At 42.9% G+C, this 144,179-nt stretch overlaps 1 protein-coding gene across 1 annotated transcript; it reads right to left on the minus strand.

Annotated features, from left to right (window-relative positions):
* Window positions 1–1,068: 1,068 nt before the first annotated feature.
* EMP2 (epithelial membrane protein 2) lies at window positions 1,069–63,063 on the minus strand. Its single transcript, XM_066576172.1, has 5 exons — window positions 62,791–63,063; window positions 15,414–15,525; window positions 12,644–12,743; window positions 12,357–12,503; window positions 1,069–2,758 (listed from the first exon to the last, which is right to left on the minus strand). Exons 2-5 carry the CDS (start codon window positions 15,489–15,491, stop codon window positions 2,586–2,588), a joined length of 498 nt encoding a protein of 165 aa, XP_066432269.1. The 5' UTR covers window positions 15,492–15,525; window positions 62,791–63,063; the 3' UTR covers window positions 1,069–2,585.
* Between the last annotated feature and the right edge of the window lie 81,116 nt (window positions 63,064–144,179).

The raw sequence follows: 144,179 nt of genomic DNA on the forward strand, positions 1-144,179 counted from the left end.
GTGGGCCTTCAAGCTGCAGAAACCTTGTGGAATTTCTGTGCGGTCCTGCTGTGGACATTCTGTGGGATTTCCGCCCCGTGTGCACCCAGCCTAACTGTGAATCCAGCACTTGGATGAGATTAAACAAAAACTTGCTAGAAGTTCACCCACATCGGTGTAGGTCTCCCTTGAAGCAGCTTCCTGGTGCTCCTCCCTCTCAACTCTATAGACTACTATGGGCAGCAACTGTAATCTGATCTCTGTGTAAGAAGTTTATCAATACATTCAGGATGAGCGATCAGTGCTGGAGGAAAAGTGGACAATTAGGTATTTTTCTGTAACCATTTTTGTTTTATAAATTAATGGCACAAGTGAATATCGAACTTTGTGATATAAAGTTTAGTTACTCTTTAACTCTTTTGTCTGTGTAAACATGTTAGATCTCTGTATAAGGACAAAGCTCTGAACACTGTAAAAGCTTATAAAGAAATTGGAACAGAATTTGGAGTCTGATGTAATGTGCATACCATGTGACACATAAATTCTTACCTAACTTGTAATTCTGGTACAAAGTCTTTATTTCCTATCTACAGGATGCACCCACAGTGACATCACGGCAAATGGAGTGCTGGCTGCACATAAGCAGTGGGTACGCCATTCATTTCAAGGGGGCTGATGGCGATACCTAAGCGCTTGCCACTTGGCTATTGTCAGAAGCCGGCTGAAAATTAATGGAGCTGCAACGCGCTTGCCTGACAGTCATCATCTCCTCCTCCCTGCATGGGGTACAGTAAGGCCGCTCTCACCGATCAGGAAGTTAACCCTTATTCCATGGATGGGGAATAACTTGTAATTCTGGTACAACCCATTTGAGAATGTGAAACAGAATGTGGCAGTGTCAAGAAATGTTGCCTCTTTCTATGTGGGGATCAGTTGCAATATCCAATCTAGCCCATGCTCAGGAGTGGTGCTGTTTCTGAAAATAAAACTTTTTTTTTTTTTTTTAAACCCCGGACAACCCCTTTGCATTAACCTGCCATATATACATATTTTCTCAGTAATGCATTAAGGAATAAAACACGGGACCCATTAATTTTTAAAGCAACATTTTTCTTTTGTAACAATAAAATGACCAATTTCCATACCTAGATTTAAAACTACATGCAAAACAGGACCTGATCTAGGAGCAAATCTGTATTTTTATATATGTACAGCGTTCAAGGTTGTAGGGGTAAAAACTGGCTATAAAGAAGCAAAACTTCTAATAATAATGATAAAGCAACAATACATATCTGTAAATTGCAAGACATAAGGTGAAATTCCGGAATGTCCAATAAGTCGCAGCATGGCTAGTTCATTTTTAGTCTGTCCTCGATGCAGTATGGAAAATGTAAATCATAGCTGCTGCTGTAAAAGTTTTCATGGTGTATTCTTGGTAAATTGGTAAACATAAAAAATACTTAAAAATTCATTATAAGACAAAAAAAAATTCTAGTGGCTCAAAATTGTGTGTAATGAAGATAAAGTGAACTCTCACCTATTCTGGCGGCTCCCCATGCACCACTGCAGCCCTGGTGCTCGCTGCAAGGAAGTAGTAGCGGTAGTCACATGTTCATTGTGCACGTAACCAGTCACTGGCTTCAGCCGTGATTCCTCCAAGACTGCTGAAGCCTTGCTGAGTGGTTACATGCACAATGAAGTTGTGACCGCCGCCACTTCGTCTGAGTTCCGCGTAGCTGCCAACAGGGCTGCATCGCTGTAGCTGCCCGAATAGGTTAGTGTTCATTTTTTTCTTAATTTCACATGATTTTAAGCCACTAGAATTTTTTTTCATGTCTTGAAAAACCCCTTTTAAGTGTAAATTCATCTCTTCTGAGAATTCTAAAAGTTTTTTGTAATATGTTTATTAGTCATTGCTGTTTGCACTTTATAGCAGAAACCAGGTAACACATCTTCTGACAACTGCTGTCACTGGCATGTGACCAGAACCCTCATTGTTTGTGTTTAATGGTCTGTTCCACAGTCAGCATCTTTATGGGACATTCCATTGCACTCAGGTAATGGGGGAGATATGACTACACCAAGTAGTAAGGATAACATATAATACAAAAACTTTTATTTTATAGTACTCTAGATTTGTAAGTGTCTCTTAAAACATTAGCCAACGTTTTCACCGTGCCACCAATATTAGGGTAAAAATAAGTTTCCTCGATGGTCATTGAGATGTCTGATGAATGCTGAATGTGTTATTTCAAAACCACCCAATTCCCCCTCCCCTTTCCCCGGACAATAGAAACTTGTTAAATCTACATCTACCGACCAAAAAAAATATATTTATATAAAATTAAAACAAAAAAAGTTCAAGTTGTAAAACATTATACATGTATTGTAATATTCTAATTCTTTCCCATTACCCAAAGAAGGGCCAATGTTCCAGGATACGTGTATAATGTGTCATATTCTCAGCGTTAAACGTGCTAAGAAAACAGTACATGTTTAGGAAACATTACCATTTACTACACAACCACTTTAAAATGATTATATACAAAATGGTTATCTGCATTCGGCTTGTGTAGTGATAAAATTTGTCTAGCTGATGCTACGGCTTATTTACGCTTTCTAAGTATCAAGTACATGATGCTGTTAATTAAGGTGAAGGCAAAGGCAATCCAAGCTAGAACGAAGGAGTATCCGAAAGAGCCCTCGCCTAAGCCCAGCTTCTGATGGAATTCATCATGCATGGCGGTGTAGATGGAGGCAGCGATCATAACACAGAGACCTGGAAAATTAAAAGAAAAAACATAGTCAACGTACAATGCAATAGGTCTGGAGGTATACTTATATACAAACTGATGCCGGAGGGTAGCAGATGCTGCAATGGGGCATGGCAAACTTATTTTTTTCTTAATCCATGAAGACAAAGCAAGTACAGAACTGTGTAAAAGTTTTAGGCAGGTGTGGAAAAAAATGCTACAAGCTAAAAATTTTTTTCGAAAATTAAGTCAATGGTCCCAAACAGCCAATGTTAAAAACGATCTTCGGGATAAAGAAGAACAAGGAGTCCTGGAAGTGGTGATACGGCTCCACAGAGTCCTGATCTGAACATCATCCAGCCTGTCTTGGATTACATGTACAAACAGAAGGATTTGAGCAAGCCGACATCCACAGAAGATCTGTGGTTAGTTCTGCAAGAAGTCTGGAACAACCTCCCTGCCGAGTTAATTCAAAAACTGTGTACAAGTGTGCTTATAGAAATTTATGTTGTTTTGAAGACAAGGGGCAGTCACACCAAATATTGATTTGATTTGCATTTCTCTTTTGTTCATTCATTTTGTTAATTAACAAAAAAAATTTCAACACTTTATTTGCACAGTATTGTATATGAACAAAGAGATAGAAGAAACGTGTGATTGTGACATTATGAGGGAATAGGACGTGAGATGTTTCTTTAGGCTGCTTAGTGCTGGAAGTGGGCGAATGCATAAGTTCTAGAACTGTATTGTAAAATCCTTAAAAAGAATGAAAAGTATGATACATCTGATCCTGCTATTAAGGTCCTATGCTCACAGGCTCTTCATGTCTCCTCCTACATCTGAATTGTACAGATCTGTAATATGGCATGTCACGTCAGGTTCATGTGTGCAATAACTGCAAACCAAAATATAAATGTCTGGCAATATTCACACCTCACTACCAAGAACCCGCTGCAATACGGGGAGGAAATAAACAAAGGAGAGAAACTTTCCCTAAGGGGAACTAGAGGGTGATAAGCCCTGCCTATTCGTGGATGGCCTGCCCTGATAAGGACGCATCCACCCTCGTGCCTTTGCCACTCACTAACCCTGATAAATGCCAAATGAAAACCCACCATAAGAGTAAAATAAAACCTCAAAGAATAAATCACAGTAATAAATCTCTGAACTTATCGGAGGAGCAGCTTAAAGAACCATGGAACCAGAACCAGAGATGTCCTCACTCCACAGCAGAAGGAAACTGCACTGAAATTGACCAGCACAGAACCCAGGCCCGGAGGGAATTAAAAACCCTCCCTAATTACCCTGAGGCGTACACCAACGGCTGACATATCCATGAGAGTCAAAGAAGACCAAATGCACAGTCAAGCTCAAACTGACACAACACGGCACCGATAGATTTCTATAAAGACAGTATTGTACCTCCATATCCCTTCAGTTTCATACATTGTTTTTTGGTTTTTTTTAAATCCCAGAGTCTGCACTGCTTCCAATGGGGAACATTTCTATAATGTGGTGCCATAGATATTCATTATACCACCACACAGAGTCCGTATACACGGCGTTGCCATATACACGGAGACGGAGAAAAAAAGGTGGTTGTAGAAGAGGTTCCATAACAGAGTCGCTTTCCCTCCTCTATTGGTATAAAGTAAAGCCACTACAGAAAGGGCTCACTCTGAAGTTACAATGGCAGCAGTGTATTACACGGATGAGGTGTAATACTCCATTTCTGATGTAGTATCGCATGCCTTTACGAAGCAATTCCGCCAACATTAACAGCTGATCCTAAAGACTCAACCAGAAGGACACTTGTGATCAGCTAGTCGCAATGGTAACTGCTAGAGATGAGCGAACGTACTCGTAATGAGTACTTACGCACCCGAGTACCGCCATTTTCGAGTACTTCTGTACTCGCGCGTAAAGATTCGGGGGGCGCCGGGGGGCGGGGAGAGGCGCGGCGGTGCGGGGGGGAACAGGGGGGAGCCCTCTCTCTCTCCCTCTCCCCCCCACTCCCCGCCGCAACCCCCCGCGCCGCAACGGCGCCCCCCGAATTTTTTCGCCCGAGTACGGAAGTACTCGAAAATCGCGGTACTCGGGTGAAAAAGGGGCGGGGCCGAGCACGTTCGCTCATCTCTAGTAACTGCCTAACGTCAAGCAGCTGTCCAAAGGTAATCATAGATTTGGGTTATATGCCCGATATGACACCGTCACCTCAATGATGAATGCTTCTGTGATGGTAAAATGACCCGTTAAGACATAGAAATATAGTGGTCAGAAAATGTACGTGAGAATTTCCATTTTCTAGTAAATACCACTTCAAAGGCATCCTCAGACAGTAGAAGGAGACACTTTGTGATCAACTTATTGTCAAGGACCCTTCTAACAAATAGGGGTTGTGCGAGGCAGAGAACTATTTACGGCTTTCTTCACACATTGTTACTTGTGGCTTATAAAGAATGCCATAAATTTTATGCGTGTTTATAAGCTTTTTCTTCAATATGTATTTTTTTCTCACACAGAAGTCTATAGGAAAATGCCTGAAAAACCTCAATATCCAGAGGATACAACATTTTGAAAAACAATTGCTACAAACCCCCAAAACACACTGAGGGCTCCTTCACATGCGTTTTTGCGTTCGCTCAGATGCACCGTGAATTTGCACGAATGCACAATTTTCCACAATCAAGTCCCGTGCTTAATTAGCATTTTCTCGTCCATTCACATGGCTGGGTGCAACATTTTTAACGAAAAAATACGCTGCAGCCCGGAAATCCATTGTTCTGCATAGATACTCGGAATGCCTTCCAATGCCTATATAGAGGCACCTGTAAGCTTTTCACAGCGTTGAACGCTTCTAAACAGCCCCCCCCTCCCTTTTTTTCCCAGCCCCTATAGGAGTCTATGGGAGCCGCCAGCGTATCTCAGTCAAAATATAGAACCAGAACTATCTTTTACCCACCGTATATTCGCTGGCGCACATTTTCTATTTTTTACGGTGCATGTTTTTACGTGCCATATATTCGCCCATGTGAACGAATGCATTGGAAACCAATTCCTCAAATGGTCGCGTATGTTGGTCGCGTGTGAAAACGCGGCCGATATACGCTCATGTGAATAAAGCCTTAAGAGTCAGATAAGCTGTCCACAGTTACATACGGGCTCATGTCTATGACAGTGTTTTCACCGCATATTACATGTGCATTGCATGGCCGCATGATACTCAATGAAAGATAATGGACTTCCATTGATCCATGCACATGTGTGTGTGGACACTGCATATCGATATGCATGAGAAATACATTGCAGCATGCTCTATTTTTCTGTACACTACGCAACGTGAGTCCTAAACATTGGTATAGGCGGCTGTCCTTATGCTATACATTGTGTATGGGTGATGTTTTCATACGCGGTCTCTATCGGTAGAGTTTTACTGCTATATTCGTGGACATGAGGCCTAACTCAACACAATACCACATTGGTCCGTATGCTGTCTTGTACTGCAGTCCCTTGAATGAGTATAAGATGCAATACCAGCCACAGTGCATGGACAGGAATGGATTTGTTTCTGGGGGGCAAAAAAGATCAAAGGCAGATGATTTTTTTCTAATCCTGGAAAAACTTTTTTGGGGCTCTTTGACATGGGACAGAACATTCCACAGGACGCTGCAGAATATTTCGCTGTCAATGTCCGCGGGTCCAAATGCATATTTTGATGTGGAATCTCTGACAGAATTCTGCCCTTTTCAATTGCGCTTCAAAATCCTCACGTTAAACATGCAGATGCTGGTGTAGATTTTTCCACATGGCAGAATGTTCCGTCCTGTGTGAAAGAGATCTTAAAAGCTATGGAAAGCTTTGTGCATGAAAAATCAATACAAACATATCTTATTAAGTCCATGCATAAAAATTATGCACTTATCTGTTTTTTTGCATTGATTTTTCCTTCTCATGCATTTAGAAAACTTCATATTGAATTTGCAGGCTCTTGTACATTCAAGTTTCTGGCCGGGGGTGTTCCCAACACTGATCAACTAGTCTCTCTCATGAATGTACACAAACAAAGGAAAAAGGAGAGTGACTTGGTAAAAGTGACTAATACAAGAAAACTGACAAGAATTTTGTATAAATAAACAAATGAATAATCCACTGGCAGGTGGAGAGCTGCTGACCCCCAAATCATCCCCCAGATACTCTATAGTGAGTAACGCAGAAGAAAAACTACAACAACCCCAGTAAGAAACTGAGGGAAAAAACAATAAAGGGGTCAGCTATATGTGATTATATTCAGATTAGACTCTATAAAGAAGCGCTGACCCCTTACTGTTTTTTTCTTCAGTTTCTTACTTAGGTTGTTGTAATGAATGTACACAAGTTCAGCACCCCCTCCTCTCTCTTATATCTGAGGCTGTGTAACATAACCACGCCCACTCAGTACTACACAGCTGTCTCATCCTCTCTCTAAGCAGCTGCTGGTTATTTCCCCTCACTGTTGATAAGAGCAGAAAATTCACTCAAAGTGATATGCAGCCCTCTGTAATAGTGATATGCAGCCCTCTTTCTCTGCTATCAGTCCTCCACCATCCCCCAGCACTATCAGACAGCCCTCTGTAATAGTAGGTGACTATTTAAGGTCAATTGGGATGGATTAAAAAATGCATGTTCTATCAAATAGCAGCTCTCAGCATTGCAGGAGTACATGGGCATCAACCAATCATTAATGAGACCCTGTCACATGTTGTTGCCCTGCAGTAGCACATAGGAATTGAGCATAAAGAATAGTTGTTCTGGAGCCTACTAGCAGCAAGGTCCACTAAATTGCTTTCTATGAGGAGGATCTATGTATCCTACATGCTGTATTAAAAATGCTTTACCTAAAGTGCAGACAATATATATAAGCAATTATATAGATGCAAACACAATAATAAAAGGCCTAAGCTCAGGTCTCATTCATCTCTTTAATTAGGCATTACAAGACGGCAACCAGCTTCAATTAACATAACAAATGGATCAATATTATAAAACTATGATCCAGAAAACCGAATGATACAGAATAATAGGCTCATAATCGTCACCAAATGAAATCATTTATTTCTCTCTGAAATTGCAACAATGCGCAATTAGAACAACTAATTAAGGAGATGGATGACTATTTAGTATAACAATGCCAAGCATTGTGTGTAAATATGTGTATTCCATGGATGGCGGATCACTAGTTAATACTGTTGCCTTGTAGCTTGGATTTTTCCTGAATGAACAATCAATGGCCACTTTAGTAGAGACACCGGCCCTTTCACGATTGATGCTTCCCTGTACGGAACTTAGGGTGCATTCAGACGACCGTATATCGGCTGGGTTTTCATGCCCAGCCGATATACAGCGTCCCTCTCTGCAGAGAGAGGAGGCTGGAAGAGCCGGGAGCAGTGCACTGAGCTCCCACCCCCTCTCCACCCCCCTGCACTATTTTCAATGAGAAGAGGCGGGACGGGGCAGAGCTCATTTCCAGGACTTAGCCCCGCCCCCGCACCCTCTCAATGCAAATAGTGCAGAGGGGCGGGGAGGAGGCAGAGAGGGGGCGGGAGCTCAGAGTACTGCTCCCGGCTCTTCCAGCCTCCTCCCCCTGGAGAGAGAGACGCCGTATATCGGCTGGGCGTGAGAACCCAGCCGATATACGGTCGTCTGAATGCACCCTTAGACATATGACCTTGGAGTGCAGCATGCAATCAAGTGAGCAAGTTTTCTGTGGATCAGTTTGAGGCCTTATTCACATGACCGTATGCGTTTATACGTTGCCCGTACGTGCCGTATAAACTCATGAATGAACAACTACCGCGAACGAGTCCCGATCGTAATTAGCATATTTCATGTCATTTATATGGGCGGCTGCTGCGTATTGGCAAAAAAAATACGCTGAAGTGAACAAAACCATTAATTGCTGTAAAATCCTCGTAAGGACTAATAATGCTTAATTACGGTAAGCTGTCTTCTTTTCCCAGTGTTGGACGCCAGATAACTCCCCCCCCTCCCTTTTTTCCCTTGCCTCCATAGAAGTCTATGGGAGCTTTCTGTGTATTTCAGCAAAAGATAGAGCAAGACCTATCTTTTCATGCAGCATATAAAATCGGTGAGCAAAAAGGTCGCTGATGTGCTATTTTTCCTCGTGCAATTTTTTTTATATGCCCAAACATCGTTCATCTGAATGAATACATTGGAATCTATTGGTTCAGATGGTCGCGATTATTGGGTGATTTTTTAACGCAGCTAAATACCTGTGTAAATACAATAGTGTGAATACGGCCTTAGTGTGAAGCTACATTAGAATGGGAAAATCTAGCGATCTGAGTGACTTCAAATGAGGCCTGATAGTGCTAGAGTAGCTGGGCGACAGTACTTCAAACATCGGCAGTCTTATGGGATTTTCTCATACAATTATGTTTAGAGTATACTAAGAATCCTGTGTCCCAGGAAAAATATCCAGTAAAAGGGGCAGCTGTGGATGGAGACTACTCATCAATGAAAGGCGTCTCAGGGGATGTCAAGAATCGTTCTGATGAACAGTCAAAGACGTTGCAGCTGAACACAACACTGGTCCATATGAGAGTTTTATACATGTAACTGCATGTCAACTTGCGGGCAGTCCGTGCATTGGACAGCACATGGACAGGAATCTGTGGTGTCCGATGCGAGTTGCATCCAAGTCTCTCGACTGCAACATGGGCACACAACAAGTGTGTTGGAAGACTAAGGGTGCTTTTACACTATGCAATCTTAGGCCAGTTTCACACGGGCTACAAAATCGCACGACTTTGTAGCGATGCAACATCACTACAAAACGCATGTATGAGAAGCCCATGGTTTCCAATGGGTTCTTTCACATGAGAAATGTTTTGTAGCCTAAAGGAACCCATTGGAATCCACGGGCTTCACATACATGCGTTTTGTAGTGATGTTGCATCGCTACAAAGTCGTGCGATTTTGTAGCCCGTGTGAAACAGGCCTTAGGAAGATGACGAGTGCTGACCATCGATATCGATACTTGTTTAACCCTTTCCAATCCACTGTCTGATGTCTAAAGATATTCTGATTGAAGGCTGTACAGCTTCTGATGTCGGAAGACGTCCGGCAGGGTATTCTTACTGTACATTACTGGCAGCTCTGTAGTCGGGGGCCTCTCCAACATATCATATACAGCAGTACTGGCTCTAGCCAGCAGATGGCGCCATTGTATAATGACAGAAAGAGAAAAACCCCTAGGAAAACCAGAATACAAAATTGGATTGCAAAGGGTTAAATGGCCTTCACACAGATCAATGCAGACTGCATGGGGGGTGAACAATCGTTAATACATTTTGTCCCCATTACATTTTTAGCACTGTCGGCAGCACATCGCCCATTTACAGTGTGCTGCTGGCAGTGATGATTTTTGGTGCTGCATAAAAGACCCGATCACCCAGTTAAGGAGCATTTGCTTGTTTGTCAGCTGATTGACGGTACCTTCATGCAGGGTAGTGATCAGATGAACATTCGTTCCTGATCATAGGCTTGTGTAAAAGAGCCTTAAAGAGAATGTATCACCTATATTTTGTTACTGATTAAAAGCAGACAGTGACACATTTTCCATTTTTCTAATCTGCTTCTATTTTCTATTCCATTGTCTGTACATGACTATGTGGGCAACCATCTTGCCTGAGCTGTTGACAGCATTCAGAGTTGCCTTATAGATCATAGACAAAATGAACAGAAAGGGTGCATTGAATTCTATTCTATGTGGGCATGCTCTAACATGTGCAAAGGTCTCACTGGCCAGAGAGGAGGGGGAGGAGGTGAGCTGTGACCTTGACCTATTGTGAATGGTGGGTCCTGTGTTATCTATATATGGGTGGTACCTTTCATTCTTATCCTCCCTGTGCTGATAATGAGACAGCTGTTGATAAATTTTCTCTACTGAACAGGAAGTGTTAGCCTAGTGGTCAGTGTGAAAACTGCAAGACGTTAGGAGGATTTAAAGAAAAAAATAAAAAGATTGTGCCATCAAAAAAAAAAATTAACATTAAACGTGATTTATACAATACGTAATTTTCTGATGACACATTCCTTCTTACTGCAGTCTTTTATCAGCTCCAGATGGCTTTAAAATGACACATCCAATAAATTTTGAAGTTTTTATTCTACAAGCCAAATACTCGACTTTTTTCCTTCCACGTATGAAAAAAAATATTCCCGTTCCATTTGTATTTTTTTGCTAGTGCGTTCAAACTCTAAACTTCAGCTGTTCACCCTTCCTATCAATATTTCAATGTATTCAGGAGCTTTTGATCCCTGGAGGTTGCTTGCCTGCAGCAATAAGAATTTATTATAGTGGACGGTCCATCAGCATTCTCTGTGTTCTTCACCTCCGCTGAACATACTGTATTAACAGTTTGTATACCGACTGGAGGCTGTACATACATAACCTATCAATGTCTATGGGCACAGTGAAAGTTGCCCTTTCACATTAGTTAATTATTGGCATATCCATAAGATTTCAACTACATATGGGGATACCAGACTGTCCACCAACAAAGACCAAGCATGTTGGATAGTAACCTTCCTAAACCTTTACTTCCAGAAGATATGTGGCACTATAGGCGTTTAGCAGTCACTTATCACCTTCTCCATGGCATAGTGAACATTCAACCTTAATGTTAGGCTGAAGAGAAACGATATCCATCTAGTTCAGTCTGTTTCCACCCCCCCCCCACCCCCCCTTGTTGATCCAGAGTAAGGCAAAAAAAAAACAAAGAGGCAGAAGCCAATTAGCCCATTTGGGGGGAAAAAATCCTTCCTAACTCCATTATGGCAGTCAGAATAATCCCTGGATCAATATTTAAAAGTTCCTACCTGACTCCAAGACCCAGATCAATAACCCCGCTGGTTATTTAATGTCTATATCCTGTTATATCATATAAAGTACAATGTGGAGGCAAGCCAAATCTTTCCCTACAGTAGTTAACAATGAGACTCCATAGTCCCAGACATATGTGAGCATCTATCAGACAACCCACACTGGTTCTTTTATTTGGCCAAGCGTTTTTTTGTGGGGTTTCTACAGAAGTGTTGTCATATTGTAGATGTCCATCTTAAAGGGGCTCTGCACTTTGATTGCTTCCATCCCCTGCTGATCTTCAAGGGCTCATTCATATCTGCATCGGAGGTTCTGTCAGGAGCCTCTGTCACAGATGTTTATCCAAAATACCAGAAAAATGACACAGTGGACTTTATGATGGAAACCCGATTGAGCCCATTGTAGCCAATGAGGTCTGTTGGGTGCCATCAGTGTCTGGCATTTGTCTGTTCCGACACCATTATTAATTTCCTTATTCTACTCCTACAATGGAGCAGAGCAACAAAAAGTTGTAACTTCTTGCGAACAAAAATGTGAACGAGCCCTAATCAGTACTTGCATAGAGATGAAAGCAGTTATGCGGATGTATATTACTACAGTCTCTGAAAGTCCAGAACTGCCTGTGCAGGACCACCTGAGGCTGAAAGGATGGAAGTAGCCAAAGTATAGAATTACTTAAGAAACAGTAATATCTTAATTTGATGACTTATTGAAATCATTCTGATAATCGCAATACTCACATGACAGCATCTGGATAATAGCAGTAAACACAAATCGCTCTCCTTGTTTAAGCCGGAACAGTTGGAGAACAAAGCTCAAGAGTCCGATGCAGCAAAGAATGGTGGACAGGATCATAGTCGCCTGAATGGTCTGGATAGCCTGAAAAGCTAAGGAATAAAATACAAGATTATTAATATGGTCATTGACTTGTCCTCCAGCAAAGGTCTTGTTCCCCCTCTAAGATTTGTTCCCATTTTTGGAGAAATTGAGAGAAAACAGATTATCTGATATGAGTGCTAGAACTTACAGTTGTTGGCATCTACAATCTCCGAACAGGCTGTATTTGTAGTAGTGTTCAAACAGTTCTTCCAGATGTCAACATAAAAGGTATTTCCAACCCACCAGGCCTGAGGATGAGAATGATGTTACATATTTAAGTCATGTTTTAGCTATTTAGTCACTGAGCTATAGTATTCTTTAGTTACTAAATCACTTATTTTTCAAGACATTTGGTATCTTAGCTAATAAACTAAGCCGTGCTCCCAGCCAATCAGGATTGGCAGCGGTCTCAGAGGTTGAGTCCCCACTCATCTTAGAAGTTGTCCAGGCATACTCTACTGCCCCATCAGACATAAGACGTTGGAGTCATGTGACTGCATGTTGGTTGGTTGCGTTATGGAAGCAACCATCTGATATCCAACAACTATTGTTCATGAGTCCTATTCTCCTTAATGAGTTCTGTGCATGATACTTGCTGGACATTAGACAATTGCCTCAGCAACCCGACCAACTAGTGTGCAAGTTGTGTCTCACCACCTATGATGTTAGATTGGGTGAGAGAGTATGCCTGGACAACACCTTTAAATATATCTCACATCCTAGTGATATTTATGTGAGAGAAAGCTCCAATCATATGCTATTGGAGACTCCTCAGCACTCAAGACAGAAGAGTTAAAGGGGTTTTCTAGGACTATACTATCGATGACCTATACACGGGATAGGTCATCAATAGTTGCTTGGTGGGGGCTGCTTCATGCGAATGCTGCAGCCACTTCTCATGCCTGTGATGTCACATTCATTGGTCACAAGGCCCCAGAGCAGCTCAGTCTCATTAAAATGAATGGGACTGAGCTGCAATACCAGGCAGAATCGCTATACAAACTAGGGCTCTGTGCCCGGTATTGTCTGAAGTGACAGCAGCACTCACTCAAGCAACGCTGTCACTTCAATCAGCTGATCGGGGGAGATCCTAAGTGTCAGACCTCCACTAAATAACTATTGAAGAGGTATTCTGTGGATAGGGCATCAATAGTGTAGTCCTGGAAAAGTACTTTAAATGGTTTTCCAACAACATAAAATTGATTCTCTGTACTTCTTGGTCGCTGGATTACACAATTCTGCTCACATTAGCGTGTCAGAATTGCGCAGTCTGCTCACGAAAAAAAGAACACTGCATGCTCTATTTTACCGCAGATATCCGCGACATAGAGCCCGTTGTTCTCTATGGTCACGGATATACTCACAGCCCTTACCCAATTACATTGGAAATTTAAAAAAAAAGGGGGACCTGCGCATGACTGTGATTACACAGTCATGTGCAGTACATTATGGGACTGTACACAGGGTCACAACTGTGACCTCCCAGGCAGATTCCATTTTGGCCGTGTGAGCCCAGCTAAATAGTAAAACTGTCTTTGCTGCCTATAGCAACCAATCACAGAATATATTTTCTTTTCTTACTCTGCTCTTGTACAATAAAAGCTGAACTGTGATTGGTTGCTTGGGGCAAAACAGACAGATTTACCATCAGACGGATCTGATAGATGAGATCCAACATTTTTTGAATTTTTCTCTCATCTAGTGCTAATTACAGTCCAGCATTTGTCATAATCTCATCATACAGCTTGATTGAACTGTGGGAATTTTGATTGGAGCCCCCTTTACCACAACATTAGGTGATGGGAAAGCCAATTTTGATTTACCTAAGTGATAACGCTGTGATTCATTCTTGCCATCAACTACTTCCATCTTTGCACTCCGTTACAGCATAGTTTTCCAATTTCAGGAAAACTCTAATATGTCCTAGGGATTCATCAGTTTTTATTGGAGGGGTGTCAAGCTCTAAGTTCCTTCAATGAATCTTTCAGCCCCTTCGTTCTTATGAACAGTTAGAGCCTCAGAACCCGAATCCCCATCAATGAAAACTTCTCATACATCTTTGAAGCCAAAACCAGGAGTGGTCCAAACATGCAAGACGAAGCTTTCCATAAAGTGTCCGGCACACTAGCATGTTGCGTCTGTGTGCTGTACATGTTAAGTCACAGATAGCATGCAGACCAATTATAGTCTACGAGGCTATGCACACTGACGGTTTTTCATGCAGTCCATATGAGAAAATGCATTGCATGTCCTATTCTTTTCCATATCGCAGATGAGAACAAGGACATGCAAATGCACATGGCAGCTGTCCATGTAGTGTCCGATGCAAGTTGTGCCGACAATCTTGGGCCCGACTCACTCTCAGCCATGTGAACATGACCTCATACTTCTCCTTAGGTTCCCCTCCTGGTTTTGCTTTACCAGAATACCCCACTGTGGATGATGCCTAACTAGAGGTAATAATTGTTATTGAGTATCTGAGTAATCAGTCTGCTAGCAATGTACTGTCTGACAATGTCAATGAAAAGACTGGTTGCTATGGATGCCTTGCCTAACAACCACATACTAGCCATTAATCTACGTCCTTCTCCATCTAGACGTCCTCTGTGGAGGCACGATATGACACACCAGCAGGAATGGGCACTGATTAAAAAGGCTGCGTGTTAACGGGATAGACCCCCGCTGTACAAGCACATCTATAGAAGTGTAGTTGTCATAAAACTAGAGGAACGTACTATATATTAGCCAGACGCAGCAGTGAGCAGCAATGACCTCTGCACGGCTGTAACGTCTTTAGTTAGCTTTTGCCGTTGCTCCGGCGCGCACATTACACATACGCTAACAATGGGATTTTTCCCGGCAAGGGGACTGTAGAGAATGGGGACGCTCCGGTGACATTGTGCCGCGCAGTGACTCACATTGTCTATTGTAGCGATGAATAGCAATGCTATGGAGGTTATGTGGAAGATGATAATAAAAGCCAGTACGACCAACATCTTCACTCTTCTCTGCTTCTAGATCAAAAGGAAACTGAAAGACAAAACATGTTCAATGGATTAGTCAGATGGCAATAATTACTCTTGGATCCAAGTTTTCAACTACAAGGCTTCCTCTACACAAACTTATGTGGCCGTTTATATTGTTTAGTAAGAATGCACCATGAAATAAATGTGGTTTTTGCAAGTGACTTTTCATGCTATTTTTATCACATTTTCGACATTTTTTTTTCAGACTTTTTTTTCCAATGTAGAAGTCTATGGGAAAAGCCTTAAAAAGAAAATTCACATCTTGCTACATTTTGAAACAAACACCATATACCCCCAAAAAAGCACCCAAACTGAGGAAAAATGCCAGAAAAAAGGCACTATTTGTAGTGCCTTTCTTAGCTTCATATTGAACTGCAGCATTTTTTGATGAAAAGATGTGTCGAAAAATGATGTCTGTGAAACCATGCTAACAGCTCCTTCACATGGGGTATGCGCAACGCATCTACGCTGTAAACAAGGACATTTTGCACATGCGCTTGCACATTTTACTGTACTGTTTTGCACACACAAGGCATGTTCATATGGGTGTGGGACACCCCCTCCCCGATTTAACCCTTTGCAATCCAATTTTGGAATCAGGGTTTCCTAGGGGGCTTTCTCTTTCTGCCATTATACAATGGCACCATCTGCTGGCTGGAGCCAGTACTGCTGTATGGAACATGCTGGAGAGGCTCCCCGACAACAGAGCAGCCAGTAATATACAGTAAGAATACCCTGCCGGACGTCTTCCGACATCGGAGCTGTACAGCCTTCAATCAGAATGTCTTCAGACGTCAGACAGTGGATTGGAAAGGGTTAAAAGGCTAATTAGCTTAATGAGGTCCAGATGTATTCTTTTCCCTGCAGTTTTGGCCTATATTTTGCACACATCACTGCATACTGCATGCACATTTGCACACCCCCTATAGACATCTATGGGGTTCTTTGGTGCCCAATTGCGCATAAAATAGAGCATGTTCTATTTTTTTTGCATGCCTGAGAAATAAGCTTGCAAAAACAGGGAATGAACCCATTGGAATCCAAATCGATATTGCACACACCCGTGTGAAGTTAGCCTAAGAATGTATTAAAGTTGGAAGCTCTAGGATGTGGTAATACCATACTTATATGTAGCCTTATACTTAAAGGGGTTTTTCAGGACTTTAATATTGAACACCTACTGTTAGGATAAGTCATCAATATAAGATTGGTTGGGGACTGACTCCCAGCACCCCTCGCTGATCACCTGTTTGAAGTCTTCTTTTTGACAGTGATGTCACATTCATTGGTCACATGGCCTGTTTTCAGCTCTGTCCCAAGCAATTAAATGGGATGGAGCTGCTATATCAGGCACATCCACTACCCAATGTACGACACTGGGCCTGGTAAACAATGAATCAGCTGATCGATGAGGCGGCCCAGAGTCTGACGCACACTGATCTAATATTGATAGTCTATCCTAATGATAGGTCATCAATATTAACCCCTTCCCAACATACATAAGGCTATCATAGTATTTGTATTGAGCAGCTTTGGCTCCCAATCCTGGTCCATTCAAGTTGGGTATTGACTGTCTCGAACAACTGACACCTGCCAGCAACAGACGCTATTAGAGATAACTCTGATCTTGGCTGCTAACCCTTTAAAATGGTGCAATTGTGTTTTTTTTCCCATTTCGCCCCACCTAGAACTGTTTCAAACATTATATGGTACGTTAAATGGCACCATTGAAAAATACAAGTCACCCTGCATAAAACAAGCCGTCATCTAGATATGTCACCAGAAAAATAAAAAAAGGTAAAATACCAGAAAGCTCCCTTTAAATGCTATGTGTACACTGCCTCCCTTATAAACAGTATACACATTTTTGGTTGTTAAGGACTACTATACACAGTTTTATTGTCCGTTACTATGCATCAAAATGTACATTAATTAATTAAACCTTATCACTTGCTAAGGCGGCAGTCACACTGTTATCATAGCTTCCATTATGATCAGTCACATCCCTCTTATTGTTATATTCAGGTCCCTCTATATATTTAGAGAATAATGCAGCCTAGTGTTCTGTTCTGGCATCAAAGAGAAGGCAGGAACCAGCAGAAGTGTGACCAGAGCCCAAAACGTTCAAGTGTGGAGCCAAGAACACAGAGGTGTAAGCAGGCACCCAGTACAGACCTTGTGAGCGGCTCCCCTACTACCTGCTGTGGTTTACAGCACTAGTATCATTATTACTGAAAACTCTGTTTTCTTACTGAGCCCCGTACAAGGATCTCAGTAATGATCTCTTAGAATCTCATACTTTACTGCATTACTGGAAGTTGAGAACAGTGCAGATATGTTGGTGCAGCACTGGGAAAAGCAGGTAAGCAGCTGGAGGGGAAAAGGTCTCTGTCTTATGACTACAGTTACGAATAATGGCCCTTGTCTTTAAAACACGAAACGTATATGTATGTCTTGTTGATTTTATCACAACTTGTATCCAAGCAAGAGATGATTCAACAGAGTATTGGAGCATCCATGCCTGCCTGTATCCCATCTTGTATCCAAGCTAGAGGCGGTACAACAGGGTGCTAGAGCCTCCATGCCCTCATGTATCACATCTTGCATCTAAGCTAGAGGTGGTACAACAGGGTACTAGAGCCTCGATGCCCGCCTGTATCACATCTTGTATCCAAGCTAGAGGCGGTACAACAGGGTACTAGAGCCTCCATGCCCTCATGTATCACATCTTGCATCTAAGCTAGAGGTGGTACAACAGGGTACTAGAGCTTCCATGCCCGCCCATATGACATCTTGTATCCAAGCTAGAGGTGGTACAACAGGTTACTAGCGCCTCCATGCAAGGGGTCAGTTTTCCACAACAAATCTCCTTTTGCTCTGACATTGTAATCACTTATATCACATAGAGAAAGCTTCATTCGGTTCCGACAACTTCTTGTAGGGGAGGGATTGTTTTTGACAACGAGTGTAAAAGACATATGGATGAAAAATTGATGACACATGGATGTAATGTGTTTTGAAACACATCTGCAGTACAGATCCGTATTACGGATGTGCTTTATACACTTGGCTGAAAGAGAAAAATCACATGTGAAATAACTCTTTCAAATGAATGGATTCTATTCCCATGCAAGAGATGTCCATCTTCTAATCAGACAGAACTCGCACGGAAAAATCGCTCATGTGAATATACCCTACAATCATTTCAATGCAGAAAGATTTTACACACGTTGCAATTCTGTGCATTACCAATAACTAACACTAGGTGGCTGCAGAGCTCTACACATGATAAATATATATTTTTTTCCTAGCTATCCACTGGGAAGAAAAGTCATTCTGTAGAAGATGATTACTATTTAGCATGTCAATTTAGGTCAGATATCATTTAGAAATGATACAAATGTAAATGATTTAATGTAGCTGAATCTCAAATTTTATAGAGTACACCAGGCTAAAATTCGGATCGGGAGGACTAAAGCTGCGGAGGGTGCAGAATTCGTCTATATAGACATGCACACATGACCTTGCATGATTTGTGAAAGGCACTTTTAGGAAAATTTAATATGGCATGCTATGAAATGTGCTACTCACACCAATTCAGTATCAGGTCAGAAGACCATTAAAGCCGCATGGACCTTTTTGAAGGGTCCCCTCTCCTCCAGACCCCTCTCTTAGCTAGAATGGAGACAAACTAAAAAACAGCACATCCCACTGACTAGCTCGGCATTACATGACTGTTCAGTGGTTTGGAATGCGTGACCGTCTGTAACTTCCCTGCCAATCTCAGCTGATTGCCGACTAGCTGTCACGTCCCCACGGTACCAGAAACTACGTTTTGGGAAAGTGGCTTGTTGTATCTTTTGTGCACACATAAACATGCTCACTAGTTGGCAGCACACGTCTATGTGTATACGGGGAGAGGTGCGGACGATGAGGGCATTCACTATGCGGATGAACAATCGTAGTAATGGCGTAAAAAGTCACAAAGTTTTGCGCAAACCCCACTTACACAACGATTTGCAATTTTTCAGCCTCATGCGCCGGACTCACCACTTTTCCAAAAAGTGAGCTGGGTTTGTCAGGAGGGTCATGGTACAATTTAAACCAGAAACTGGTATTAATGATGCCAGATCAGACCTGGCATACATTTCCATGTAGGTGCACAAAGGTGCATTGTGCGCTGCGGGAAATAATACTAAGACCGGCGTTGGAAATGCTAGTCCTAGTAAATTTTCCCCAAGGTGTCTGTGTGCACAAAAGGAGCGACTACTCAATGACATGCTCATTGTCATTCATTGCCCATTACCATAAGCTATCTGCCCTGCAAGACCATCCTTAGGACTTTGGCGCATTAGCCTATTTGGGTGTGTGTGTGTGTGGGGGGGGGGGGTGCTGTCTGTCTTAAACCGTCGACAGCACAGGCCCCATTATAGCCAAGGAGGCTATACGCATGGATGTTTTTATCACACAAACCCATTGCCCGTGTAAAGGACTTATAGCATTTTCTATTACAGTCTGTTTCATGGACAAGAAAAAGCACATAGACGGGCACTGGCGGACTTAGGGTGGGGGTGAGTACCCCATTATTTTCAGCCAGATGATGTTCTCCATCCACTCAATGTGTGGCACCTTCTTCAAGCTACATGAATAACCCTTCCCCTAGTTCTGTCTCCTGCCCTCCAATGCCTTGGGACATCATAATGGATAAGAGAGAACCGGGGAGGAGGCTGAACTCTTGGCCCCATCAGATTAGTGTACCTAGGTATACCTTTTAATTGTGTGGAATAGCATAGCAGACTTTGCTATTCCATAGAAAGTGTTTGGTTCTGGTGCCATATTATGTACTGAGGTTGGTTCTGGTGTGGGATTTATGTCATTAGCTTGGTTCTGGTGCTGGTACTGTACTTATTCCCTGAGCTGTTCCCATGTGGTATGCTGCTATCTTACTGATTTCTCCACAAACTCACAGTGCAATATTATGGGTTACATGTATGTATAATTATTTACCTATGACAGGAGAGAGGGCGCCAAAAAGAATTCTGCACTGGTTACAATAAGTCTGTGTACCTGTACCCAGGATTAAGGTCATTCAATAGGTAACACCAGAGGTGAGCATGACAGATTGAAGGACTACATAACAGCACTAGGGGTGCAGCAATCAGGTGCCTGGCCATAATGGGGACCTGCCTTCAGGCACATTCTTAGGGACAGCATCCAAATAGCCAGAGTAATAAGACACCACTAGGGGGAGCTCCTTGCATGAGGATTTATACAGTTCTCATTAAAGGGGCACAAATGCTATTGATGACCTATCCTCAGCATAGGTCATTAACAGTTGATTGGTTAAGGTCCACCTGAGCGGGCACATGCTGTCAGTGCCGTTACACACAGGGGACGGAGTAGAAGCAGTTGCTCCCATTGACTTTAATGAGAACCCCAGCCTGCAATTACAAGCTCAGCTGATTGGCCGAGTTCCCTAGCTGGGGACCCCCGCAGATCAATATTGATAACCTATTCTAAGGACAGGTCATCAATAGTATTTCTGCGTGGGAAAACCCCGTTAGGTTACATTTTAGGGAGGGAGAGTGTACTATAAACCTCTCTACACCATTTGTAAGTGAGACCTTGGGAAGGGAGGTCATATTCTTCAGACAACCCTGCTTCTTGGAGTAGAGGTGTAAAAAACAGACAGTGTTGAGCCCATCTTAGCCCAATTGTATATTCGGGCTCTTATGGAGCATATTCTAAGTCCTAAACATAAGCGTCCCCAACAGCTTTAATAACATCCGTCATCGTGAACAAATCTGCGTAAATCGTTTGCGCTCTATATACACAGGGTACAAAGTAACCGCTTGTGTCTAAATAAACTGCTAGATAACAGTAATATGCTTTTATTTTTTGCCAATTTCCATGAACACATGGCGCAAACATGTTCTCAACGCTCACAACAGGATCAATTGCAAAACAGAAAATGCATTTTCCTGTCCAAACCCCCAGATGACGGCCGCTCCTTTCCTGCGCCGTATTCCAGAGCAATAAAATCCACTTACGCTTTCTCCAAACAAACAATACATTCATGAAATAGGAGTATAACGTAAGCGTTGCTTGGGATACAGTATCCCACAAACAATGGGATCCGTCAGGCCAAGGCGGCAAGGAAGTGTGGAGGAAGTGAAGAGGATTTACCTGGCGGGAATTAAAGGGACAGGTCAAAGGAAAACGTCCAACCTAGAAAGAAGAGCAATCAGTACCCGGAATATGTTGTAGTGGTGCTGAGTTCATAAATGTTCTGGAAAGAATAACCCCAAAGGACCCTCTGTCACATAATAAGACCCAGTAGTATTATAAACTGCAGATGGTAGTCAATAGCCTGTTACAGATTTTGCATTGGTATACAGGAATTTTAAAGGGAACCTGTCACGTCTCCACAGCACCAGAAACTAAGTTCTAGAGTGTTAGTGGATGCGAAAGGGAATTGGGTGATCCGATGATGTATTTTTATACTCTACCCCCTCCCACGAACCAGCAGTGCCCCCTCTGAATTCGGTGTGTTGCAGAAAATCTGACTCAGGTTCTGGTGCACAGGACTCTGAAAAGAGTCAGATTTTCATGGTGCTGTTTGGTTGTCACAGGAAAAGAACACATCTTAAAATCATTAAACTAATTAGCCATTTCCATGGCTGAGAGCATCGATGTGTGTGTCCTTTTGTATAGCGCAGTTATTTTGCAGCACTTTCAGGTAATTTATTACCGCCTTCCCCCAGCAAGCTGGGTACTCATTTTACCGACCTCAGAAGGATGGAACTCTGAGTCAACCTTGAGCCGGCTACCTGAACCAAGCAGGGATTGAACCCGCAACCTTCAGGTCATGAGCGAGAGCTTAGGACTGCACTTCTGCTGCCTTAACACTCACGCTGCATGAGGCTCTTGGGTGTGTGTGTTTTTTTACGTGCATAATTGCGCATGACTAGCGAGCAAAATGTACAGTAAAAAACTCTGTGGCGCATGCAAATATGCAATGCCCTATGCCAAAATTAATGGTGCAAATGAGCACAAAAGTGATGCAAATACACATACACTCTTTGACACGGGCCTTTGAACTGCTGTGATAGCTTGAAATGTGTCAGTTTGTTTCGTCATGTATGTCCTTCCTATTCGCATTTTAATATGTACAATAAAGCCATGATCTTATGGATGCTGGATCCTTTTCTTGTTGCCTAAGGACCTACATGGTCCCAAACACACCAGAGGTGCTGGCCCTGTGCGTTGGATTGTATGCAGTAATACAACAGATCCTTGGATTTTATCTTAGTCTTTGACACTAAACTTTTTCTCTATTCCCTGCAAGATATTTCATGTGACCCTCCATTCCTGTGTGGCCAGAGGCGGTTGTGAGCTGTTCATTGCATAGGCTAATGGATCTACTTATAATTTTCATAGGTTTAATCCCTTAATGACGCGCCCCCCTTTTTTTTCCCATTTTCGTTTTTTCCTCCCCCCTTTTAAAAAATCATAACTCCTTTATTTATCCATCGACGTCGCTGTATGAGGGCTTGTTTTTTGTGGGATGAGCTGTAGTTTTTAATAGTGCTATTTATTGTACCATATAATGTACTGAAAAACATTTAAAAAATTCTGAGTGGAGTAAAATGAAAAAAAACCGACATTCCGCCATATTTCAGTGAGTCTTGTTTCTACGGCGCACAAACTGCAACAAAAATGACATGATAACTTTATTATATGGGTCAATATGATTACTACGATACCAAACTTGTATCGTTTTTTTTCACTGTACTACTTTTTCTTTTCGAAAACATTTTTTTTTTTTTCAATTATTTTCTGCGATCATCTTCTGAACGCAATAACTTTTTTATTTTTCCATCGACGTTGTTGTGCAAGGGCTCATTTTTTGTAGGATGTCCTGTAGTTTCTGTTAGTACCAATTCGAAATACATACGACTTTTTGATCGCTTTTTATTGCGTTTTTTTCTGAGAGACAGGGTGACTGAAAAAGTGCATTTCTGGTGTTCTTAATTTTTTTTTTCGGACGACGTTCACCGTGCAGGGAAAATAATGTGCTGCTTTGATAGATCAGACTTTTACGGACGCGGCGATACCAAATATGTATTTTTATTTTATGATTTAGATTTTTTAATTTCAGTTATGGCAAAAGGGGGGTGATTTAAACTTTTATTACATTTTTTTTTACAATTAAAAAAACTTTATTGTTCTTTTTTTACTTTACTTTTAAGTCCCCCTGGGGGATTACAATATGTGATGCCTTGATCGCTCCTGCAGTATGACGTAATGCTATAGCATTACGTCATACTGCATTCTGACAGGCAGCCTATCAAGCCACCCCACGGGGATGGCTTGATAGGCAGCCTCCCAAGGCAGCCCTGCAGCCTTTCAGAAGGCCCCCGGCTGCCATGACACCTGCACAGCTCCCCCAATCTCACTGTGGGGGGGCGCTGTTCGGGGCATTTAAAGGGTTAATAGTCGCGAATGGCCGATTGCAGCTATTGCCCGCGGGTGTCAGCTGTAGTAAACAGCTGACGCCCGTGCTGTATGCAGAGAGGTCGCCCCGCGACCTCCCTGCATACATACCCCGACGCTCCAGGGCATAAATGTACGTCCTGAAGCGGGAAGGGGTTAGATAAGACCTATCAGAGGTCATTTATGAAAATATTATATACCGGTACTAGTAAAAACCCTGTTTTCCGACTGAAATTGCAATGATGTTTGTTATACATAGTTGACCACCGAAAATTATCCCGGCACCACACTCTTATGAAAGTTTGTCTAAAAGAAAATCTTTGTCGCACATAGCAACCAATCACAGCACAGCTTTCATTCTTTATCAGCTGTGTAAGAAACGACAACAATGATTTTCTTTTAGACAGCTTTCATTGGAGTCTGGTGCTGGGATCATTTTCCATGGTCCACCCTGTAGATGCTATGGTGATGAAGAGACAGTGTAAGGCATAGGGTGCAGTTGCATAATGTATACACATGGTGGCAGAGGAGTTTTCATAACAAACCACATCATATAAGGCTAAATCTACATTCTGCTTGTCTTGCCTATGTGTGAACATTAACATGGTAGGTGGTCTGAGCCCGAATGTATCATTGGACATTGCACATTGATAAAGGTCAAAGCAGAAAATGATACTGACGGTTTTAGGCTTCCAAAATGTTTTTTTTAATGTACACTACAGGTCCTTTTATAAATCTTTTCTTCTCGGTCTGCTTTCACTTCTCTGCGTGTTTCATACGCGTTGGACGACCACAAGTGTTTCCTATTGTTTTCAATGGGAAACCACATCACACTTGCATGCACATCGCACGGCATGCAAGTGGCACGCCATGTCTTTAAAGGTCCCATTGAAAACAATGGGTGAGGCATTGGGATAACATGCAGCGATCTTTAATCATGCACAATGCTGAGAAGAAAAAAAAAAATCGCTTGTGTAAAGAACCCCATTCAAAAGAATAGAGTTCATATTCGCGGGAGTTTTGTACAAAAAACCTGCTCAAGATTTGCACTCGTGTGGAAGTAGCCTTAGAGAGTCTGATATTTCATGGTAGAACACTATTAGTATGTTCAACAATCATCGCTCTCCAGAGGGACAAACAAAAGGATGGCAACGGGATGACTGTCCTGTATGTCATGATCATTAAAAACCCATCCACATTCTTCTGTAATGCCTCTGCTCCCCTGGGATGTCCGTGTGGGGGCAATCAGATGAATGACTAAGGAGTGCTGGTCGCTGGGTGAATCCCCGACCCAAACAAGAGTATGGGGGCGGTATGACATTATTTAGGCAGTGTGTCACCATACTTCTTGGGAACACCCTTTCATTTTAGGCAGGGGCGCCTGAATTATACCACACTGACTCACAGCATTTCCTGGAAAGCTGTAAAGATAAATGATCCAAGTCCGGCTGCCTCTTGGAGCTTAATGCATAGGAAGCTGCAGGTGGACATAATAGGAAATCTCTACCAATATAGATAAATTTAATGTAAAGGGAACCTGTCACCTGCCTAAAGCGCCATGAACTAACATGATGCAGTTAGGGCAGGTGTCAGCGAGCCGCGGGTTGTAGTTGTTATACTCACCACTCCCGCTGTGCCCGCCAATGAAGTCCAAAGACTTGTGTAGGACAGCGCACACACAGGACTCTGAAAGAGTTGGATGTTCGGCCGGCGCAAGGACTTTAGCCGCAGGAACCAGAAAGTGGGTGAGTATTAAAAATACAGCACCCAAATCACTGTCACCACCCTAACAGCAACATAAGTTCATTTATGGTGCATTGGGCAGGTGGCAGGTTCCCTTTAACCCTTTCCAATCCACTGTCTGATGTCTAAAGACATTCTGATTGAAGGCTGTACAGCTCTGATGTCGTAAGACATCCAGCAGGGTATTCTTACTGTATATTACTGGCTGCTCTGTCCAGCGTCTCCCATACCACAGTACTGGCTCTAGCCAGCAGATGGCACTATTGTATAATGGCAGAAAGAGAAAACCCCCTAGAAAACCCTGAATCCAAAATTGGATATGTAAAGGGTTAAGGCTACATTCACACAAGCGTGATTTTCTGCGTTGTTAGATGCACAAAACTCGCGCAAATATGAACTCCATTCTTTTGAATGGAGTCATACAAGAGTGATTTATTCGCCTTGTAAAAAATCTCTGCATGTCCTGTTTTTTTGCATCTCTCAGAACACATCGGCCATTGTTTTCAATGGGAGAGTCAAACACATCGCATAATGAGAAAGACTTGCCGATCCTCCAACGCACGTGAAACAAGTGCTGGAGGATCGGAATTTCAGAGAAGTGATGCAAGGAGTTTTTTTATGCAAAAATTCCTAGCATCTGCAGGTGACGCGCATGTTGACAATTGCGATAACAGTCCGGGTTTCTCGGCCCAATATCGCATTCACCCATGTGAATATAGCCTTGCTGTGATAACTTTCTGCAAAAAGTTATCTTAACACAACCAAAGCCATTGAAAAGGTAAATAAACTTTGGCACATAACTTTTTCTGGTTGAGGCTAATCTCACACGATCGTATTGTCATTGCACGTCATGTGCACAATTTTACGGCACGAAACACACGATGCCAATAGCCCATTGATCTCCATTGGGCCACTCACACATGCAGTTTGTTCGCGTGCCTATAACTTGTGCAAAAAAATCGCTGCATTCACTATATTGGTGCATATCACATGCTCATACATGTCAATATAGTGTACAGGGATTGGCGGCACATAGCAAGCATACATGTTATTACATAATAACTGCATGCTCGCATGTAAGACCCCATTTACAATGACAGATGATCGGTTTGAGTGACAGCTTTGAGCGATCATCTTTGAATAGTCTATAGTAGCTAAGTAGCTACTTAAGAGCTATGCAGATGGAGTGTATTGTTCTCCACGATAACAGCTCGCGTCCCGCTGTGAACTACCAGTGGGACACGGGCTGTAAGAATCTTATCAGCGCTGCTGACTGTGATAACAGCCTGCACTGCTGATAAGAGTTCATCGCTCAATCCAAGAAAACTAGAATTGAGCGAGGAACGACTCGTGCAAAAAACTGTACAATGTCCGTGCATTTAGACACAACGATTCTTGCTCAGAAGACGGCTTTCAGCGAATTTTGAGCGAGAATCGTCGGGTCTAAATGGGCCTTTAGAGTCAAGTTAAACTGTGGTACTAAGCTTACCCAAGGCAAACAAACAGAATTTTATAATAGCTGTGTGAGAGCAAGCAAGGGATTTCAAACTCTTTATTAAAAAAATATAGTTTCAACCCTAATTTAAAGGCCTATTCTGGCAAAAAGACATTTTTCCATGCCTATCCCCTTCACCAGATTGCTTATCACACTCTGGACATCTCTTCTTTCTATTCCAGTCACTTCCCTGTAGTGCAGTCCCTGTTTGATGCTTATCAGACACCATCTTGAGAGTGAGAGATTTTAGTTTCCCTTTCACATCTATCCCATGATGTATCAGCACAGCTATACCAGTGGCTATACCATTTCTTTCTGCAGGGAGAACAGTTAAATTATCATTACCTTCTATATTCACCTAGATAAGCTATAGACTATAAGTACCCAATCAGCAGGATGAACTGTGATCTCCTCTAGTATACCTGTGTGACCAGAGCTATGTGATCATCATCATCAGTAACTGTGACAAGAATGACTGTGCCCCTTACAGCAGGTCCTGTGGTAAGAATCATGTAACAGTGTCATATAGACTGAGAAACTGACTTAATTTGAAAACACATAACCCTTAGGAAATCTGAGCTGGTCAGAATTGAGATCACATGACCATCTGAGGAAAAAGAGGCTGGGAGCTTCAGATAGAAAAAAATAACCAACCAAGGTAACACCAGCTCACGTCTATATATACTGGGGGGATAGTTACATAATAAATGCATAAAAAATTACCGTAGTGGCCCTTTAAAAAAAACAAAGAACTGCAGAATTAATCGACAGTGAACATTAGAGTAGTTGGTCATATAGTAGTTGGCATTTCACTTTAATAACACATAGTAATAATAGCACATAATGTAGCAATAATATATAATACATGAATACAAAGAATGTTGTGCTAGGTGATTTTTGCTTAAAGGGGTTGCACAATGCAAAGCTCCAGGTCGAGTTCCTGGCACCCATGGCAATCAGCTAGTTTTACCAGGTGAAGCCATGGCTGGCTTCACATTCCCCTCCAGAAAGGTGAAATGTAGGGTTGCAGGATGTCCATTTACATAAATGATCGCAGAAGGCATTGCAGAGGGTCCACCAGAACAGTTGCCGCTCCTACTACGTAGCTCTCCATTCTGGGTCACAGAGGGGGTCCCAAGTGGAGGAACCTGCTATAAGACATCCATGTGCCCTGATAGGGCATATGAACAGTGCTTGTGACCTTTTAGTAGCAGATTTAGGAATTTTTTGCAACGTCTGTGGTTTTTGTTTGAGGCTTCAAGTTCGGAATCTCCAAACTAGTATGTGGTCTGGTGGCACAACACCCAATACAGGCCCAGCTATAGAGAGTTCAAGAACACACCAGTATTCAATCATGGCGGTCAACAAAAATACTTAGCTAAACCTTGTCTAGGGGTTAGGATGTCAAGAAGGGTTTTACATCTTACATTCTTTGCCCTAGAGGAGACTCAACCAAACTACTGTATTTGCTTGTCAATTTAGTTGACCATTTCAAATTCTGCACCTTGCAGTGACTGCTGTGAGCACATAGAGTACCAAAGGGCATAAAGCTGGAGGGCGGCAGTACAAAGAGATGCTGGAAGCATGCAAAATATATCAGAAGCCCCATGAACAAGGCTGCATTTATATTTTTGGACCCCAAAGCAAACAACCTTTGGTACTCAGATCCCCGCCCCACCTAGTAATCATGTGAACATTTGCTGTATTTCTCATTAACCTCTCAATGTATCTCAATAATGCGTCTAACAGTATCTGTCATAACATACTGCCAGCCACCTCATATAAGGTATCCTTCACCATATGTATGCGGCCCTATCCCAGGACAGCATGGGATGGCAACAGACAAACTCTCAGGTTGAATAGCACAGCTCGCTTCACTATTTCATATGGGAAACGTTTGGCCAGCATGCTGGAAGCCAGATGGACCCCATAATAGCCAGCGCGATCCATCCGACGCTGCTTGCATATTGGTACGCGTATTTTTATTGTTTGGCTTCCAGGTGCAGGTGTGCGTATGACCTTATCTGTGAATATGGTGTGATTTGTTGAACTAACTTTCCAAGGCAAGAGTCTGATGTGTTCATAATATGCAGGATTCTCTCCCACCGCTGATTGACAGCTTTGTCCTTATGTACATTCATAGAGAGAAAGTGCTCAATCAGCAGCTGAAACGCAGTGGGAGGCCGCATATAATACAGTGAATACATGAGACTCCTGTCTCACAGCACGCAGCAAGTGTTAATCTCTGAGTGTAACAAAACTATGGCATATTCACAGAACAGACATCAGCCCGTCTGTCACCGCTGCATGCTGTCCTCGGCAGAAATGTGCTGACAGATTTGCTTTAAAGAAACTGAAACAGTTGTGGAAAGGACATAACAGATAACTTCTGATCACAATTAAACTTTCTACTATGTTATAGTTTTAAGAAAAATAGATCTGTCTCATATTGGTTATTTTTTAAGTTGCTTTTATCTCTATTGTAGATATTAGCGCCAATCTGGTACACAAAAATTATAGCGCCCATGAGCAAAACTCCTAAGAGGCCTTTCACACGGGACGGAATTACACGACAGGACGGAGCAAAATCCACAGCTGCGGAATTCCACACCAAAATCTGCAGGTCCTACTGTGGATTTTGAAGCGGAATTGCAGGCAGGATTTAAGTCATTTTCAATTCTGCATCAAAATCTGCAGTCCACGTAAACAATGCACATCAGAATACGATAATTTACTTTAATGGCTGCCTGTATTCAGGGCCTAAAGACATGGGCCGCACAATGGGATGAATTGAAGCCATTGATTTCAATGGTTTTGTTTTCACTATCTGGATTCTCACGCGTTAATACTATGTGCGAGAAAAGTTAGCACTTGCCCTTTCTTTCTCGCATTTAGTCATTTTTCTATGTGCGTAGTATCTTTGTGCGAGAAATATAAGCCAGGATCTATATCTTTTTTTTTCAGACTTGCGCAAAATAATGCAAAGTTTGAATAGTCAAAAAAAAACACTATTTCATGTGCTAATACGCTCTGTAGCAGCGAGCATATTAGCACATGCAACCATCTGTTTAAGCTCTCAGTCAGTTAAAATACAGAAAACACACTGACCGAATGTACGCCTGTGTGAATGGCCTCTAATACCACATTACTGATCGTGAATAGATTCCTGTCACACACTTAGGCCGGGCTCAGACGGATGTAATTCACTGCGTGTCGCCTGCGGGAAACTTACATGCAGCAGGTACGCAATGATACTGCATACTTTCTGCGCACTGCTAATCGCCATGTGCTATATTGGTGAGTATGTGCGCGTAATACGTGCCAAGATAGAACATGCTGCGATGTTTCTTACGTGCATTTTGCATGCAGTTTGAGTGAGCGGCAACATGGTTGCCTATGGTCCATGGAATACGCTATACTAACACGGTCTTGTGAGCTCGGCCTTAGAGGATGGCAGTTCAGCTTCCCTGCCTCTATACATATAATAAGAAGATTATTGTAGGGAGGAGGATATCGCATTCTGAGGCATCATAGGATTGGCACACACCTATATAAGTGCCCACTTTTTACTGCTGCTTGTATTTCTTCCTAGAATTTATTAGAACCTAATATCCAAATACTTGCAACCAAAAGTCAACCAAATTGGATTTTCTGTGACTATGGTATTATAATTGCATTAGGTCACAGGGGACAATGCAATACTATGGACAATCATTAGGTATGATGTCACGCTGTGATGTCATTGTGTAGCCCTAAACATATACTTTATTTTTACACTATAATGCAGTGAAATACCAATGCCTTACTGCCTACAGGGCACTTTACACGGGGCAATTATCGCCCAAAATCTCACTGGAAACAGTGAATACGGGCGTTAATTTAGGCACTAAGCAAGAAAACACTCACTTGTTAGTAAGACTAAAAACCAACGGACTATCGGCCTGTGTGAACAGGAGCCACTCAATGTTTGAGCAACTCCTGTTTACTGTGACTGGAGGCGAGTTGCCGGAAAGACCCCTCTGCCTCCATTCACTTGAACAACTATCGCTGCTGTGCTCACATGGGAGCAATAGTCAGGCGGCAGTCCATAGGAACCCAAAATTCACCCCGTGTAAAGGAATCTTATGTATGCAAAATGATGGGTTCACAGACCACCCGAAATCTGTTTGTTTGGTCTAATAAATCCAAATTTGAGATTTTTGTTTATACTCTCTTTATCTTCATGAGACTTAGAGAACATGATAATAGCCAATCAGACAGATTTATTAATCCTGTCTAATAGTTAGACATGCGCCAGAGTTATCACAGTAACTCTGTCAAAACTTTAGACCGTCTAGTCTAACTTTATACCAGCTACTACTTGGCTTAGTTTATTCCACAAATTGCTCCATTGCACAATGTCACATTTAGGCTACACCCATTTTCCAGGAAGGAATATCCCTTTCTCAGGCGAGTCGTAAAAAGTGTCTAAAACATATTGCAAATTTGGCACAAAGCATGTCAGACAGTTTTGTGGTGCAATTTGCACCAGAAGACTGTGGAATTTTCAATAGTAAGTCTGTCCCAATATGTTTAGAACTGAAGGCACTACTACATTTTACGAGCATGGATCCCACGGCTCTCTGCAGCAACAAGTCATCCTATCCAGCTCATGCTTAGCTATTATTCTGTTTTCCACAGTATAGCCCAAAACAAAGCTCCAGGCTAGTGTCAGAGTGTTGCATCAGATGACACCTGTGCACAGCCATGTGACCTAGGCTGTAGGTGCGCTAACTTCTTCAACACTACTGGAAATGCATTCTGAGTGGCTACAAACTTCAAAGAGAATGTCTAAAGAGTGCAGAGTGGCTCTCAAGAAAAACAAAACATTTTACTGACACTATAGGCGTAAGGCCAGCAGACAATATAAGCCACTAGATACAGTTAATGCAAAGCACACTGCTTTTCATATGGTATGACTCATTCCATTATAAAACCCAATGCTAATATTTCCTACTACCCTCCTATTCAACCAGCGAAATGGAAATGAAAGGATTTGTCTGATTCTCTTTGTGTTAAAAAAGACCCACCGTTCGCTGATGAGACCCTTAGAGATCAACTGTAATGCTTGGGGAATCTAGCAGCAAGTGTTCGATTTCCCTGCAGCACCACTACAGGGCATATAAAGAACTGCACAATTCCTATTGAAAACAATGGATGTGCTGGGTCCTCCAGACTTCCATATAGTAGCATGGAATTCCATTTATACATGGGTTTTCTAAGCTAGACAGACCCTTTAAATATAATAACACTAGACTATATTAACTGTAAATGGATGCAAAAGTATATTATTGTTCTTCAAAGCTCAAAGTGCAACTACATTTTAAGAATAAGCTAGAATAAGAATGAGGATGACACACACTACATTTTGATGTAATAATTGCATGGAAGTTTTAATAATGGCTCCAAAAGGTACAATATTTAGGGCTAGAGTAATGAGTATTGGGTTTACTCAGCATTTGGCTAGAATTCCTGGATCATCCTGGGAAAGCAGAGGGGCAGGCCTTCAGATATTGCCCCCTTTGTGATTGGATCACAGACAGTTCAATGCAGCATGGGAAGTCAGGGCAAGGGATTGCAGGACAGTGAACTACTTACAGAATGTTAGGTTGTGACATAGCTCATGCGTGAAAATAAATTGCAAACAGCAGGGAAACTAAAAAAATGGGGAAGACAACATGAAAAGCAGTTCTCTCAGACAAGAAACAGGGTGCAAACAGCAGCAAATGAGTAGACAATGGAATCTTATATTTTAGAAAATGAATTGAAAACTCAGGTACACATAAAAAAAGACCCAGTCCAAGTTTATTCACTATATATGGAAAAGTTAAGAAACTCTAATATACTTTGGGAATCTATTCTGCACCATTTTCGATATGTGTACACTGTCATGAATGGAAACATTCAAAGGCTGAAAACATATATAGCCCTAATACACTGCATTCCATTGGTTTCTCATAGACGACCATAAACATCAGTCTACAAATAGGCCACCAGAATTTAGAGCTGCCCTAGTCCTTAAGCTCTCTTGTCTGAATTGAAAACTATCTAGCTAATGACAAAAGGTAAATTTAAACATAAGAGTTACCGCCATGTAGTGACATAAGTATGAGGTGTCACACAATGATGTTAATGCTTGTATGCCACTTAAATAGAAGCAACCTCCAAAATCTAGGTGTGCACAATTTAATGATAACTTCCCTCCCACATATTAAACTAAATATTACATGTTCTCACGAGGTTTCAAATCGGCTATTTTCAGAAACAATGATAATGCTCTTACCACTCTGTTGCGCTGACTGTTTTAAATGTCGTCAAATAGTGTGTGTAAAGTCGAATGTGGAGTCCCTGAGGCCATTTCCACATATTACAGGTCATGACAAATCCAATCACACAAGAACTTCAGTTCACAAGCCTCCAGAATAGGGAGCCAAGCCCCAAACTTAATTACCACCTCGTTGCAGAAAGCCAAGCCCACACACAGGAATCTACTCCTCGCAGACTACAACTCAGCACATCAGTTCAATTCACATAGGTACTTTGTAACAAATCACTATTGTTTCCCAATGAAGCAGCACAATTATTACCGAAACCCACCCACTACTTTTACAAGCATAGGTGTCACTACCAAAACATCAAATACAAAGTTATATACCAGTACATACAACAATGGGAATTTTGTCGCAGAATTGGATCCAAAACATTTAAAATAGCTTTGTGTAAACTTGTTTTGGAGTGACGACATACTATGACCTTACATTTTTTGCCCTGTGATACATTGGATATTGGTCCTGCCTGTTGATTCATATTTTCAAATCAATTATTTTTGGGGCATCATTGTATATAATGTTAAAGGGCTACTCCAACAAAAATATTTTTCCATGCCTGCCCATCCCACCTGATTGTCTGTCACATTCTGGAGGTCTTATCTGTGTAGCCCCCTGTCTGATGCTTACCAGCCACCATCTTGAGGCTAAGATTTGTGATTTCACATCAACCCTATGATACATTAGCACAGCATTAGTTGAAGTTTTACCATTCTGCCTGCTGGGGGGACAGTTTAATTCTCACTACCTTCTGTATATACTAATATAAGTTACAAACCATAACTATACTGTCAGGAGGATGAGCTGTGATCTCCTCTATTATAGCTGTGTGACAGAAGCTGTGAGATCATCATCAGTAACTGTGATAGAAGTGTCTGTGTCCACTTGCAGGCAGTTTCAGTAGTAGATCCATGTAACAGCATCACACAAACTGAGAATCTGACGAGGATCCATAACCCCGATTAGATCTGAGATGGTCAGAATTGAGATCACATGACCATCTGAGGCAAAAGGGGCTGGGAGTTTCAGACAGAAAGAAATAACTAACACTAGTCCATAAGGTAACACTAGTCTATTTATACATACTTGGGGGATAGCTTCAAAATGAATGAAGAAAAAAAATCACCAGAGTGGCCCTTTAATAAAATTAGTTGCCCCTAACTTGCTGAAACATAGCTCTACTATACAAGGGTCTACATATCTTACAGAGAACTTAGCCAACTTCTATGGTACCTATTGGGATAGGCAAGGTTCCAAGGGCAAAATTAAGTGGCTCAGGGCCCTTCCTCTCCACATACTGTACCCTTCAAAAGGAAAGACATGGGCTTTAATGCAAAATCTGCTACAGTGCTGATAAAAGGAGCTGTTGGGTCACATCAGACACGATAGTAGAGTATGTTGGCAATCTCTGCACCTTTTCTAGTTAAAGTAGGTCTGAAGAGGTCCAATAGTTATGCTGCATTACTTTCCTCCAAGGGTATAGAATGATGATGGCAACTGAGCACTGTTTGGTATAGGAATATGATGTTGTTGCCTTAAACCCAAATGGGGCCCATATTGACTAGTGCTATGAAGACTCCTTTCTTCTATGCAAACCACTGCCAATGTGCATATGCTAACCATTCTGAAATCATGTAAGGTAACACATAGAATTACAACTATAATCAATATTAAATATGGTTAGAGAGTGGAGAAAGAAAATGGAGAAAGAAAATGCAATTAAATGCTACAAGTCACACAAGTAATATCTTATCCAGTCATCTCACCCAGAAGTAGTCATGCTCTAGTGAGCATGTATACGTTGAAATACCCTTGTTTCCTAAGGTATTACATTTTAGATTGACTTAAAAATCATACAAGCCCATGAATTCATTAAGGCAATCTGTTTCTGTAACTACAAAAGATTCGGATCACAAAGAGCAATAAAGAATGCCAGCAGTCATCTATCTAATGCAGTTTTTGATAATCTTAAAGGTCAATTTCAAATGAGAATTAGAAAAAAAACATGTGACATACTGAGCTAAAAGTTAATTTTACCATTTACTACAATATTAACTTGTTAAAGGACTCTACTCAACACATAAGTAATCTTAAAACATAAAAAGCACTAGCTAGATCAATTTGCAGGTACGGTGATGTCACTACGCTCAACCCAGAAGCCAAGGAGTAGTATTGAGTGAACAGAACAACAGGGTTCTACTGGCTCGTTCGCTCAACACTAGTCCTGAGCACTGGTGTATAAGACTGTCTAAGAACCATAAAAGGCCTGAGTAATACTCCTAGAGTGCTATACAGGGCTTTTATGGTTCTTAAACCATCTTATACACTAGTTTTAGGGGGTTTGGTGAGCTTCCAGTTCGTTTCAAACTAATTTGGACCAAACCAAACTGTTTGCAAAAGTTCGGACAATTGGTTGAACCAAACTTTTTAGAAGGACCTACCAAGGACATTATAAATCCAAAAAAAGTTAAGGCCCATTTAGACACAACGATTATAGCTGAAAATTCACTCAAAAGTCGTCTTTTGAGCAATAATCGTTGTGTCTAACTGCACTGACATCATGCAGTTTTCGTTAATGAATTGCAGCATGCAAGAAAGAGAACGATCAGCCTTATCAGGAGTTCACAGCGGGATACAGCTGATACTATTGTTTCAGCTGTATCCCGCTCAGTGAACACAGCCGGAGTATGAAGAACACAGCGGTCCAGCTGTGTTCTTGATACTTTGCACGAAGCGCAGAGCTGTATACCAGCTGAGCGCTCCATGAACACAGCTGGTGTATGAAGAACACAGCGGTCCAACTGTGTTCTGCATACCCCGCTCGGAGTGCTCAGCTGTATAGCAGCTGAGCGCTCTGAGAAGAAAACAGCTGGATGCAGAAGACAAGCAACCCCGCTTGTCTTCTGCATATCCCGCTTTTATAGCGCAACGTGATCACTCAAAACTGTCAATCAAACTGCCGTTTGAGCAATCACCTTGCACTCTAAATGCACACAACGATTATCGCTCAAAAGTCGCTCAAAAGACATCTTTTGAGCAATAATCGTTGTGTCTAATCCAGGCTTTACAATATTTACATACGTTACATTGCTTGAAACAATCACTTTCCTTATATACACAAACTTCCTTTAGATCATTGCTTAAATATCTGTCAACTGACACTTGGAGAAGCTATTAGAGAAGAGGAGACTGGCTAGCAAAGTACAAGACACCAAAATTCTATCTCAAATGGAAACGTAGCACCATTGGCTATATAGCAGTCACAGAGGCTAAGGTATACCCTGGACTGCACTGAAATATATCGTATACGGGCTGTTTTCCCTAATCTGAAAAGATTCAATTATTTTTCCCCAACCAAAAATTCTGCACTACATACATTTCAGTATGTAGAGACTTTTTTTCCTAACATGATCTATCTGATGTTTTTCTCATTACACTGGTTTCTAAATTGGGTTCCAAACATAATAATATTTGCTATGCTAATAGCATTCCCAATATAAATGGGATACTGTGGGCCCCAAACCTCAGCTTTATTTAGAATGTACCCAAGACAAAATTAAAAATACTTAGAAAACACCTAAAAATATTTCTGCGTGGCATCTAGCCAATTAGATCTTGCTGGATGACTGTTCAACTATAAGCAGTTGTTAACAGTCCTATAGAGAATATGTAATGTGCTAAGTATATTCACATGATTTAAAGGTATCATTGTACTAGGTGTTTTAATTACAGTTTTAAATTAAAAATAGTGAAAAAAAAATCTAAATTGTTCACAACTTCTCAATTCTGATATATTTATAAAGGTGACGATAGTAGATAAGGAGTCCTGGATTAAAAAATTAGTGTTCTTTTTGCCAGAAACAGCACCAGTCTATTCTTCCAGCTGTGTCTGAATGATCGCTGCTAAAGCAAATAGAGAGGGGCAGGGGAGAGCAAGGAGAGAAATCTCCTCCAGGCGCCCCAGCCCCCTGCTGAGCAAGCCAGCAATACTTGCTCGTGTGGAGCAGCACGGGAGTGAGTACACATGGGCACGAGTGTTGGGCATCGTTTGCCCGTCACATTGCTCTGTGCTGTAATGCATCTCCTGCACTCCTAAACTCAATGAGAACAATACAGAAGGACTCCTAGATACTTCATTAGCATACAAAGCAAGAGCCATTTGTTGGGTTAAGGTACTTTTAGAAGTACCAATAATTGTTCACTCGAGCAATGTCACAGTTGATCATTCGCTTAGGCATTAAGTTTAAACATAAAGATAAATTGTTTTTTTTTAACAGGATAGTTCAGTAGTTCAGTTTACTAATGGAGAACGACTGAACGATTGATGTTTAAACCGAACAATTAGTGAATGATCCAATGATAATATTTATGCTAGCATGAAATGAATGATGAACAGTAAGCAAACAAATTGTCATTCATCTTTTATTCATTGGCCATGTTTATAATGAACAATTATTGTTCAAATTGTTTGGTTCGAATGATCCAATGATTTTTGAACGATAATCGTTTTGTGTAAAAGCACCTTTATTGTGAGGAGTGAAAGTGAGTTCAGAGATAGTGATGACATTGTTGTAATTTGTGCTTTTTTCAGCTATGCACAGTATGGTACTGCATGTTTTTTTCCATGGTGACAGATTCCGTTAAAGTAAATTGAGAAGAATTGCAATACCAGATATTGCCCATATTCAATAGTGGCACAGGTTTTAGGGAAAAAAAGCTGTCCTAGAATACTCATTTAAGGGTTATATCCACTTTCTCATATTTATTTTTTCGAGTATTTATTTTGTCATTTCTTTTGTTTAATTCTGTTACCCAAAAGCTTGGAGAGAACAGATGTACTGATATGATAGAACATATATGTATATGGTTTCAGTAATTATATAATTCTCTACTTGACAGAAAAGCACATATTCTGTCACTTGGATCTTTGTAAGGGTTTTCGAGAAGAAAAATATGCCTAAAAAAGTAATATATAAACCCTAACAATCTAATATACTTCTTCCAAGTAAGTAAGCCCTGAAACCCCACTCATGAAACCATCCACATATGGCAGTCTTTGACATCAGCATTTGAACCTAAACTGAGTTCAGACTAGACTGAACATGAGTCAACAATGTGATGCAGCAGCCAAAAAGGCAAACACAATTCTGGGATGTATTAAGAGAAGCATAGAGTCTAGGTAATTATCCCCCTCTACTTTTCCTTAGTCAGACCTCATCTGGAATACTGTGTCCAGTTCTGGGCACCCCACTTAAAAAAAGACATCGACAAACTGGAGCAAGTTCAGAGAAGAGTTACCATGATGGTGAGCGGTCTACAAATCAAGTCCTATGAGAAACGGTTATAGGGTCTGGGAATGTTTAGCTTGCAAAACAGAAGGCTGAGAGGAGACTTAAAAGCTGTCTACAAATATCTGAAGGGTTGTCACAGTGCAGAGGGATCAGCACTATTCTCATTTGCACAAGGAAAGACTAGAAGCAATGGGATGAAACTGAAAGGGAGGAGACACATATTAGATATTAGAAAAAACTTTCTGTCAGTGAGAGTGATCAATGAGTGAAACAGGTTACCACAGGAGGTGGTGAGTTCTCCTTCAATGGAAATGATCAAACAAAGGCTGGACAAATATCTGTCTGGGATGATTTAGTGATCCTGCACTGAGCAGGGGGTTGGACCCGATGACCCTGGAGGTCTCTTCCAACTCTACCATTCTATGATTCTATGAGTTACTCATCAAAAATAAAAATTGTTATTGCTGTGTAGAGAACATTTTTTAGTTTTCAGTCCCTAAAGTGCATTAAAAAAATGTAATGTGGGCCCCGATTGCTATGGGTGAAAAGGCAACCCTACATTTTGCTCCACACTGTTAGAGTGTGTAATGTGTCTACTGCTTTAATACATTCCAGCAGTTTTATTTTTCATCTGGATCTCTGCTTTTTTTTTCCTACACCACCCTTTATTTCAGCCACCATATGAGCATACACATGAATGCATAAATATTCAAAGTAGACAGTATTCCCAGAACTTCATGTGAATAATTGAATATAAAGGATTGAACAGCTCGTTTCTGTCAGTAACGCCTGCTTTACAAACATGGGAAGATATTTTTATGTCACATTTGCTTCTCTGCCTGCTTCTTAAATAATAGCTGACCTGGAACATTCAGTCTCTTGGCGCTTAAAGGAAAATGAAAATGAGATGCAACTGATATGTAAGTGATATATCTATCAATGGCTATATCATTTATGTATATAAAACATTTAAGAACACACCAGTATGCTTTAAGTGGTAACTAAACACCAGCAAACAATGAATGACATAGAATAGGCACCATGGACATAATAGGCGTTGCAGAGGGTGCAGTTCTATCTGGGTGCAATGCTTGAGTGAGCCCAGAGAGCCCCCTTCTGAATAACTGGATGCCAATATAGTAAAAGGCAAGTAATAGTTAGGAAGCCCCTGTTATAAATTTTGCTGACTGGCTTTGAGTTATGTCTCTATTAGGCATGGGCATAGGGGGTGCAGAGGATGCAGTCACACCTGAGCCCAGAAGCCCTAGGGGGCCCATAAAGTCTCTCTTCCCCATATTGCAAACCAATACTATCAATGAAGTTTTATAGTTGGGGGCTCAGTTCCAGATTTTGCCCTGGGGCCCAGCAGCTTCAAGTTACGTCTCTGCTACTGGGTATCTAACCGCTGAACATTAGGGATTTGGAAACCAGAGGTATGGTAGAATGGGGTTGAGTCCAAAACTACCCAACTATAAGGATGGTGGCACTAAACCACAGGATACCAAGGACTGGGCCAAAAGCTAACATGAGACTTAGCTATAGTGCATAAAAACAAATATGGGTGGAAATTGTTCTAAATTAATATCTGATTGTTAATGAAAACAGATTTTATTAAAACCCACTTACAGATAAAGTGAGTTATGGTGTCCATTTCTAGCTTGGGTCCACTCCTTTATCAGATACAACCCAAAAACTAAAAATAGGATCCTATATTCTATTAACATAGAATGGTAAAGAGCAAGAATAGATATTAGTATTATTAAGTGTCCATTTACTGGAACCATTTGACCATATGCACTCTGCCCTATAATGTCTCTATACAGCCTGCTAAAGGGGAACTGAGTCATAATACAGCAACTATAGCAGTATCTGGAGGCATATTTGGGACCATCATTTACTCCATGATTTCGTATGGAGGTATATAAAGGGCTTTTCCTATCAGATTAATACACAATTTCAATGGTAAATGGCTTATAGAAATATAGGAACTTGGTATGCCCCAGTTAGGCTCACAGCTCTTCCGCCATGTTGCACATTATGTCACAATATGTTGACTATGGAACGTTCGTCTGTTTACATTCTTCTACGTTGCATCACTTTTGACATTTGAAATATGTTAAAATTGTGAAACCTTATCTGCTCACTGGACAAGCCAAGGGCAGCATTCCCAGTATTTTTATTGTCTTTGCCACTGAATAGACTGTGATTAGAGATGAGCGAGCGTACTCGGAAAAGCACTACTCGCTCGAGTAATTTGCTTTATCCGAGTATCGCTGTGCTCGTCCCTGAAGATTCGGGTGTCGGCACGGAGCGGGGAGCTGCAGGGGAGAGCGGGGAGGAACGGAGGGGAGATCTTTCTCTCCCTCTCTCCCGCCCGCTCTCCCCTGCTCCCCGCTGCGACTCACCTGTCAGCCGCAGCGGCACCCGAATCTTCAGGGACGAGCACAGCGATACTCGGATAAAGCAAATTACTCAATCGAGTAGTGCTTTTCCGAGTATGCTCACTCATCTCTAACTGTGATGTTTTCTTCCAGTTGATGAACTCTCACAAAATTGTTTGCTTCCTATTTTATTTTATATCTACAATCAGGTTTTAAATCTTCTTTAAAAATGCATGATACGGCCTAATTGTTGAGTAATCTTCTAGTACGAGTTACAGTCACCAACAAGTACTAAATTCCCCTTTCTACTGATGCAGTGGGTTTAGTTGGCCATACCACACATAGGAGAGTACAGTTGGCTAAAGTAGCTGATTTCAGGGAGATCAGTAAATGATCTAATGTATATAAAGCAGCCCAAATGGCAGCTGTCTGGGGCATGTTTGATTTCTATGTGCCTAAGTCTTTCTTCCACTGAGAGATAAGCCCCGTTGATTAATCCAGAATTTAAATGTCTAAAAATGGTTGTTTTCCAATCAATAATAATTGCTGCTATCATATTGAAATAAATATGATGTACTAAAACTGGGGTAATTGCTGTACGTAAGTACAAGTATCTTCTCCGTCACCAGCGTGTAGTAATGAACATTCTCCAATATAAGGGCGAGCACCCACTGGCGTTTGCGTTCTCCGTGGGAAAAAAACGCAGCGTTTTCGCCGCGTTTCCCGCGTTTTTTCCGCGTGTTTTTCGCGGCGTTTTCCGTTAATTTCCATTGACATTCATGGGTGCATTAGGAGAAAAATAGGGACACATATGCAACTGACAGTTCCTATGTTAAAAACGCAAACGCAACGCAAAAAAAACGCCAGTGGACAGGAACACATGTTATCTCTATGCCTGTGCAGGAAAAACGCAAAACGCAAAACGCAGGTAAAAAAACGCCAGTGGGTGCTCGCCCTAAGAGTGTAATTAATATTATCAGGTAAAGTTTATATCTGCATTGTCCAATTAACCATCAGCATAACTGGATGAGAAATCGGATCTTGACAAATTGTGGAGCGTAAATCTAACCTTAAGGGTGCATTCACACGAACGTATATCGGCTCGGTTTTCACGCCGAGCCGATATACGTTGTCCTCATGTGCAGGGGGGGGGGGGGGGAGGCTGGAAGAGCCCAGGAGCAGAAACTCAGCTCCCGCCCCCTCTCTGCCTCCTCTCCACCCCTCTGCACTATTTGCAATGGGGAGAGGCGGAACGGGGGCGGGGCTAATTACCGGAACTTAGCCCCGCCCCCGTTTCACCTCCTCTCATTGCAAATAGTGCAGAGGGGCGGAGAGGAGGCAGAGATGGGGCGGAAGCTGAGTTTCTGCTCCTGGGCTCTTCCAGCCTCCCCCCCTGCACATTAGGACAACGTATATCGGCTCGGCGTGAAAACCGAGCCGATATACGTTTGTGTGAACGCACCCTAAGGGTGCGGGCAGACAAGCGTAGGCGTATTTACGTTCGCACGAGCGCAACGTATAATCGCCCGAGCGATCGTTTTTCACCGATCACGACCAGAGCTAGAAAGCGTATTTTCGTTTGTTCCTACTTTGCAAACGGTCTTTTCGGCGATCGAATATGCGTTGGCGCGTATTTCGGTTGCATATGTTCCGTTTTTTTTCGAATTGCCGTTTTTACGCGCCGTAAAATCGCCCATGTGAACGAATACATTCGAAACCATTGCCTCAGATGGTCATGTATATACGTTTGGTCGCAAAAACGCGCCGTTTATGCGCTCGTCTGCCCGCACCCTAAGGGCTATGTTCACGGCCCGATAATTGGGTAACAGTGTTCGACCAAACATTCATTTGCCCAATCATTGGACATGTCAAAAAGTTCAAGTGATCTGCCGACAAATGGGCAAACATTTGTTTGCCAGCTGTCCAGTTTACATATGTGAGCATAAAAATGCTCACTGATTGGCTGCCCATCTTTCCTACTAACGGTATGTATCTCTTCAGCAGTATGGAGACAAGCGATCATGTTAATAGTAGTTCGACTCCATACTGCAGATCTGCTCATCTACGCAAAAAGAACTAAAAAGTATCATATCTACTTGATTACTCTTACTGAGAACAATCAATTTCAACCACAGACGGACATGCTGAATGTCGGTCGGTGCTCATTAGTTCAGGCAAATTGTCTGACTATATAAAAAAGGAGCTTTAAGGCCCTTTTCCACACAACGATTTTCGCTAAAAAAATCGCTCCACGCCATCTTTTGAGTGATAATCGTTGTGACTAACTGCACTGACCGTGCAGCTTTCGTTATGCCGTCACTCATCGTTGTCTTTCAGCATGCTGAAAGATCAGCAATCAATTATCAGGAATTCACAGCAGGATACAGCTAATACTATTTTTTCAGCTGTATCCCGCTCCCTGATAATAGGCTGGGTATGAAGAACAGAGTGCTCCAGCTGTGTTCTCCATACCCTGCTTGGAGCACTCGGCTGGGCGCTCCAAGCAGAGAACAGCTGGATGTAAAAGACAAGCAGCCCCGATTGTCTTCTGCATCCCCCACTCTGAGTGCAAGGTGATCACTCAACGTTTGAGCGATCACCTTGCGCTGTAAAAGACCACAACGATTATCGCTCAAAAATCGCTCAAAAGGTACATATCTGAAGTATGTAGATATTTATCCATATTCTATCATCTTATAACATATATTCACTAGATGTCCATGAAGAATTAAACCAAATGGACTTAAGAAGGCATGGTTTGGTAGGATGCAATTTGCTTCTGCCTAAAGCTTGCCAACTAAATAATACAGCAAATAGCTAATCACTAGTTTGGACGAAAACTATCTTTCCGGACCCCTTCTAAACATGTACATTAAGCTTGGCCACGCATTCTAGTTTATTTCAAATGGGAGAGAATAAACTGTTCCTATACACGTCTGGCCTTGGCTCATCTTTCTCTGTAGAACAAAGAATCAGTGATGTGGAAATTCAACACGCTAATCCCTTTTTCTGCCGGTAGATGACATTGGGGCTGAACTTACACACATCAGATCAACTTCTGCTCCTGTAAAAATTAGCAAGTTCAACTGACTTCTATGTGTATGGCAGCTTATCTTTTTGGTCGAGTAAAAGGTTAAGGAATTTCTCCCTGTTTCCAAGCTGCCAACAAACATGCCTCTCGAACTAAATTCAATGTATGACGATCCTAATCTGAGAATGTGTTTGAACTTGCAAACCATATTTATTAGAGTTATGGAAGACGAAAAATCAACTCAACTTTTTCAAGAATATATTTAGAAAGTAAACTAGTCACACAGTAAAACGACATACCAGCCTAAGGAAATTCTAAGCAACCTCCACAATGAGTAAACGGGTGGGGTTCTGTATTCATTACTCATATGCGGTCAGACTGGTAAAGTGAAAGATATGTAATGGACAATACAGTAACATGGAAATTGTATTTTAGGTTGTATGTACTTAAAAAAAATGTTCCTCCTGCAGTTGTAACAGTCATAGGAATTTCTCATATTAGTAATCTGTCCAGTCTGTTGACGAGGATTTCCAAGATAGGAACACCACTGATTATAAGCGAAGGAAATGACGGAAACAGCCATGCTGAGATACAATGTTTCCGTAACTTTCATAGAAATCTACGGGAGTTATGCAAACAGCATAGTACAGTGCATTACACTGTTTCTGCAGCTCCAAAGTGATAGAAACATTGTAGCTTGCTGTGCTACGCCGTTTGTGGAATCACCATTGACTTCAAGCACAGGGTGCTCAGCTACTTCAGTCCTCCCAACTACTACATTCAGGGTGGATCGTCCCACCTAACATAAGATAGGTGGCACCTGCATCTATCAGGTTTCTATGACATATGGACATATGCTGTGGATTTGCCATAAAAGTAGAAAATGGTTATACCACTTTACGCATAGAGTAAAATTTGAACACTATCATAGGTTTCTCAACCATACGATAACTTACGTTGGCTTTCATTTTCATATTATAGTATCCTATATATCAACAAGTTATCCAAATGTATTGTACACTTAAAGCATACCTAACTTTTCAGGTGAATTTTCAGAATAAGCTGTCATCAATTAGATAGAACGCTATTTTTGCCCACCATATAACTTGTATCCTGCAATTTTAGCAGTTTTAACGTCTGTATGTTCTATTTCTAATTCCCGGCTTCCAGCGAGCTTCTGGATGAAGACTAGCTACTATGATGTCTCCTATACACAGCACATAAAGACAAGAAGAAATCTTGCTTCCCTATTTCCCTGTAACTTACCATCTAAAGCAGCAGCATTATGTAGGTCATTATATAGCAGTACCGAGCAGTGTAGCTGCAAATGCTGCACTGGGATGAAATAAAATAGTTACTAGATTCTTCAGCAGTAGCGCCTCTGTGTTGTTTTCTGCAGCTTTTGCCTCTTTCCTCTACATAGATTTCTATGGACAGCATGATAGACAGTGACAAGCAAAGACCCTCCTCCCCACTTCTTTTACTCTATCTTGGTGTCTCTGCTGCTAGAGACAGATTTCACATGATAACAGAGAGAGGACAGAAAGTTAGGAGGAAGTGATCCGCATTTTTAAATGATTTTTCAGTAAACTGTTATTTTAGGTAAATAAAGTGATTTGTGTTTTTGCTGATTATCACATAAGCAGAAGTTTGTTGAAAAGTTAGTGACCATTTATATAGGATTTACAAGACTTCAGCATTGATGGCCTATCCTTCAGGATTAGCACAATAATGGAGCCATGATGCTTATGTAACTATCTCATCCTCTTCACTGTTTACACAAGCAAGCTCACCCTTATGAATGGTTGTGCTTGGTACTTCTGCTTTTCCACTTTTTTTCCATTTAAGTGAATGGAACAAGTGGCAGAAACAAGCACAGCTACAGCCTTTTCATTGGGCTAATCAAGATAGATCATCAATGTTTAAATGAATTGTTCCCCTTTTAGCTGTTTTGACGCAGGAAGGTGATAGCTCCAGACATTGTACAGTGGCCTGCAATGGTACTGCAGGCGTATTAAAGTTAATGGGACTCAGCCTGCAGTTCCCGCTCAGACCACTGGGCAATGTATGGAGCTGTCTGTTTCCTGGAGCAAAACAGCTAGAATAACTGTCAGAGGTGATCAGCACAAGTAATGTGTGGTCCATATGTGCCTATGCTTGAGCAACACCATTATCCTATGGTAGGACTCCTGTTATTATACTTTTATTTTTATTATTGGCACCTATAAAACTTCTCCGGATACAGAACTTCAAAAAGCTTCTGAAATAGTATGAGTTTTAGGTCGTTCTACTTGTATGACATTTTTAAATCACACTACTTTTAATTAGCAGAGTATAATGGAAATGCCAGGCCTGGAATGGCAGAGACATTCATGAAAGAGCCATTTGTACACATTTTTGTATTTCTGCCCTTGACATTTTAAGTAGCATTTTCTCCACATAAAGACTGCTCTTTGTAGTCAGAAGCATGTTCATTTTATTGGCGTTACACATGCACAGAGCCCAGCTGACACCTAGTGACAACCTATTTATCCTCTATATACCCATGTCTGTTGTAAGGAGACCTGACATGTGCAAGGATCCTTCATCTCAATGTTCTGTTCTGCAGAATGTCAATCTCAACCTCTTTATTTCAGGTACAATGAAATGACTACTGTGTACCCCGGGAGCAGGTGACTGCAAGTTCTAGGTAAGTAAACAGGAGAAAGTCTTTGTAACCACAAGTTTAATGCTTAACTGAAGCCTTGCGTTTCAATGGCTTTTACACTTCCTCTTTGTGAATTGATGCATCAAGGAAATATATAAAAATGTAAATCAGTATAAATGAATAGAATATAAAACACATTTCTATTCAACAAAGCCCAATTTAATGCAGATAGTGCTCCAAGTGTATTGACTATCAATAACGTTAAAGAGAACCGGCCAGCACCTTTGAGCCCCATAAACTGCATTATAGGGCTCAACATGAAGGAACAGGGACCTCTGGAGAGCTGCTTTTATACTCACCGGTACCCCCATTCCAACATTGCATCCCCAAGAAGTCAGCGTGCACACAGTCTGACTCAGGGGCGTAACTAAAGGGCCCTGATGCAAAACGTGAGCTGAGGCCCCCCCTCTATCTGTTTCTGTACCCGTACCCATAGCTAAACCATGCTGCACAGAGACATAACTTGAAGCTTCTGGGCCCCAATGCAAAACCTGTAACAGGGCCCCCAATTATAATGCTTTATTCATAGTACCCTGCAGCCTCTATAGTTACGCCCCTGGTCTGACTCTTTTCCGGCGGCTCATAGAGATCAATGAGAGAGGCATGCTATGTGTGTGCACTGATTTCTTGGGAGCACAGTACTGAGACAGGGGACCCAATGAGTATAAAAAGCCGCCAGATCCCCATTGTCTCATCTTTAAGCCCCATAATGTAGTTTATAGGGGGGTTAAACATGCTGACTGTTTTCCTTTAAAGCTTATATGTACTTCCATATTACAACTGTATACAACATCTGAGTAGAGCCATAATATGGTGCCTATAGACATATATTAAGCCCTACTGAACCTCCATATGCCTCTGATTTCATACAGAGCCGACAGAAAAACACTGTGCCATATTCCATTGGATACTGTATAAGGGCGCCCACCCACTGGCGTTTGCGATTTTCGTGCGTGAAAAACGCAGCGTTTTCCGTGCGTTTTTCGCGGCTTTTTCGCGGCATTTTCGCGGCTTTTTCCGTTAATTTACATTGACATTCATGGGTGCATTCAGAGAAAAATAAGGACACATATGCAACTGACAGTTCCTATGTTAAAAATTGCAACGGACTGAAAAAAAAAACGCCAGTGGACAGGAGTACATTCAAAACTAATTGCTCTTGAGAAAAAACGCAAAACGCAAAGGAAAAAAAACGCCAGTGGGTGGGCGTCCTAATAGTGTTAATCTTCCCTAGAATCATTGCTTCTGTATGCAGGCACCATACGGTATCATACGGAAGCATATAAAGTGCATACAATTCTGTAGTTTAGTCTTCATCTTTATCAGTTATACTATGTCCATTGTGCACTCTTTTTTAGTCTGCCTCTACCATCCAATACTAATGTTACCCAATAGAACTGTGAAGGTGTCTCCTGCCTAAGGGCCCATGAGCCCTGTGTAGTGATCAGTGCTTGTAATTGCAGGTGCAACTATCATTGATTTTCATGGGAGATGCACCTGCAATTACTAGTACCAGCCACTACATAGGGATTGGCGCTAACTGCTTCCGCTTCATATCCCTGTGTGTTTGGCACTGATAGTGAGTGCCTGATCACCTGATCGATCGGGATCTCGAGCAGCAGACCCCAGCTGATCAAGTATCCTGAGACTAGGTCATCAATGGTATTTATCTGGAAACTCCCTTTAAAATATGAATAACCCCTACAAAGCAATGTATGCAGGCACCTGTAGACTACCTACACCAGCTGGTTGTCCATTCATGATTCTCTTATTCAGCTCGCCACGCCTAATCCAATTAAGCAATTATTCCATTGCTTAATCCTTGGGTGGCTTTCTAGGATATGATGCTAGATAACTTATCCTCGCCTACAAAATGTATCTTCTCTCTACATCAATATCACAACACATATTTCCATATTCCACTGAAAAATAGCTAGTAGTCAGAGGACAGGACATCTTTAGCGCATCTTCTGATGCTGGCTTACAGAACCGCAACCTCTTGCCAGGTTAGAAGGCTAAAGTGCTTATTTTTTCTTCCTTTTATCCTATTCCTTAAGAATTTGGACCCATCTTTGTGCCAGTTCTATGCTAAAAGGTGTCCATATATCTTCAATAGCTGTTGGCTGAACAAACAGCTACTTCTCCTGGCTCCCCCAAACTCAAGAGTGTTCGGTTTAGCCAAGTATTCATGTGTTTTCTATGGGGAGAGTAGAGAAAGCCATAGATCGGCTGATGCCAGAGGCATTTATCTCCAGGAAGACCGAAGGGATCTTTGAACTTCAACATGCCGGATACTTTTTTCTGCATTATCTGTCAAGGGAAACTTAGGGGGCCACACCCAGCACACACATAGGACACTCAATCGGTCCTGCAGAAGTCAGGGGGTTCAGATAACTTTTCACTACTGTCCATTGGGATGGGGAGAGGTGCGTAGATTTATGCTAACCATACGGGGTAAGGATGGAGCCAACCTTAGCTTATTTCTCAATGGGCTGCATAGCAGCTGCTTCTGTGGTTGGTTTATGCCTTGTTAGTAATTGTATTGACTTTCAGACAATTAATACATAGGATCATATCAAAACAGATTTTTCATGAAATAATGCTACACATTAGTGTATAGGCACTTTGGTTTGGCAGTATACAGTATATATAAGGGATTGGCTTGCAATGCTGGTTCCCTAGAGCAGCAAACTGCACAAAAAGTATTTTCTCACAAAGCACAAAGTTCTGTGAGAAAGTTCTATACTTTATAGTTAAATCACAAAAGCAGTGATTGTGTTTCCTGCCCGCCTCTGGTTCTAACTCCAGACATCTGAGAAACAGATTAAGTTCATGTGTTTAACAGACATCCCCGTTCATTTCTACAGATTCCAGCTGTGCTATATTGAATCACAAGAAACAAAACAAGCCTTGTGGTCAGTGGGCCACTGGGGATAGTGCGGAGCGGACGCACCCATTGGAAGGAGCTTTCTGAAATGAAATTCAAAAAATGTATATTATAACATGCAAAGTGGTGTTTTATGTAATAATTATAACTTGGGTCCCAAACCTGTCATCACCACACCTCTGCGGATGTAATTAGGATGGAAGGCAAATAACATGTCGCATCTGCTCCAAAATTAAGGAGAGTGGTGTGACATGGCATGTAATGTATAGTGTATTCGTGCCCTATAGTATAATAGTTATACGATGACTTAAAGCGATTACGATTTAGAGTGGTTTGACACACAGGGTTTCTTTTTTGTTTTAAATGCCACAGTTTTTGTGGAAGTTCTTTATGAAGTTTTTTGATCCAACGCCAGAAATGAATTCAAAGGGAGTGAGAAATATAAAGGGATGGCTTATACTTCTCCTTCCTGCTGAAGCCATTTCTGGCTTCGGCCCCAAAAAATTGCATTGAAATTAGAGAAAAGTGTTTGCTTTGTTTCCCAGAAAAAGCATCACTCCTGTCCATGGGCTGCATCTGGTATTGCTGCTCAGTCCTATTCGCTTGTATATGGCGGAGTGACAGACATAGCCCATGGCATAGATAGGAGTGGCTCTTTCTAGAAAAAAAGGAAACCCTTTTTTCTAATTTTGCAAACCCCTTTTCACTTAAAAAAATAAGATTACATGTACAGATTATCTGTAGTTGAATCCTTATGTCCAGTTTTGGGTCAAAATTCTGTCCTGTGATTGGAGGGTGTGGAAAGTATATTACCTACCTTCTGTCCATCCAATTCGACTGGTTTTGACCATCCAAGATGGCCAATAGAGTCTTCAGACTACCTGAACTCCATCTAGGCTCCACAGTGCATTGGTAGTGTTAGACATCCAATGCACTATACCTGTGCTCTGATTGGCCAGAGCTGCTTAATTGATTAGCACTAGCCAATCAGAGAGCAATGCACAGTGTGCATTAGGTAGTTAGAAAATTGCTTCAGCCATCTTGGACAGCTGAAAACAGGGACCAAAAACATCAGATCAGAGGAACAGCAAGGAATAACTGCAGGTAATATAACCCCAACACCCTCCTTTCCTGGGACAGAATTTTGTCATGAAACAGGACGATCACTTTAAAAATAATCAATTATTTGCCCCCTGCTACTGTGCATTTATCCTTCAGATTCCTCTTTCTGTGTGTTCTGGCACCTCCTTCTTCCCAGCTCTTAAAGACTGCCTGTAACGGGGTCCATACCATCTGTATATTTAATGGGCACAATATCTGTTATCGCTAGTAGTGATGGTTGGAGTATTTCCTTTATGAACTCCTGGATGGCTGATGGTAGCCCTTCTCATATACCATTGTGGGATACAGTTGAGAGTTGCAGTATTTCTTATGTTGACAGGTGGCTGATGGCAAAACTGCAGCATTGCCTTAGTCAGCTCAGGCAGGGGCAAGGTGATAAAGCTGTGTTCCCATTTGTGTCAGAGACTTCATTCAGAGCTTCTGGCGCAGATCCAGTAAAATGTCCTGGTTAGAATAGTGCGGCATGCTTCATTACTTTGTCCTGGAAAATGCTGAGTGGCATGCTGGATGAAGCCCAACAGACCCCGATACCATTCATGTCTGCATGTGCTCAATCCAATGCTTCCAGTTTTTTGCTATTCTTGCTCAGCCCCTAAGATGAAGCCAAACTACAGCATAGACAGAGAAGATGTGAATGAGGTCCGAATTTTACGTTTTAATGACTGCTGCTACTCATTTAGGTTCCTGTATACTTTTTCTTTGGCTTCTCTTTATTAAAGAAGCCACAACAGCTACGCTAGATATTGCCTACTACTGATAGATCCCGTAGACTTTTATTGGGTTTGTCCCTGTTACATTTGCATCCACATATTTAAGGCACAAAGCGTAAAGGCCCATTTAGGCGGGACGAATGTCGGGCAAACGATGCACGACACTCGTCACCACATACACTTGCTCCCGTGCTGTTGCATGGGAGCTAGTATCGCTGGCTCACTCACAGAGCAGCCAGCAGGGAGGCATGAAGGCTGCAGGAGATTTCTCTCCTCTTGCTCCCCCGCCCCTCTCCATTGACTTAACATAGCAGCTGTTCAATACTGAACAGCTGCTATTTATACTGAACGGTGATTGTTCAGCTCATCGTTCATGCAGCATAAACAATCATCGTTCACTGTAAATAGCAGCCGTTCAGTATTGAACGGCCGCTATGTTAAGTCAATGGAGAGGGGCGGAGGAGCGCAAGGAGAGAAATGTCCTCCTGCTGCCGCGCTGTGAGCCAGCGATACTAGCTCCCATGCAACAGCACGAGAGCTAGTATGTGCAGGGGCGAATGCTGCAAAGTACACTTATTTTTTTTTTTTCAACAAACATACTGGAAAGCCCAATGAAAACCTTGGAGGACACCATTAACATAATTGTAAACCAAGTATTTGAAAGTATGAAGAGGGTATAAGTAATGGTAAAGTCTTCTACATCTTGCTTTTATGAGTGCACCTTTGGTGAACTCTCAACAGATGTTCCAGCACCCCCATAGTGGGCCTAAGAAAAACAACAAACCCTTGAAGGGGTTTTCTAGGCTTGTAAAAAAAATTCCAAAAGAGCTGTGGATGTGTTAAAACAAAACGTAAAATGTGATAAAGTCACTTTTAAAATCCACTTCCGCTCCCTAGACAGTCATTATTTACACAGCTGCAGGGATGACGTGGTGTCCCGACATGCGACCCCGGCAGCCAATCACTAGACACAGCAGAGACTTTTTGACCTTGTTATGGTCACTGGTTGCGGCAGCCAAGAGTCGAAACAGATCACTGCCTAGGACTGACAATCCCTATGATCTATTTTTCTTTTGCTATTGATGTCAATAGATGACATATCGATAAAAATGATGGAAATGGCTGCAAACGGGGGCATAAATTTGACCATGCACCGCAAAGTATAGGCCAAAAGTCCATAAACATTACAAGTAATGTCAACTTCTTCAAAGGCCGTCACGTTCTGGCCTTGACATGTTTTATAAACACTGTATCAATTTCATATCCAATGAGTAGATAATAGACATGGAATTATATTTTCATTTCCCAGCTTGTTGTAGACCCCATCATTCCTCAGTGCTATATCATCGTCGCAGGTGAAGTTTATTATATAGAATGACCCTACAAGGGGGATACAAACAGAGCTCTGATGACTTCTCACAAGACTTAAAAAGAAGGATGTAGCTAATTTATTGTAACCTAAACAAATCTATCTACAAGAGTTCGTTGTGTTTCCTTCCTGCGGAGTGAAAGTGGACAAACCAATCAGAACAATATGCGGAAAGCATTGTAGTTTTAAGAAGCCATGAATCAAAATACAAACCCACAATGAAAATCCTAGCAACTAGCTTCCAAGAACAACTGCAGCTGACATAACCTTCCCATTACTTAGCTGTACTCATATAAACATTTTATCATATAAGCTAACAGCAGAATAGCAATCCTGAACTCTACAAATATATTACCAAGGAAGGTCAAGTTGACATCCATACTGAACTGACCGAGGGTTTTACAGATTTATTGGAAAGTCAAGAAGATCATGGATGTGGTTTCCTGATTCCTTTAGTAAACCTTGATCTTGCATGTCTATAAACCATAGCTTTGTACAGATAGTATCACTATATGCAATACAATGTAGCAAGATATAACCAAACACTGTTACCACACTGCTACAAGTTATCTCATGTTAACACAACAAAGGCCATTGAGAAGCTATTGAAAAGTCAAGAAAAAGTTCTCTTCCTCAGTTTATTTAACACATTTTAGGCTACATTCACACGGGTGAGCCCGATTTCGAATCATATTGGTATGAAGAAATACAAGGGATTAGTGTTCCTCAAATGTATTTTATTAACCCATACTCGGACTCTCAGACAATGCCCATGACAATTAGAACTACAGTTTCTTTTCCTATATAAAGACCTCTGAAAAGGGGCTATTCAGAACTTAAATATTGATGACGTCTCCTTAGAATAGGTCATCAGTATCAGATTGATGGTAGTCTGACTTTCAGCACTCTCAATGATCAGCTGTTTGAAGGGGCAGTGCTGCTTGGGCAAGTGCTATGGCCTCTTGATTGTATACCAACACAGTGCGACATGTTGTGTAGCAGCTCTTCAGAGCATTGCAGCTCAATCCTATTCACTTAAAAGGGACTGACTTGCAAAAAAGGCCATATGACCAATGAATGCTGTCAGGCAGGTGGATTTGGATCTGCCTTGCCACACTGCAATTTCACTTTGGGCTAAGGAGGAAGCACTAGGGGAACCCTGTTTTTTACACTTGATCCCTTACTGTGGGATTTGATCTTTGCTGCAGGGTCTTCAAGCCATTACTTGCAGAGATAGTCTCAGTTGTGTGCCTGCTGACACTGTATATGGCCGAAGCACGGTACCTGATGTGTGAACTGAGACTTGTCTATATAACTAGTAGAGGTCAGGCCTGGCAGCATAACCTCAGAAATGATATCTAGGTATAGGGCATGGCAGGCAAATAACGAAGTTCAATAACGTAGCCAAGGTCTGGAGTTCAGAAGTCAGGATAGTCAAGAAACAGACAGAAGTTAAAACCAGAGAACAAACTAACAGGAGTTTTCTCACAAAGGAAATGAAACCAATTGCTAAGCATCCACCCTAGGGAGTGGTTGCCTAATATAGGAGGTAAAGGGACAGGATTGGTGAAGAACAAGTTTAGGGAGAATGCATTGGCCCTTTAAGAGATGTGACAGGAGTGCATTCAAGCCTAATAGGTAGACACCAAGCAGCAAGCTGAGAAGTGCATGCAGCATGTTGGTAATATTGATACCCAACCATGGCCCAGTAACATGTGAGCAGGGTGGGCAGCTACGGGGCATCGTGACAAATGCAATATCACAGGCTGAAGTGGAGGCCCCTTCAAACAGCTGATTGGTGAGGTACAGTAGTTGGACCCCACCAATTTGATATTGATGACCTATCCTATAAATGTTAGGAAATTTAGGTTTATGCTGCTATAGCAAATCTATGTGGTAGTAGGATACTACAAGAAATACTTGTTGTCAAGTAAAAATCAAATATGTCAAAGGGAGCAAATCAAGCAAACTTCAAACACCGTTCTATGCCTAGCATGGACTCTGAGGGGGCTGCGGATGTCATGCATTACCCCATCAGGCCCTACAATTGCATCATACAATAGATAAAATGTCATTGAGGTGTATAAAATAATGCAGAAATGATATAGAAAGGTAGTGCAAACCTCAGTGCTATCTTTCCAGGATTTTGCTAAACCTTTTTACAAGATACATCCACATGCTTTAGGAAATCAGAGCGCAAGGGAAAAACGTAATGATGAATGAGCCTGGGAATCATCACTCATACTTGAACAGATGCCAAAAAGGAATTGTGATAAAATTCCACTAACCTCTAAGGATAAACCCACATTCATTACTAAGCCAAGGGGGAAATCTAAACCTACTCACTGTGTCTCATGACTGCTCATTCATAACTTCCCTTATGCTGCTCTGACTCACTACTACAGTTACATGTGTATATCAGCAAACACATGCACCGAAATATGAAGTATTACCTTTTACAACATATTTATGCAGCCATCTAGGTATGGGGTTTATTCTCTTTTTACATATTTTCAGAACAAGTCAGTTACATTTGGAGCTACGGTGCCAATTTTGGACAAGATGTCAAGTTGAACCCATTAGAACCGCCATTTGAATCAGTCTTAGGCACCCTGCTTACGACAGAGCATTATATGGTACCTCAGCGAAACACTATATCATGGAGATATTCTTCCCCTGAAGCCATGTTTAGAAGAGAGAATACCACCGTGGTACATGTATGGTCACATATACTTCTATAGGTGCCAAAGTATGACTCCATACTGTGAGGGTATATATATATATTGCCATATGTGTTTTTTATGTTTTATACCTGTATGCAAGTTTTATTCAATTCCAAATGAAAAAAACTTATATGATTTTAACCCTCATAATACAACTCGGAGCTTGTAAGAGCAGCAATGCACATGTGCACAAGCCCCAAAGCATTACATGTCCATAAATACACAGGGTGTAGTCAAAAAGACGGATCCAGCGGTATATCTCAATACTGGTGTCCTATGTTGAAATAACAATAGTGCACTTGATGGATGAGCTACAGGATGGTTGGGTGCCCAAGACTGGTATGAAGCACATAGATTTCAATTTTGTGTTGTGGCCCCAGTAAGAAATAGAGAGTAAAATGCAGTAGAAAAGTTGAAGAGTAACATATGAGAAGCAGAAATCTACTTTTTAACGTCTCTCTTAGTTCCATGGGACCTAATGACTGAATTAAGGAGAGTGCACTCGAAGTGGCCTCCTTCTGCTATGATGCATGCTTCAAGCTGTTGTTGAACCTCTGTTCATTCCAGGGACTCTCAATGCAGATCGGTACCTTAATCTCCTGCGGACGGCGCTAGATGACTTGGATGATCTGCCTCATAGCAGAAGGAGGCCACTTCTTTCCTAACTTTAGTCATAGCAGTGTTGCTCTAGACTCAGGGCTCCTTCGCACTGGTGTGGGCAATATTGAGCTGTGATTCATGGCCCGATATCGCCCTCGCAATCCTTCTGAAACCCCCTGGATGTGAGGCACTTTCACATGGAAACAGTCTTGCATCACTGCGGGGCAGAAGGAATCCCCCAGCACGGCTATCACAGCTGCGGCAGGAGATCACAATGTTCTCCCATTGTTTTCAATGGGGCCAGCACTGGGCAATGGGCGATATCGCAAAAAGAAAGAACATGCTGCGATTTTCTTTTTCACGCAGCATCACAGGAGTAAAAACATCGCTAATGACAATACAACCATTGCAAATCATTGGTTTCATGATCATGCGTTTTCACTCACTCTTGCATCACAAGAAAATTGTGTGATATTCTCGCCAGTGTGAAGGAGCCCTTGGAGAGGCACGGAAAGTGGCTTTCTGCTTCTCACATGCTACTCTTCAAACTTTGCAATTGGGTTTTACTGTCTCCCTCCCACAGAGTCCACAATACAAAACAGAAATCCATGATTTGAGGTTCCCAGGGGCCCGTGCACCATACCATCCTGTAGTGCATCCTTGCCTTCCTATTCAAGTGCACTAATGTTATTTCATTATAGGACACCATGATTAAGGTATAGCACTGGATCAGTCTTTTTGACTATACCCTGCATTGCTAAGAATATTTTAAAACTTGGTTTAAGGGACCTGAATAAATCTTAGCAAAATAGAAGCTAATCTGATTAAAAGTATTAAACCCGCTCCATGAAAGCCATAAGAGATTATTGATAATCTTTATTTGTTACTTTCAAGAACTAATAGCGCAATTAAATGCCACCCAGTAAAGGACTTTCTACTAATACCCAGTGGAGTCAACAGGCAGCGTATTTTCCATTCCAATGAACTCTCACCTTCGAATTGAAATACAGTAGCCACAGTTGTAGACCACATGTTGTTAGATGGACAGAGTGAAAACAAGAAGCTGATATTTCTACCATATGGAGGCTCCTCACATACTTTGGACCTCATACTATAGAAGCAGGACAATGCAGTTCCTTGAAACGTTTCTGATGGCCACCCTACATGTTAGGAGATCATGTACTCTGGTGGGCCAATCTGACCCTGAAGCAGCCTAGGTCACATGACATTGCTGTGACAGTTGCACATGATAGTGTATACCAGACCCATGTAGTCACGAATGGCTTCTCTATCCCTGCAAAATGGAATATATACTATAATTGCCTAAACATGTTCAGAATTGAAGCCACTCATCTTAGGGCTGAAGTTTTCAAAATTTACATTATAACTAGAGATGAGCGAGCATACTCGCTAAGGACAATTGCTCGAGCGAGCATTGCCCGTAGCGAGTACCTGCCCGCTCGGAAGAAAAGATTCAGCTGCCGGCGGTGGGCAGGAAGCGGCGGGGGAAAGTGGGGAGGAACGGAGTGGAGATCTCTCCCCCCGGTCCCCCCTGCTCACCGCCGCAACTCACCTGCCACCCACGGCGGCAGCCGAACCTTTTCTTCTGAGCGGGGAGATACTCGCTAAGGATAATGCTCGCTCAAGTAATTGTCCTTAGCGAGTATGCTCGCTCATCTCTATTTATAATGTAAATTTTGAAAACTTCAGCCCTGAGATGAGTGGCTTCAATTCCGAACATGTTTTGGTAATCATAGTATATATTCCATTTTGCAGGGATAGAGAAGCCATTCGCCATGCTTGAAGCAATATTTCACATGAGTTCTGAGAAATCAGATTCATAAAAACAAGCAAATCCGGTTTGAATGTGCAACACCTGGTGTGTAAATAACTCTCATGTCTTCATATAATGCTGGAATTTAGCTCTATACAGAGAATGTATTCATTCACAGGGAGCCTTATCTCAGTGGAGATATCATTGTAAGTACGGGCATACAGTCAGATAGGAAATCTATGGGAACTTGATTATATTGCACTATTCTTGTATATATACTTAAAGGGGTTGTCCCGCGAAAGCAAGTGGGGGTATACACTTGTATGGCCATATTAATGCACTTTGTAATGTACATTGTGCATTAATTATGAGCCATACAGAAGTTATTCACTTACCTGCTCCGTTGCTGGCGTCCCCGTCTCCATGGTGCCGTCTAATCTTCAGCGTCTAATCGCCCGATTAGACGCGCTTGCGCAGTCCGGTCTTCTGTCTTCTGAATGGGGCCGCTCGTGCCAGAGAGCGGCTCCTCGTAGCTCCGCCCCGTCACGTGTGCCGATTCCAGCCAATCAGGAGGCTGGAATCGGCAATGGACCGCACAGAAGACCTGCGGTCCACCGAGGGTGAAGATCCCGGCGGCCATCTTCACAAGGTAAGTAAGAAGTCACCGGAGCGCGGGGATTCGGGTAAGTACTACCCGTTTTTTTTTTTTATCCCTGCATCGGGTTTGTCTCGCGCCGAACGGGGGGGCTATTGAAAAAAAACAAAAAACGTTTCGGCGCGGGACAACCCCTTTAAATATGCCAAAAGTGGGACAGCATGGAAACAGCATGCTATTGGTGCAGTGTTTGGCATCAGCACATGTACCCACTGATGCAAATTCAGAAGGAGCAGGTAGAGAGTAACATCCAGGATCTGACTCATATGTGTCCTTCTCCCACACATATCCTAAGAGAAGAACAGTCTCTCTCTTCCCTAGTTTGCTAATGGAGCTTGTTGAGAGGTCATCCTGTACAGGTTCTTATTGTTTATGGGGAAGGTGGATATATGATCAACCTAAGTATAGGTCCTCCCTTTTCACAATTCCATAGTTATCTGCCTCTATGGGACATATACCCATGAAAGAAGTACTAACCAGTGTGACTTTGAATGAATGAATGAATGAAACCATAGTATGTACAGAGTCACTGCAAAACTACAAACACATATGCTGCCTTTTACATTTCTATAGTTAAGCTTCGTTCGCATCTGCATTTGGGCATTCATTTTCCTATTTAATCATAGGATGGATCCATCACATGATAGACTCTAATGATTATAATGAGGTCCATCAGGCTTCCATCATAATGCTTAGCATTTTCCAGGACAAAGTATTACTGCGTACTGCGCTAGTTTGTCCAGAGTTGAGCTTTGAGTGGAGTATCTGATGTAGACATGTGAACACGACCTTCCATTTATTTTTCTTAGTGGATTGCAACTGAGATCATCCTAAAAATTCGTATCAGTTGCAGCATGGTAGCATCAAGGTGGTCTCCCGGCTCTGAACTCCCTGCTTCTAGACAGCTCACAGGGCCACCAGCAAGCAGCAGCTGCCGTTCTGGTGAACCCAACCTACTTATGTATCACATGGACACCATTCAATTGAATGCTGCAGGGAAAATAAGAAGCTGACAGCAACTTCAGAAGATATAGCTGCAGCAGCTCTTGTATTAAATTGATTGTTATTGATGATACAACCTCTGTAATATATATGTCCTCAGTGTTTTAATTGCAGCAGTTTCCTTTGCTGTACCTTAGGCCTCATGTCCACGGCCATACAGGTAAAATGCTGCAGCATTTTACTGGTGTTTGCCAATACTAGGTCTGCCAGCAGAAACCGTGTATGGCGGCAAATGTATTGCGCATGCACTGGTCATGCGCAGTGGGACTGTCTTTTTTTTTTTTTATTCTCCACTTTGTTTCATAATGGGGTTTCATATGAATCGACGTCCATATGCAATGTTTGCAAACGCTGCCTATACAAAAGTATAGGGCTTACACTGCATGGTATGCAGAGAAATAGAGCATGCTGCGATCTATTTCTCATGCATATCTACACGTAGTGTCTACACGCACATGTGCGTGCTTCATGGTCCATTGACTTTCATTGATTCTATTCACTGCATATCACGCGGCCGTGTATCGCACGCATAATACGTGGTGAAAAAACGCCCCTGGACATAAGTCCTTAGACTTATATAATCTCCAATTATTTCCATATACTTCAATCTTACAAATAAACTACAACAATGTTATCTTTCTCCCAGACAAAGCCAAAATCCCTAACACACAACTACTGTTCATGGAGTCATTCAGCAAGGCAATAGGGAGTTGGAAGCATGATGTGTCATGTAAAGCAAATGCATTCATGCAATACATATACAAGAGGTTGGCAATAGCAAAGCTCTCAGCCAACACCAAGTATTTCTAGACTTGTCTGTACAGGAAAACCTTGCAAATATCTACCCAACACCAGTGTATCAGGAAGTTTCTGACTCCAATTAAACTTGTTCATCTAGAAGGAACAACTACTTAGCATCTACTGCTTAGTGTTTATAACACTGACAAAACACCATCCTGAATGTGCTTGTTACTTAGGACACTGAAAAGACCACCTCCAAATGTTAAACACTGCACAAGGTGTCAGGTCGCCAAGATGTATCTCACATTGTCAATGATCCTTTCAATGTCTTCTGCTGAAGCAACAATTCTATGGCTCAGTAAATCCCATGACTTGGGCTACTAATGTGCTAAAATCTGCACTGAGCTTTAGAGAAAAAGACAAAAATGTATTTCAGGCTCCAAGATTTGCATGACTGTGCCCAGTAGGACATGACCAACTAGTGTACCAACATAGCCCTTAGGCAGACTTTGCAGCATAATCTCTCCTATTAAAGGGGTTGTGCCAAGATGGCATCTCCAGTTTATATGCCCTATTAGGACATATGAACACCATGGAGTGGGATTCCCCTCTATGTCCTAGAATGGAGATCCGCTCAGTAAGAGCAGCACGTTTCTTGGTAGACCTTCTGTTATTACAGGACAACATTTGTGTCATGCATGGTCATCCTTTAATATTACATCTTCCCTGCAGTGACTACTGCAGGGGAAGGTCAGGCTGGCCATGGCTTCAGCAGTTTGCCAAGAGGTGCGGAGAACAGTACTAGGGGCAATCAGCTGATCTCCCAAAGCCCCACATTCTCAAAGTGGTTGTGCAGCTTAGCACAACCCTTTAGTCTTTTGCTTTATAGCCATCCTAAAGTACATTTTTCAATAGATATGTAGTAAACTGAATAGCTTTAAGATCTTTTCCCATTGTGTTTGGGACATACACTTGACATAGACGTACGTGTGCTATTGAATATATTGTATGTCCTATACATGTGCAACAAAATGCCTATGCATACATCTGCCATTGACTCCCACTGTAAGAGAAAAAGTTATATTGCACAGAAGCCCTGGTGTAGGGGTGAGCAAAGCATTCTATAAATTTATGTTTTGGCCAAGATTATTCAACTGCCTCATCTACGCATATAGTAAGCATCTATAAACAGTCTCAATTTGCTATCCCTGGTGTAAAGTGATTGCTTTCTTCTGGGAAAAATCTGGCCAGATTTTAAAGAACTCCACAGTTCCAGGGAACCCTGGTTGGGAAATACTCGCTATTTGGTATCCAATAAGTAAAATCTTACGCCACTAGGTGGAACATTTTCCTCAATTTAAAGAAAAAAAAAAGAACAGCCACACCTATATGACAAAGATGGAGGGAGCTGGGGATGATTTTAAAAATCAACTGTAGAAGCAAGTGAAAAACTGTTTACTCTTTACATATAAAATGTGCACAAAAATTAGTTTTATCCGGATCGTCTAATCTTTCACAACAGATCGCTTTTAAACTTGGCATTTAAAGAGTTAAAAAATAAAGTTCACTTCAGATTTAAATTATAATGACCAAATCCATCCTCAGGCACATTCCTCATTAGGCGATCACCCCTCCCTGGTTCCCTAAAGGCATCGGAGGAGATAGATCATTATGTGTACTTCAACAACTGCAAAACTACTAAGGTGATCTCTAGAAGGGAATGGGAGGGAAGACAAGGAAAGTCGCTCAGAGCTTAGCATGTGCTTACTTTACAGAATCCTGCTTGCAGCTCATTCTTACAAAGTTGGTGATACAAAACAATATGTTTCTGTTTACAAATACATTAAAAATGTTGCATATAGAACAAACGACAAACAGATAAGTTGCAACAAACTTTCTGCCATAGTAGAATATTGCAACATGAGTCTTTTTTTCACCATCACCTGTATTTAACTATAAACTGTACCTACTAAAGTAAAATAAGTCACTTTAGAGAAGCGCATGGAGGACATTGTAGCAGGAATAAGAATAGTTTCCATGGTGACTTTTGTTCTGCCACTTTACTAACATTCTAAGTAAACATTCTAGAATGAGCAAACAAGCAGATGTTCTCTCAGGCTCTACTCACAGCCCAGGTGCTCTCCCTGCTTTCCTAAAATCAAGCTTAAATTACTCACCTGTACTTTTGGAAACTTCTATTGTAGGGGGATACAGTAGGTCCTTGAAGATTTTGCAGAAGAGGCAAGTCTAGAAGTATAGTACAGCTGCTAGTTTGTATGAATCTGGGACTTGTTTTGAACCTCTCCCTCACACCACACCAGTTCCCTCCCCTTCTCTCCTATGCCTGGATTATGAGATCACACGTAAGATGGGTGTGGAGCAAAAAAATATAGATTCCACTCTGTCTATATAAAGCAAGCTACAAAAAAACCTGCAAGCGGATCTTTCTCCCACCCCGCAGCAGAGTTCAAATTCAAAAAATGCACTCAGACCTATCTTCCAGCCTTAAACACGTAGGATTGCTATGTATCCAACTGACAGGCTAAACTCCACCCTGGAAAAGCAAAACAGATGGGGAGAAAAACACATACACATATCCAGTCTCCAGTCAGAAAGCTCAAGTATTTGTTTTTGTTCTGGCACTGCCACCTACAAAGGGATATTCAAAGTTTATGGTTGTAAATCAGCGCCACGTAGTAGACAGAAGGGTAGCTGCGCTCTCAGGATAAAATCTGAACTGTAAAAGTTTGCAAAAGTTTATCTAAAGCATTTGCTTCCTCAAAAAGAAAATGTATCACATGTGGCAATCTAAGCAAGATATATCTACTGCTATGGCTTGATAAACTAGCTAAAGTAATTTACAGGTTTTTCTGACATCAGGGTTTGCACATTGACCTGTATGTCAACATCAGTCAGCAGAGTTAGGGGCAGATGGAGGGTGCGCCGTGCTTAAAAAGGGATTTGCGCTAAAACTTGCAAAATCTATAACAATAGGTTAGGGATTCACAAACACACATAAAAAATTGCCTTAGGGCTTATGTCTACGATCGTGTTTTCATCGCGTATTATGCGTGCGTTGCACGGACGCATGATACACAGTGAATGGAGTCAATGAAAGTCAATGGACTTTCATTGATCCATTCACGGGCATGTGCACATCGTGTATCGATATGCAAGAGAAATAAATCACAGTGCGCTCTATTTCTCTGCGTACACCGCAGCGTAAGTTCTATACATTTGTATAGGCTGTCCATACGCAATACATTGGGCAGAGTTTTCATATGCAACCCAGTCCTGTTTCCCTGTTTTAAGAGCCAGACTGCACATGTCTGTGTGATGCACAAGCATGCGCAGTGCACACGCAGCCATACGTGGTCTCTGCCGGCAGAGCGTATGGTTACAAAATGTGTAGAACGCTGCAGAGAGACCCACAGAATTTTATGCATCCGCCCATGGGCATGAGCCCTTATGGAACGTTCACATTTGTGTATTTTGGTGCTGATCCGCACGAAAATCTGCAGCATATTTTGCACTGTGGATTTTGCTGCACTTTTTGCTGTGGATCCGTAGCAAATTTCACGCTTTTCAATGCCAGATGAAAATGCCAGCTATGGTGTAAGGAATTTCTCTGACATTCTGATTGGTTGATCCTTAGACACTGTGCCACTCATCTTCCCGCCTTCAGTCCTATTGTGGTAAATAGAGATGAGCGAGCGTACTCGTTAAGGCAAAATACTCGAGCGAGTATTGCCATTTTCGAGTACATGCCTGCTCGTGAGAAAAGATTCTGGGACAGGCAGGGGTGAGCGTCGAGTTGCGGGAGTGAGCATGGGGGAGCGGGGGGGGGGGGGGGGGGGGAGAGAGAGAGATCTCCCCCCCCATTCCTCCCCGCTCTCCCCCGCCGGCCTCCAAATCTTTTGGCACGAGCGGGCATATACTCGAAAATGGCAATACTCGCTCGAGTATTTTGCCTTAACGAGTACGCTCGCTCATCTCTAGTGGTGAACTATTGGCTGTGACGACTGGCTAGCATTTCATTGTCAATTTTGATTGCTTAGTCAGACAGTTGTAATAATCATTCAAAATAATGGAACTTTGGGGATCAATTTAAACTTCCTTTTGGCAAGTTACAGAAAAGTCAATTCCTGTGCATAATCTATACCACGTTTGGGACCAACATTCATCATATACACCAGGAAATTCTCCTGACATACATGTCTAGTATGCCCAATGGGTGGATATATCAAACATGCAAGTGTGAACAAAGACGCGATTTAGCCGCGGCAAAATCGGGATCGCCCATGTGAAACTAGCCTTAGGATGCATTGACATGGACGATTTTCATGTGCAAGTTCTGTTCGTTAGCGATATGGACGGAAGTTGCATGTGAAAATAACATTGATTTTAATGTGTTTATTCACATGAGCAATTTTCCTCTCACTGAGATGCTGTGAGACTGAAAACCCATTGCATGTCCTATTTTATGGTGATTCCTCACAAGGGATTGCCCATTGTTTCCTATGGGATCTTTTTAAAAACACATCGCACTCACACTTGCAACTGCGTTGCAATTTTTACCACTGAAAGTATTGGAAGCGCTTCCAATTTTCAAGCATATGTGATTTTTAAGGAAAAATGCATTGCGCTTTTACCCAGAATTACAAGTTTAAGAGTGCGATATCCGTCTGAGTTTCGCCAACCAATATCGTGCTCCCCTGTGTGATAGCATCATTAAGCTGGAGTGACATCACAAGCCACCTTCTATCAGGTAAGCTTCTATAATATCACAAGTAGGTTTCAGTGAATAAAAATGGTGTGATGTCATAAGTAAGTTTCATCAAGTAAGATGTTCCGAAACAAAAGTTTGTTTCTGTCGGGTCAACTGCTGTGACATCACAAGTGAGTTTTCATCAGAAAAGCTGCTATGATATCACGAGTGGATTTGAGTCAAGTGAACTGTTGTGACGTTACAGATGTGTTTGTCAGTTAAGCTACTGTTACATCATAAGTGGGCTTAGTCAGGTAAACAGCTGTGACATCACAAGTAGGTTTCAGACAGATAACTTGCTGTGACATCACAACTAGTTTAAAATAAAATGCAAGGTTCTTAGCATATTGTTTGAAAGATGGGTTTCCTACCTTTGACCCATCTGCCCTATGTCCTTTTAATTAGACTATATAATTTGGTATCCTACTTTCCCTGATATTATTTGTAGACTTAGACCCAGAAAGAGGTATCTGCTAAGAAGGTAGGAAACCCATCCTTCCCAGGCCATTTGAATTAGACCACATAGCCTGGTATCTATTAGTGTTAGGGCTAGAGATGAGCGAGCATACTCGATAAGGCAAACTACTCGAGCGAGTAGTGCCTTATTCGAGTACCTGCCCGCTCGTCTCTAAAGATTCGGGTGCCGGCAGGGGGCGGGGAGCGGCGGGGGAGAGCGGGGAGGAACTGGGGGGGTGATCTCTCTCTCCCTCTCCCCCCCCCCCCCCCCGCTCCCACCTGCTCAATGCCGCAACACACTTGTCACCTGCGCCAGCACCCAAATCTTTAGAGACGAGCGGGCAGGTACTCGAATAAGGCACTACTCGCTCGAGTAGTTTGCCTTATCGAGTATGCTCGCTCACCTCTAGCTAGGACCCATCAGTAAACATGGTCACCTGGACATTGGGCCAATATACTTAGATCAAAATATATGCTAAGAACCTTGCTATTTTATGTGGTTGGCATAAATTAGAGTTATGTGTTTTTATTATATTAAATGTGTATGAGTGCTGATTAGAGATGAGCGAGCACCAAAATGCTCGGGTGCTCGTTACTCGAGACGAATTTTTCGCGATGCTCAAGGGTTCGTTTCGAGTAACGAACCCCATTGAAGTCAATGGGCGACCCGAGCATTTTTGTATTTCGCCGATGCTCGCTAAGGTTTTCATGTGTGAAAATCTGGGCAATTCAAGAAAGTGATGGGAACGACACAGCAACGGATAGGGCAGGCGAGGGGCTACATGTTGGGCTGCATCTCAAGTTCCCAGGTCCCACTATTAAGCCACAATACCGGCAAGAGTGGGCCCCCCCCCCTCCCAACAACTTTTACTTCTGAAAAGCCCTCATTAGCAATGCATACCTTAGCTAAGCACCACACTACCTCCAACAAAGCACAATCACTGCCTGCATGACACTCCGCTGCCACTTCTCCTGGGTTACATGCTGCCCAACCCCCCCCCCCCCCGCACGACAGTGTCCACAGCGTACACCAAATTGTCCCTGCCCAGCCTTCAGCTGCCCTCATGCCACGCCACCCTCATGTCTATTTATAAGTGCGTCTGCCACAGGAAAAGCAGGCACACACTGCAGAGGGTTGGCATGGCTAGGCAGCGACCCCCCCATAAAAGGGGCGGGCCGATAGTCCACAATGCTGTACAGAAGCAATGAGAAATCCAATCCTGTGCCACCTCCATCTGGAGCTGCACACGTGGGCATAGCAATGGGGAACCTATGTGCCACACACTATTCATTCTGTCAAGGTGTCTGCATGGCCCAGTCAGACCGCGTTTTTTTATAAATAGTCACAGGCAGGTACAACTCCGCAATGGGAATTCCGTGTGCACCCACAGCATGGGTGTGTGCCAGGAAGCCATCGGCAGTACATAAAAATATCCCATTGCAGTGCCCATCACAGCTGAGGTAATGTTGTGGTTTATGCAGGTGGGCTTCGGCCCACACTGCATGCCCCAGTCTGACTGGGGTTCTTTACAAGTGGACAGATGTAGGTTAAACTCCGTGTGCACCTACAGAATGGGTGGCTCCCTGGAACCCACCGGTGGTACCTAAAAAAATCCCATTGCATTGCCCATCACAGCTGAGGTAATGTCGTGGTTAATGCAGGTGGGCTTTGGCCCACACTGCATGCCCCAGTCAGACTGGGGTTCTTTACAAGTGGACAGATGTATTAACAACTCCCTGTGGACCCACAGCATGGGTGGGTGCCAGGAAGCCACCGGCGGTACATAAATAAATCCCACTGCATTGCCCATCACAGCTGAGGTAATGTCGTGCTTAATACAGGTGGGCTTCGGCCCACACTGCATGCCCCAGTCTGACTGGGGTTCTTTACAAGTGGACAGATGTAGGTTAAACTCTGTGTGCACCTACAGCATGGGTGGCTCCCTGGAACCCACCGGCGGTACATAAATATATCCCATTGCAGTGCCCTACTCAGCAGAGCTAACGTCAGATACAATACAGGTGGGCTTCGGCCCACACTGCATGCCCCAGTCAGACTGGTAATATGTACCTTAACAGTAACCTCGTTGGTGGTAATGTGGTGGTGACTGCGGACCTAGTAGCGCGGTTTTATGTAGTTGGTTTTCGGAATGTGGCCAGGATTAAGTGGGCTGCGGCGGGGGGATGGTGGTGGTGCTCTCTTGTTGTGTCGTTAAAGGTGAAATTCTTGGACTGCCACCAGACGGACCAATGCAAAGGTATTTGCCAAGAATGTTTTCATTGTTGGAGGAGGAGGGGGATGTTTTGGAGGCACTATGTGTCCTCTACACGTGTCCGTGGTTATATGCACCTTAACAGTAACAGCGTTGGTGGGAAATGGCCTCGCCGCCATCATGTCTTTGTGAAGCCTCTGTTTCCACGCCCCAGTGACATACCATTAGCAGCGGTATAGGCAGAGCCCAGAATTATTAACATTTCAGCGGTAGCATTAGGGACAGGCCCCACTAACATATCACTAGCAGCAGTATAGGGGGAGCGCAGTCTTAGTTCCATTTCAGTAATAGTAGCACTCAAGACAGGCCCCAGTAACATTCCCATTGCAGCAGTTTAGGGAGATAACAGTCTCTTTCACATTTCAGTAGCTGCAGTATAGACAAGGCTCCAGTTACATTTATGTAGCTAAAGTGTAGGCCAACCCCACACACCTTTCTGTACCATGAGTGCAGGCGAAGAACATAGAAATTACTATGATTACACTGTAGGTGAGGGCCCAAAAAAATTGGTGTACCAACAGTACTAATGTACCTCAGAAAAAATTGGCCATGCCCAACCAAGATGGCAGGTGAAACCCATTAATCGCTTTGGTTAATGTGGCTTAAGTGGTAAAACTAGGCCTGGAGGCAGCCCAGTTTAACGAAAAATTGGTTCAAGTTAAAGTTTCAACGCTTTTAAAAGCATTGAAACGTATAAAAATGGTTTAGAAAAATTATATGAGTGAGCCTTGTGGCCCTAAGAAAAATTGCCCGTTCGGCGTGATTACGTGAGGTTTCAGGAGGAGGAGCAGGAGGAGGAGGAGGAATATTATACACAGATTGATGAAGCAGAAATGTCCCCGTTTTGGATGGTGATTGAAAACGATGCTTCCATCCGCGGGTGCAGCCTACGTATTGCTTAGGTATCGCTGCTGTCCGCTGGTGGAGAAGAGAAGTTTGGGGAAATCCAGGCTTTGTTCATCTTGATGATTGTAAGCCTGTCGGCACTGTCGGTTGACAGGCGGGTACGCTTATCTATGATGATTCCCCCAGCCGCACTAAACACCCTCTCTGACAAGACGCTAGCCGCAGGACAAGCAAGCACCTCCAGGGCATACAGCGCTAGTTCAGGCCACGTGTCCAGCTTCGACACCCAGTAGTTGTAGGGGGCAGAGGCGTCACGGAGGACGGTCGTGCGATCGGCTGCGTACTCCCTCACCATCCTTTTACAGTGCTCCCGCCGACTCAGCCTTGACTGGGGAGCGGTGACACAGTCTTGCTGGGGAGTCATAAAGCTGTCCAGGGCCTTAAAGAGTGTTGCACTGCCTGTGCTGTACATGCTGCTCGATCTCCGCACCTCCCCTGCTACCTGGCCCTCGGAACTGCGCCTTCTGCCACTAGCGCTGTCAGATGGGAATTTTACCATCAGCTTGTCCGCCAGGGTCCTGTAGTATAGCAACACTCTCGAACCCCTTTCCTCTTCGGGAATGAGAGTGGAAAGGTTCTCCTTATACCGTGGGTCGAGCAGTGTGTACACCCAGTAATCCGTAGTGGCCAGAATACGTGCAACGCGAGGGTCACGAGAAAGGCATCCTAACATGAAGTCAGCCATGTGTGCCAGGGTACCTGTACGCAACACATGGCTGTCTTCACTAGGAAGATCACTTTCAGGATCCTCCTCCTCCTCCTCCTCCTCCTCCTTCTCCTCAGGCCATACACGCTGAAAGGATGACAGGCAAGCAGCATGGGTACCGTCAGCAGTGGGCCAAGCTGTCTCTTCCCCCTCCTCCTCATCCTCCTCATGCTCCTCCTCCTCCTCCTCAACGCGCTGAGATATAGACAGGAGGGTGCTCTGACTATCCAGCGACATACTGTCTTCCCCCGCCTCCGTTTCCGAGCGCAAAGCATCTGCCTTTATGCTTTGCAGGGAACTTCTCAAGAGGCATAGCAGAGGAATGGTGACGCTAATGATTGCAGCATCCCCGCTCACCACCTGGGTAGACTCCTCAAACTTTCCAAGGACCTGGCAGATGTCTGCCAACCAGGCCCACTCTTCTGAAAATAATTGAGGAGGTTGACTCCCACTGCGCCGCCCATGTTGGAGTTGGTATTCCACTATAGCTCTACGCTGCTCATAGAGCCTGGCCAACATGTGGAGCGTAGAGTTCCACCGTGTGGGCACGTCGCACAGCAGTCGGTGCACTGGCAGATTAAACCAATGTTGCAGGGTGCGTAGGGTGGCAGCGTCCGTGTGGGACTTGCGGAAATGTGCGCAGAGCCGGCGCACCTTTACGAGCAGGTCTGACAAGCGTGGGTAGCTTTTCAGAAAGCGCTGAACCACCAAATTAAAGACGTGGGCCAGGCATGGCACGTGCGTGAGGCTGCTGAGCTGCAGAGCCGCCACCAGGTTACGCCCGTTGTCACACACGACCATGCCCGGTTGGAGGCTCAGCGGCGCAAGCCAACGGTCGGTCTGCTCTGTTAGACCCCGCAGCAGTTCGTGGGCCATGTGCCTCTTATCTCCTAAGCTGAGTAGTTTCAGCACGACCTGCTGACGCTTGCCCACCGCTGTGCTGCCACGCCGCGTGACACCGACTGCTGGCGACGTCCTGCTGCTGCTGACACATCTAGATTGCGAGACAGAGGTTGCGGAGGAGGAGGAGGAGTGTGGTTTAGTGGAGGAAGCATACACCGCCGAAGATACCACCACCGAGCTGGGGCCCGCAATTCTGGGGGTGGGTAGGACGTGAGCGGTCCCAGGCTTTGACTCTGTCCCAGCCTCCACTAAATTCACCCAATGTGCCATCAGGGAGATGGAGTGGCCCTGCCCGCCTGTGCTTGTCCACGTGTCCGTTGTTAAGTGGACCTTGGCAGTAACCGCGTTGGTGAGGGCGCGTACAATGTTGCGGGAGACGTGATCGTGCAGGGCTGGGATGGCACATCGGGAAAAGTAGTGGCGACTGGGAACTGAGTAGCGCGGGGCCGCCGCCGCCATCATAGCTTTGAAGGACTCCGTTTCCACAACCCTATACGGCAGCATCTCAAGGCTGATAAATTTGGCTATGTGGACGGTTAACGCTTGAGCGTGCGGGTGCGTGGCGGCGTACTTGCACTTGCGCTCAAAGACTTGCGCTAGCGACGGCTGGACGGTGCGGTGCGAGACATTGCTGGATGGGGCCGAGGACAGCAGAGGTGAGGGTGTGGGTGCAGGCCAGGAGACGGCAGTGCCTGTGTCCTCAGATGGGGGTTGGATCTCAGTGGCAGGTTGGGGCACAGGGGGAGAGGCAGCGGTGCAAACCGGAGGCGGTGAACAGCCTTCGTCCCACCTTGTGGGGTGCTTGGCCATCATATGTCTGCGCATGCTGGTGGTGGTGAGGCTGTTGGTGGTGGCTCCCCAGCTGATCTTGGCGCGACAAAGGTTGCACACCACTGTTTGTCGGTCGTCAGGCGTCTCTGTGAAAAACTGCCAGACCTTAGAGCACCTCGGCCTCTGCAGGGTGGCATGGCGCGAGGGTGCGCTTTGGGAAACAGTTGGTGGATTATTCGGTCTGGCCCTGCCTCTACCCCTGGACACCGCACTGCCTCTTGCAACCTGCCCTGCTGCTGCCCTTGCCTCCCCCTCTGAAGACCTGTCCTGAGTAGGCGTTGCAAACCAGGTGGGGTCAGTCACCTCATCGTCCTGCTGCTCTTCCTCCGAATCCTCTGTGCGCTCCTCCCTCGGACTTACTGCCCTTACTACTACCTCACCGATAGACAACTGTGTCTCATCGTCATCGTCCTCCTCACCCACTGAAAGGTCTTGAGACAGTTGCCAGAAGTCCCCAGCCTCATCCCCCGGACCCCGGGAACTTTCCAATGGTTGGGCATCTGTGACGATAAACTCCTCTGGTGGGAGAGGAACCACTGCTGCCCAATCTGAGCAGGGGCCCGAGAACAGTTCCTGGGAGTCTTCCCGCTCCTGAGCATGTGTCATTGTAGTGGAGTGAGGAGGCTGGGAGGAAGGAGGAGCAGCAGCCAGAGGATTCGGATTTGCAGCACTGGACGGCGCAGAACTGTGGGTGGATGATAGGTTGCTCGAAGCACTTTCTGCCATCCACGACAGGACCTGCTCACACTGCTCATTTTCTAATAAAGGTCTCCCGCGACCCATTAATTGTGCAATGAATGTGGGGACGCCAGAAACGTGCCTCTCTCCTAATCCCGCAGCAGTCGGCTGCGATACACCTGGATCAGGAGCTCGGCCTGTGCCCACACCCTGACTTGGGCCTCCGCGTGTTCGGCCGCGTCCACGTCCTCTAGGCCTACCCCTACCCCTCAGCATGCTGTATTACCAGTGATTTGATTTCCCAGCCAGGAAAGAAATTGGCGCAAGCCTGCAGGCCAAATAGAATTTTTGCCCTTTTTTTTAAAAGGAAAGGCCCACTGACTATATTCAATCAATAATGTGTTGTGGCCCTGCTGTGTGTCACAGAACTGCAGTGTTATTAACTGCAGTAGAGCGGTGATTTCCCAGCCAGGAAATAAATTGGCGCAAGCCTTCTGTTAAACTTAGCTGGCTGCGTATGATTTTTTTAACGTTCTCCACCCAGCACACACGTACCCAGAACGCTGAGGACTGTCAGAGGCAGGCCAAATAGAATTTTTGCCCTTTTTTTTTTAAAGGAAAGGCCCACTGACTATATTCAATCAATTAATAAATGTGTTGTGTGGCCCTGCTGTGTGTCACAGAACTGCAGTGTTATTAACTGCAGCAGAGCGGTGATTTCCCAGCCAGGAAATAAATTGGCGCAAGCCTGCAGGCCAAATAGAATTTTTGCCCTTTTTTTTAAAAGGAAAGGCACACTGACTATATTCAATCAATAATGTGTTGTGGCCCTGCTGTGTGTCACAAAACTGCAGTGTTATTAACTGCAGCAGAGCGGTGATTTCCCAGCCAGGAACTAAATTGGCGCAAGCCTTCTGTTAAACTTAGCTGGCTGCGTATGATTTTTTTAACGTTCTCCACCCAGCACACACGTACCCAGAACACTGAGGACTGTCAGAGGCAGGCCAAATAGAATTTTTGCCCTTTTTTTTAAAAGGAAAGGCCCACTGACTATATTCAATCAATTAATAAATGTGTTGTGTGACCCTGCTGTGTGTCACAGAACTGCAGTGTTATTAACTGCAGCAGAGCGGTGATTTCCCAGCCAGGAAATAAATTGGCGCAAGCCTGCAGGCCAAATAGAATTTTTGCCCTTTTTTTTAAAAGGAAAGGCCCACTGCGTATATTCAATCAATAAAATATGTCTTCTGGCCCTGCCTAGACAATTCTGTCCCTGGAGTATTTATTACTGCAGGGCGCAATGCTCTGCACGGCCGATTTGGAAAAAAAAAAATGTGCAACACTGCTAACAGCAGCCTGCACAGTACTGCACACTGTTAGATGTGGCCCTAAGAAGGACCGTTGGGGTTCTTGAAGCCTACACTAACTCCTAACACTCTCCCTGCCTAACCACCACTTCTGTCCCTGTAGTATTACTGCAGGGCGCAATGCTCTGCACGGCCGATTTGGAAAAAAAAAAAAGTGCAACACTGCTAACAGCAGCCTCCACACTACTGCACACTGTTAGATGTGGCCCTAAGAAGGACCGTTGGGGTTCTTGAAGCCTACACTAACTCCTAATGCTCTCCCTACAGCAGCTCCAACACTATAGCACTGTCCCTCAGCTATCTCACAACGCATCTGAGGCGAGCCGCGGGAGGGGCTGACTTTTATACTGGGGTGACATCTGATCTCCCCAGCCACTCACAGCAGGGGGGTGGTATACGGCTGGAACATCACAGGGGGAAGTTGTAATGCCTTCCCTGTCTTTCAATTGGCCAGAAAAGCACGCTAACGTCTCAGAGAGGAAAGTGAAAGTAACCCGAACATCGCGTGGTGCTCGTTACGAGTAACGAGCATCCCGAACACCCTAATATTCGCCCGAGCATCAAGCTCGGACGAGTACGTTCGCTCATCTTTAGTGCTGATGCTACATGTTTCTGCTGATATATCACAACTAGTTTTAGTTAGGTAAACTACTGTAATGCCATAGGAGTCAGACAACTCTTCTGACATCACACAGTGGTTTCAATCCTTGATCTGCTGTTACATCCCAACTCTCTTTTACCATAAGGTGAACTGCTTCTAGTAATTTACTGATGGCTCTCCATCAATTAAAGGGAATGTGTCATCAGAAAGTGACCTATTTTATAAATCAGTTGTTCATGTTAAATATGGTTTGAGAATTTGTATCAATTTTTTTCAAAATTTTCAATGTCAAGATCAATTTTTAAAAAATCTAAAATTCTGACCATCTTCTATGGAAAAATATAGCAGAGCACAATGGTAGTTGGTGGTCCGGCCAAAAGCTAGTGTGCATGAGTTCCTGGGACCCCGCGCATCAGATTTAGATGAGAGAAGTGTGCAAGCAGCGGCCACCTCCGATCCTCTACTATTTCTGTCCATAGAAGAGGTGGTCCGTATTCCTGACAACAAGCAGTCAAAAAAGAGCAGAATAGGGGAATCAATATCTGCAATATCTGGAGAACGGAGTATTTTGAAAATTAACATTTTATGAGTGAGTGCATTGTTTTGTGATTTAAAACACACTGAAATATGATTCCCGGGATGGGAGTACTCCTTAACCCTTTGCAATCCAATTTTGAATCACGGTTTCCTAGGTGGCTTTCTCTTTCTGCCATTTTACAATGGCACCATCTGCTGTCAAGAGCCAGTACTGCGGTATGTGACATGCCAGAGAGGCCCCTGACAACAGAGCGGCCAGTAATATACAGTGAGAATACCCTGCCGGACGTCTTATGACATCAGAGCTGTACAGGCTTCAATCAGAATGTTGGAAGACGGCAGACAGTGGATTGGAAGGGGTTAATAATACTCTGATACATGCTGTTCTATAGATAGGCCTCTTATCAGTCAACTCAATATCATCACTAAGGGGGATTACCATGAAATGTAATATCAATATATAGATAACACTGGATCCACTATTCACAATAGGTGATAAATACAGCTCACCTCCTCCTCTTCCCTGCACAGTGATCGCTGCATAAGTCACAGAAGATGCCTAGAATAGTCTCCCAAAGAAGTCAATGGGTCATCTCTAGAGATGAGCGAGTGTACTCGGCCACGCCCCCTTTTCGCCCGAGCGCCGCAATTTTCGAGTACTTCCGTACTCGGGTGAAAAGATTCGGGGGGCGCCGTGGGTGAGTGGGGGGTTGCAGTGGGGAGTGGGGGGGAGAGGGAGAGAGAGAGGGCTCCCCCGTTCCCCACTGCTACCCCCCCGCGCCGCCACGCCTCCCCCCGCCACCCGGCGCCCCCCGAATCTTTTCACTCGAGTACTGAAGTACTCGAAAATAGCGGTACTCGATCGAGTAATTACTCGAAACGAGTACGTTCGCTCATCTCTAGTCATCTCCTGTCCATTATGTGGATAGCCAATGTGGCTGCAGTAAAGCATATCCCTGCAGATCAGACAAGATGGCTGCCCCCATAACCATGGCCAGACAATAGAATAAAAAAATCTATAAACAGAAAATAAAAAACATTTCAAAAATGGAATATGTTTTACTATCAGTTTTGCGTTAGTGAAAGAAAAAGGGGAGACACTCCCTTTAAGTTACTGTGATATCACAATTGTGTTTCCGTCGAGAAAACTGCTGTGACCTCATAAATGGGATTCAGTCTGGTAAAATGTTAATATATCTCAATTACCTTAATCCTACAACTCTAAGCAACGTCATAAGAAATTTGCTTAGGCTTAGGCCTCTGCACACGGGCGGATTTGCATTGCGAAATCCGGAGCGGGATTCCGCCTCCGGATTCTGCAGCAAATCCAGCCCATAGCGTGCTATGGCAAATCGCGATTTCCTGCCCATGAGCAGAAATCGATTGCGATTTTCCGTTCTTGGGGGAGAAATCGCAGCATGCTGCGATTTTGTGCGGGCTACGCCTGGACGGCTTCCATTGAAGTCAATGGAAACCGTACATCCCGTGGCTATTTTGTAATCATTGTTGCAGAATGGTCGCGGCAGCTGAATCTTTGCCATAGCGATGGTGCAGCATCCTCTGTACTGTGCATGTGCTCTGGCCAGCGCATCAGCAGCAGAGGAGAAGACGGCAGAGAGGTAAGCTGGGGTCACCGGCCGGGCACCAGGTCGAACTCCGCTGCAGAAAGGAAATCCGCACCTCTTGCCACCCATATGGATGCATTAGCATCCGCATGGCAAGTAAAAGCATGCAGATGTGATTTTTTTCCTGGCGTGCGGGTTGCACGCGAGGGAACAAAAAGCAGCATGCTCCAATCTCTTACGGGTCCCGCAGCGGCAGCTTCCATTGAAGCTGTCACTGTGGAGGTGCTGCAGATCCGCAGGAAAGCAGGGGAAAAGAAACAAGATCCGGCCAGCTCCGAGGAGATCTGTGCTGGACCCAGAGAGGTAAGAAACATTCTTTTCCTCTTCATGGCCGCGGGCACGCACGGATTCTGCTGCGGGGTTCAGCAGTGGTATCCGTGTGTGCAAGTGGACATAAGGCCTAAGTGAACTGATTTGTACTGCTCAGCAGTGTGTTTTTATTTTATTTATATGTATAAATCATCAAGAAGAGTTGTTTTTTTTTCATCCCAGGCTACAATATAGTAAGTAAATGTAATCATTCTACCTGCCTCCTCCTCATCCACTTAATTCTGCATTCTGCCCCGTAGCTGTTACACTGGGGGCAAAAATAAAAATGAAGCAAAAGTATTTTTTTAATTTTTCCTTAAAGGGGTTGTCCCGCGAAAGCAAGTGGGGTTATACACTTCTGTATGGCCATATTAATGCACTTTGTAATATACATCGTGCATTAATTATGAGCCATACAGAAGTTATTCACTTACCTGCTCCGTTGCTAGCGTCCTCGTTTCCATGGTGCCGTCTAATTTCAGCGTCTAATCTCCCGATTAGACGCGCTTGCGCAGTCCGGTCTTCTCCCTTCTGAATGGGGCTGCTCGTGCCGGACAGCTGCTCCTCGTAGCTCCGCCCCGTCACGTGTGCCGATTCCAGCCAATCAGGAGGCTGGAATCGGCAATGGAACGCACAGAGCCCACGGTGCACCATGGGAGAAGACCTGCGGTCCACCGTGGGTGAAGATCCCGGTGGCCATCTTAGCAAGGTAAGTAAGAAGTCGCCGCAGCGCGGGGATTCGGGTAAGTACTATCCGGTTTTTTTTTTTACCCCTGCATCGGGTTTGTCTCGCGCCGAACGGGGGGCCTATTGAAAAAAAAAAAAACCCGTTTCGGCGCGGGACAACCCCTTTAAATCATTTACATTTTCAAGGCTCCTTCACACGGGCGCTGCAATTTTCGAGAGGCAGGTGTGACCAGAGGCGTAACTTGAAGCTTCTGGGCCCCAATGCAAAACCTGTAACAGGGCCCCCAACTATAATGCTTTATTCATAGTACTAGGCTCCTGATATGGAGAAGAGAGGCCTTATGGGCCCCCTAAGGCTCCTGGGCCTTGGTGCAACTGCATCCCCTATAGTTACGCCAGTGGCCGTGACCAAGTCATGGCTACATCTCCCGTTTAAGCACCCGTTCGGACAGCCTAGGTGCAGCGCGTATACACAGCAGCCCGGAATAACTTCGGGCGGGGAGGGAGAGTTTAGCTCTGCTAAACTCTCTCCTCCTCTTCACCCCTTGCCGACTGATGACAATGGGAGGGGCGGGGAAGGAGCTAGTGTGCTAATCTCCCGCCCCATCGTGACTCCTCCCTTTGCCAAAAGCCAGCAAGGGGCGGGAAGAGGGAGGGAGCTAGCAGAGGAGCTGCTAAACTCCCTCCCACCTCCCTTTTCCGGCAGCTCTCATAGGCTCCCATAGGAGTCTGTGGGTCCGGTCGACATATTCCGGTTGAAAAGATAGGTCCAGACCTGTCTTTTCCAGATGGCGTAAAAATGGACAGATGGAATGCACACCTTATGCGCTATCTTTTCCCATCGTCCGTTTTTATGCACTGGAAAATTGCCTATCTGAACTGATGCATTGGAACCCAATGCATCAGATGGTCGTGATTTTTGGGTCAGCCTTTTATCGCGGCTAAATTGCCGCGATAAAACACTCGTGTGAGTAAAGCCTCAACTAGAGGATTTTTTAAAAGAGTCTTCCCAGAATCGATATTGATCACCACAAGATAGTCCCTGTCTCCCACTCCTGCTCACTGCACCCCCTGTAGTGAGGAGGAACCATGCGACCATGCAGCCAGTCTTTTCAAGATCTATAATGCAGGAGCCGGTCATCTTCCAGTATTTCTGTATTAAAGGGAATCTGTCACCATCATTTTCCAGTTCTCTCAGAGCAGCACAAGGTAGTGACAGGCTCACAGTGATATGTCTGCTGTGTGAATCTGTGCAGTAGTTTGGGAGAAAATTGCATTTAATTATTAGTAGCCAGACACAGAATTAGTCCTGTATATTCATGAGCTGCAGCCAAGATTGCCACCCCCGGTATTAGTGTATCTTGATGCCACCGGAAGGTATGGGTGTGACAGGAGGAACTCCCATCTCACACCCATAGCTCCCGATTGGCTCAGGTATTGAAGGTTCTAGTAGCCTCTGCATGGCAGGCAATACATGCTGCTGGGAGCTTAGCAGGGGTGTCATTTCATCAGACCTGGAATCCCCCAGGCAGCAAGATGTTCCAAGTCAGTGGCCCCTGCAATCCTTGCCTTTCACCCCTGGAGTAGCCTTCCTGCTGTCCTTCCGCCGCCAGTAGGCTTCCCGCTGTCCTCCCTCATTAATGAATGCTGCCTCATATGCATGCCAGGCTCAGTGTGTGCACCGGAGGATCGGTGACACTGATCGCCAACATCTCAGCTGTGACTGCAGGAGAGCTGAAACTGACCGCCGGTAGCGGGGGGGGGGGGGGGGGAGGAAGCAGTGTGAGCAGCGGAGGTCACCCCCTGTCAGTCTTGCCTCCACCAGGACTTCTTAGTGGCATCAAGATACACTAATACCGCCACACCCGATAATTGGCAGCTCTCTCTATGCGCAGTAATAGTCAGACAGCAGTCAATCATTGGCTGGAGGGTGGGGTGGGTGTAGCTAACCTGCAGCTCATGAATATCAAGGACTACTTCCTGTAGTCATCTGTGTCTGGCTGCTACTAATAAAATGCCAGTTTCTTCCCAACTACTGCAAGGATATAGACAACAGACATATCACTGTAATCAGCAAGCTTGTCACTACCTCGTGCTGCTGTGAAAAGATTGTGAATGATGCTCTTTAGTATATCATCTACATCAGCCTTATACCCATCATCTACAGTATATCTTTTCTTTACAAAACGCACTACAGATTTCTAGTACAGAATGAATTAATCCAACCTATAAAAACCTAGCCAGTTTGGCTTGCTTTCTAGTATACTCCAAGTTACCATGGGCAGGAATATAACACAAAATAGTCTAATTTCAAAGTCTATGTCCACTTCTATGAGAATTTTTGTGTTTCCAATGCATCAAAAATGTAAAAGAAATTCACCACCTTTGCAAATAGACTTAATAAAAGAAAATCGAATTTTTTGATGTCTACAGCTCTCATGCAGACCTATGTGCTTTTGTTACATTCATGCAGGTGTAGTGGCCCAGAGTTAGTGGGGCCCCTCCATAATGTTCCATGTCTGTCTCGTATCAATGTCTTGTCAGTATCTTGTTTGTAGAGTGCAACAAGGTATGTGTATTGGATGTTTGCAGGACTGAAAGAGTTAATGTCTGGTATGTCCTGTCTGGAAAATGTATTGTTTTGTGTCATGTGATCGTTTGTGGTCATGTGATCATGCTGTGTATATGTGTTTGCAAGAATGCAATGCAAGTCAGTCCAGTTGAGGAGCCTAGGAGTCTAGGAGTCCAGTCAGTCTAAGTCAGTCAGTCACACACACACTAGAGAGAGGTTGGTCTGTGTGTGGAGTATGGAGGAGACTGAGTGACTTTCTTATGCTCAGCCTGGGCCTGTTCAACCCTGGAATCCTCGGTGCGTCTGCTGAGCACTGGGAAAAGGAAAAACTGCTTCATAGCAAGAAGAAGTAAAAGCATGAGTGTTTGCTGGTGGAGAGAGAGAGTGAGTTTCGGAAGTAAAGAAACCTGCAGATAACTTGGACTGTGGATTGTACAAATACACTGTGAGCTCCGCCGAGATGCTATACTTGTAAGCTGATGTTATTGACTTTATTCACACATTTAAGTAAACGGACAAGATCAACCATTCCTGGTTTTGTTCCAAAATATACTGTTCTGGTTGTGTGACTACTTTATTCAGCAACGAGATCCAACCCGGGAGAAGGAACAGTGGTGTTGTGACTGACAATTGGACTACAGGTAACCTCCGATTACTATCCCTGTGATCTCCCGCAGCAGTAATGTGGTTGGGTCCCAAGCTACCCTTAGTGGGAGGAAATTGTAGAGCCCCTTGACAAGGTCTTTCTTTACCCCGCTGTCTCCTTGGCTGTGGGCCTGCTCCTCAAACGCTGCACAGGCCCTTTGAACAGCGACCTACATGAACATAATATATTTTAGCTGAAGTGAAGGATATGCATTCAAAACTGGACACAGTGATCACCAAACAGACCAAATGTGAAACAAATTAAGGGGGAAGTCTGACCCTACACCACAGAAGTCAGAAAACCCTGCCTAGAAGCAGGCAATTGTCCCAATAAGGACGGCCCCACACATGAAGCGTTCAGTTTATGTATGTTGTTGGTGTCTGTTCCAGTGCATATTCTTCCCGTTTTCCTTCCAGCCATTGTTGGGGTTATGTCCGTGTAGGATGTTGTTCCCCTGGCCTGCACAGACGTAACACTGGCACTTTCTAGTTTGAATAATACAAGGGGGTACAGAGCATGGCGCAATCACTGCCACCATGTCGGAAACCGCCACATGAGGAAGAAGAAAGCTGCTTTCTATCTTTCTAGGGGTACTGCAGGAACTGGTGAAGATGACAATGATGGAGACAGAGGTGCTACTATCGGAAAAGCTCAGTTGGAGTTTTGCTCTGATAAACTAAGGAGGATTGCAAGGAGAAAGTACATTTATAATACATAAAATACACGTGCGGTGCTTCACTAAACTATATGTTATTACTGCATGGGAACTAAGGTTTAGCATGTCTGAGGTGGGTATATGACTTTACCTGATTATTAACATTTCCTTAACAGGATGCCTAGAAGTAGTTTGTTCTAAAGGGACATATAGCCTGCTAGCAGCTGCTGTGCCCGTTGCTGCCTGTTCCCCCTTCTTCAGTTACAGTCTATGAATGCTGCTTTTTTGTTTTGACTTGATTAAATTCACATGGGTGAATATGTAATCCAATTTCCTAGTGTGTAAAATCTGGAGTTATTTCTCTCAGGAGCTTCTGTGTCACTTATTGTCACCAATGTACTCTTGACTTTCAGCAGCTTCAGAAATTCAAGGTATGAAAAAGAGGTTCCAAATTACATAGATATAAGGGTTCAGCATGAGGCAGGGGAGGTATTACACAACAATCCCGAGTGGCCCCCCAACACAGGTAACACAGTTACAATTGCAGAGATGCATCCTCCTAATCATAGCAGTTACACAAAGACTAACAATACCCCTATACAGTGAACGTATATAATACTAGCTCTACATAGACACTCGTCAGCTAATATAGTTAATTCCATTGATTCACAGGTCCTCTCTGACTGGAATCTTTTCATTTTTCCTATCCTTTGCATCTGGCCCAGACCACCATGATAATTTCTTCCAACCATGACTTGTCTCTGCAGACGCCAATACAGTTTAAGGTACAGTTAGCTCAGTGCACACTGTGGGTACCCTTGCCCTCCCACTAACTATGTGTCTGTAACTTGTTGAACGACAGTAGCTTTATCATATCTGTGGTAGAATAGCGAGAAAGGAGGGCTTCAGGTAATATTACTCTTTCCCCCCAGTGTAACTTCTAGTTATGTTCTCCATACTGGAGCATTATTTTAATAATGATGGCTGCCCTGTTCAGGACCTTCATCACTAAGCCAGATTGGAGACCAGCTACAGAATCATCACTCCTTCTGTACGATCCCGCATTATGCCAACAGCCCATTGATTTCACTCACGTATTACATGGTTGTCCATTCACTTTTCTATGCCCCGCTTGTCTTCTGCATCCTCCGCTGTATAACAGCTCAAAAGTCGCTTGAGTGACATCTTTTGAGCTATAATCGTTGTGTCTAAATGGGCCTTTACATACATTCTCACCCAGACCAAGCATTCTCATTTTATATACAACCTTTTATGCAGAACAGTATCAAACGCTTTGTAAAAGTCCAGATACAGAAGATCCAATGTCTCTCCTCGGTCCAGTCTAGAACTTACCTCCTCGTAGAAGCTGATCAGATCATATTCAGAAACCGCTCCCATTCCCTTGTTCATGCAAGTATATATTTTATACCCTATTCATGTAGATGAAAACAAAGAGCGTGCTACAGATTTTAAATTTCACATCTTCATTATTGCCATGGATTCGGCAAGGAAAAGCCACAGATTAGCTCCATTGAATTACAGGCTTCAGCCTTGAATTTCTGCCACAAAATTCTTCCAAAAATCCACATTGGATTTGCCTATGGCAGTTTCATTTGTAATAATGTAAATGTTTTTCCCTTAAAAAAAAAAACGTTCCCATAAATCTCAATTGTCAATAGCCAACTTGTTATGTGTAAGCCCAGCCTCAGTACACACAGGTGTAGCAGAGCAAAGCATGTTAATGCTGCAGAGCAGATTGTCTTAACTGATCCATGGAAAATCCACTCTTTCCTTGCTCATGTATTCTTACATTATAGTAAAAGTTCTTCACAAATGAGAATGGAACTTCAAAAAGAGAATTTCTTCCTTTGTGTTTCAGTCTGTTTGATCATAAAACCACATCCACACGATCCTGTCTGCATGTAATATAATTTGTCCCTTGGCTTGCCCTCAATACAGTTGACAGATGGCATTTCCATAGATAAAGGAGCAATATTTCTTATTTGTTTTCATGGGGTCTGTGTGCAGAATGACAGCTGATGCCTCAATTTTAAGGTCAAGGAAATATCCTACCAATCATCTAGCTATGGTAATAAAAATCATAACTGTGGTCTTGAAAGTAGAGTTGAAGTCCAAGTCCTTACCTATGGGTAATTCTTACCTACAATGTATTCTCTTTTGTGTTAGTTTTAGCTTGAGCTTAGCTGCAATGTTTATTTAGAGTCTATTTAATATCTACTTCTTTTCTAATTGGGGGCTGTTTATCTCTTATGCTCAGGGGCATCCTTACCACGAGGTGACCTGAGGCTGTTGCCTTAGGCAGCCATCACCAAGACCTCAGAGGGGTGGTGGGTTGCCATCCTACTGGTCATTAATGGCCAGTAAAAAAGAATTGCCAGCTGCACACCCTGCAGCACCCCAACAAGCATTTAACTCACCCAGCCTATAGCTCCAGCCTGCCGGTGGTGGATGCCATTGCTGAGTCTGTGAGTACTGATGTGTCCTCCTGGTGTCCTGGTGCATTTAATGCCTATAAAAAGAGTGTTTCTTTTGCTAACTGTGAGCTCACCACTAGTCCAGCAGGAATTTAGCGCATCAAGAGCTGATTTTCATTATGACAAGGACAGAATGATAGTAACTACAAGTATACAATCCACCACTGAGAAGAAGGAAATTGCAGAGCATTTACAGTAACAAGGTAAATGAGCCTCAGTACAAGGAATAACACTGTGCACTCCATAGTCAGCAGTGACACTGTTACCCCCTGGACGTTTTTACTATACCTTACCATAGAAATATGGCATTAATACTTTTACTATCCTAGACCATCAGGAATGCTGGAATTGACCACTTAAATAAATAACTTATAGCACCAGTAATGCTGGTACCACTTCATTCACTATCCTAAAAGATCAAGGTAAGGGTTATTGTTATCATTGGCTTCTTCTTCCTACCTGAAGTAAAATACATTAAACATTAACCACCCTAGGCCACCAGCAATACATCTAAAAACCAGTTAGCTGGAAGAAAAGAAAAGGTATTATTGTACCTTGTAATGGAAATATTAATGTGGCTTGGTGAACCGACCTGCATTTTCTAGGTTAAAGACTAGTCATGCCATGGCCCTGCTGACTGCAAGAATATCTTTCTTTTGTTTATGCTCACCCACATTCATTCATATAGGCTCTTCTTAGCTTTGGCTCTTGGCACGGTGAATGTATTAAGTGGGTTATCCCCACTGTTCACTGTCAATCCAGTCTGTCAGTCACCCTCTTCACCTCCCAGCCAGACGAAACTCTAAGGTGGATCAATGGTCCTTCTGTTTCTCTTAATCTGAAATCAAGACAATATAACATAAATTAAATAATTACTCAGCTGTCTGAGGAAGAGGTCTGTGTACCTGGAAACACGTTACATTGCTTGCTTGATTTTACTAAATAAAACCTCACTTGAAATCTATCCCACTTAATTTTGCCGAATCACTACTTGGACTCTACAGAGTTTAGAACCTGTTAAAGGGGTTGTCCCGCGCAGAAACGTTTTTTTTTTTAATTCAATAGGCCCCCCGTTCGGCGCGAGACAAACCCAATGCATGTGTTAAAAAAACAAAACGTTTAGTACTTACCCGAATCCCCGCGCTGCGGCGACTTCTTCCTTACCTTAGCAAGATGGCCGCCGGGATCTTCACCCACGATGCACCGCGGGTCTTCTCCCATGGTGCACCGTGGGCTCTGTGCGTTCCATTGCCGATTCCAGCCTCCTGATTGGCTGGAATCGGCACACATGACGGGGCGGAGCTACGAGGACCAGCTCTCCGGCACGAGCGGCCCCATTCACCAGGGAGAAGACCGGACTGCGCAAGCGCGTCTAATCGGGCGATTAGACGCTGAAATTAGACGGCACCATAGAGACGAGGACGCCAGCAACGGAACAGGTAAGTGAATAACTTCTGTATGGCTCATAATTAATGCACGATGTATATTACAAAGTGCATTAATATGGCCATACAGAAGTGTATACCCCACTTTCTTTCGCGGGACAACCCCTTTAATTCTATAAGCCTACATTGACTACAGGGCGTGCCTAGTTTTTTTTACCTCTTCAATGACATCAAATATTGACAGTGAGCGGTTGAGTCTGCGTACTTGACACATTCACAGCTACAGCCAAATCTAAGAAGAGCCCGTATAGGGCAATTGGTGAGTATGAAGAGAAAAAGGCAGCAGGGCCGTGGCTACAAAGCTATGCAGCCAGCTCTGCTTAACAATAAGGACATGACAGGTCCTTTTTAAATTATTTCATGAGCTTACAACTAAACTGATAAGCTGGGGGAAGGTATAAAAATATGCCTTTTTTGGGGGGGCGGAGGGGGGGGGGCTAGAAATTATCAAGGGATCCTAGGTTTTTCCTTAAAGTATAAGATAGACAGTAAAAAAATACATATCAATGTAGAATAGAATCGTCAGCTAATAATTTGCAAATCATTGAGCATTAGGTTGAGTATATAAAATCATCATCTTCTCATCTTGAGTAGAACAGGCAGGAGAGGATGTCTGATGATTCACACTCTACAGCACACAGAAGAAATAAGAAACTACTCATTCTTAAATGATTAACAAGCAACCAAGGAGGGACAGAGAGGAAATTATGTCAGGCACAAAGGAAGCATAGTTACCTCATGGGGCATTAAGGGAGTATTAATCTTTTGTGGGTGCACACAGAGGCCACTATTACCTCATGAGGGCACAAAGGTGGCAATCAGGTGGTGTTTATTGCATTGAAGGGGGCTTTTATTACTTTGTGTTAGATACAAAGACCACACTATTACCTCATGACATTACAAAAGTGGAACTAAGGGACTAAGGGAACACTATTAGCACCTGGGGGCACTAAATGGGGCATTATTACTTTTTTAGGGAGCACATGGGCACTATTACATTGTGGGGGCACAAAGAGGGTATTTTTTGTTGAGGACACTCACTGGCTACCATTATTTTGTAAGGGGCATAAAGAGGACACTGTTATTTTGTGGAAGATACAACTGTGGCATTATTAGTTTATGGAGGGCACTAAAGGGGCCATTATTAACTTTGGGGGACAACAAGGAGGCAGTATTATTTTGTAGAGGACACAAATGTTACATTAGTACTTTGTGGGGGTCACAAAGGGGGAGTATTACTGTGCAGGTGCTCAAAGAAGAGTAGTATAACTGTGGGGCACTAAGGGACCATTATTGTTTTGTGGTGGGTACAATGAGGAAATTATTACTCTGTGGGCGCACTACTACATTGTGATTGTGGGACATTATTAGTGTGTAAGAGGCACTGAGTGAGTTTGTGCACGGAGATGAGTCATGGCTGGCAGAAGTCTTCATGACACTCTGGATCCAGATACAGAAGAAAAACAAAAGCAGATGCCAACAATAAAAGAAGGTGTCACCTCTGATCACTGTAGGTAGTTGCACTATAAGTCGCGCTCACTGTGTGGATTTGATATCCATTATATATGACTACAATACTTAGAGGTATACTAGAGCTGAGCCGCTGTATCTCAGCCCTCCTTGTTATAAAAATCACCTTATGCTGTCTCTGATGTGTATGCAGTGGTGTGACTACCTGTAGGCAGACCACATGGTTGCCACAGGGTTGGGTATCCAGGGGAGTCCAGCAACGATAAATGGCTTGGCCTTTGCCTGTCAATCAACCAAGCCCTCTGTCTCTTTAACGCTGGTGGCATGCAGCTGTTGTGTGCAGTACCACCTTTACTGTGTCTGTCACGTCATACATGCCACATGATTGCTGATGGCCCAGATGTCAGTCCGTGCGTGCGTTCCCTGCAAATTTCCATCCATCCAGGTCCCAACCCGTATGGCTCCAGGAGCTTTGCCACCTTATAGCATTATCAACCTGACTACTTTTAGCACAAACTGAAGGTAGAGCTTGCGCAGAGGCAGTCCTCATTCATCCATCTTTATCTGTGTGGTTGAGCTGCCTCAAGTAGAATTAGCTGACACTAGTTTTTTTACTTTGTCTCTTTTTTTCCCATTCTCTCTCTCATCTTTTTCCTGCTGTATGACTGTCCCTTTTTTTTTTGCTGTTTCTTCATCACTTTTTCCCTCTCTCTCACGCAAGTTTTCATATCTCAATGGATTATCATCCTCTAAATGGAAGGATTGCATCAAACTTCAAGAAACATTTGTATGTAAGTATATTACAATTTCCTGCAAGTTTCCATTATTGAAAACACTCGTATATTCAGGAAAAGAGCTTTACACGTATCCAAGTGAAAAACTCAGTCATTGTTTTTCCATAAAGGAAATAGAGGGTTCCAGGCTGCAAATTTATGCATATTTTAACACTCGCATGAAGGAATTATGAGAATATGACTACAAAAGATCCTAAATTCTCTCAACTAAAATGTGACCTACTTGAGAAATGGCTGAGCAGAAGTCCAGCAACATCTTTAAAGGGTTTCATTTTTTTAAGGTGAAGAAATGTTTCTAGGATATATCATCACTTAATGATCACTGTTTTTCCCTGCATAGCAGCACCCTAGCCATGCACCCCATTTAAGTTAGGGCCCAAGCTGCAGTTTTCTGCACAGCCATGTGGCCAGCAGCGCATGGGTGGGGTTAAGCTAGGTGGGGGTGGGAGCAGCAATATATCTGCAATTTGTAAAAACAGAAAATGGCACAAATCATTGGGAAAATCCATGCCTGTTAATCACATGCATAGATTTCATTTTCTGCCTCTAAGACAGCCCAAGTAGCACCAAGTTTAATGAGAAATGTGTCTGATTGATGTATTTTACTCCTGTGTAGTATGGAGCAAGATGTGAAATCGAAGTAAGATTTAATGTTGCAGTATGTTATATTCTAGCTACAATGGGCTTCACTTGTAAAAGCCTCATGGTTCAAAACTGCATGGCAAAACTGTGTGGTAAAACGTATGCAGATTTTACATATGTTTTTGACAGCAATTAAAAAGCATATAAAAAACGCTACAAAACTGCAAGAAAAGCACTGAAAAAAAGGCTACAATAACACCCCATGTAAACTTAGCCTAACAACATAACAAAGCAAAAGAAGTAAAAAAAATGTAATCATGGCATGAAGAGCAGAAGACACATTTAATTTTTATCAGATGTTTTAGATTAGATTTGATCGGGGATGAGTCACATGTTTGTCTATTTAACCAAGTTCTGTAACAGTGAAGCAAATGTTGACCTATTACTTTATCATGAATGCACTAACTTTGTGCTTTTGACAACCTGTACGATTTCATGTTGCTATTTCAGCATAAAACAGATATTTTATTCATGTCCCTTTACTGCATTGTCCAAATGTTATAAACTCTAATTCCCATTTTACAGATCCACATGAAAACGCCCTCATATTTCACATGTCACATTCCTCCGCAGTGCACAGGAAAGTCATTTTCTTTTGTGAAAGTTTATGGCTCCACTTTCCAAATTTTTCTGTAAAATATGTCCTTTAGTTTCAACAGTTTAAAGGGAGGATACAGATGGCAAGCAGCCTATGTCTTGGAGCAAATATCAGATATCCAAGCTCTTGTGAATGTAATTGGAAGGAATTCTGTGCAACATGTGATTATGAATAAAGCTTATGAGACCGAATGGATCTATTCAGTAGTAAAGTTATTTTCAAGGGCAGAACTAGGGTTACAGTTAACAGTATTCTCTACTGATTGAGGACACACAATTAAACGGGATATGTTGTACTGCAGATCAAGCGCACATTGTTAAATATTTGGAAGAATGCTTTGTACGATATCAATAACTTACAACAAAGAGTTTATCCATGGTGGTACGGCTGCCTTAAAACTCCAGCTTCTTGCATTTTCTTCAAAAACCCAAAACATGTGCAGTATTGTGTTTGTGCATGTATGTAGAGTATATGAAATGTATGTTTGTAAAAGTATGTCTACTGTATGTCTGTGTTCATGTAGGTGTAGAAGCACACCTGTGTGTTACTTCCAACCTGGCTGCGCTGGATCTGTCACCCGCTGATCTCCCACAAATGCAAATGATCAAATAACAGGGATGGAACCAAAATATGGGAAACACTGTCCCTATATAACCAAACAAAGGGAAGGGCCCTGCCTGAACGCAGGGCAATCACCCCAACAAGGACGGCCCTGACCATGTACCACGGCCCCTAGTTGACCCTATATGGTAAAGGGAAAACACAAGAAAACCAAAACTAGAAATGATAACAAGTGCAGTACTTAGCTTGAGATGCAGCCGGTAACTGAACGCTCCAGGAACTAGGTTCTGAATGCTAGCTCAGCCTGACATAGACTGAAAATAAACCGCAGTTCAGCTCAGTATCAGGCCAGGTTAAATAGCCCTAGAATTCCCTAATACCACACCCACTGAGCCAGAAGATGTAGAAACACATCCAAAACCAGCACTAGACTATCAGCAAGGCAGCAATTCCAGAACCGCCGCAACATTGTGTATATGTTCTGGTACCATAGCTATATAGTAAGCTTGGTTTTGTTATGGTATTTACAATATCTAATAAGATTAGTTCTCATATTATGTCTATGTAGTAAGCTTGACTCTGGTACTGTATCTATGTTGTAATCTCAGTACTGTTTTATATATGTAGTAATCTTAGCTCTGTTACCAAATCTATGTACTAAGCTTGTCTCTGGTACTGTATCTATGCAGTAAGCTTGGTTATGCTATTGTATCTATGTAGTAACCTTGAAGCCATGCACCTGGTTCCACCATTTACTACAAAATTCCAGACTGCCACTGGAAGTGACATTAGCACAAGAACTGTGCAATTGGAGTTCGATGAAATGTCTGGTCATGCAGATGCAAGCAATCATCTTGTCATGCAGATGCACACAAGCCTAAGATCACTATATGCAATGCCAGGTGTTGGCTGAAGGGATGTAAAGCACATCACCACTGGGCACTTTGGCAGTGCAAAATTGTTCTCTGGACTGATAAACCATGTTTCACTATTTGGCAGTCTGATGGGTAAATCTGGGTTTAACAGATGCCCAGAGTACCATACTTACAGTAATTCATAGTGCCAACTGTAAAATTTGGTGGTGGAAGGATAATGGCATGGGGCAGATTTTTAGGGTTTGCTCTAGGCCCCTTAAAAATATAAAAACATTTAAGACAACTATATGCCTCCAACTTTGTGGTAACAGTTAACAGGGAAAGATCTTTTCTGTTCCAGCATGACTTTGTCCCTGTGCACAAAGCAAAGTCCATAAAGACATGGTTTGAAGAGTTAGATGTGGAGGAACTACAGTGGCTGCACAAAGCCCTGACCTCAACCACACCAAACAGACTTAAGGATGAACTGTAACATCATTTACAAGACTGACCTTCTCTTCCAGCATCAGGGCCTGACTTTACAAATACTCTTCTTGGCTGAAGGAGCACAAATTCCTACAGATAAACTCCAAAATCCTGTAGACATCCTGCCCCGAGAAGTGGAAGCTGTTGTAGCCAAAAAAGGGGGGTTAACTACATATTAACAAGTATGGTTTTAAATGGGATGTCCACCAAGCTCACATAGATGTGATGGTGAGATGTCCACATACTTTGGCCATATAGTGTATATTTTTGAGTTCTTAGTTTTATTCACAATATAGCCAGGTCCGCTCAGTTTTCTCCATTTTTTTTTTGCCTGAGATCATAAAATCAGACGCCATTAGCCAATGGGTTATTCTTGGACTTGATGAACTGGTTCTTTACCTTGGGAAACAGGTGTTTAGATATTTTTAACCCCTCAAATGGGAATTGGAAGGTTTTAAAGATAGGTAAGATCCTACATTCAGCTCCTAAAATATCCCTCAGCTTGTTTCAAAGTCAAAAATGTTTCATTGTGGTTACCATAAGCCATTTGACTTGAAACTAATGGAATGAATCATTCAATTTTTTTAAATTTTTGTAATGATCCCCATTTTTTAAGGAGGTTTTAAGGGATTGCTTATGCCCAGCATGCTACTTTTTCTTCGTACGTGCCTAAAATGTTTGCACAGTATTGTATCTGAGATTCCAGTACTAAGGCTGCCTTCACACTGGTGATAAAATTGCAAGAGTGAGTGAAAGCGCAGAATTATGAAACCAATGATTTTCAATGGTTTCATCCCATTTGCAATGTTTTCACTCATGCGATGTGGCATGAAAAAAATTGCGGCATGTGCTATACTTCTGCATTTTGCGTTTTTTCTAGCCCATTTTACCCTATGGAGCCTCTTTTTTTATCACATCACAACGCACGAATTTGCGATTTTCCTGCAATGCATTGTCAATATTAGAAAATCCTGACCTTCGCGCAAGAAAATCGCAGGGGGCAGCGGTGTGATGCACTATTTTTCACAAGAAAAAGCATTATGGATGCTCAAAAATTGCCTGATTTTGCTGCGATTTTTGTATGGCGATATCACAATCGCCAGTGTGAAGGAGCTCTAACTGGTGCCTATGTACTGTAGCGAACATTTTAGCCAGGTATGCAAAACATGCTGCAAAGTAAGAATGCTTTGAAAATAGAAGTGTTAATAGTTTATTTTTGTTAATTAACAAAATGCAAAGTGAATGAACCAAAAAAAATCTAAAGGTCCTTTTAGACGGGACGAATGTTGGGCAAACGATGCCCGACACTCATCCCTGCACGTACTCGCTCTTGTACCGCTTTCGATGGCCGATGAGCTGATCGCTTATCGTTCAGTGTAAAAAGCGGCCATTCAGTATTGAACGGCTGCTATGTTATGTCAATAGAGAGGGATGGGGGAGCGAGAGGAGAGAAATCTCCTACAGCCTCCCCGCCCCCCTGCTGGCTGCTCTGTAAGCGAGCCAGCACTACTAGCTCCCGTGCAGCAGCATGGGAGCGAGGACACACAGTGACGAGTGTCGGGCATCGTTTGTCCAACATTCGTCCCGTGTAAATGTACTCTAAATCACAATTTTTGATGTGACCACCCTTTGCCTTTAAAACAGCTTCAGTTCTTCTAGGTATACTTGCACAAAGTCAGGGATTTTGTAGGAATGTAATGAAGTGTATGATTAACAATTTATACCAAACAGTTGATAATGATCATTTTCATATGTAGGTTGAAATACAATCATTAACTGAAATAGAAATAGCTGTGTAGGATTCTTAAAACTGGGTGAGGAACAGCCTAAGCTCTGCTACATTGATGAGGTTGTGGAAGACAGTTTTGTGTCACAGGTAATACGCCATGGCAAGATTGAGCCCAGCAACAAGACACAAGGTAGTAGTTATACTGCATCAGCAAGCTCTCTCACAGGCAAAGACAGCAAGCTCTCTCACAGGCAAAGATTTCAAAGTAGACTGGGGTTTCAAGATGTGCTGTTCAAACTCTATAAAAGAGGCACACAGAAAAAGGGCAACATTGAGGACCGTAATCGCAGTGGTCAGCCAAAGAAACTCAGTGCAGCTGATGAAAGACACATTATGCTTACTTCCCTACAAAATCAGAAGGTGTCCAGCAGTGCCATCAGCTCAGTACTGCCAGAAATCAGTGGGACCAAGTTACACCCACATACTGTTTGGGGATGTCTGACCAGAAGTGCTAGTCCCCTCCCATGATCTGTTTATACCCAGGACTGTGACAGTAGCAAGAGGGCATTCCCTGCTGTTATAGGAAAGAAGGTGTTTTATCACTTACATAGAAGGGAGTTCTTTACTGTAAGAGTAGTGAGACTGTGGAACTCTAGCCTTGAGGACATGGTGATGGCAGAATTGATAGAGGCGTTTAAGAGGGGACTAGATGCCTTTCTAGAGCACTATGACATTACAGGATATAGACATTAAATAACCAAAAGGGTTGCTGATCTGGGTATCTTCCGACTGCTGGTTTTGGAGTCAGGTAGGAGCTTTTCAAATGTTGTTCCAGGGATTATTTTGACTGCCATTATGGAGTCGGGAAGGAATTTTCTCCCCCATAATGGAGTAAATTGGCTTGTGTCTGATCGTTCTTTTTTTGCCTTCCTCTGGATCAACAAGGCGTGGGGGGGGGGGGGGGGGGGTGGAAACAGGCTGAACTAGAAGAACATTTGTCTTTTTTCAGCCTAGCATACTATGTTAGTGGGACAAAAATAAGTTTAAAAAGTGTGAAAAAAGAAAAAGTTTAAATTATTTTTAAAATGTAATATTAAAACTCCACCTTTTCCCCTTTACTGTTGAAAAAAAATAAACACCCTTATATGGCTGTGTCATTCGAAAATAAAAAAAGTTATGGTTCTAGGAATGCGACAATGAAAAAATGTGAAAAATTGGTTGGTCATTAGGGGATAAAATGGGTTTGTCACTAAGGGGTTAAGCATCTCCTAAATCCTGCATTCATACTAAACCCAAGGAATCTTACCTGATATCTGGTTTATTGTAGGACATTTGGACTTTCTTCTCTTCTGAAATGAGTAATTACTATAATGTTTAACACTAATACAATGTATGAGGATTAGGGATGAGCGAGTATACTTGCTAATGCACTACTCGCTCGAGTAATGTGCCTTAGCCGAGTATCTCCCCGCTCGTCCCAAAAGATTCGGGTGCCGCCGCGGGGCGGGGAGCTGCGGGGGAGAGCAGGGAGGAACGGAGGGGAGATCTCTCTCTCCCTCTCTCCCGCCCGCTCTGCCCCGCTCCCCGCCGCAACTCACCTGTCAGCTGCGGCGGCCCCCGAATCTTTATGGACGAGCGGGGAGATACTCGGCTAAGGCACATTACTCGAGCGAGTAGTGCCTTAGCGAGTATACTCGCTCATCTCTAATGAGGATGTAAATGGCATCATTCCAGTAGTGTGGGAGTGTGATGTTTAGGGCTACTGATTGGGATTATGAATAGAGATGAGCGAGCGTACTCGCTAAGGCAAACTACTCAAGCGAGTAGTGCCTTATTCGAGTACCTGCCCACTCGTCTCTAAAGATTCGGCTGCCGGCGGGGGGTGGGGCGCGGCGGGGGAGAGTGGGGTGGAATGGAGGGGAGATCTCTTTCTCACTCTCTCCCCCCCCCCCCCCCCGCTCCTTCCTGCTCACTCTAGAATAAAGGGCATGTACAGCATTGGAAACATATTATTTCCAAATTTCTTTTATTCTAAACAGATTAAAAATTGTAGTTTTAGTAAAAACAGTGAAAATTGAAAGGATTTACACTCTGTTTTACAAGCACTGAAAACATATTTGTAACTTTAGTGACCTGCTTCTTGACAACTAACAGAACACTACCAGAGCCCAAATGAGAGTACACAACAGTAAATATGTGATTATGTCATGTCGAAATTGGATAAAATTCCAGGCCAATGGTTGCTCTAAGCCCCTGAGATAGGAAAATAAGTGGTAGTTTTTCTTAGTCTAAAAACACCTTTTCCCACAACAAAGGTGTTACTTGTTAAAGAGACTTAGCTTCATTTAATGTGACAGTTCTTCGAAGAGAAAACCGCTCTTGACAGTTCTTCGAAGAGAAAAATCACTCTTGACGGTTCTTCGAAGAGAAAACCGCTCTTGGGAAAACATGACGCTACTGTTATTGCAGGACCTGAGGAGGCTGAACATGACACAGTCATGTTGCAAGACTTGTTGAAGGGTCAGATATTGACTTATAGGGTGGGACTGGGGAGTCAACTTTCTTCCTTCTGAATGAGAGCTCATTACCATATCCTTTTTCCCAAGGAGCATTGCCTGATCTATAAAATTCCCTATGCCAACTTGGCGGTCTCCATAAGTAGAAACATTATTCCTCTAGACTCAAAAATGTCCAAAGAACACCAGAACGAGAATCTCAGTAGCATTCAGTGCCAGCTCAGACCCTGCACAAAGCAATACGTCAGCTTTACTGCGAGTGTTCCTCTGAAGGTGAAATCATATACAATATAAATTAGAAGGGATTTTTTTCTGAATTGGCATGATGAAAGATGCCTGATATGCCAGAAAATGTATTAGTCTGGTTTCTTGCCAAAAAATACGTACTTCCAGTACAAAGCTGGATTTAATGTGAAACCTGGATGGAGCACTCAACATTACGCTTCATGACAGAAGCAGCTTTTATCATATTATTCTAAAAGTAAAACCTCATGCCAGGGCTCATGTGCAGAACCGTGTACACATACATGCTATGCCAACACATGAGGTATCATATTCTTCCCTAGAAGCAATGGCTCCAGCGGGTTATAGATCCTAATATGAGATGCAAAAGGACATGTCAAGATTTTATTGCTCATGGAATCATACGAAGACCTGTAGGTACCTCTGTATAAAATCGCAGCAATGTGAAAATACAGTATGGACCATAGATTTGTACAACGCAGATTTGTAATGCAGTCATGTTCATGAGACTGTAAAGCGGATTTTCAAGTAGTGTTTTTTGTTAAAACTCCAATCCCCAAGCAAAAAAATAACAAACCAACATATACCCACCTCTCCCCACTCCCCGCTGTGTTCTGCATCGCTGCTCTGGGTTCCCCCTCTGATGTCACCTTTACAGGCCTCCCCAGCCTGTTTATGGGACATCACAGGCACTGTAAACAATGACAGAGCTCAGCAGTCGATCACTAAGCTCTGTCTTTAGCTGCAGCGCCTGTGACATCCTGTAAACCGGGCGGGACTGTAGCATGCACACAAGCAAAGGAGTTGAGCGTCAATCAGAGTCGCGGGCCACAGTGGGGAGGGGTAAGTATACACTGGTTAGTTATTTTACTGCATGGGGAACAGACTTTTAACCAAAAAATACTACTTGGAAAACCCTTTTAAATGGTCAATACCTTTCCAAAAAAGTGATGCTTATATGATAGCCAGTGTGCTAACTAACAAAATTGCTATTTACTTTATTTTCCTAAAAGGATGTTTTTATCTTGAAAATTCACTTTAAAGTGATGGTTATTTTCAGTCTCCCTTCCTCCTAACTTGCTATCAAGTGTGTGAAGGGAGACAGGAAAATGGGAGAACAAGAAGTAGAGGAGGAGTTATTGTGCTTGTGAAAGTATATGAGGGCAGAGAAGACAGACATGAATGCTGAAGCTAATGGGGAGTTATCTGCTGCTGTTTGTTCACATCTCCACTGCTCAGTCTTGCTGTACCTTATATGATGATGTTATGTCTTTGTGTATGTTACAGAGAGTTAGAGACTAGAATCTGGTGTTCTCTGTGCACATTGTATAGAATACAGCACAGCAGTCATCAGTTCTGAGAGAAATGAGAATCACAGATACAGGCTGCAAAGGGGAAAATGCAGGATACTAATCATATAATGGCCATAAATAGTGTTACTGCTCATGTACACACAAGACAGCTTATTCTGAAGAGTTTTTTTTTTTAATGTTAGGTATGCTTCAAATGAATGGAAACAGGACACACAAAAAAGTAAAGGGGCTCTATTTCTTCCATTAAAGGGATATTTCTACCTCAGTTAATCTTGACTCGGATAGGCATAGCCATCTGAATGCAGCGGCTACATATGGTCAGGATTAGATAAACAGCCAAACTGACTGTTCTATGCCGTTTCCATAACTCCCATAGAAGTGAATGGGAGTTGAAGAAACTGCATAGCACAGCCAACTACTGTATGCTGTTTCTATATCTAATGACATGTGAAAACAATGTAGCTCGCTATGCTACATTCACTTTAATGGGAAAAAGCATATACCATTAGGTTTGGCTGTTTATGTAATCCTGGCCACCTCAAGAGATGGAAGTGATCTGGGATGGGTCAAAAGGGGGAGCAGTTTTGAGATGCATGTCCAAGATATGAAAATCGCATCTATCAGATGGGAATCTATGACATATCCTGCGAATATGCCATAAATATCAGCGATGGGAATACTTGTTTAACAGCTTATTGACTTGATTATATAGATGCAATGTAAACAGTAATGTACACTACAGCTCTTATGGGACTAGGGAAAAAATGCTTTTAGCTTCGCTGGATATTGTGTTTATACTAACTGATATGAGAACACTGTGGCTTTCTGATGCTGTTTTATAATGAATACCTCAGGTTTATACTTCAAATATATTGATTTATAATGTTGAGTTTTCAACAACCGCGTCTGTTGGCAGCAGACCCAAGCAATAATGCTTTAGGTTCCTTTGAGTTAGTAAGAAGCCTTGTCAGTAGGAGTCTAACATGAGCCAGATATCTCCCATCAGGACCACAACTTGGGAGGTCAATTAAGTTTAGCTTTCAGGGTGAGTTTAGAAAGTAATTGGTTGTAAAATGCAGTGTTGAGCTTCTCAGTGGTACAAATAATTCTGCATTTTGGCAAAAAGTTTGTAAAACTAATTGAGAGGTTTAAAACTCTGCCCATATTTTCCACCATATTTCTTGAGCTGTGTTATTATGTCAGCAGGATCATTTTTCCATTCAGCTCGCGTTATATTTCAGAGAATGTCCGTCATCTCTTGTAATGATCTGGAGAAAGCCGCCTACAAATTTACAAATTAGATCGGAAGGATGGGGATGGTAAACTGTACAGACACGTTTCATGTTTTTGTAGGTCAGCCGTGGCACAGTGTGACATTATAGATGTGTTTTAAGAATAAACACTGAATTGTGTCAATATGAAAGTAATTATGAGCCGTTTAATGATGAAAATGACACATTTAAGTTTCACTTTATTAAAGTGTCTAATAATGTATAACACAATGTAACATGTGTAGGTGATTTACATTGTGTGCTAGTTAATTTAGTTATGTGTGATGTAACATAGAGCTCACAAAACCCGTAATAAGGTTCCCCACCTGCCATTAATTATACTGATGTCTTCATATATGAGAGAGGGCTGCTTAAGGCACCAGGACAGCGAGGGTGATCAATGAGTGGAACAAGTTACCACGGGAGGTGGTGAGTTCTTCTTCAATGGAAGTGTTCAAATAGAGGCTGGACAGACATCTGTCTGGGAAGATTTAGGGATCCTGCACTGAGCAGGGGGTCAGACCCGATGACCCTGGAGGTCCCTTCCAACTTACCATTCTATGATTCAATGATCAATGGGACTTCTACTGCTGCACCCCCTCTATGTAGGGCAGATTAGGGTAGTCTTTGCTTTTTCAACAATTCATTTTGGGTAAAATTGAGCAGCTTTCAGTTTTTCACATTCCAGGTTGCCAAGTTATATTACAGTATATAACACCCTGGAAACTCAGGACTCTGATGACTGTGTACATTCTCACATTCGCTGCTGGCGCGGCGCCTCCGCCTATATCTTGCCTAGTGAAGGAGTGTTCTCTCACAAGTGGTTGACTTAAGGAATCCCTGTTCAGTTTGGTGTTAAAACTAAACAAATAAAAGACACTGCTACATAATAGCAGAATAGAACACCTGTATTTATTAACAGGGATGTGAGCGAAACAAGTTTAACATATGATGGCATTAGAAATGAACATAGAAACGTAAAAGATTGATGGCAGAAAATGACCACCTGATCCATCCAGTCATCTGCTATTAGGTTTCCTCTTTATTCTTCTCTTAAAGGGGTTGTCCCGCGCCGAAACGGGTTTTTTTTTTATTCAATAGGCCCCCCGTTCGGCGCGAGACAAACCCAAGGGATGGGTTAAAAAAAAAAAAGGTTTAGTACTTACCCGAATCCCCGCGCTGCGGCGACTTCTTACTTACCTTACCAAGATGGCCACCGGGATCTTCACCCACGATGCACCGCGGGTCTTCTCCCATGGTGCACCGTGGGCTCTGTGCGGTCCATTGCCAATTCCAGCCTCCTGATTGGCTGGAATCGGCACACGTGACGGGGCGGAGCTACGAGGACCAGCTCTCCGGCATGAGCGGCCCCATTCACCAGGGAGAAGACCAGACTGCGCAAGCGCGTCTAATCGGGCGATTAGATGCTGAAATTAGACGGCACCATGGCGACGGGGACGCTAGCAACGGAGCAGGTAAGTGAATAACTTCTGTATGGCTCATATTTAATGCACAATGTATATTACAAAGTGCATTAATATGGCCATACAGAAGTGTATAACCCCACTTGCTATCGCGGGACAACCCCTTTAAGATAGATGTTGTCAAAGCAGTGGAAGTGGATCTGCTGTGCCTCAAAACTGATTTGGTTGAGGGCTAGATCCAAGGGCTGCATCTGGGGTTCACCAGTTTTCATCCATTAGAAGTTACCGTAGCACAGTACTGGAGGATGTGGACAGAGACATGGTTGAAGAACAAAGCAAAGGTCAGGGCAGGTGGAACACTTTCATAACGATGAATCAGGCCAAGGGTCAGGACAAAGTGAGCATGGTCAATAAACAAGCCAAGGTCAGGAGAGGAGAAGTTGGGGAAGCTGAGAGGAACAGGCACAGATTAAAACCAGGAGAGCAGACCGAACACTATAACACCTTTATACACTAGAAGACTAATTGCTCAGGCACTCTCCAGTGGGATGGGTACCTTACATGGACATATGCCTGTCCAGAGTGACTGGGAACTGAAAAGCTGGGTGCACATGCTGGCCCTTAAAAAAGCAGGCTGGGTGCACACACCTTTCAAGTGGCAGGCACAGCAGCCCAGGGAAAAAAAGGATGCATCATTGGCTGCATTGTACCTGCATTGGCTACATTGTACCTGCAGCCACCGAAGGGAGGAGGTGAGGAAGTCGGCAGCCGTGGCTCCAAATCATGACTGATATATGTTATCCCAGGCAAGCTTACACTCACTTAGTGTTGATTTTCTAACCACGTCTGCTGAAAGTTTCTTCCAAGTATCTACTATTTTAGTAAGATAATATTTTTTGACGTTGCTTGTGATCTTCCCCACAACTAATCTCAGATTGTGCCTTCTTGTTCTCGTGTTCAGTTTCTTAGTAAGGGGACCTATATCAGTGGTACATTGATGCAACATCACTGTTGATGAAATTTCAGTCTAGCGATCAATGCAGTCACATAATGTCATTAGATAACATGAAGTCACCAATGCAACAAATTTTAAAGAATCAGTATCTGGGATCCACAGAGACTTGTAGCAGGGAAATGACCACAACTTGAAAGGGCAATACTATATATTACAAAGTTTATTGTTTTATGAAGTTAAGCCCATACAACCCTATTATCAAATGTCAAAAAACACCCCTTCTAAGGTTGAATGCACACGGGCGGAAATTCTGTGGCGAGATTTCACGCGGAATTTCCACCCAGGCATGCTGCCATAGAATTGCATTGGTTTATTGATCTTGATTGTGGTAAATTCGTGCAATAACAAAATCGTGGCATGTCCTATTTCTGTGCAAGCCTCGCAGCGGCTTGCACTGCCGCGTCATCGCTGACGTGCCGGCTCTGCACTGCACTTGTGTGGCTGTGTGCCAGCCGGCACATCCACAGAGCACAGCGAAGATGCCAGACAGGTAAGCCACGAGTCCCTGCAGGGGCACGGGTCACATCCCGCTGCGAGAATCTCGCAGTCGGAATCTGACCCGGACATCTGCATTCATCCTAATGCAGAGAATTATCTTTATTTTCAGATATTTACTTAGTATATGACTTATTATAATACCATAGCTAATAGACTTATAAAAAGACATAAATGTATGAAGTTTCACTTCTTACACAGTTGATCCAGAACAAGGCAAAACAACTCCTATTAGGCAATTGTTGCGAAACAGATTGAAGGCACAGAAGGTTAAGAACCAAAACACACTGGAGGTAAAAGTAAGTTGCATGAGATTCTGGCTTGTTTTGACATTCCCAGTCATTGCTCTACAGACCTGTATAAAGGGTCAAGCATTGATTTGAAGGAATGTGGCTATCCAATAGGTGGCGCTGCAGAGGTATTGTTCCATCTTCCTTATTTGCATATTACCCAGAGAAGCATGGATAGCCTTATATAAGTCTCCTCACTCACCTTCTTGGTGCTCTCCCTAAGGAGAGATGATACTCCTCCCAGCTCACATCATAGGCCTCTCACTAGCCAAGCCAGAATCCTACTGCACACTGATGAGGGGCAAAAATCTAGAAACAGCTGTCTGTGTATGGATCCTGACTTGGTTTTCAACTCCCAGTCATTGCTCTACAGACCTGTATAAAGGGTCAAGCATTGATTTGAAGGAATGCGGCTATCCAATAGGTGGGTGGCACTGCAGAGGTATTGTTCCATCTTCCTTATTTGCATATTACCCAGAGAAGCATGGATAGCCTTATATAAGTCTCCTCACTCACCTTCTTGGTGCTCTCCCTAAGGAGAGATGATACTCCTCCCAGCTCACATCATAGGCCTCTCACTAGCCAAGCCAGAATCCTACTGCACACTGATGAGGGGCAAAAATCTAGAAACAGCTGTCTGTGTATGGATCCTGACTTGGTTTTCAACTCCCAGTCATTGCTCTACAGACCTGTATAAAGGGTCAAGCATTGATTTGAAGGAATGCTGCCATCCAATAGGTGGCCCTGCAGAGGTATTGCTGCATATTCCTTATTTGCATGTTGTTGCAGGACACGCTATGGAATGAATTAAGCATGATTCTCTTTCAACTACTTCATTTTTAGTTAGATTATTCTTCAAAATAGAAGTTATAAGGGACAAGGCTTATGCTAATATGTTCTAAAATGGCCATTTCCTGGAGGTTTCGTTGGTGTTCTTGGGTGGATCTGGGACTTGGCTTAAAATGTTCCATGAATGGAAGGGAGGAATGGCTTTGGTAAAATCAACTAAATCTAAATGTCCCTTTATGGGGCTAGTGAATTTTGAGCGCTTGATGTCCATATCAAAGGTGTTGGAGGAATAACAGAATTTATGTGCAAATAATAGAATATACTCTATATAATATAACATGTAAACTTAAAATATTTTCATACATTTCCATGGCAGCTTGAAGAGTGTTTATTTAATCTCTGTTGACATACTGGCGTCTACCAAGGGACGAGTACAGTAAAGATCACAGACTGGTAAATAAAAATGTTGCCATGTATGTACAAAGTCAATAACGTACAAACTTGGTCAAACAAAAACTGTGAATTTGATTAAGGATTAAAATGTAAAACATTTGTACAGTATATAGTAAATGGAGGTACACCCTTATACAGCACTTTGTGTGACTTGCCTCCTGCTTTTGTCGGTAATCATTTTTATGAATCACTTTAGTTATTATCAAAACAGACTAATTAAAACTTGTATGTGACCTTCTAGTGACATAAGAATACAATGAATGGAATGGTTTACTAGATCTATATATGCATTAATAGGGATAAGGTTCATTAAAGTGGAGGTTTACCTCTGGTGAACCTTTTAGTTGTGAATTATATAACTAATACCGCCTTCCATTGATGCGCTAGGAGCATTAATTATAATAAGCGTTGCCATATAGAGGACAACAAAAAATCATTTATAAAGCAAGGGCAATTGTATAGTAGATCATAGCTGTGATGAAGAGTCTAGATCCCCACTGTTAGCATGTAAATTCCCTGTGCCTATCAAGTGCCTATTTTTGATGTCCCTAGAACTGCCCCTGGAATTAGTTTGGTTTACATTATTACGAAAATCAATGATTTCAGACTCATATTGGTCAAAATATTGGAGATTGAACATAATGGAATGAGAATAATGTGTGAAGCAGAAAAGACTTGCCAGTCCAGATTGAAAAATCTATAGTAGGCACTTTATGATACTCAAGAAATAAACAAAACTACACTGCATGAATACGAATGCAACTACCCATCTACTAAGGATTTATAGTTTTAAGTATATTTTTCACTATGTATTTATTTCATAAATATAGACATCTGATAGGTAAAGGGTTAGTAACGCTAAGGGCTATGTGCTGTAATTTCCACTTGTCTTAATTGGCTACATAGGTGGTTCAAGTGTAAAGTGATCCCTTCCTGTCTGCAAGTTCTTGGGCGATTAGCATTGCTGTAATCTCTGTTGGCAAAGTTATATTGTAGATAGTGTGGAATTTCCCTACAGTGTACTGCCTATTCAACAAATTCATTGGGAAGGTGGAAGAAACATCACAATGGGACCCAAAGAGAGAATTCTGCCACTGTCAAACAAGGGGCACTCAACAAATGTTTAATATCTGTCAGGCAGACATATGTGGACCGGTCTTGCCACACATTGATTTGACTTTGGGCTATCCAAAGGCGGCACTTGGTTTTCACCCTTGGCCCCTCCAAGCAGGATTTGGTCTTCACTGTGAGGACTCCAAGCCTTTTCTCGCAGAAATAGTGTCAATAGTGAATGCTGTTGCTACACAAGGCTGAGGTGCAATACCTGAAGGTGTAAACACAGACATAATCATAGACAAAGCAAGGTCAAGACAATATAACAGGTGAGGAGTCAGGGCAAGCAGCAGACAATAGCGTTGTCCAGAAATGTAGCCAAGGTCAGAGATCAGAGCAGTCAAAGTCAAACCAGGAATCAGAAACCAGAGAACATACTAATGAGGGCTTTTGTCAAAAGAAGTATAGAATCAATTGTTTAGACATCCACCTTTGGGTATGGATGCTTAGTATAGCAGGTACTGGGACAGGATTGGTGGGGGATACGTATTTGAATACACGCTGACCCTTATAAGTCTGGTGCAGGAGTGCATGCAAGCCATGTGGGTAGAAACCAGAGATTATGCAGGGGCAATAATGCAGGATGGAAGCTAGAATGGCGATCAACTGCAGTCCCAGTAGCAGGAGGGTACGAATGACTATGGTGGCATGCTATAACAACATCATGGCAACAAACATTTTTCTTTGATTCAAAAATCTGTGCTCATGGATTAAAATTGGATAATAACTCATTAATAAAGTATCTTACCTTTAATTTCTAAATCTGACTCAAACATTGATGGCCATTAGAAATAGATCAATGACATAGACATGGCAGCTGGGTCTTGCTTGGATTTGTAATGGTTAAAAAGTATATTGGGTAAGATGTTCTTTATTGTAGACTTACCCTAGGTCGCTAATTTACACATCAGCTTTTACATCATACACTCATAAACTGGGATAAAAATTAAACTGAAGAGACCTTACAGTATAGACATAAAATTAAGGAGATTAATAGTTACATTTACAGTAGCGGGTAGTATGACCCCCCTACTGCTTTGAATAGCTTGCGTAGGAAGAGCCTGAATTGAAAAGTCTTGCAAAGTTTTTTGCTAAGTCAATATATTCCGGGTCCTATTTCAAACACATCCGAGAATCTGAGTCCATCTTGCACAAAATACAGTATACTAAAATGAAATTGCTTATACATCTCCCGGACTGCTACAAACAGTGTCTTCCATGCCTAATATAAAGTATTTATTTTCACAAAGTTTCTTCCATGTGTTTGACCTGTGGCTGGCAGTCGGCAACTGATAATTCTTTACCATAGCTTCCCTAATTTAACTGTTAAAACATCTCCACACAGGAAGGATTCGGGTTACACCCTTCGCAAACAAAAGCAAACAGTTTGTGGTTTGATGGAAGACCGAGCTACGACCCTAGCAGAACAATTTACCATGTCATAACAAGGCACCCAGTGTTAAAACATGCCAGATGCTAAGAGGGATTCCATTAAAATGAGCTCCAGATGCTGGCAAAGGAGGAAATACAACACCCTACAATGATTATCATAGGTGTATTAATGCCAGCGAATACCACTGCCATCAAGAGGCCATTCTATAGTTCTCTCTTCTCAAGTTCCAAAGTTATCTTCAATCTTTTAAGAAGTGAAAGATTGTGCCCAATATCCTAATAATGCACTGTCAGTGCTCATAGAAATATATGAAGGTAAGTATAGACTTGGTCAGTGTAAATTTTGACAGATTAGGTTTTAATTAGAGATGAGCGAGCATACTCGATAAGGCAAACTACTCGAGCGAGTAGTGCCTTATTTGAGTACCTGCCCGCTCGCCTCTAAAGATTCGGCTGCCGGCGCGGGTGACAGGTGAGTTGCGGCGGTGAGCAGAGGGGAGTGGTGGGGGGGGGGAGGGGGAGAGAGAGATCTCCCCTCCGTTCCCCCCCCGCTCTCCCCCGCCACTCCCTGCCCCCTACCAGCACCCGAATCTTTAGAGACGAGCGGGCAGGTACTCGAATAAGGCACTACTCGCTCAAGTAGTTAGCCTTATCGAGTATGCTCGCTCGTCTCTAGTTTTAATATCTTGTTATTGTATGTTCTTTAGAAGATGCAATACTTTGAATTCTTGAATTCGACTCTTTTTTTTTAATAATGTCTATTCTCATGAGAATACAGTGCTGTGAAAAAGTTTTAGCCCCCTCCAGATATCCCCAGTTAGCAATTTTCTTGTCACACACAATCATGTTTGGTCTTTCGACAAACTAATAGGCAAAACCTATGTACTACGTGTGATGTTTGGAAAACGTTAACCAAATCAATGTAACTCCTAGTACCTAAAAGACACATAGCTTACTCAATGTTTAAGAGCTGTATATACTAAGTGCCATTCTGGCAAATATCTTTGCTCCTCCACATTCTTGCCTCCTCTGTTGAGTTTCTATCACCACAGAACAAGGTTAATCATGAGCAGTTGAATAAGGATGACATTTTGGAAGTGCTCATCCATCTTCTATCCTAAGTGGAAACCAGGCAAAGGCAGGCATATGACAAAAGCAAAATGTACACCACTTTGTTTTATAGTCAATTGTCTATTTTCTTTCCAGGACAATGTATGAAAAGTAATATTTAGGTGCTCAGAGCAAAAGCATGTGTATATGTACGACAAGAATTCAGTGTGGAATGCAATATGGCTTCTAGTTTGAAATTCTAGAATCACTCACCCCTAGTGAAGCACATTACTAACCTGAAAATGTATTTTTTTAGTGTTAGAGGGACTTGGGATAACTGGTGGGGCATCAGTCATGGCATGTGTCCTGGAGGCTGGGGGTAGAAGAAGAAGAATACCTGGTAATAAGGCAGGTTAATGAGGCACTTAATCATCACATATTAATTATTATGGGGGACTTCAGCTAGCTTGATATAAACTGTGAAGCAGAAATCAAAAGATAAGGGTTGAGCAAACCGAACCAGTAAAACCCTGCTTCAGGTTGAATATTGCTAAAGGTTTGTTTCGGCAAGAACCAGAATCTCAAGCAGTTCGTTTTGGCCCAAGTGGAAGTTCCAAAATACCCCTAAAACTCCACACATATGTTGTCCTTGGTCATAGTTGAACCTAGGATCCTAGCACTATAAGGCAACAGTGCTAACCACTCAGCCACCATGTTTCTTCTTTATTCTTCCTCTTTCTCCTCCTTTTCCTTTTTCCTCCTCCTGTGGAGGAGAAGTATGAGAGGGAGACAAAAAAAGAAGGTGGAGGAGAAGAAGATCTTTCTGTTCTCCTTCTTCCTTTGCCATTATTTTCTCAAGTAATAACATTGCAGCCCTAGGGTCCTAGGTGACCCTAGGTTCAAATCAGACCAAGGACAACATCTGTGTGTTGCTCTGGTCAGATTTGATCCTAGGAACCTAGGGCTGCAAGATAACAGTGCTAACCACTAATCACTTGAAGGACCAACAACTCATTCGGACTGAACCAAACGTTATGAAGAAATTTGGCGAATCAGCCGGACAAAAGTTTTAAAAAGTTTGCTCATCTCTACTAAACATTCAATAAAGGAAACAGGTTTTTCATTATAATAAAATTACAATTGCCTTTCACTACTAGTGAGGGACTCAACAAAGAGGGAGGCACTTATAGCCCAAATCTTAATAGACACACAGGACAGGGTATTAATGCTCAGGTAATAGTAAACGCAGCATAATACCATTTCACTTATCCTTTTTATAAGATATATAACAGAGGAGCTACAAAAATACTAAACTTGAAGAAGGCCAGATGTTAAGGGTCCCTCCTGTTAAACTTATCTGATCAGCTCCTACAAAGAGGTAAGTTTTTAGACTAGACCTGGGTAAGGCTTTGGGTATTTCATATCTAAACTTTGTAAAGACATTTGATACTATGCCACGTAAAGACTTGATACATCAAATGAAATTGTTGAGACTAGGAACCAAGTATGTGTACTTGGGTTAAGAACTGGCTCAGTAATAGAAAGAAGAGTGTGGTTAATAATGGTACGCCCTAAGGTTAGATCACATTTACCAGTGGGACAACACAGGGTTTAGAATTGGTCCTTTTACTTTTTAATATTTTTATTAATGACCTTGCGGAGGGCTGACGAGGTTTAATTTTACTGTTTGCACTAAGCTCTGTAAAGTAATAAACACAGAGGAGGGTAATATAATATTACAGAGGTATTTGGAGAAGCTGGAGGCTTGGGTGGAGAAATGACACATGCAGTCTGTAAATGTAAGGTTATTGCGCTTGGGTCAAGGAAACAAATTCTACAATTATGCATGAAATAGAAAAACATTGGGTAAAACTGCCACTGCAAAAGACCTGTGAATATTGGCACCATCTACAGCTAGAGGAAAGAAGGTTTCATCATCATCATAGATGGGAATTTTTATATCTGACTGCGTCTCCTATTAGATTCCAGAACCAAGAACAAACCTTGTTACAGCTACTTAGAGGGGCGATTCACAAGGAGGCGTACACATGATAGTAAATCTGACGGGCCATGCACAGTCACAATCCCTAAAGGTAGACTCTACCCACCTTTTGAAAAATTGTCAGGGCTCAGGGTAAAAATCCAAATAGTTGCAACTTTTGCAGGTGCACCAAAACTGTTACTTTCGTATGCCAGAAAATCGGTGTACGGAGCTTAATAAATATGTTCCCTTTTTCCAAGGCTGGTCTCACATAGGCGTATTGTCATTGTGCATCACACAAACAATTTTCCCACACGCGACATCCGATGCCAATAGCTCACTGATTTGTATTGTGCCATTCAAACGCGCCAATCTCCCATGTTATATCTTGGTGCACATTACATGTGCATGCATGTCAAGACAGTGTATGGGGATTAGCGGCACGCAGCATGTATGCATGTCATTATGTACTTGCTGTGTGTTCACATGCGAGAGATGTGAGCACGACTTAAGTTTGCACTGTCTAACTATGCCCCAGTGTCGATTCATTAACCCATTTATGAGATGTGATGTATATGTATGCAGCAGCCTTTGGAGCTGAGTGCATTGCATGCAGAGCCTGTATCAGCTGTATATTACAGCTCACACCCTGCAGCAATGATTGGGATAAGACATAACTCTGGTAATGGCTGTTTAATCACTTATATGCAGTAGTGAATAGTGAATACGGCATGTAAGTAATTAGATGGAGGGAAGGGGCTCCCTCTGTCACCTGACTGACCCTCCTGCAGCACAATCGTGGGGTTCTGAAGGGTTCTTATGGTAGATGAGGGCCTAATGTAGGCTTACCTTCTGCCTACCATCTTAGTATTGCTATTAGAACTGGTATGTAATAACATTACTCTAATTATAACAAGGGTATTATAAGATTCTACTAACAAACATAATAAACTGCAATACAGAAATATTTCAGTGTATTATGAAAGTGATCAATCAATCACATGTTCAAGTCATTTAGTGGAACTATGTAAATTCCGTAAAAGAGAAAAAACTACAGTGCCAGAATTCCTGCTTTTGGTCAATTCTCGTGCCAAAAAAGGAATAAAAAAACAAAATGTTGTATGTAGCCCAACCGGTACTGATAAAAGCTACAAAGTAGTAAAAAGTAACAAATTCTATATAAATTTAGTATTGTTATAATCATACTGACTGGCAGAATGAATTCAATATGTCATTTTTCCCCACAATGAATGATGTAAAAACAAAGCACCACGGCATTGCAAATTTTTCCATTCCACCCTTACAAAACTTTTTCAATACGGTATATTAAATGGCGCCATTAAACATACAACTTGACCTAAAAAAACCCAAGCCTCTATATGACTATCTCAAAAGAAAAATAAAAAAAAGGTCTTAAAAGATGGGGATAAAAAAATGATAACAAGAAAAGTAAAATTGGCTGTGGCACTAAGAGGATAAACAAATTGAATATGTGGCCTGGATGCTTCTCCTAAAAAATATAATTTTACATCTTTTGAGTACGAGATTTCTGGAGATGAGACATTTATCCAGGACTTAATTCCGAATGCCATATTTGGTGTTGAAAAGGAATTTCCTCCCTTAGGCTGCCCTCTCACATGGTGGAATCGCTGCGGCCATTCGGCAATGGAATATCCTCAGAAATTCCACAAGAATTCCACGGTGGCCAAATCCGCACCTAAATAGTGCCAATTTGGCCGGGTCTCACTTGTATTTTAAGGGTTGGATTCCACAGCACGATCCTGCAGCATAAATAGACATGCTGTGGATTCAGAATCCATAGTGTTTTACAAAAAGACCATGGAATTGTCGCGGTAAATATCCGCACCATGTGAAGTAGATTTTTTTAAATCCCCTCCAGATGGCTGGTACTGTAAAAACTGCAGAATGTCCTCAGTGAGGGCTCATGTCCATGGGCGGGTTTGAATTCCGGAGTTCAAGCCGCCCATAAACAATCATGGGCGCCTGCAGCTTAATTAAAGCATGTGGGTTTGTTTTCCGGACCTTCCGGTCCAGAAAACAAATCGCTGCATGCTCCATTTCGCCGCAGATCCCGCAGGGGCAGCTTCCATTGAGGTCAATGGAAGCCATTCAATCTGCGGCACACCCAGAACTGTCACTCCAAGATGTGCTGCGGGTCCTGCGGGAAAGCAGGAGATTAAAAAAAAAAATCTCCACTGCGCATGTGGGGGGGGGGGGGGGGGGGGCGTGCCGGCTCCAACCCATGGAACCCAGCACACCTGTGAACATGAGGCCTGATTCTGCTAGTGAAAATTACACAACAGACACTGCATGTGTGAAGGTGGCCTTAATATGGAGCAATTGGGGTTTGCCTCGTGTTTTTTTTTTTACTTCCTCTGGAACATCATGGTAAGATTATAAATTGGACTTGGTAATTCTGTGTCTTTCTTACCCTATTAACTATGATGTAACTATGAAGTAACCCAACCTGCTATAGATAAAAGTAGTCCCCGATACTACATGTTGTAATGAATGCAGTAGATCGGTAACTCAATAGTAAAAAACTGGATATAAGCATGACCAACTTAGAGAAGTGCAAGGCATCATGGGATTATCTCAACTTCTCTGTTTATTGAAAGCAGCATAAGTACACACGTTTCGGGGCTATGTCACCGCTTCCTCTGTATTTGCTGGGGTCACACATCCTGAAGTGTGGACAGCTTTTGGACATATGTTCTGTTAACAAAAAAGAAGAGCTCCTCAGTGCCATCCTTAGGCCAGCAGTACGCGGGTGGGTCAGATTCCGCTTGTGGGAGCCCACAGCGGAATCCATCTGTATCCTTGGCCAGCAACCCCGCGTACCTGGTCTTTTCTGCACTGCGGATGATCGCAGTAGCTCGCCATCAGTCACGAGCAGCACAGATTTAAAAAAAAAAATCTTTGTGTTTCCTGCGCCATCACTAGGCGATGAACCTGGTACCTGTAGGCTATCCTCCATGTCGGACGGCTTCCATTAACATCAATGGAAGCCGTCTATGTGGAGTCCACACTAAAATAGAACAAGCTGCAATTTTCTTTCCACTCCCAGAAAATGCAGTTGCTGTCCGCTCATGTGAGTGAATATGCGAATGTTCTATTCTTTGAATGGATGCAGTATACCGCAGATTGACCGCGCGGGTGACGATCGCGGATTCCGCAATTCAAATCCGGTCATGCGCCACCAGCCTTAGGTTAGATGCACATTGTGTGGAATTCTCTTTTACTCAACCCCTTCTCCCAGTCATAAGAAAAAAACACTATATTGCACTGATAGACAGTTTGCATTTATTTTGCAGGATAGCAGCATATCCAAACAGGACAGGTCTGTAAAAAAATACTGTACCAGAACCAAGCTCAGAACATTTAGTAGCCAAACTAAGTGACTGTGTTGCAGAGGCACCCATCCAGCAAAAATCTGAACGATGATCATTCGGTGTAATTGAATGCACCAACTGAATGATATTTTGAATGACAATCGGCCCGTGTAAACAGGCAGTAATTCATCTGTGCATGACTACCTGTTTACTATTAATGCAGGTGACATTCCCTATTGATTACCAGCCAGCTCCACTTCCATTCACTGAAGGATGATTGTACCTGTATAAAAGCACAGGAACGATTATCGCTGGGACAAGTTTTGAGCATTCTGCGCTTGTGTAAAAGAACCTGAAGACGATCATTGCGCCAGGCAGATCTAAGGAGGGGGGATCACCCTCAGCCTACCTTTGCTTGGTGCCTCCCTGCAAGCCGGTGGCTACAGCACAGAGGAACCGCACAGGTTGCACATAGCTAAGGCCAACCATGTAAGGTCCAAGCGGTGGAGGTCCCACTAGCAAACTCTTACAATTTGATCACACGCCCTTCTCTAAACAGATCTTTCTGTGTTTAGACAAAGTAATCCTATTTTATGTATTTTATACTAGTGAATGAAATATATAAAACAATATATTTGAAGCAAGTTACTAGAAGTTTTTATGAGGGAATGGTAGACTTGGCGCTCTGCTAGAACCTGTTTGTCAGACTTCAAACAGGTCCTGCTGGTACAGTGACTGGAGCTCCCAGGTGCAAGGTGTGTCGGTATATCATGTATACAGCTGTATCATTTATTTGATCTTAGTCTGATACTTGTGAAATCCGAATATAGTTCAGTTTACAGAAAGTCTTTCATCTTCACTGCATTTGAAAACCTAGACATAGTAAAACAAAACCGGGTATATATTTACCACTGGCTAAGATATCAGTCATTTGCTCCAATAGCTGCAATATGTGTCCATACAGTATAGTGTACAGGCGCTTCAAGCTCCTGGATTCTGGTGCAAATGCTGCCCTATCTGGCAATCACTGGCCATGTGTCATACTGTATAGGATTTATATAGATCGTAAAAATGAATTATTCATTGCATTCATATAGTGAAGTAGCTCTACTTACTGTGATGACAGTATTCTGCCATTTCTCTTGCACTATCCTGTTTCCCTGAAAATAAGACCTATGCTGAAAATAAGCCCTAGCATGATTTTTAAATAGTGTCCAGACAGCTATATGTGTAAAAAAAATAAATATTTTGGAGCAAAAATTAACATAAGACCCTGTCTTATTTTGGGGAAAACATGGTATATTGCCTTGTATTTCTGCAGTCATTGCTCCTAGGCGAGATTAACACAGAGATGATCATACAGACCTGCAGGGACTTTATCACCATACAAGGGGCATGCACACAGCATTGTCATGTGCACGACAGGGCCATAACTTCGAGCTTCTGGACCCCAATGGAAAATGTAGAGTATAACAGGGCTCAGCACCGTGATCCAGGTGTGACAAAGTGTGTAGCTACTATGAAGGCAAACAATGCAACTGCAGTGGGGCCCTTGGAGAGAGGCTACCCCAGCTGTAATCACACCATCCCTTTTGCTACTAGGTAGTAATAACACTTGCAAGACCTTCCTCCAAAGAGGAACTGCATTGTTAGCAGGCAAGGAGGCGGATAGTTGGCCCAGGAGTTATTTTAGCCCCTTAATGCTTCATGACATACAGTTACGTTATGGGGGTTCAGGGCTTGTATGGAGTGGAATCAGGGGCTGATCCTGCTCCATACAGTGCGGGTGCTGGCTGTTTCTTACAGCTGATGCCCGCCTGCAACAACTGAGATCAGCACTCACACTGATCATGATTGTTAACCCATAGATTCTGACAGCAGCATTTAAATACCCAGGTTGGAGTTCCTCGGGTCCCAAACGGCTCTCCGATGATAAGATTGCAGAGTGCCATTCAGTTGCCATTGCATCCAGGGGTGTTCTGAAGGCCCCCAGGGCTACCATTGCAGATGGCCTTTGAAGCTTTTTAGACTGCCTGTTAGATTATGGTATAATTAAATACTATAGTGCAATATTGTACTGCAGAAGTGATCACACTATCGCAAGTTCAAGTCCCCTATGGGCACAAAGAAAATATAAAAATGAGTAAAAAAATACTTACTAATTATTAATAAAAATAGAAGGTAATAAAAGTTAAAAAAAAAAACATTTTCCCATATTTATTAAAAGACATTATTTATCCCGCACAGTTAATGTCGTCAGAACAAAACAAAGAAAAAACACGCCAGAATTGCATTTCTTGTGGTCAACCCGTCTTCAAGAAAAAATATTTAATAATAGTCATATCTACTTAAAAATTGAACCAATAGAAATTGCAGGACGTTTCACAAAAAACAATCCCTCACAAAAATATGTTGGTCACAGCGCTCAGCCAATCAGAGGCAGCGCTTAAAGAGGTATTTTAAATCCCCGGCCACAAGAGAAGGAGAGGAAGAGTTCTGGGGACCTGCTAGAAGACGCGCCAGAGATGACAGGGCTTCCAAGGTGATGTATTAATATTTTTTATTCTTGTTTCTACGGTTCATGGATTATTTTCGCGAGCATCTTCCATTGATTTCAACAGGGCTGGTGCTGCTGCTGTCGGCTCCATTGGAAGCAATAGGGCAAAATCACAAAAAGAATGGACAAGCGCTAAAACTTTCGCACATGTGCATGGAGCCATTTGAAGCCATTGGCTTCATATTTTTGTGGTTTCTGGCAACCTCGCAGTGCTCGGAAATCGTGCAGTTTCATCGCCGGTGTGAAGGCACCCTAACTGTAAAAAAAACGAATAAAAGTTTAAATCCCCCCCCCCCCCCTTCTGCCATATTTTATAATAAAAGAATCTAAATCATAAAAGAAAAATACATATTTTTAATCGCCGGGTCTCTAAAAGTCCGATCGATCAAAATAATGCATTATTTCCTGTGCATGATGAATGTTGTCAAAAAGATAAATAAAGAACGCCAGAAATGCACTTTTTTAGTCACCCTGCCTCCAAGAAAAAATGCAAAAAAAGCGATTAAAAAGTCATATATATTCCAAAATGGTACTAACAGAAATTACAGGATGTCCTGCAAAAACTGAGCCCTCTTACAACTATGGTGACGGAAAAATACAAACGCTATTGTGCACAGAAGATGGCGGCAGAAAATAATAAAAGCAGTATGGCAAAAGAAAAACTAAATAAGTTTGGTATCATAGTAATCGTACTGACCCATAGAATAAAGTTATCAGGTCATTTTTGTTGCAATGTGTACGCCGTAGTAACAAGATGCACCGAAAGATGGCAGAATGTTGTTTTTCATTTTACTCCACTTAGAATTTTTTTAAACGTTTTTCAGTACCTCATATGGTATATTAAATAGTACTATTGAAAGATACAACTCGTCCCGCAAAAAACAAGTCCTTATACAGCGACGTCGATGGATAAATAAGGGAGTTATGATTATAAAGAGGGAGAAAAAAACAAAAATGAAAAAAAGGGCCATGTCCTTAAGGGGTTAAAATAGGGAGAAAAAAAGGGTTTGTGTCCTTAAGGGGTTAAATTGGATGGGATGGGAAACAAACACCAGGCCCTCTTGTCCTAAGTGACAAAACTGGACACCATTTAAGTTTTTGCTATGGGGCTCCATCTCTTCCATGTACAACATTGGGTGTGACTACTTTGTATGCTTTTTAATAAAACTGGTGCAAATCTCTCCAACTATCTCCTTTCATAAGGCACTATTCATATGTGCATTGGAGGCTCTGCTGCAAGCCTATAGCGTAGATCCGGCACAAAATGATGGGCAAGATAGGGCAGCCTACTGCATATTTCTGTCTGGGAAAAGTCTCAAGACATGACAGACGCCCAGCTCTATTATAGTCAGTTGGGTCTGTTGGGCAGTTTCCATCATAGAACTGATCCAGCATTCTGTTTTCCTTCTCCCAAGGGCAACATCTGCATGGAAATTGTATATTCTCCCTGTCTTTGGGTCTCCTCCAGATACTTTAGTTTCATCCCACACTCCAAAAACGTACTAATAGGGCAATACAGAATGTAATCCAACATGGGGACAGGCCCAATGTAAGTGATGACAATCTGTGCACTATGATACAAAATATGTATGCGCTATATAAACTAGGAAAATAAATTACAAAAATAAGCCACTTTTTTATGACATATTTCCTTTAAAGGGAACCTGTCGGCACCTTTGACCCCCATAAGCTTCATTATGAGTCTGTTATACTCTACATTTTCCATTGGGGTCCAGAGATGAGGAAATGGGGATTCCGGGGAGCTGTTTTTTATGTTCATCGGGTTCTTCATTCTAGCTCAGTGCCCCTCGAGAAAGCAGAGCACAGAAACAGCGTGACTTTTCAGAAGGCTTGGTGCATGCACTGATTTCTGGGACCGACTGCTCCATTCCAACTGTAGTGGCCAAGCTTCGAATTACATACAAAGTTCCAAATTCACTTTAAAACAGCCGATTGGTGGGGGTCCCTGGTGATGTAGTCCCATCAATCTGCTATTGATGACTTATCTTGAGGAAAGGTCATCAATATTTTACAACTGGACAATTTCCTTTTAATTCCCTAATGCTATCTATGTATTAGCAAAATCATCCAACAGCCCAAGGCAAATGTACAATTGGCACAATCGCCATAGATGCCTCAAATACACAGTATTGTATCATTTACATTTTCCCATTAAAAGCTCCAATGAGCAAAATGCAAAAATTATACAATCTGAACAAGTCCAATGAATAGTCATCAGTATTTAGCACATATTGGTGTCACGACAGGAGATTAGGTGGGAAAATGAGAAAGAGAGCATGATCACAGTGGGAAAAGCACTCTGGCTGTCAAGTATGATAACATCACTGGCACCACACCTGCATTTCATTCCCGCTGTGTCTTAGCAGACTATTTATTTCCATGGCAGCATACATTATGTTTGTTGTGTACATGTATTGAAGGTGTTGACACCCAAGGATGTCAACTCCTCCTTAGCTAAAATACATAGAGAGTTCAATTCCCGGTGCTGATACAATAAATCAGATACACTTAGATTTCGTAAGCCCAATATGCACTAAAAATGTGTAATATATTAGTAGTTGGTTGTCAAGAGGGGTGTCATCTATCCTTAAGGAGAGCACCCAAAAAGTGTATGAAGACACATAGGGGAGTGGGTCGGGGAGGGGGGCATTGTCTCTCCCCAAGGAGCACCCAGAAGGGGTGTGAGAAGAAACCTGAGAGGTGAGTAAGGAAACTTATAAGCCCATGCAAGCTCCTCTGGGTAATTTATGCAAAGAAGGAAGATGGAACAATACCTCTGCAGCGCCACCTATTGGATGGCAGTATTCCTTTAAATCAATGTAAGACTCTTTAACAAGTCTGTAAAACAATGATTGGGAATAAGAAACCCAAACTCCAAATGCCATTATACAGTATTCATTAATGGGCTGAATTATGTTTGTGAGCAAATCTTTAAAATGTCTTGCCCCACTTCTTTTGCAAAATGTAAATAATCGCTGACGTTTCTCAATCTTGCTTATACCATTTCTTTATGGTATATCATATGGTAACACATCTTAGAACACTCTCTGCAATTATGTCAGCAGTATCGATAACGGGAGAATCCAGTATTAACAAAAATCACAGCACCCAATCAGATGTTATTAGGTGAAGCCCATGAGCTTGGATTCTGCCGATTCCCTAACCGAATGGGGATGTAAAGTTAAAGGAGATGTCCCGAGGCAGCAAGTGGGGTTATACACTTCTGTATGGCCATAATAATGCACTTTGTAATATACATTGTGCATTAATTATGAGCCATACAGAAGTTATAAAAAGTTTTTTACTTACCTGCTCCGTTGCTAGCGTCCTGGTCTCCATGGTGCCGACTAATTTTTGGCCTCCGATGGCCAAATTAGCCGCGCTTGCGCAGTCCGGGTCTTCTGCTGTTCTCTATGGGGCTCCGTGTAGCTCCGTGTAGCTCCGCCCCGTCACGTGCCGATTCCAGCCAATCAGGAGGCTGGAATCGGCAGTGGACCGCACAGAAGAGCTGCGGTCCACGGAGGAAGAGGCCATCTTCAGCGGTGAGTAGAGAAGTCACCGGAGCGCCGGGATTCAGGTAAGCGCTGTGCGGGTGGTTTTTTTAACCCCTGCATCGGGGTTGTCTCGCGCCGAACGGGGGGGGGGTTTAAAAAAAAAAAAACCCGTTTCGGCGCGGGACATCTCCTTTAACTAGTGTTTTCAAACCCTTTGAAAAAAAGTCTAAAATTGTTTGAAAATCCCTTAAACAACTCTTGCACTCGTCCAGTGATCTACAGAGGTTTGAAGACGCCTTGTCTTGCCAGTGGAAGTAATACAATAACAGCAAGTATATAATAAGCTCCTGGAAAGTATAAAGCATGGGACTATTTCTATTGTTGAGGACAACTCTTACAATCATAGTACTCAATTTTCTTGTTACATTTAATGTAAAACTTGCCATGAGAATAGTAGCTACATACATTAAGAGATGTCGAAATGTGTTGTAGAGTAGCACCGTTCTGAGTTCTACTCCTTCCTTGGCTTGTTCTTCCAGTTTTTATTATTATGACTGTTGATTATTGGTTGTAGATACTTCTATACAGTGCAACCTATATTTTGTATGATTATCTTTTTACGTGTGTCTGGAGTTCTCGACGGGTGAATTTTACTGTAGTGATTTGAAGAGCTCTGTGGTTCTGGGTCTGAAAACCCTCATATTGTTGTTGTAAATTATATGACCTCTCCGACACTAATGGCGTCAATAGTATGATCCATCGGAGATCCTTCAGTACTGTTCTCAATTTTAATTTTCTCTTTTAAAGGGGTTGTCCCGCGGCAGCAAGTGGGTCTATACACTTCTGTATGGCCATATTAATGCACTTTGTAATATACATTGTGCATTAATTATGAGCCATACAGAAGTTATAAAAAGTTTTTTACTTACCTGCTCCGTTGCTGGCGTCCTCGTCTCCATGGTGCCGACTAATTTTCGCCCTCCGATGGCCAAATTAGCCGCGCTTGCGCAGTCCGGGTCTTCTGCTTTCTTCTATGGAGCCTTTCGTGCAGGATGCCGGCTCCGTGTAGCTCCGCCCCGTCACGTGCCGATTCCAGCCAATCAGGAGGCTGGAATCGGCAATGGACCGCACAGAAGAGCTGCGGTCCACGGAAGAAGAGGATTCCGGCGGCCATCTTCACAGGTAAGTATAGAAGTCACCGGAGCGCGGGGATTAAGGTAAGCGCTCCGGTAAGCTTTCTGTACGTCCCTGCATCGGGGTTGTCTCGCGCCGAACGGGGGGGGGGTTGAAAAAAAAACAAACCCGTTTCGGCGCGGGACAACCCCTTTAACTTTGAACCTGATTTTGAAATTCTGCAGATTGCTGCTACCATATCACATCCCTAGCATGGACACACGACAACAGTTCCTTCTTTCCATTCTGCATTCATTATTTTGGCTTGTATGCATAGTATCTGCCTTCGGTTCTTATGCATTTTCCATCTACAGCACCTTTTTTCTGTCCATAATAGAAAGCTTGTGGACAAGTGTTGGCAGAAATATGGCGTCCTAATATTTCTCTATGTAAGGGGCTTTCCAGTACTATGATATCAATGGCTTATCCTAAGGGCTCTTGCACACTTGCGTTTTTCTTGCATGTTTTATTTTCAAGCGATATTGCTTCATTTTTTTAACACGAATGTCAATGGGACTTTCTAATGTTAAAAACGCATCACACAAAAATCGCAGGTTTGTGCTTTTGTGATTTTTGTGTGATGCGTTTTTAATAGAGATGAGCGACCATACTCAGTAATGCGATATACTTGAGAGAGCATCGCCTTTTTCGAGTACCTGCTGGCTCGTCCCTGAAGATTCGGGTGGGCCGCAAGGGTGAGCGGGGGGTTGCAGAGAGGATCGGGAGGGAGAGAGAGAAGGATCTCTCTCACTCTCCTCCTCACTCCCCCTCGCTGCCCCGTGCCACCCCCGACCCTCACGGCCCCCCCAAATCTTCAGGGACGAGCCAGCAGGTACTCGAAAAAGGCGATGCTCTCTCAAGTATATCGCCTTACCGAGTATGCTTGCTCATCTCAGCGAAGCGATATCGTGTGAAGAAAAATGCAAGACTGCAAGAGCCCTTAGGGCTGTTATGATACGATTAAAAAGAAACCTCCACGGGAATACATAGGACATGAAAAAATAGCACATCGCAGAAAGGTAGAGCAAGACACGATTTTTAATCCCCTCAACATGGCATCAGTGAAAACATCACAGATGGGAGTGAAACCATTGTAAATCATTGGTTTCATATTCTGCTTTTTCATTGACTATCGCAACAGGTGAAAATCATGTGATTTTCTCACCCGTGTGGAGTCGGCCTTAATAGTCATGGATTTCAAGTATTTTTCATGCTGCTTTATACAAGCATTTTTAATGGCATTTTTTTAAATGTATTACATTTGTAACATACAATTTTGTTGACTTTCGTGTCTTACAAAAAAGACTATTGGAAAGATGCCAGAAAACCCCAAAAAAGAGCCACAAAGGTAAATACATTATTTGCAGTCCTAATTAAAGGGGTTGGCAAATACTAATGATAATGCTGATGACATATAGATGCATCTGTATTTTAATCACTTTCCATAGGCTATAATGGGCATGTTTTTCATGCACTATGGACACAAGTAGTGCATGCTGCATTTCTAAAACACAGCCGTGAAAGATATACCGTAAATAGATACATAGATTTGCATTAGCTCCGTATTACGGATGAAATATGGGCTAGAAGAACGCTCATCTGAAAGTGGACTCAAATGGAGAAATGAAAGCACAGCTTAGTTTATGGGCAGTATACCTCCACCAGGTATTTCTGTACTTTAGAACCAGCTGAATGCCAGGATCTCATGCACTGTATGCTCTGTGCCACATAATTGTTCCAAGTGTAAGACTGTAAATTATTCTTGTAACCCTGTGTCATACATTGTCAAGCTGACCTTACACCACCAATATTTCCGAGCAGAACATGTATAAGTAGTCTGTGCTATAAGAGGCTGCATTCTTTACGCCAATTTCACACGGGCGGCTGCAGTATTGGCCCATTAAACTCGTCCCGATATGGCACTCACCAACATGCAATGTCCCCGTGGATGCAAGGCGTTTTTGTGTTAAAACCACCTTGCATCACTTCAAGAAAGCAGTGATACCCCGCCACGACTTTTTGGAGGATCATGGAGTGTTTCCCATTGTTTTCGATGGGTAACCTCGCATTGCACTTGCGTGCACCTCACATGCCATGCCATGCTGTGCTGGCCCCATTGAAAACAATGGGTGATGCATGACATTCCGAGGGAACGCCCAAAGATAGGACATGCTGCATGTGCATGACCCCATTCAAAAGAATGGGGTTCATTTCATATCCATGTGAGATTTGTGAGTCTTGCATCATACGAACCTCAAGCCATTTTCTCGGCAGTGTGAAACAGCCTAAGGCGGATGTTCATTTGTGGTTTTCAAAATTCTCTGTAGGTCAGTACCTTGGGGTAGTGCTCACTGGCTATTACTTCTCTTCTGTATTACCTGCTTGGCAGGCGTATACTGTAGTTCTGTTGACTATTTAGCTGTAGTATTTAATAGGCATCCCACAAACCAGGGGGGACTGCTGCTGTAAACAAAGACCGGAGCAGAGGAACGGGTTGTCCAGAGATGTTACAACTTGGACAACCCCTTTAAGGTATCTCTAGTTCCATGCATTCCATTAGACACTATAAACTAATCCAGCAAAGAAAGTCACATTGGAGAGTTAACTGCAAATTACAGCAAGCAGTTTTTGAATTAGAGACATAAAACAAAACACACATAAACAGTGAAACAATCCCGAACAGAAATCACTAAATAAGTGCAAATAACAGGAGAATAAAAGTGCCTTAGATTATGAAGAAGACTTTAAGTAGTTGTAATGGAAGAAAATGAATGGGTGTTAGCTATTACTGAGCAGTAATAATGGTTACTACCAGGCATTCCAAGAGACTTTACTATATGTTCAATTACTAAAGCAGCACTCAAGTAGATGTACCTACATTTACAAGGAAGGTAATAGGATGTAACACAATTCACTAATAATTATTTTGTGGGGCTTGACTAACTGAAAACTCCACCTAGCAAGAACCAGTACTTACCATACAATATGCATTGGGAAGGGGTTAATTTTGTGCCATCAATTTAATATGTTTCCATTCAAGATATTTATTTGCTGTGTCAGCGCGTTGCCTAGACCAGGAACAACCGCATCCACTACTCAACTAAAAGCAGGACTAGCTATGCAGGAATTAAGACTCACATACAAAACAACAGTGTCCTCCTTCACTGACAGCAAACTTATAGCTTGGAAATGCAGTGACAGAAACCCTAACCTCAGCACTGATACACATCTAATGCCTGAATGAAATTGCACAACCATTGTTTATACTAACCTGGCATAAAAATGTAAGGCTCTTAGCAAATATTTTGATCAAAACATGTGGGCCCATCTGCCATGTCCAAGTAAACCTTATTTGACGGGTACCCACTTTAAAAGACACTTTTCTGGGGCTCCAATGGAAAAACTGGATACCCATTTATATACTTTCAGTAAGCCATCAGGGAGAAATGGGTGATTGGAGTGCAAGATAAGGGCTCGTTCAGATGAACGTAATTGTCAGCACTGCTGGCAAGGAGATAAGCTCGCTGTGAAGTTCACGTGACAGGGTTGCTTCAAGCTCCCTGAAGTAGCCCGTTCACATAATCCGAGGTGCGAGCTGTGTGCTTTCAAGTCTCCCATAGAAGTGTATGGAAAGCACTCAGCAAAGATAGGACATGTTCTATCTTTGCCCACACCCTGGAGCCAACATGCAAGTTTGAACTTGCATGTCCTATCTTTTGTTAGGTGCACGGAGTTTTGCGCATATAACGACCTCCATGTGAACGCTTCTATAGGAACCTATTGGTTCCTATTAGAAGTGTGTTCTGTCCGCTGCTAGCAGCGCTGACAACTATGTTCATCTGAACGAGCCCTAAAAGTGAGGGCAACCACTCCCCCACCAATGCAATGCGTGCAAAAACAAAAGTCAGCACTTCCAACTCATAAAATAAATGTGAGAGTGCATATAAGTCATGTCTGCAGTAATTACAGTAACAAACGTGCTTCAGCACTCATACACATTTAATATCTGAATACAATTGCACAACTCTTGTTTCTACTAACTGCATAAAAATGCAAACTTGGAAATGTTGGTGAACCAAAACAAAACTTATATTAGAAACTTGGTGTGTATATAGTGATTCAGCATTGTTAACCTGAAATCAGAAAAAGCCTTTCAAAAGGCTGAGATTGGTACCATTTTCATACTCTACATGATAGTTTACCTTTCAGAGCAGCAGTTTGTGCTTCAGAGCTGCATTATTTGCAAAACAGGAAGTTGCAAGTATAATCACAATTTTGGTTCACTGCTCTCTTCCTCCTCCTTCCCACATGGATGGCTACATGTTCATAAGATGTTTATTTGATTGTGGACATTTTCATAAAAGAATCATCATCTTGCAGTGCCTAGCTCAGGATATAAAACTAGATCGCAGTCCACTTTCAAGCACAACATCCCAGGAACACAATGTATCAATCTTTCAAGTCTCTCCAAGTATGAAAGCCAACAAAATCTTTGCAATGTTTTTTCAGCAGCAAATGTTAATGATTATGAGTATTAAACCTGGCATAACTACTATGGATAAACAGTAACCTTCATTGTTATTGTAAAATCACAGTTTATACGATACCATAGAAATGGGCGAGCAATAACTATTACACTCGGTGTGGGGAGAGATAGTCAAGGCATATTGCAATGTACACAAAAACATTGAAAAGGAAAAAAGAAATAAGAATTGTAAATAGAAACAAAGCTGTGTGTGTGTGTGGGGGGGGGGGGGGTAACTCATACTGCCCACAGAACTCTATAGACAGCAGAGGGGAGGGGGAGAAAAAGATACTCACATGCATATTGTTTATACCACTCTGTAGATTTAACAACAAAAAAATCCAACTCCACCCCTTAATAGCCAGCCATCACACACCTTTTTGCACATCCCCCATGACAGCACTGCCATAAGTGTGAAGAAATCTAACTACCAGTAATGGTAAAATTATGTTAAGCACATGCAAGGATGTTAGTTAGAAAAGAAAACCCTCCATACCCTTTCATAGACTGACATCTGTGCCCAAGACAGCACCAAAAACTGGAGCTGTCATGACCATGAGGAAATCCAGCACTGGTAGTAAAATTGTTTTGCACATGCCTATAATTATAATGAAGCGCAGATATTTTGGCTCCCATTATTATAATGAAGTGCAAATGTTTTTGCGCTTACACTGCCAGCATATGATCGCATCTGCTGGCTTCTCCATCTTCTGGGTCACCCTTTGGGGTCCCTGGACGGCTCCATCTTCTCCTTCATTCAGTGGTGTTTGCTGATTGATCACTGAAATGAGGTCCGTTCTTCTGTAGTCTTTCCAAGGCTTAAGTGGGCAGCTTGCTCTGATGATGGTAGCGCCAATGTCTTATGAAGGGTTTTCATGATGACAAAAAGAAAATCCCTTAAACAAAGCCTGGTCCTTCACTAATATTCGTGCTCTGACCTTTGCTACCTCTAATTTGTCCAAATGGAATGGCCTAAGACAATAAAGGATAACAACCCCAAACATATAACCAATGTCATTAAGAACTATCTTCAGCATAAAGAACAATGAGTCCTAGAAGTGATTATATCGCCACCACAGAGCCCTGATCTCAACATCATCCAGTCTGTCTGGAATTACATGAAGAGATAGAAGCATTTAAGCAAGCCGACATCCACAGATCTGTGGTTAGTTCTCCAAGATGTTTGGAGCAACCTCCATGTTGAGTTCCTTCAAAAACTGTGAGCAATTCTACCTAGAAGAACTGATGCCGTTTTAAAAGTAAAGGAAGGGCGGTCACATCATATATTGATTTGATTTAGATTTATCTTTGGCTCATTCACTTTGAATATTGTAAATTTACAAAAGAAAACTGATAATGATGTACAATCTAACATCTGCCAAGACACATGGGTCATCTAGGAAATGGATTTTTGTTAGTGTCAACCTGGAACAGAGGGACATTAGGCAGCCAAATATCTGTACCCCATATGTACTGTCCCAGATCAACATCCTGGTCCCCTCCATAAATATCATACATGTATTGTCTTATGTGGATGCACTGTGCAAAGCTGTCATATCATTTTCTGTATATGTGTTGCACAGCTTCAGCATCTGAGGGGTTAAGTCCATAAAATCATTGCCTGTCAGCTCTAGCTGCTGAATGTATCTTTCCTACAGTGTCATGTGGTACAAGTGAAGTTATAAAAGTTAGTGTCTGAGAGCAGGAAAAGGTCTGTCTTCTTCAATCTGTGTTAGAGTAGGGTTCCATCTTGCCTGCTGTAGAGTGCTAACACAGAGCTGCATGGAAGCACCTTTAGCTTCCATGTCGGTGAAGATGGAGGAAGAAGAGCGACTACCCGTAGCGTCTGGAGAGTGGATGTGAGAGAAATGAGTCCCTTTCAGAGAGAGAGCACAGTACCCCAGTTCACTGAAAGCAGGTACCCATTCACATCACAGGCGTCTTTTTCCTGTGCGGCCGTCCGTTATTAGGATCATCGTACAGAGGTACTTAATTGTGACACCCATGCGGATGTTGTGCAGGATGTATCTAGGCTAAGCCATCTTCTTGAATAATTCTGTCTGCCAGAGTGTATGTGGAGTGACCCCTACCCATTTTCCTCCTCCAAAGTGCTCCCAATTTCCAGGACCAGTGACATATAGATAATGTGGACTATAGGGCCGTATTGTTCCTGTGTATCCTCCCTACCTCTGAGCTCCAGCCTGTATTTTCTGCAAGTGAATGATACCTGTAACTACCTGTTTATTCAAGTTTAATGCAAGTAAAGTTTTACCGGGCCTTATCAGTTCCTAAGGACCCGAGGTACTACACACAACTCTCTGTGTTGTTACTCTGCCGCATAGATTACTGGTGTGTGGCATCACGAGTGATATCGACTACACCCCCTCATCCTCTTTATTGGCACTCCCAGCCAAAGGAGTGTTGAAGCTCGGCCCGCAATCTACACTGGCCTTGGCAGCATGTCATCCTTCTGGGACCAGAGCATGGTAAGTGCCACTATGACACGTCAGCACTTAACCCTCCCAGCTCTTCACATTAGCCAGGTGCCCAGGGTCACCCCTCTGGAGGCTGTTTCACTAGATGTTAACACTAGAGGTTTAGTGGGTGAATTCCAACTGCTGTTAAGTTCCCGGTATCTGGTTACACAGGGTATACCAGCTACAGCCAGTATCACATAGATGAGGATTAGATGCATAGTTTAACAGACTGTATCTACTTTTGTTAGAGAGAAAAACATCTTTTTGTCAACTACGTTTATACCAAGGGAAGTTAATAAAAGGTAAAGTTAGTAAACAGTAGTTACATTTCATTTGGTAGATACATATGTAGTTAATAATACAATATATAATATGCTTCAGCCTTTGGCTGATAACAGAGAAACAATAGCTTATAAGTCCTTGTACCACAATAACACTTCTATTTTTGAAAGCCCTCTCATTTTGTAGCATTTTTTCCACACCTGCCTAAAACTTTGGCACAGTACTGTATATAATGGGAAGCTCTGATCTATGCCATCATATCTGATTGTATAAAAAAATGGATACCGCACTGTGGACATTTTCTTGTGGTGGGTCTCTGTATAAGAATGTGCACTTTGTTCTCTGCTGCACTTTTCTATACAGTTAAAAAAAAGATATAATGGGCCTTATGGAGCCTAAAAGTACATATTTGGCCTTAGTCTACTGAACGGTGCCTATGGATACATGGGTACATTTATACAGGAAGCTTTTTTGGTTTATATATTGAACAGCGAGCTCAGACATAATACACACTGTGCCTTAGTTTCCCAATAATATGATGGGTGGAAATGCTCTTTATCATTCCTATATACAGGGCGTGGACAAAAATATGGAAACATCATACCAAATATATGGGATTTTAATCATTAGCACTGAGCTGCCCTTTTGACTCCTACTTGGCTGAGAGCTTTCCTGCCAAATTTGTGTTCACTTCACCTCTTGCCTTGCTCTGGATGGCTTTGGGAGGCAGCTGCTAACGGCAGCTGAGTAGCTTAGATCCCTGACCAATGGAACTTTGTTCCTCGGACAAATGTTCCCATCTGCCCGGCAGCATCTGTGTCATATTACATCCACTTAAATGATATTATAAATAATACTTCAATAAGACACGTAGAGACCTATTTAAATCCAATGCATTTTGTACGGTGTTTCCATATTTTTGTCCGACCCCCTGTATAACCCCTTTATTGGACATGCACATGCTGCTGATATTATATCTTCTGTATTACAAGCAAATGGTCTTTGCACCCAGAAGTGTTTCAGTTTGATGTGTGAAGCTTTGAAGCCTCTAAGCTGTAGATAGGAACACTCTAGACTTCCGCTCGTCAAGCACATAACTAATTAGAATTTTCAGTATGCACAGAGACGCTTTCAGAAATCTGCCAAGACGTAGGTGAACCAAGTGTAAGTTGCAAACTCATAGCTTTTCAAGCCGTATACATTTAGCGAGAGAATATTGATTTATTTTTGTATGCCGGTTAGTTTATAAATATGCATTAGGATTTAGTCTTATCTCTGCTTTTTTTTTCTTTTTTTTCCTTCTTCTTACAGTGCAAATTCACCTGGGAACTGAATTTGATATGCAGGGACTTTTTGCCTTCTAATAATCCTAAATGTGCTGAAACATACACCCAAAGTTAAGGTAGAAGTCAACTTAATGTTGGAATGATTTTTCAAAAAAGTTTCAGCGTGAGTTAGAATATTTACTAATATGCATTCAGCCACAGCTTACAGCTACACTACAATGAATTATCCTTAGACTGGCATAACGAAAAGAGTGTGGAAAAATACTGGTGTGAAGGCACAACACTCTATGCTACTAGAAGATTAAGGCCTCATGTCCACGGGCAAAAGAAGAATTAAAATCCGCAGCGGATTTTAACTCTTCTCCTGCCCGCGGATCCGCATCCCATAGGGATGCATTGACCACCCGCGGGTAGATAAATACCCGCGGATGGTCAATAAAAGTGATTTTAAAAAAAATGGAGCATGAAAAAATCTGGACCATGCTCCATTTTCATGCGGGTCTCCCGCGAGGACGGCTCCCGCGGGCTTCTATTGAAGCCTATGGAAGCCGTCCGGATCCGCGAGAGACAAAAATCGGAATTTACTCACCCGCTCCGGTTCTTCCCTTCGCCGCGGCGCCATCTTCTCTCTGTCGCGGACGGATCTTTTTTCTTCGGGTCAGCGCATGCGCGGGGCCGAAAAAAAGAAGATCCAACCGCGACGCAGAGAAGATGACGCCGCGGTGAAAAGAAGATCCAGAGCGGGCGAGAGGTGAGTTTATTCTTATTTATTCTCATTTTCAGCGCTCATGTCCGCGGGGCAGGAGGGACCCACTCCGGATTCTCCATGGAGAATCCGGAGCGGGCCTGATTTTCCCCGTGGACATGAGGCCTTAGGTCTAATATGCGATAGTGAGAGCCCGGGATCTTTATCATTTAACAAAATAAAAAACAGCAAGAGCAAACGCTTTTCGAGGTCGAGCCCCTTTGTCACTTCGGCTGGATTAGATAGGACAGGATGCCTGGGGGTGACACAATTTCTAAGGTTTTTTGGATGTGCCAGAGGTCCTGTATGTGCCAGGGAGACAGGGAGGAAAGAAGTGCAGAGAAGAGACATATCTTTGTGTCCAATGCAATCTTCACTATCGGTCACCATGGAAAGTGGGTGAGTATAAAATTACATCACCCAACTACCTGTAACTCAGTTTATGGTGCTTTTCTGTGGTGTGACAGGTTCCCTTTTATAGTCAAGAGGCGTAACTTGAAGATTCGGGGCCCCAATGCAAAATCTGTAACAGGGCCCCCAACTATAATGATTTAATTTATAGTACTGGGCTCCCTAAATGGAGAAGAGAAGCCTTATGGGCCCCCCAAGGCTTCTGGGCCCGGGTGCAACTGCATCCCCTGCATCCTCTATAGTTACGCCTTTGGTCAAGAACATGAAGCATTAACTATAGGGGGTGCAGACGTAGCAGTCGCACCAAAGTTCTGGCATCAATGGAGGCTGAAAGTCACATAAGAAGACACGATTATTATCAATGTTACATGGCAGATGGGGGGAGCATGTGCTCCATTCCCCCACTATAATACAGAAATTGGAGCCAGCATCTTCAACTGTGAAATAAATGGGGCACAGGTCCCCTTTATTCTCAAGATCAATGTGGGTCTCAGCAGCTAGACCCCCAACGATCTATGAGTTTTCACCCATCCAATGGGTGCAACTATGAACATCCTGGAAGCTACATGCAGGAAAGTAGACGTTCATCTACTCCTTAACTATCAACATCATCTTCTCAGTTGTTTGACTAACATAGGGTTTTAGTGTCTGCGCTGACCAGCGATTGAAATGCCATTTTGTGAAATGGATAAGTGCATGGTGGTAAGCTTGGAAAGACGTGGTGTATGCTGTGGGTTTAAAGGCACTCCATGTTGCTGACCAGATGCCAAAGTACAGAAACCACGGGCTAAGTAGTTTAAAAATGAAAGGTGCAGAAGTGCCCCCAGAGTGGTGACCAGGGAATACTTTCAATGAGTAATGATAGGCACTTTTTCCTCTAAGCTGTGCTTTCTTAAAGAGTAAAGCATTAAAACAACTATTTATTGAAGATTAATGAGCCCAATAACAGCTCTACCTGTTTGCAAAGGTTGGAACTTTTAACTATCAGTTCCAGTTCACTCAGCTTAAAGGGAACAGAGGGGGTAGGATCCTACTGATGGATAAAACATTGCCCACATCACAGTGTAGCTATTAGATTTCTCATCCCTCTGCAGCATGCTAGGCGCACAAATAATCTTCACTAACATCAAGGGAATACCACCGGTCCTTGATTTTTGCAGGACCTTGTGGCTTGTCATCTTCATAAACACAAACACTTGATAGTAATTAAAGGTTGGCTCATGAAGACAACCTCTTTCAATATGCCCTTTTAGGACATAGACATTAAAGAAGGTGGTCCACTACTGAAGACCCTCATGTATAGGCCAGAATGGAAGCCATTCTGTATGAGTGCCTCACACTCTGGTGGACTCAATTCATCCAATATAGTACAAGAATTGCTATACATTTGAAAGGCTGCCATGTCATATTGCATTTCCTCTGCAGCAGCCATCGCAGGCAAAATGTCTGGCTGGATGTGCCCTGTGCCCCCCCCCCCCCCCCACCCCCCATACTCCCACTTTTTACCTCCCAACTTTCCCTGGCAAAATCAGCTGTTTTCCAGGGGGTCCAGGAAACACTCTGAACTGCATCAAACACTGCTATAGTATTTTTCTCAAAAAACACTGGTCATGAAACCATCCTCAAAGCTGTAAACTAGTGATCCAGAGCAGATATTATGTCAAACTTTTCTGACCTAGTTTATGTAGTTTGTGTCGATCACCATTTCACAATCAATATGCCAGGGCTCAGCTGTATGACACAATTCCTGAATCAAATGTCAGAGGCATGTGTGGATGAGAAGAGGCAGTAAATTAAAACAAGGTAATGCAAATGTTATTGATACTAAGTTGTAGTTGTAAGTTGTTGTCAATCAATTCTAATGCAATTTTATTTTCCCAGGATACCAATACTAGTTACTCATTATTCTGAATTATGATATGTGGCACAGTACCAAGTGACTCTCGATGCATCTGTGTGGGCAGGTGAATAAACAAAAACTTGGTAATGTCTTATACATCACATTAGGGGACCAAAAGATTCTAATATTTAACCACCCCTGAGAATAGGAGCCAACCAGCAGTTAATTATGATACCCCCGCACACCCTGATGTTAATCACCCTCAGGGATAACAACTTGTGGCAAGTTTTTATGTCACAACCCTTTTATGCTATGCCCTTTGTATCACATCACAGTAATAGTGCTTGTTAGTGACTCTTCATAGTTATTGTGCCTATCAGTGATTCATTCACAGTTATAGTATATCTCTAAATCATAGATGCCAGCTGTATATAGTGGCAGTGATTACAGTACACCCGTGATAGATCACAATTGGCATAGTCTCTGATTGGTATCATTTTCTATCCCTTTTCTTCTCTATCTGATCCCAGACCATTATGATGACTTCTCCTGGCCACAACTTGTCTCTAAAGAGCGTGACACAGAAATCTTTGATTCCTTGTCTTTGCATAACCCTCCCTACATTTTCCACACTTCTGCACAATTCATAGTGCCTCACACAGTAATTAGGCCCCACATAGTAAGGCCTCCTTCCCACGAACGGATTTCCGCCGCGTAATTCGCGGCGAAAATCCGCTGCGTTGCCCGCAGCTATTAGGTTCTATTGAACCTAATAGCTCAGGGCACACGGTGCAGAATTCCACAGCGGAATTACGCACCGTGAAATCTCCCGTCCTCATGCTCTATTTGCCGCGGGTGTACGCGCTAACGGCTTCCATTGCAGTCAATGGAAGCCGTCCGTTCACGCTATCTCCCGCTGTAACACAGCGGAAGATAGCGCGAAAACGCTATCCCACCTACCGCCGGCGCGTCATATGACGCGGCCGGCGCGTCACATGACACGGCCGACCGCGTCATGTGACGCGGTGGGCGTGTCATGTGACGTGGCAGTGGTGGGTGGGGAAGCGTCATGCGGGCGCGAAGAAGCCGGATCCGCTGGTAAGTATAGGGGCTCTGGGGGGGCGCCGTGACGGGCTTCGCCGCGGAATATTCCGCGGCGGAGCCTGTCACGCTCATGGGCAGCTGGCCTAAGTGTTGCTTTCAATGACCTCCACACAGTAAAAGTGACCCCTTTTATTCCACCATCAGTAATAATGCTGATTCTTTTGGCCCATAATTAAAAGTGCCAGCTTTCTCCCCACGCAGATAAAAATCCCATAACTGATAATACTTCCCTTTCAGTCCCCATGATTAATAATGCCCCTCTCCTCTTCTGCTCTCATAATAAGTAATATCACTTGTTTAAAAAACAAAAACCCAGTATGCTCTCCTGTTGCATTCCCCAAGCTGCTCCAGACATTGGCCAGTACTAGTCACAGGTCTCATCCTGTCTTCCTGTGCTGACCGGGAAGACAGGATAAGCCGTCTGGAGCTGCTTGGGGTTTTAATTAGAATGTATTATCTTCTGGAAGGTTCTTAATAACCTCCCATGCTCCCTGCACCCCCTAGAATCACCTAACCATATGACCTCAAAATTATTGCCTGCATTGCTCCTCAACCTCACACTGTGCACCCCTCATTTCATGACACCCTCAATCATAAAAGTTTCATCACCAACACTAAGGGGGTTCTTTCCTCTAAGAACAGTGAGACTGTGGAACTCCCTGCCTGAGGACGTGGTGATGACAAAATCCATAGAGGAGTCTAATAGGGGACTAGATGTCTTTTAGAGCACTATGATATTACATGATATAGATGTTAAATAACCAGAAGAGTTGTTGATCCGGGGATCTTCCAACTGCCGGACTTGGAGTCAGGTAGGAACTCTTCAAATGTTGTTCCAGGGATTATTCTGACTGCCATTATGGAATCAGGAAGGAATCCCCCCCCCCCTCCCCAAATGGGGTAAATTGGCTTCTGCCTCATTCAGTTTTTTTTTTGCCTTTCTTTGGATCAACACAGGTAGTGGAAACTTGCTGAAATGGATGGACATTTGTCTTTTTTAAGCCTGGCATACTATGTTACTATGTTACATTACAGCAAATTTCACCCTACAATAGAGCCCATAAAAAGCAAAGCTCCACTTAACATGGAGCATCCCTTCAACCAAAGATTTAGATCATTCATTTATAGCAAATGTTGTATCCCCATAACTAAAAACTTGGATGCTTCGTATAACAGCATATACCAAAATGGAGCCCCAGAGGAAAACCTTGGCTTAAAAGAACAGGCATAGCAGCCGTTCCATTTGATATGTCACTTGTCTGTTTTTTTACTTTCTAATGACCAAAAATAGTTTTTCATCAATCTGGTTACTTTAAATGTAGACAACTGTTTAGCAGATAGCAGCTTGAGGTGGAGAGCCAAAGAGGTGCACTTACTTAATTATGGAAATCTTGTTAAACTCACTTACTTTCTATTAATAACCCCATCCCAACAATGTGCCAACGAGAATACATAAAGGTAATGCGTAATGTCTTCCCAACAGCTGTAAAAATTCCCCGCTGCTTTGTGTGACTCGGCAAGAAATGGAATGTATCTTGAAAGTTTCAAACTTTCCACTGTATTTTTGGAAGAGAACAAACTTATCCAACATTTAACATTTATTCTTGATTGTGCAACCAGATACATGAACTCCTTTGGTTTTTGAGTATCATTTACAGTCATTTCTGTCAAAGCTATCATGGAAACATTAACCCAAGACATTTATTATGCCCGGGGCCTGGCATTATTCTCATTAGAAGTTAGATTGTGTGTAGAGATGAGCGAGTATACTCGCTAAGGCACATTACTCGATCGAGTAGTGCCTTAGCCGAGTATCTCCCCGCTCGTCTCTAAAGATTCGGGGGCCAGCGGGGGCGGGGAGCGGTGGGAGAGAGCGGGGAGGAACGGAGGGGAGATCTCCCTCTCCCTCTCTCAAGCCCGCTCCCCGCCCCAACTCACTTGTCACCCACGCCGGCCCCCGAATCTTTAGAGACGAGCGGGGAGATACTTGGCTAAGGCACTACTCGCTCGAGTAATGTGCCTTAGCGAGTATACTCACTCACCTCTAATTGTGTGTCATCAGTACATGTGTTAAAAGGCAAACACTGTAAAATGTGGAAGTTTGGCTGTTTCTGCCACTTCTATAGACGTGAACAAAGAGAGGTATCCACATATGCTGCCATGTCTTCATTCAAGCTCTTCATTTGACGTCCACCTCATGAGAGACCCCCATTCTCATTATAAATGCAGGTCCCAGAGGCGAAACACTCATCTATTAGACATTTATGACAAATCTTGTGGATATGACAAAATGTCTATAGTGGAAAATACACCTTTGAACTATTGTTTCGCAATAACTGAATATAATAATGATCTTAGATTGAAAAATACACTTGGTTTGTTTGACTGAATTATTTTTCTGAACTTTTTATTAGGAATTTGCAAATAAAAGTTAATTCATAGAAAGTACATAGCCTCTATATCAGCTTTATACTGTAGTAATAGGAAGATATACTGTATATTTCCTCTGGGAAAACCTGTTTCTTCCTTTGTTTCATACTCCAAAAACTGCTAGATTGATGTATATTAAATGAATGTTGCCCTACCGTCTGTGTCTGAGATAGGGAAATTAGATTGTGAGCCCCATTTGGGACAAGAAATAATATGAATTGTGACAATAACTGTAAACATTGTAGAGTTTTATAAGCCACCTAAGTAGATATACAGTAGTGTAAATAAATTGGTTTCTACTTTAGATAGGTCATGAATACTAATAAGGTTGTGGCTCTCACTAGCATTAAATATACTCTTTGTTAAAAAAAAAAAATCAAGCACCTAGAAAAAAGTTGTTGTTTTGCTGCAAAACTCGGCATGCAGTTACATCTCATACAGATCTGTAAATGATTAGAGTTGTGGTGGGCTTAGATGAACCGTCATGCCACCTGAGGCCCCAGGTGGCATGACTCTTCCACTGGTTCCATTTTTGGCCTGTAAAAAGGCTCTTAGAGGCTACTTGTGCATAAAGGACCTCTTGTTCTGCTTGTGTAGAGCTTGTTGACTACTAGATGCCTCTATGACACAATTGAAGAGATTTCACCCCATTAACAGGGTTTGAGAGGGGGAGTTTTATTGGAATGCAAGAAGCTAGATGGTCTTACCAACAAATTGCCAGCCACCTAGGTCATTCTGACCAGACTGTTACAAGGTGTTGGGATCAGTGTATGCGTGAGGGCATGCACATGGGGGGACTGGGCTCTGGATTCCCTAGACAGACCATACGGCAAGCACGAGCAGCTCCAACTGTTTTGTTTTCTGCCATCCAGAGACAAGTGACACCATCGTTACAGGTTCCTGTGTCTGTCAAAGCCATTTCCAGGTGCTTGGATGAAGGACATTTGGTTTCATGACTCTCTTTACATACACTGCATTTGACACCAACCCACTGTCATCTCTGTTTGCAGTGGTGTTGTGAAAGACAAAACTGGACTGCTATGGAATGGAACTGGGTTGTCTTCAGTGACAAATGCAAGTTTGAGCATTCACAACAGCCGTGTTCATGTCTGGAGACTCAGAGGGGTAAGCCTCTCAATCCTGCCTTGGTTGTGGAGCAGCACACTGCCCCCACTACTGGTGTGATGGTCTGGGGGGCCATTGCATGTGACAGTCAGTCACTCCTAGAAGTGGCATGAGGGACAATGACAGCTCAGAGATGAGTTCAGGACATTCGGCAGCCATATGTGTTGCCTCTAATAGCAGGGCTTCAAAGAGATATTTTTCAGCAGGATAATGCTCAGCTGCACACAGCAAGAGTGTCACAGGAATGTCCCCACAACATTGTCACACTTCTGTGGCCTGACCAGTCATGAGATTTAGCACCAATAGAACATGCATTGGACCATCTGAGATGCTAACTTCAACAGCCTATGGGTTTGCATGATCTAAAGGCTCAGTTACAGCAAATTTGGAGCAATATGTCGCAGGATACCATACGCAACCTGTATGCCTCCATGCCGGCCTGTATCACATCCTGTATCCAAGCTGGGGGCAGCCCAACAGGATACTAGAGCCTCCATGCCAGCCCGTATCACATCCTTTCTCTAAGCTAGAGGCAGTACGACAGGGTACTAGAGCCTCCAAGCCGGCCCGTATCACATCCTGTATCCAAGCTAGAGGCAGTACAACAGGGTACTAGAGCCTCCATGCTCGCTGTATCCCATCTTGTATCCAAACTAGAAACGGCCCAATGGTACTAGAGCCTCCCTTTAAGTGTTCAGTTTTCCGCAATAAATTATCATTTTCCTCTGATATTGTAATAACTTACTTATATCAACATTACAATCACACATAAAAAGTTTTATTCGCTTCCGACAACCCCTTCTAGGGAAGGGATCAGTCATAAAATGATGCAACACTGCATTGACTCACTCATAGCGCTGCATAAAATTATTCTCCCAACCGCCACCCTGCATCTTGCTGTTCAGTAGTTAGGTCATGCACAAGCATGGCCTTCCATTCTCTTAAAGAACCAGTATGTACTTAATACTCCTGACTTCAGCCAATGCCAATTTGTCTTGGGCTTTACTATGGTCATTTTCACAGCACTCTGAGTCTAAGCAACAAGGTTCATTATGTTCCAGTATCTGATACAGTGTGTTTGTTCTTGCTCCATATGGCTATGACATGGTTTGTGTTCCTGACCTCACCTTCTTTTCTGCTACCCATCCTGACCTTTGTCAGTTCTCTGCTTACCACTGACCAAACTAATGGCAACTTTCAACTCATGCTCAATCTGACTGTGATTCCTGCCCTCTGTCTTTGATACTGTGACTTGGAGACTGATCAACTTACCAGCCATTGCTATTGAAGCCTATTTGGGGGAGTGATCTGGGGATTTCCTATGGGAAAGTCCAGACCCCCTTGCAGAGTTAGATGAAGGAATGCACAATTCCTTAGATGTCTAAGCCCAATGCATTAGTGACCCAGTGGGTACACATCTCCAGTTGAGCACTGATTCAAATTATGGCACATCCCAACTAGATGTCATCACTTTATAAGATGGGCAGTTCCCCTTTTTTAAGTATCTAAGTAGTCATCTGTCTATACACTGGCATTCTAATCTATAAGGCAAGATTAATAGGGGTACAAGTCAAAGATAAAAAAAATAGGAAACATCACAATCTGTGTAATAGTCTATGGCATTTTCTCCAATTGTATGCCCATTCATTGCAGATGGCATACAGTACATGCACCCTGCTGTACAGTCTATGCAGAGAATGCAGGTAAGAAGTTATTCTCCAATAAGGGGAGTGTATGGCTTAATCACTTTTATTTGAAAACCAGAAAAGACATGTGAACATTGTACTAAGATCATGAGCCAAGAAAAGCATTTCTGCAATATATTGACATAAGTGTTTTTATGAATAAATTAGAGATCAAGTAGAGAAAGAAAGAGGGAAGAAAGACAAACAAGGAAAAGGCAAGGCAGAGTGAGGAGAAAAGAGAAAATAATGACTGCACAATCTAAGCTAGAAAATACAAAGGAATCAGTATAACCCAGAGAGTCATTGAGGGAGAGAGTCTGACTCTTTAAACAACATCCAGGGAGTCCAGAGCTGAAAGAAGGGATCTGTCCTCTCCAGGTCCTGGGCCATTAATTCCTCCATTCTATAAAGGTCAGCAAAATATCCAACCATTCCTGGAGAGAAGGAGCTTGGCTGGATTTCCAATGTCTCGGGATAGTGTATCACGCTGCTTGGAGGAAAAATCTCAAGAAACCCCTTTTAGTGGAGGAGATGAACCCAGGAAGCATAGAACCAATAAGGGGAGGTTAAAGAAAAGAATGGAAGAGCTGCAATTAAAAAAAACGCAAACACATTAATTTTCCTGTACAGATGTACGCTTCATTTATGACACCAAAATAAAACTAACCACATGAGATATTAACTTTAATAATCTTAATCCCAAAAATGTGTGATCTGCTTTATGTAAAGGGTGGCATAGCTTGGAGATATGGAGATTGGAGTAGCCTGCCTCTAATCTAGCGCCCTTCGTTCGCTCATGTTCATAAGTCAATACTTATGTACAGATACAACTGTAACAAATCTGTTCCGAATAGAATAATGTCAGAAATAGTAATTACAGAAACAAGAAAAGGGTAACATTTCTGAGTTTCATAGAGACTCATTGTGTAGGAAGAGGGACTAAAAATAGTTCTCAGTAATGCCCTTTGTTGGAATACAACATATTTTACTGGATAGTAGAGATGAGCGAGCATACTCGATAAGGCAAACTACTCGAGCGAGTAGTGCCTTATTCGAGTACCTGCCCGCCCGTCTCTAAAGATTCAGCTGTCGGCGTGGGTGACAGGTGAGTTGTGGCGGTGAGCAGGGGGGAGCGGGGGGGAGAGAGGGAGAGAGAGATCTCCCCTCCGTTCCTCCCCCGCCGCTCCCCGCCCCCTGCCGGCTCCCGAATCTTTAGAGACGAGCGGGCAGGTACTCGAATAAGGCACTACTCGATCGAGTAGTTTGCCTTATCGAGTATGCTCGCTCATTTCTACTGGATAGGCTTCCCCTAGAATTAGTTCATTTGAATATTACTTTCATCATGGCACACTTCATACTGTTCTGTATTTTGGTGGCAACATTTTTGAATTGGTAATGCTTCTTGATATGTATTGATTCTCCTAGTGGAGGGCCAGCTGATAGAGAGACTTTAGAATAATGCTTTTTGTAGATGGCAGAAAATTATCTCTCATGTTTCAAATGAATGTGACACTATAAGTTGTATTGAAAAACTGCACCTGAAACCATATACAAAACTGTATGTGTTTCCAGGATTAGTCTCCAGCACATTACCCCTAATATGGTACCAATGACGGCTTTAAATCTTGTTATTTGTATAGTGCCAACTTATTTTGCAGCGCTTTCAGGTAAATTGATTTATTACCCCCACCAAGCTGGATACTCATTTTACTGACCTCGGAAGGATGGAAAGCTGAGTCAACCCTGGGCTGGCTATCTGAACCATGCAGGGATTGAACTTGCAACCTTCAGGTTGTGAACAAGAGCTTAGGACAGAAAATTTCTGCTGCCTTAACACTCCGCACCACATGAGGCTCTGTTAGCTGTAAAATACAGCCTGTATTATGTTCCCACTAAATAGACAGGGGGAAGGGGCAAAAATATGGAAACACCATACAAAAATGCATGGGATTTTAATCATTAGCACTGAGCTGCCCTTTTGACCCTTGTATGGATGAAAACTTTCCTGAAAAATTTGCGTTTACTTCACCTCTTGCCCTGCTCTGGGTGGTTTTGGGAGCCAGCTGGTAACAGCAGCTTAGTGACTCACACCCCTGACCAATGAAACCTTGTCGTGCAGGCAGATGTTCACTTCTGCCCGGCAGCATCTGTATCATATTACCTCCACTTAAAATCGATCTCTACATGTCGTGTTGAAATATGCTTTATAATTCCATGTAACTTAAGGCATGCATTTCGTACGGTGTTTCCACATTTTGTCCACCCTCTGTATGTACTGATCTCTTTCAGAGCTCTGATATCTGGATAGTGGAACAAGCACAAAATGGAATCCGTCATCACCAATTTCCCATTTTTCCAATGCCCCCTACATACTTTGTTACAGATACTTTCTGCCCATTGGACGTTATAAGAAGGTGCTTTTATCTGCTTATCGGATCGGAATGTGAAACCTCTTTGCTTTTACACTCATATTGCCATATTTATTGAGAAGAAATATGTTAGCAGTTACAAATAAAAACAAATCAGTCTCACATACCTGATTTGCACTAGACTGAGCAAAACATGTGATTGGTTGACAAAGACGTCTTTTGTTTAAAGGTCACGTCAATGTCAATTTACAATATTGTTGCTAAATGACTTATTTTTAAATCTACATCTGTGAACGACCAAAAGCAAAAGGAAACTTAGTTACGATGTCCACTAGCTGCTGAATGCTAGGCTCAGAGGAGATACTGGTGAGGATGATGCCAGCATTTGTGCACTAGTGCCTATCTATAATTATTTATGGTCACATTTTGTTAAAGTGGTATTCCAGTACTTTCTTATTTTTGCTGTTGATGACTGACCCATTGCTTGGTTCCCCATCGTTCAGTTAATTGTAAGTAGAAAGCGCTGACCACAGTGCGGCAGCCCGGGTTTGTATTGCCGGCACAGCTCCCATTGAAAGCAATGGGAGCTGCGCTACAGTGAAAGTGGCATCATAAATCAGCGGATCAATGGGGATTTGAACAGTAGGTCCCCACCGACCATCTATTGATGGCCTGTTGCTCATCAATAGCAAAGAATAAAAAAAGTCCTGGAATACCCCTTTAAGGTAGCACAGAGATCCTGCTGATTTTGGTAGGACCTGTGGATTTTTAATTGGGCCCAGCAGACTCTCAGGCAGGGTTTGCTTATGGAAGAAGGTTTATGAGTTGGCCCTTGTGGTGAAGGAACTCAGTGTTTGCTCTACGACATAGGAGCCCAACAGTACTAAAAATGGCATGTGATGGTTGGATTCTTACATATTTTGTATAATAGACTGGGAACTTCATTACTCCTCTACCCTAGAGAAAGTAATCATTCAGCAAGATACATTTTTGCTTTAAAATCTGGCTAAAATGGCACACCAAGCGATAACTTTCTAGGGCCTCAAAATCACTGGTTGACTAAAGTTGAATAGATAACATTGTAGATAGTTGAAATGTTGGAAAATGCTGGGGTAAGGGGATAGATTGTGGAGAAGAAACAGGAAACAGAGAAGGATCTATGAAGAAGGGGTGGTTAGAATAGAACTTCTATATCAAATATATCTAAAACATAAAGTGGATCCTGTTGTCAGCAGTAGAGTTTATTTAGGTCAGTTTCTACGTCACAGAATGAAAAGCCACCCAATAAGAGAACTCCCATCCTTGTGGGCTTTCTGCCGCCATGTCATTACAGGACAGCCATTCGTGTGAATAGTTGTCTGTAATGCTATACTTTTCCACTGAAGGGGTAAATACAGCTTTACCCAGCAGGACTCAGGGTGATCAGGTGATCGCTCCAAGCTCTGCATTCTCAAAGGGGTGGTGAATCTTGGCACAAACTCTTTAAAGCTGCTCTGCTACACTATCTGAGGGCAGCATAGGCTACAAGTTGTGGTAGAACCAGTAATGTACGTATTGGTGATACATGCTCATAGTAAAGATTAAAATGGGTCCCCATTTTGGTGCTGGTTAATACCACAGCACCCAATATTGTGCTTATTTGCTACAATATTCTTTCCAGGATCCTTGGGTTAGTTCCTCACCCCATTGTTTGCTTTGTTGGAGCTGTTAAGAAGGAATTGCTGTATAGGTTTTCTCTTTTATAAGCAATGCAGACATCATAAGCTTAAATCTTTCTCTCCAAGGGCCACAGAGAAGCCCTTCAGTAGGGTGTATGCTATATCCACTGATAAATAGTATCCAGTAAGGTATTCTTTGTGGATGTCCCCTCCCAGTCCATTAGAAAGTATGGTATAGTTTTTACCATATCTGCCATAGAAGAGTTACTGTAGAGTCCATCACTGAGTTTTAGTTTGTGTAGACTATTTTATTTTGTATTGCAGAGAAATTGACATAATTGACACAATTGCTTATGCTGTAGTATTTGTTGGCCAAACGAATTCTGCTGATTGGATTTGCATCTGGCTTTACTTTACTACTCGTTGACAAATTAATGAATAAAGAGCTCTTACTGAAATGCAGGGTTCTTTGAGAGAGGCAACTAAACTAGTAAGTCTACTGACGATAAAGTAAATTTATTTTTGCTTAAATAGACACTGTAGTAACACCAAACTTTGCATAAATTGATAGTACAGGTGACTATAAGAAACTTATTAGAGAAAACTGCCACTTTTTCCACTTATTAGCCATTTCCTCTCCTCCTTCCTAGATCATGCAGCAGTCATTTTCTCTCAAGGGACCACATATAAAGGATCCTACGACAGATTTCTTCCTAAATGCTGAAAAAAATAGTGCAGTAAACTGACAGAAACTGATAGTTCCCGTTATAGTCAAATGCTATTGGTGTGTTCACCATATGATGGTTTTGGCACTGCCATCATTTTTGATTTTCTGCTCCTATGACGAAAGATAAAAACAGAAAAGTAGACGCAGATGTGAACCTAGCCTTACTGCTAAATTCCATCTTTAGATGGACAGATACGAGACAGATATCAGCCTCACTGAGGAATCAGGTTACAGCTGTTGCATCTATGGATAAGGATTGGGGAGGAGGAAGAAAGAGCACCTGCAGTGAGAGAGAAAGAGTCACATAGAGACACTACTGGCATCTGTAACTGTTGTACTATCCCACCCCAGTGCTGGATTCACAGCTACACAGCTCTGCTTCCAACTTCACTAACTCCCCTCTCCCGCTCTCAGATCCTAACCTCCTCTCTTTCTCTGTCACACTCCCTAACATCTCTCCAGACCCACCTACCTACCGTACCTACAGGAACCTTAAGGCCGTTCACACCCAGGACTTTGCTGAATCCCTACAGTCCTCTCTGTCCCCTATCTCTCTCCTCTTCTGCCCCAACCTGGCTGCCGCTCACTACAACACCGCTCTCAAACATGCCCTGGATGAAGCAGCGCCGCCCATGACCCGAGCCATCCGATGTAGAACGTGGCAACCCAGGCTCACGCCTCAAACACGCTTCATCTGGCGGTGCTCTAGGAGTGTTGAACGGCTGTGGAGGGAGTTGCAAACGTCCGCAGACTTCCTCCACTACAAATTCATGCTCGGAACCTACAACCTCGCTCTCCACCACGCCAAACAAGTCTACTTCACCTCTCTAGTCTCCTCACTATCGCACAACCCTAAACGGCTCTTTGATAGTTTTCACTCTCTTCTCAGCCCTTAACCGCAGCCCCCTGTGATGGATCTCAGTGCTGAAGAGTTGGCTGCTTACTTCAAAAAGAAAATTGATGACATCCATCAGAATATAACTTCCCAATCTCAGACTAGCCCTGACCCTAGTCTTGTTAGCACTGCATCTAGCTCCTGCTCACTGTCTGTACTCAGACCAGCAACAGAGGAAGAAGTCTCCAAATTGCTCTTCTCTGCTCGCCCCACTACCTGCTCTAGCGACCCCCTTCCCTCACACCTCCACCGATCCCTCTCTCCAGTGGTCATCTCCCATCTCACCACTATAGTCAACCTCTCTCTGACCTCTGGCATCTTTCCCTCTTCTTTCAAACACGCCATCATATCCCCACTGCCAAAGAAACCGACTCTGGACGCAGCTGATGCTGCCAACTACCGACCCATCTCTAATCTCCCCTTCATCTCCAAACTACTTGAACACCTGGTTTACTCCCGCCTTGTAAGCTATCTATCAGAGCACTCTCTCCTAGATCCCCTACAGTCTGGCTTCCGACCTCAACACTCGACAGAAACTGCCCTTACAAGGGTATCCAATGACCTACTGACAGCCAAATCGAGGGGCGATTACTCCCTACTGATCCTCCTCGAGCTTTCCGCAGCATTTGACACTGTTGACCACAAACTCCTCCTCAGTATGCTTCGCTCGATCGGCCTAAAGGACACTGCTCTCTCCTAGTTCTCCTCCTACCTATCTGACCGGTCTTTCAGCGTCTCCTTTACTGGCTCTACCTCCCCTCCTCTTCCCCTTGCAGTTGGGGTCCCCCAGGGCTCGGCCCCCTCCTTTCTCAATCTACACAGCCTCTATTGGACAAACCATCAGGAGATTTGGCCTCCAATACCACCTGTATGCTGACGACACCCAGCTGTACACCTTTTCCCGTGACATCTCTGCACCTTTCCTCCACAACATCACCAACTGTCTGTCTTCTGTCTCTAACACTATGTCCTCTCTCTACATAAAACTAAACCTCTCTAAAAGTGACTTACTGGTATTTCCACCATCCACTAACCGACCTCATTCTGGCATCTCCATCTCAGTGTGTGGCCCCACAATAACTCCTAGACAACATGCCCACTGCCTTGGGGTCATATTCAACTCTGATCTCTCTTTTACCCCCTACATCCAATCTCTCGCCCGAACATGTCAGCTGCACCTCAAGAACATATCAAGAATCCGCTCTTTTCTCACCGTAGACACGCTAAAAACGCTTACTGTTGCCCTCATCCACTCTCGGCTCGATTATTACAACTCGTTGCTGATCGGCCTCCCGTGCATCAGACTCCCAATCCATCCAATCCAATGGATTGGAGACTACCCTCTCCAATCCATCCTGAATGCGGCAGCCAGGCTCATCTTCCTGTCCAGGCGCTACTCGGACGCCTCTGCCCTGTGCCGGTCACTGCACTGGCTGCCCGTTAAATACAGAATTCAACTTAAACTCACTACCTTCATCCACAAAGCCCTCCACAGCACAGTGCCCCCCTATATTGCCTCCCTCATCTCAATCGATCACCCAGCCTGGGCTCTCCACTCTGCTAACGAAACAAGACAGAGCGCCTCTTTAATTTGAACTTCTCATTCCCGCCTCCAAGACTTCTCCAGAGCAGCACCAGTCCTCTGGAACGCACTACCAAAGGCTACCCGAGCAATCCAGGACTTGCAGAACTTCAGGTGTGCTCTAAAAACGCACCTCTTCAGGGAGGCATACTGCATTCCCTAAACAAACCCCTCTGTACTCCACTTGATAACATGCTCCCTGACCTACTGACTGCAATCCCTGCTAGCCATCATAAACCGCTCCTGCAGTCATACTGTTTCTGCCGTCACACGGCTAAATGTCTGACCATTGTCTATGTGTATAGCATCTCTCACTCTCCACCTCGCCATACCGTGCACATCTCAAGCCCTTTACCTTCTGTATCACCCCGTTACTTGTAGTATGTAAGCTTCTTGGAGCAGGACCCTCACCCCTATTGTTTCCATCAACTGATTACTATGTAACCGTGGTTCTGTAATTTTTTTTTTTGTCTTTCTGTATCCCCCCTGTCTATGTAAGCACTGCCGAATATGTTGGTGCTATACAAATAAAGTGTATTATTATTACACTGCTTAGCACTGCTGTATAATGTCCTCCATGTTGCTGCTGCTTCTATTTGTGAGAGATAGTGACAGGAAGCAAGATCTTCTCTGTGTGCGGTGTGTGGAAAACATTAAGCCAGCTCGCTTTCACCCACCAGCTCAGAGAAAACAACAGAGGGAGAAAACTGGTGATAAATGCAGGTTACAACTCATACTACCCTTTAAACATCAGTTAGATCAGCTTGTTTGCAAAACTTGCATTCTACTAGTATAATGGAATAATTATAGTTTAATAAAATATAAAGTTTGTATAACCTTCAAGCACAACAAAAAATTTACGATGATTTTACATAAACACATGCCTTC

This window comes from Eleutherodactylus coqui, chromosome 8 (genome assembly GCF_035609145.1).
Source record: "Eleutherodactylus coqui strain aEleCoq1 chromosome 8, aEleCoq1.hap1, whole genome shotgun sequence".
In the NCBI taxonomy this organism is placed as follows: domain Eukaryota; kingdom Metazoa; phylum Chordata; class Amphibia; order Anura; family Eleutherodactylidae; genus Eleutherodactylus; species Eleutherodactylus coqui.

What these genes read in the sequence shown, in the direction of transcription:
- EMP2 (XM_066576172.1), bottom strand. Translation starts at nt 15,491, where the DNA reads ATGTTGGTCGTACTGGCTTTTATTATCATCTTCCACATAACCTCCATA. An exon ending in TCATCGCTACAATAGACAAT is followed by an intron (nt 12,744 to 15,413) that starts GTGAGTCACTGC and finishes TCTCATCCTCAG; the next exon opens with GCCTGGTGGGTTGGAAATAC. An exon ending in GATTGTAGATGCCAACAACT is followed by an intron (nt 12,504 to 12,643) that starts GTAAGTTCTAGC and finishes TTTATTCCTTAG; the next exon opens with CTTTTCAGGCTATCCAGACC.